The following is a 141,996-nucleotide window of genomic DNA, read 5'->3' on the forward strand; positions in this document are numbered from 1 at the left end:
GAGCCCTGAGGAATATCACATCAGCTCAGGCAGCCAAGTTAACTGCTTTTACTAGGGCTCGTATAAGAGCAGGTATGAAGGTTAACATTTATACTGATAACTGCTATGCTTTTCAGGTAGTACATGATTTTGATATGTTATAAAAACAGACAGGATTCATGACAGCAGCTGGTATCCCAGTCAAAAATGGACCCCAAATAGCAGAACTTCTAGAAGCATTGTCATTACTACAGCAGATCACTGTAGCTAAACCGAGGGACATTGCACAAAACATTCAGAAGAGGCCTGAGGAAATGGATTGGCTGATAAACGTACCATATTAGCAGCCTCTTCCCTAACCACCGAGAAATCCGAGCAGTCTCAAGCTTTGGGACTATGCCTCCTGCATCCCACTTCGAGGGCCTAGACCCCAGGGGGGATTACTTACCTTCCCTTGAGGGAGAGCGCTAATTGGGAATGACTCCTAAGGAAATCATAAAAGAAACCCACGTAGCCCAAATGACAGCTCCGACTTAGAAAGAATTGGATGGGGAAAGCTGGATGTTCAAGCTATTCAGAAGGACTTTGGAAACACCAGGACGGCTGCTTGGTAGCTCTTAAGTCTGTCTGTCTAGTCATTGTGCATGGATTACAAAACATGACTCACACAGAAAGGACAGAATGCAGGATATATCAGACAACAGTTTGGGCCCTGTGGCTTTTATTTGGACCAAGCCATTGCCATTTGCTTCAAATGCCAGAAACACAACCCTGGAAAAACTGCAAAGGTAGGGCAAGGAGGGGAAGCAGCACCTCTGTAGGCCCTCCTTCACTGGCAAATGATTTTATACGGTTACTGAAAGCACAAGGCAACCAATACATACTGTCTTCTGCATGTTTTCTAAATGGTTAGAGACTTTCCTCTGCTGAAATGCCTCAGCACCTTCAGTTGCCAAAGTGTACCTGGAACAAATCTGCTCCACTTGGGGTATCCTCTCTCCCATCTCTAGAGACAGAGGATCATATTTCATTGGCAAAATTATACAGGAAGTTGAAAGACAATGCATTAGTCAAAGACTCCACTGCCCTGACCATCCTCAGACTTCAGGCACCAGAGAAAGAGCTAACAACATCCTCAGGACCAGGCCGGCTAAACTGTCTGAGGAATTGGACTTACCCATGGCCATCAGTGCTGCCCGTGCTCTTATGACTCTTGGGTCTTCACCCCTGTCTCCACATAAGCTCTCCCCTTTGAAATTATCATGGGAAAGCCCATGCGGGTGCCTTATTCATTTTGTCTAGTGGAAGATTCTAACTTAATTCAACCACACATTGTTAGATACAGTCAAAGACTGACAAAATACACTCAATCCTATAATCAACAAGTTAAGGCTTCCCTTGACTGTCTTCCCATTAGAAATTCCAGATTACCCCTCACATGACGTATTCTGGAAATGCCACCATCAGGAAACTAGTCCTGAGCCCAGATGGAAGGGACCATATACCATTTAACTCATTGCTAACACTGCTGTAAGTCACAGGATGGTGGGCCAAACTTGGGTTCATGTTTCACAGCCAAAAAGATACAAAACTATTCAGACTGGAGAAGTATTCCAACTGGAGACCTCAAACTGAAGCGCGATCGGGAACTTCCGGAAGCAGGTGATAGCCAGAGCAGAGAGCTGCCTCAGGAACCATGGAACAAGTAGATGACACCAGGAGGTAGTCACTTACTCCCAAGAGCACAGACCAAGACCCACCTGGGTCCCTCCTCCTCCTGTGCTTCCTTCTCCTGCCCATTTGCCTCGAGACCCTCCACCCTTCCAACAATGACTCCCTGACATGAGTCTTCACCTTCACCTTTCTGTCCCTAAATTTAGGAGTTCCTGCACCTCTCCCACTCCGCTCTTTTCCCTGCCTCTCAGCAAGACTATTTTCCCAAAGATCCTGTAAGCTTGGGCCATACTAGTTGCCACTTCGCATAACACCACAGACAGCTGGTAATGTCCTCCCTTTCCTGTGAGCACATCTGGCATTTCCCGTATCCCTTGATCAATGCAGATACCCATTTTGCTATAACTCTCCCTCTCTTTCCCTCCACCAGGAAACTGGACGATTACCCATTATAGAAGTCACACACCCCCGCCCCAAACTTATCCCAGTCTGTCCTCACCAGGGTCATATCTGTTACCATCATAATTTTACCACAAGCCCCTTTGTGAAAAGGAGATTGATTTAGGCCCTGCCAAATGCATCAACATACTAAACATTGATACACTTACCTAACTGTCTCTAAATCCAACATAAAATGCCAAGCCTGTAAGGAGATCCCTGGATATGAATGGAAATGTCCCCACTGCCCAACTCAGGCTGATTTTTCAGACCCAAACCAACCACACATGGACCAGCTTCCCACCCTCAAAATTAGCATGCTTTGGTTACCCTCAGCCATCAGATAACTATTTCTATGACCCCTGGGTAACTCCTGATGATCCTTACATAGTTGTGGAACCCAAGCTTATTGGCCGTTGCCTGCCAAATGGACCAGATCTTGCTACCTCACCGATATTACCAATCCTTTCATCTCTGTCCCCGACAATATTCTTCCTTTCTTAAACTTTCTCTAAAGCAATTGCCCACTCCCCCAGGTGTTAACCTCACGCTTATTATAGGGACAAGAGGTATTCAGGGCATCACAGATCCCCTTAAGGGTGATCTCAGTTCCTGCGGAGGTGATTTAGAAAACACAGCTACAGAACTGGGTCTGTGTTCCCTCTCTAACCTCACTGTCTTTGGGGGGAAAGTGTACCACCTTCTGGGTACCATCCCCAGGAATCTACCCCTGGACTCAAGAAGTCAGACTCAACAACAGAACCATCTATTTATTCATTGCTGATGCTATTCACCTTGTCTCTGGATAACATTGCCCCTGGCCTTGAATCAGTGGCTCCCTGAACAGGAAGCCCAGCACCCTGTTCTCCATTGCTGCATGGCCTCACTGTGACGCTGGCTGCAGAAGGCGGCACCTGCACAATGGTCAGAAGCAGCCGCTGCACTGTTGTCCCTGGCAGTCTACCTGACATCTTTGCTATGACCAGGAAGGTTTGAAGAGATGAATGAAGCATGAGTGCATCGTTGACATTGCGTTCACACCAGGGAGGAAAGACAACATGTCCTGCGTCTTTGGGTAGATCTCCACAGTCTACAAAGGTGGGCACACAGGTCAACTCAGCTCTAATCTTTGTCTCTCCATTTATCTTCGAGGTAGACCTCTCATTCAGTGTCTTGCGGGCTGTACAGTATAACAATTCTCAACATCACCAAGTCTCAACACGTGGGGCAGCTGGTTCTAAACAAATAAAAGGCAACCATATGAGAAATGGACTTACATTGTTCAGAGGAAAGAATGCCTTTTCTTTTCTTGAACAAGTGGGGGACTGACAGATTCTTTGCTTGACTAAACTTTAGTCAGGCTCCCCTGAAGCCCATCCCTGTACTTCCTGAAGGATCCAGTTTTAGCAAGAACCCTGCATAGTCAGTTTAGCAAGAATTCCCCACCCTTAATATCTAATCAAAACTCCTCATCTCCACCTCTCTGGATGATATCTGACCACCCTGGCCTGCCTTTTACCAGAATCCCCCCAGACTTGATGACCGCTCTTAGTACTATTTTCCTCCCATCAATATTACTCCCACCCCACCCCAGCTGTAAATTCCCACTTGTTCTGTTTATATACTAGTCTCTCTTCCCCATTGCAATTTGTTTTTGAGTAAAATCTATCATTGCCACTTTAACTTCTGTCCTTTTTAACAATGCTCTTTTTCTTCACCTGGCAGGTTGGTGAACAGGCCACTTCTAAAGCTCTGCCAGCTCTCTGCTGATTTCCTGGAGGTGAGGCCGGCAGGGCAACCTAAGGCCTACTCTAGAGAAACCAGCCCTCAGGTAAGGAAAGTTCCCATTTCAGGGGCTGGGAGGTGGTGGAGGAGAGGGAAGGTCTCCACCCTCCTGCCCCTGCCCCAGACTGTTGGGCTAGGACTGCCCTTGGTCGGCACATGCAGCCTGGGTGACCTTAGACCTAGGGCCCCCATCTCAGGCATCTGCATCCACACTGACCTGACATCAACTACTCCTGGAATAGAATTAAATCTAGCACTTTAAACTGCACTCTGCAGGAAGTTTTGCCCACTGGCGCAATACCTTGTCAGGCCACATTGTCAAATTTCACTTGCACAAAATCGTGTCCTCTGCTTGGACACCTAATGGGTATTAGACAGGAACCAGAGGCATACCTAACCCTCACCCCAGCCCTTTGTCCCGCCTTCCAGATAAGGACACAGGGGCTCAGAAAAGTTAAGTAACTGCATGCCACAGGTAAGTGGCAAGGCGGAACTGCAACCGGTCCCTACTAAACCTGTGCTCTGTTGCACTTTGCACCCAGGGTACCCAGCCCTTCAGTTGTCAACTGAAGGTCACTAAAGGGCCAAAGACACTCTGAGACTTTTGAAAAGAAACCTCTGGCCAACAGATCTCTAGATGTTTGTTTATTTAATTCTCAATTTTTTTTAGCCCAAGACAGGTTAATTGCGTCCCCCCGCCCTCCTTCCTGCCCACCGCTGTCTCAGTATCCCCACCCACCACCAGGTGGGAGAAAGAGGAGTCTCGATTTCTCCTTGCTCCTCTCTCTGTGGGGGGGCCCCTGTGGGGTTCAAACCCGCTCCTCAAAAGCAAGAAAGGGAGTGACAGGGGCCCGCTGGGGAAGATTCCCACCTTCTGAGAAGAGTAAAAGGGCCGCCAGTCTGGCTCCCTCGCAGGCACCTGCGGCCAAAAGCTTCTGGCCGAGGTACCGCCCCCGGCCCCCGCCCGGGTCCGCGCGCAAAGACAGCACTGGCCCTTTAAGAACGGCGGCGGCCGCGGCGCGCAGGGAGGAGGGCAGGGAGCGAGCGCTCCGAGCTGCGCCGAACTCGCCGGGGACGTCGGGCGCCGGCTCCCTGGCTCGCTCGCTCGCTGCGACCCGCTCCCTGCGCCTCCTCCCGGGACTTCGCGGGGACCTGGGCCCCGTCGGGCGCGGGGCGAGCAGAGTCCCCGGGCGGAAGGTGCGCGCTCTGGGCAGCACCCGGCCCCGGGCATGGACAGAGGGAGGTGGGCGCGCAGGGGGCGCCGCGGGACCGGGCGGCCGGAGCGCTGAGCCAGACAAAGGCTCAGGAGTTGCGCCTGCTCTCGGGAGCCCGGCCCCCGGCGCCGAGGCTGCGGGACCCCGCGGCGGGCGGCTCCGGCCAGCCCCCTCCCCCGCGGGCCGGCCCCGCGCGCCCGGACCTGCCCTGCCCGCTGCTCCTCGGGCGTGGGAATTTGCGAGGGAACCTAAGCGACTCCGCGGACACTCGGACCGGGAGGTCTGCCGCGCGCCCGCTGGGCGGGGAGCCAGGGAGCGTCGCAAGTTTCCGAGCCGCGTGCGGGGACCCGGTGCCAGCGAGGGAGCGAGCCCCGCGTGCAGCTCCCCGGGCCGGCTCTGAGACCATGGGCAGCGACCGGAGCGCGCCCGGACGGCCGGGCTGGGCGGGCAGCCTCCTTGGCGGCCGGGAGGCGGCGGTGCGGCCGCGACTGCTGCCGCTGCTCCTGGTGCTTATGGGCTCCCTGGGCCGCGGCGCCGCGGCGGAGGACGCTGAAGTCAATGCCGAGGTAGGGATCCCCGCTGCCCCGGTGCGGTGGGCTGGGGGCTTGGGGAGGGAGCCACGCCCGCAGCCTGAGGACTGGAGGTGGAAGACGCGGGGACAAGCTCCCGGCTCCAGAGATGGGGGGCGGGGAAGAAAGGGGCCAGGCTAGCTGCCCCTCCCCAGCTCGCCCTCTGCGGCGCACCTCATCCCGAACCCTGGAAGGCTTAGGGCTCGCGTCCATTCTACCCCTACAGCCCTGTCCTGGGCACTGATAAGCCCCGGCCCGGGTCCGGGGAGCCGCTTCTGCCGCCCCCAGCCCTTGCTCCCCTCCTTCCCTCCCTCACAGGCGGCTGATTCCTCGAGAGCCCTATGGGCGCGCGTCCACATTCTTTGCAAGTGGGGAGGGGGCTCATTTCGGGGGAGGGGGACCACAAGCAGATGGGGCAGCGCTCCCACCTAGGTAGCCTCTGGTCTGGATGACGCTGAGCAGAGAGTGGCGGGCCGGGATGGGGGCAGCCATGGAGAGGTAGCCGACTCAGGCTGCGGGGGAGCTTTGGCGACTTTCTTGGGCTCTTGCACAGAATCCGCGCCACTGCCGGGTGAGGTCCAAGAGAGACCCTGTCTCCCCCAGCGCTTCCTCCCACCAGCGCCCCTACGCGAGGCCCAGGTCGGAGATCGGACTCCGCACATCTCTTCAACAGGAACCCGCCAGACGTCCCTATGGGGCCCCCTCTCTGGATCAGTTCCGTGGGTGACCAATGGCCTCCGGGCGCAGCGCTGGGTCCAACCTGCTCCCCCGGTTCCATGGGGTCTCCCAGCGCCGTTCTCCGAGCAGGGACAGTGAAGGCACAAGCTCTGTTGCCCCAGCAAAAGCGGGGTGCGTTCTTTCCTGACTCCCCGCCCGGGACTAGGGAAGGGGAGGATTGGGTGGGAGTGGTAGGGAGAGACCCGCCTCTGCGCGGGCCCAGTAGGCTCGGGCCTTGGTGCCCTTGGGCAGGCCTGGAGCCTCCTCCCGCTGGGGCTGCGGGCCTGAGTGCCGTTTCTATTTGCAGCCGGCCGGTGCTCCCTCCCAGCCCCCGGCGGCTTCCCCACCTCCCCCGGCCGCCTGGGAGATTTTTCCGATGGAAGCCTGCCCTTCCCCGCCCTACTTTAATAAAAGCCTGGAGGAAGGGCAGGGAATTCCTCCCAGCTCAAGTTACACCTCCCAGCCAGTTCCCCACCTGCTCTGCCCTCCTCCCTGGCCGGGCCAGGGAAAGCTGCAGGGAGCCAGGCCCTGGCAGGGGGCGGAGTGGGAGCCCATGCCCAGTCCAGCTGTCCCCTAGTTACACCGGCAGGCGGCAGGGGCTTACAGGGGTCTCTTAAAGGTAGGGACTCCCATCCAGGTGGAGAGTGCTATTTGGGCCCACCTGCTGCTCTCTGGAGCAGAGTACCAAATAATTGCAAGTCACAGACCCACCCATGAGGAGTTTATATTAAAAATGACATCTCTGCATTCTTGGACTAAACTGGAATTTGGTGCTCTGCCTTGTGAATTGGCATCCCAGATAGCCAGGTGCTGGGGCACTGGGACCTGAGGTTTGAGGGGCTTCACTCTCTTGTTTGCTTCTCCTCCTCCGTCACCCACCTCCTTGCGCAGCTGAGGGAGTACCTACAGCCCGGGGCCTGCACTGGTAGATAGCAGTACCCACAGACTATGGCCCTAAGCCTGAGGTGGCACTAGCTAGAGATTCTGTGACTGGCCTGCAGTCCCTTTCTTGGGGGAAAACTTGGGCTATTGCTGGAAGAGACTCTGGAAGGTGTAGGGGACCCCTGAATGTTGGAAGCTAAGGTAGATGGAGGGCTAGAAACAGGTGCGCTGTGCTAGCAATTAGAACTGGCTTTGGGGTCTGGGCCGTTCCTCAGAGCCCATTGAGTCTGGTCTGATCTGCCCAAGGAATTGAATGGCTTCAACAGCCAGCCCATTTGCCAGGAGGCTGTGGGAGAACGGTCCTCAGGTCCATGCCGAGGACCAGCCTTAGAGACTCCCAAGCCTGGCCTGTACCCTGAGTTCAAAGTCTCCTTCCCTTGATGAAGGACTCTGGTCCTTGCCCCAGAATGTCCGCAGCTCCTGACCTCAGGTCAGGTCAAGGCTGGGACCTTCTCTGAGCAGCTTGGCAACTGAGCCAATGGCATCCCCTCTCTCCTTCCCAAGACAAACCACAGGAGTTTTACCAGACTAAGGAATCCGGGAGCCAGCAGACACCTGCCGCCTGCCAAGCCCCAGCCTGGAAAGGGTCCTTGGGAGGCTACAATTGAGCTACTCTGCCCTGACCCACTCCCTTCCATGGATATCAGCTCCCAGTCTCTAGCCATTCTGGGCTGGAGCTCTACTCCCCTGCAGAGACCCCTCCTGCTTGAAAGCCCAGGACCCCCACCCCCCACCTTTGTCCTGCTCTTTCAAATCTCTGTCCTGCTTTTTCTACAGCTCCTGGCCTGCTTAAGTGCTTTAGTTTTCACTTTCCCCCCCTCCCCCTCCCACTTCTTCCCTAGGGACAACTTCAGGCCCTCAGCCCTCCCCATGGAGGTGACTCAGGCTGCCAGAGTTCACAGGTGTGGTGCCAGTGCCACTCAAACATGGACACACCCACATTCGAGAAGACAGACTCCTGCGTATCTTCCTTGTCCCTACCTGGTGGCTGAGCAGAATGAGCAAAAAGACAGGTGGGGGCAGGGGGCTTAGCTTGAACTCTGATTTTGACCTTCAGATCTGATTGGGTTGCTCAGCCCCAAGCTACCTGTGCTCCAATCCCAGCTTACACCTCCCTGCTGGCCCCCGGTGCTCTCCTATTAGTACCCTTTCTTAAATGTGGAGCAGAAACATGGAGACTCCCTGGGCCCACTGTCAAGGGAAAGGGGTTAATACAAGGGCCTTGTTGGGAACCTGTAGAAGCTGAATCTCCATCTCCCTACCACCTCTGCTTTCTAGTCTATTCTCCTCTTACTACTAACAAACCATTCCTCCCCTCACCTTGTTTCAAAACCCAGAGAGACCTGGGCTGATTGGCACAGCCAGCGACCTGGGATCCACGTGGGCCAAGCCTTTCACTCCCAGCCCTTTCCGGGTCCCTCTGTTTGGGCTGCCTTGGGGCCCAATCAGGCAGCCACTTCCTTGCAGAGAACAGCCTAGCATGTGCCACTTGTCTGAACAGTGTCTGGGCCTGACCTGCCCCTTCTGACGTGTGGCCGCAAATGCTGTCTTTGCTTCATCCCAAGGAGCCTGGAGAAGAAACAACACAGAAATATACCCAGACCTCCGCAAAAACTTCCTTTGAAATCTCAGCCCCCATTTTCTCTGGCCCGTCTTTTCCAATCCCAACTCAGAATGTCAGTGCTGCCAGGCATGGAAAACCCCCTCCCTGCCAGCAATCGGTCTGCCCAGTCCTCCATGCCCCTTTTGTTGCCTGACCCAGGTGTTCCCAGCCATCATGTCCTCTGCCCATCAGGGAGTTTGACTTCTGCCTGAGGCCAGCTGTCATGGTCACTGTGGGGCATCACTGCTCAGATTAAAGTGGGTGCTATAGACAGGAATGTTTGTGCCTCCTCCCCCAAATCCTTATATTGAAACCTAACTCCCAAGGTGATGGTATTAGGAGGCAGGGCCTAGGGGAGGTACTTAGGATATCAGGGTAGATTAGTGCCTTTGAATAGGATTAGTGCCCTTATGAAAGCTGCCCAAGAAAGCTCCCTTGTCCCTTCCAGCACGTGAGGACACAGCAAGCAGGAAGTGGTCTGCAGCCAAGAAGAGGGCCTTCACCAGAACCCAGCCATGCTAGCACCCTGATCTCAGACTTCAAGGCCCCACATCTGTGAAAAATAAACGTTATAAGCTGCCCAGTTTACAGTATTTTTGTTACAGCAGCCTGGGCTGTCTAAGACAGTTGTCATCTTCAATATTGTCCTATGATTTATGTGGCTCACCCAGCTGGCCACTCAGGCAGGGGCCAAGCCCCAGTGGCCAGCTCTGCTTTGGGCATGGAGGTATGTTCTCGGGGTCAGCAGAGGCAGAGAGACTTTGGGGGCTCTCTGCTGGGATCCTTCTCCATCACACAGAGGGCCCTGGGAGGACTTTGTGCTGAATGTAAGGACCTGGGACCCTGAAGGTGACTGAACACTTCAGGCCCACAGCACACAAGGGTGCCTTCTAGCTGGACTCACCTCCCCGAGTTAGGGCCCACATGAGGCCACGCCCCAGGAGGACAATTGTCCCAGAGATGCCTAGAGACCAGTGGCCATGGAAACCTGTAGAAACTGCATCTCCATCTCCCTGCCACCTCTGCTTTCTAGTCTGTTCTCTTCTTGCTACTAACAAACCACTCCTCTCCTGACCTGGTTGGGGAGGTAGCACACATTTTGCATCCCTGGGCAAGAACAGCAGAGACACACGCGCTGGGCCTAGATCAGAGAGGCAAAGAGGGGTGCCTCTTAACCAGATCCCATCTCTCTCGTTGGGACAGCAGGGAATTAGTGAGAAAACCCAACTCAACCTCCAGTATCTGGACAGACAGATGTGGACCTTGGTACCAGCCATCATCTAGCTCTTGGAGTTACCCCACATCCTATTGTCATCTGATGGTCAAGCTACCAGAGCTGTGGAGCCTGGAGGCCAGGGTCTAGATCAGCTCTCCAGGGCGGGCCCTTAGCCCTGGGCATTACCTTGTCCTTCTTCCAAGAGTGACTGCCACCCTGGAGGGGTAGGAGCCCAGCTTCATGCCCAGCACTTACAAGCATGGCACCTGGTACATAGGAAGCACTTGCAAAATAGCTGCAAAATGCAGTGACATTTGCCACTGAGGAGGTCACTGAACCTTTCTGAGCCTCAGTTTCCCCTTCTATAAAATTAGAATAGTAAGAGCATCTCAGAATGGAGTGGTTGGGGAGAGTCAGTGCATTTATGTGTAAAATGCTGAATGCCATGCTCTGTGGCCCTCACCTGGGGCCCAGTGAGGATCGATGTTATTTTTTGAGCACCTTCAACATATTTGGTTCTGTCCTGGGCATGGCCTATGGGAGTCGTATAAGCATTTTCACATTTAATCCTAGTATTAACTCTGCAAGTGTAGGGGCTGTCATTACCTCACTGTAAAGAAGAGGAAACTGAGGCTATGAGCTGAGTGAAATTACCCCAAGTCCCCCAGCCAGGGGCAGCAGAGCTGGGACGTGAACCCAGTGTGTCTGGCTTGGAGCCTGAGCTCCCAGCCCCCATGCCGGGTAAAGGCTGCAGGTGGAGCCCAGGGTGCCCTCCTGTGGAAGTGCTGCCAGGGAGCCCGCAGGGCCGGAGCCAGGTGCGAAGGAGGTTATGGAGGTGCAGCCAGAACTGCCTTCAGCCCAGGAAGCCAGGAGCCCTCTGCAGGCCCACCCAACCACCTCTCTGCCCCAGAGCCACCCCATGTAGGAAACAACAGCCACAGGGCGTTTCCAGAGGAGGCTCCAAGGCCTGGCCCCCTGCCAACCCCGCCCTCGCACGCCCACTGGCCAAAGGACCCTGTCTGTTTTTCCCCCAGGTGAAGGATTGTAGGCACAGGCTGGGTGAAGAAGTGGCAGGATCTCAGGACATCCAGCTCCTTCCTACTTCCCTGGCTGGACATCCCCTACTCTGCCTGCACTCCTGGACACTCAGAGCCACCTGCAACTTTTCCATAGTGTACAGGGCATACTTGACCCCCAAAAAGCAGATGCGTTCTTCTACAACAGCTTGAATATGGACTGAACTGCCTCTGAAGGTAGTAAGTGACCCACCAGAGATGGGGTGGCCTGGCTTGGTGCCCACTCTCTTCACTGACCTGGTGAAAGTCATGTCATCTGTGCTCTCATCTCTGTGCAGCAAGTGGGGAGCAATTGTGTTGGCCCCATTTTGCAAGGAGGACACAGGGACTCAGAGAAGTTGTCTTAGCCATCTTCTTTCATTACTCAAAGGCTTGTTTTGTAGGCAAGCAGTCAGGACCAAGGGGAAGATGTCACTGGGAGGCAGATTTCTGCTCAGCCTGAGGAGGAGCTTTCTAACAGTCATTGCTGCCCCAAGACAGGATGGGCTCCCTTGTGGCACTGGGAACCTCATCTCAGCAGGGGTGCAGGCATCACAACAGCCACAGACCCAGCAGTGGTCCATGGAGGCTTCAGTGAGATAGCTGGACTTGTTGGCCTTGAGGTCCCTTCCAGCCTGAGACTGGATGATTCTAGGGCTTGCTTGGGGACACCTAGCTGGTGAACAGGCTTCTGGCTCAAACCCCCTGGACCAGGGTGCAGGCTCTGCCCCTGCAGGGTCTGCGGCTCCTCCAGGACTCCACCTCCCCTTCAGCACCTGCTCTGTGCCCCGCATGGCTGGGAGTACAGAGCCCGGCAAGGCCTTGGCTTGCTCCCAAGAGCCCTCCACAGGGATTCAGGGTAGACGTGTTGAGGACCTCGCAATGCCATGAAAAGTCTGGGTCCAACCAGTGCTGGCAGCTCTGACAAGACTCCTTTTGTGCCTGCTTGGGCAACGCTGCCAGGGTCTGCTTAGCCTGCAGAGAGAACTGTGGGTGACAGAAGCAAGGGAGAGCTGGGCAGAGATTGCTTGTATTGCACAGGGTCTGATAAGGCTGGGGTGGGTAGGGGGCTCCCCCAGTCAGAGCTGCTGCTCCAGGGACAACCAGACAGTCCCCTGCCCCAGCTGCCTAATGCGCAGTATTGATAGGTTGGTGCCTTCTCAGACACACCCTCCCTGTGGGCCTGCCTTGGCATTGTCTCTGCTGTCCTGGGGGCAGCCCTGCTGACATGGCGCAACGCCCAGACCCAGCCAGAGATGTGGGGGATGGGGAGGATTAGACACCCTCTCCCAGTGCTGTGCTGGAAACTCTTCCTGAGAGGGGCCAGAGCCCTGGGTCCGCAGCCTCAGGCCAAGAGAGCTGATGCTGCTTCACAGAGGTCTGGTCCAAAAGCACTGCTTATGGGCTCGGTTCTAGCCAGGCCAGCTGTGTGACTTGGGTGGGCTGCTCACCCTCTCTGAACCTCACCATCTATGATGGGGATGGAGTACCAGAGAGCACTGAGTGGGATGATGAGAATAGATGGCCTGGCCCCTGGCAGATTCTCAGCCCTCGGCTGCTGCCGTTGTGGCCTCTCCTGGGGTCCAGGGTGCCAGGAATCCCCCTCAGACTCCCGCTGGCCCCACATCTCCTTACCTGGAGCCAGCCACTCACTTGAAACATCTATACATACTTATCTTGCCCTGGTCAGGGTAGGAGGGGGCCTCATAGCCCCAGAGCTCTCTCCAGAACCTTCCCTGCCTCCCACTGGACAGTGGTTTGAATAGAGGAGGTTTTTACTCTATTGCTTCCTGACCTCCCCAAGGCTCAGTTTCCCCATTCTGGGAAACAAAGCATCACCTGCTCGGCTCTCCCCACCTGTAAGACTCTAGATGACAGGGAGGAAAAGGGGGAACCTTGAGTAAGGGACAGTCTCTACAATCACCAGTAGTAGCAGCAGGGGCTTCAACCCAGCCCTTCCCCCACTGTGAGACTGGGCAGCTGGTCACAACCTTGGGCAAGCTGGGGCTCAGGGGCACTAGCAGCCCTTCCTCACTGGGAGGCAGCAGGCTCTGCCATGCACCAGTGTACTCCTGTCCCCTGCCATCATTTCCCTCCACGTTCTACCGCCTGGGCTTGTCACACTTAGCACAGCAGCAGTATGGTGAGAAACTTCCTCCTGGATGCGGGGAAAGGACACGCCCACAGCCCTATGGCTGGGGTAGACGGATTGGCACTTGGCCTTCAGCCCCACGCACAACTTGGCCAGAGTCAGGCAGGCTCCATCAGCTTCTCCACCTTGTCACCCGGAGCTCAGCTGGGCCAAGGTGGAGCATCTGCTTACCTCACCCATGCCATTGGTCCTCAACCTGGGCTCCTCACCCTGGCAGTGACCTCAAGCCACTTGTCACCAGGAGGCTAAGGGTTCAAGGCTTGACTGGTGCCAAGATGGAAGCTCTTGGCTCCCTGGGGACTCAGAGGGTGCTTGTCTTTGTGAAGCAAGGTCCACGGGCCCCCGTGGGAAGTTCCTGTCAGCACCAGGCTGCCCTGGAGGGAAGGGCCCTGCTGCCTCATCCGCTTGGCTGGGCTCTGGGACTCTTCACTGCAGACGGGCCCAGCCTTCCTCCCCAGGGCCCCAGCCTGAGCCTCCCCTGCGCGGCCCTCCTCTCGTCACTGCAGACACCGCTAATCAGCCCCTTGGTGGCCTGTGATTGCGTTCCCGGAGATATTTTTACCTTATGCAAATAGGTGATGTAGAGGTGCCCTCATCTGTCAGCAGACAGCCTCTCCCCCAAACGCCGCTGGATTCCTTCCACTGTTAGAGCTGGCCAAGCGTCATGGCCTTGCCTTCTAGATCTCTCCAAGCTCCTTCAGGAAAACTGAGTCCAGTACGGTAGTGGGCTTCCCCAACCCTTGTATACACACAGCTTCAGGAGAGGTTTCCCATGCTCAGGATTCAGAACAGGGAGGGTGCCCAGGACATGTCTGGTGGTGCTGAGGGGGGTCAGAAGAGGAGGCCACAGGGAACTCCCACTGCCCCCAATGCCCTGTCTTCTCCTGAGGCTGCCTGGCGCCCAGGCCCTATTGGACGTTTGTTGGTAGAGGCGAAAGGCTGCTGCTCCAGGGACAACCAGACAGGCCCCTGGCCTCTGTCATTAATAATACATTTGTTGGGCACTTGGCTCTGCCCAGTGCAGTGCTGAGAACTTGTGTGGACTCCCAGGGTCATCCTCACAGAAACCCATGAGATGAGGCAGGTCTTGGTACAACCCCCCACCCGCCTTACTGACAACAGACCGAGGGCCAGGGACGCATGGAGCCACGCTCAGAAGTGGCAGGGCAGGATTTGTCTGCAGAGCTGACAGTTGTTTCTCAGCTCCGTGTCTCTGCCTCATTGTCTTGTGGCTGGGTCGCTGGGCCCTGAGAGGCCCGGAAGCTGTGGCTGGGCGTCCATCTCTGGCCCTGGCAGTTTCTCCATGCTGCTCTCTTGGGTTCAGCAGCCACTCCCCCCAGCAACAGCCTGGGCACTGATCTGGGCCATGTGGGCAGCCCATCCACTCCAGGGCTGACTAGGTGCCAGAGCTAGGCAGGCAGGTGGCACTGAGGGAGCAAGTACCTGAGGAGTTGGATGTGACACTGGTGGCAAACAGATGTGTGTGTGTGGCCCTGGCCAGCTGGCACATGGTTGTCAGTCCAGAACAACCACCATATCTGGCCACCATCTTTCCTTATGGGACTTTGATATGGAGCCCTTAGCTTCCAGAGCTTCTCAGAGAGCAGGCTTTCAGGTCCCCTCACTTTGGGTGCCCCCAGAGACCAGGGTGGGCCGGGAAAGGTGCCAACAACATGCTTCCATGTGGCCAAGGCCCACAGCAGTCCCTGGCCCCTGTGCTCACCAGCCTCTTGCAGTGGTCGCCATGCCCTCGGGCCTTGGGGTGTAAGGTAGGCAGGGTGGAATCCCCTTTCTTACCACAACTCAGCTGGGCTCACTGGGCATCCCATCCTCCAGATGCCACTTCACCAGTTATGTCTGGGCACAGACTTGCAGGTGTAAAGTCCTCACTCTGGGTGCACTGTGTCCCCCAGGGAGACTAAGCTCCAGGAGGTCAGGACACCTAGGCCATGGTCCTCCACAGCCTCCAGCTGGCATGGTGCCTGGCAGGATTGCATGCTTAGAAACACATGGCAGAATGGGTGGGCTGGTAGATGGACAGATAGACGGGTGGATGGATAGATGGATAAGACTTGCCCAGAAAGCTCTGGAAGGAGAGAGGCACCCCATAGTGCGCCTACTGCTTTTCCCAGGGCTGTCCCTCTCAAATCTCTCTCCCTCTCAACCCCACCATTCCCTGTTTTGCAGATGAGGAGACTCAGGCCCAGTTTATGGAAAAGTGGGGGCTGGATGTCGGGTCTCCTGTCCCACTCTCTTGGGCCTGGGTGGGCTGTTGAAGCTGCCTGTTCTCCCAGGGGGCATAGGGTCTGTGGGAGAGCATGCCACAGTGCTGGTTTTCCCACTTGGTGAGGCCTCAGGAGGTTCTGAACCCCTGAGGGTCCCTAGTGGTCTGCTAGGAGTGGTGGGGGGCCCACCCTGGAGGGCCAGTGCAGTAATAATGACAGCCTCTGTGGACTTTCCTCAGGGACACAGTTTCTGTCCTGATGAGGGAAAATAAACGATAAACACCTAAGAGCTGTCAGAGAACACCCCTCGAGTGAGGTGAGGTTGCAGCAGAGATGAAGAAAATGGGGGTGTAAGCCATACAGGTCTGGGGGAGAGCACTCAGGCAGCAGGAACACATGCAAAGGCCTGAAACAAGTGCACACCCCGAGGGGTGGATGGGAGGAGTGAGGTTGAGTGCCCAGGTGGGGGCAGGTAGCAAGGGCCTGGTGGCTCCTGTGAGAACTGGCTTTTCCTCTATGATGGGAGGTCTTTGGTGAGTTCTAGGCAGGGGACCGAGCCAACATGACTTGTAAATGCCTTTGCTCTGGCTCTTGTATGAGAACAGACCAAGAGAGGACAGAGGCTCACAGTCCCCCTGGCAGCTCCAGTGGGGTGACCAGTGGTGGAGGCAGTGAGCAGTGGTTGGGTGCAGCCTGTGTGTGCTTAGAGGTAGTTGTGTGCCAGGCTCTGCTGACTGGGTTGTGGCCTCTCCTTTGCAGAACTGGCTGCGGCTCTACGGCTACCTGCCCCAGCCCAGCCGCCACATGTCTACCATGCGCTCTGCCCAGATCCTGGCCTCAGCCCTCGCCGAGATGCAGCGCTTCTATGGGATTCCCATTACGGGTGTGCTTGATGAAGAGACCAAGGCGTGAGTCCCCTGACTGGGCCCTTGCCAGACCCCACTTCCCAGGCACCTCCCTCTGATGGCCTGCGCTGATGAGGGCTTGGCATGGAGAGTGTCCATAAAAGTGTGGCCTAGATAAAAGACAACATCTGGTTTGATCCTCCATGCTTGTTCAGATTGGTTGGAAGTGGTTGCTGTTGAGAAAGCTCCTGAGGAAGAATCCTACTTAGCAGGGAGCATAGGCAATTAGTGATGTCTGATGCAGGCATGGGAATGGTGAAAAGCAGCACACATTCCTGGATGCCATATCCTAACTCGGCCTTGCTCTGAATCTGAAAGAGGTGATGGGACCCAAAGTCACATCCTTGAACATGCCCAGAGGATAACATATCAAGGACAGGAGGCCTCAGATGTAATTCTTCCATTCCTGGGCAATACTGGTGAGAAGCTCACCTTTGTGGGGCTACTGCTGGGCACCCAGTCTTCCAGTACAAGGTCATTGCACCAGTTTTTCTGATGAGGAAATTGAAGCTTGGAAAGTCTCCCACCCACCCCACCCATATAAGACACAGCTGGAGGCCAGAGGCAGGAGGGTGGAAGCAGGTGGGCTGCCTGGAAGAGGCAGAGCCAGAGCAGGCAAGTGTGCAGAGAAGAAGCTCTGTGCTCAGCCCTCTGTGCCATGATCCAGGTGGATGAAGCGGCCCCGCTGTGGGGTTCCGGACCAGTTCGGGGTTCACGTAAAAGCCAATCTGCGGCGGCGGCGGAAGCGCTATGCTCTCACTGGGAGGAAGTGGAACAACCACCACCTGACCTTCAGGTAGGCTCCCTGCTGCCCAGGACAGCATCCCCCCAGGGCATCTCCCAGAGGCTGCTCACTCCTCTCTCACCGGGGCTGAGGCCTCAGATTTCCCAGTGGCCTTGTCTGGAAGGCTTCCTTTCCCAGCAGCCCACCCCAGGGTGCCCAGCACAGACAGTCCCTCCACGCTCCCACGCTGACGGAACTGGTCAGCCACACACCCTAGGCAATCTTCCTCCAGAGAAGGTCAGGACCCTTAGAGCTGCTTCCGCTCTGTCCTTTCCTCCCCACCCCCCACCAGCCAGCAGCCCAAGGCTGGCCTCACTGCCCTGAAGGGCTCCTGTACCAGTAAAAACTTGGGGCCTCTATAGTGCAGGGCACAGAGCTGCAGGCTTCTGAGGGGTAGGCGAGGGCTGGGGTGCTGGAAACAAGGCATCTGTCAGGTGGGCAGGTAGCGACTCAGCTGCAAAACCCTGGTCCAGTCGTTTTGCTTTCTGCGAGTCCTTCAGCAAGAATCCTGCCCCAAGCCTCCAGCCATGTGGTGGTTCCCAGGGATCCCCCTCCTGTTCCAGTCCAGCCCCAGCCCCACCTGCGCTCCATCTCCTGAAGATGAGTGGCTTCCAGGGCCACTTAGACCCCAGGCCCCCAGGGTGAATTTGTGGTCCACTCAGCATTAATGGAGATCTGCCCAGCACACAAGCTTAATCTGGTTTCTGTGGGTAAAAACAGGCCTCATCATGCTTTTCTGATGTGCAGGCTCAGTGGCACGTGTTTTGTGTGAGTTAATTCATTTAATTCTCACAGGAACCCCCTGATGAAAGTACTACTCTCTCTTGCTCGTTTTACAGATGAAGAAACTAAAATTCAGACAGACAAGTCACTTGCCCAAGGTTATATAGATAATGTTAGAGCCTGGCCTTGAACTCCTGTCAGCCTGACCCTGGAACTTGGTCTATGTTCCTTAAACTCAGCCATTTGCACCCCACTTTCTAGATCTTTCTGCTGGCTTTGTAGCACTGATATTTTTATTTACTTAATGTTTTTCTTACGTGAAATAAGCTAATTTGGTGCAATGCAACCTTATTTAGTGATATCTTAATGAACTTCTGGGTTTGGTACTGTAAGTTCTCTTTTTTAAATTCACATCGAAGTAGACTGACAGCTGATCGTTATGGGCATTGTCTGTGAATGAGCTCAGATCTTATGCATGCTCCTAGAGCCATGTGTCCCACCCCCAGCCCGGTGGCCAGCAGCCCCAGGCCCTGGGCTCACACATACCCCGCCCACCTGCAGCATCCAGAACTATACAGAGAAGCTGGGCTGGTACCACTCGCTGGAGGCGGTGCGCAGGGCCTTCCACGTGTGGGAGCAGGCCACGCCCCTGCTCTTCCAGGAGGTGCCCTACGAGGACATCCGGCTGCGGAGGCAGAAAGAGGCTGACATCATGGTACTCTTTGCCTCTGGCTTCCATGGCGACAGCTCACCATTCGATGGCACAGGTGGCTTTCTGGCCCATGCCTATTTCCCTGGCCCTGGTCTGGGCGGGGATACCCATTTTGATGCAGATGAGCCCTGGACCTTCTCCAGCACTGACCTGCATGGTGAGAACAGCTGGCCAGGGAAGGGGGAGGGGAGGCAGAACTGGAGCTGGGCGTGGTCCTCTGAGCCGTTTAGGCAGCTGCAGGGTTATAAGGGGAGAGCTTCCACTATACAGTTCTCCAGAGCACTGACACTTGATCTCAGCCTGCTGTCCTATGATCTCCAAGGGGCGGTAGGGATGGGAAGGGATCGTTGTACCCATTTCTCGGAGGGGGAGGTTGGAGGCCCAGCAGTCAGAGCAGCTCAGCCTCTTCTAACAGTGAAGCAAGGGCAAGCTCTCTTGCTCACAGGGTCTGGGGTGGCCAGCTTTCGGGCCTGACCAGAGCTGGCTGTGCTGTCTGCCCCCACCGCAGGGAACAGCCTCTTCCTGGTAGCAGTGCATGAGCTGGGCCACGCGCTGGGGCTGGAGCACTCAAGCAACCCCAGCGCCATCATGGCCCCATTCTACCAGTGGATGGACACCGACAACTTCCAGCTGCCCGAGGATGACCTCCGGGGCATCCAGCAGCTCTATGGTGAGCAGGCAGGGTGGGCCAGTGGTGGGCTCTGCATTACGGGTGGCACATGGGTGCAGCCTGTGGGCTCTGCATGCCTGCTCTCGGCTCCCAGCCCTAGGAGTTGGTACTCCAGCTAACCCTATTTTGTAGATGAGGAAACAGAGACCCAGAGACGATTAGTGACTTGTCCACATCATTCAGTGAGTAAATGATGGTGCTAGAAATTAAACCCAGGCCTGGCCCTCCCCCAGGCTGGGACCCTCATGGGAACACAGGTGGCCAGAGCCTCTCACTGGCCCACCTTTCCTCCTCAGCCTCGGTGATATTCTCTTGAGGAAGCCCTGGGTGTACCAGGCCCCATTCCTCCCACTCTCAGTCCCAGGCAAGCCTGTCTGGGCTCTCCGCTGATTGTTGTTGGTTTATCACTTCCCAGTGGCTTGGAGGCAGGTAGCACTCCTCGCCCTGCCCCCCAACCAGCCCAGGCCTCACCTGAGAAAGCCTCCAGTGGTGAGACCTGAGGACCAGTTTAGTGGGTCAGGGCCTGAGCTCAGTGCCCACACTGATGCTCTCATCAGGGCTGGTGGCACCTGTCTTGCTGGGCACATGACAGATGCTCCCTCACTGTGTTCCAGTGAACTGGTAATGATATAGGCACTCAGCAGAGTTCAGAGCCATGTTCTTCTGCGGGTGTCCACTGCTCCCTGATGCCTCCACTAAAGCAGGCATCCTGAAGGGAATGTGCCCAAGGGGAAGTGGAGGCGAGGGTAACCTCAGGGCCACAGCGACCCACACCCAGTGTGGGGAGGCCAAGGAAGATGGAGGTCCTCCTGAAGGTGATGGCAGATGTGGGGGAGGGGTCCGCTATGGACAGACTGGACCTTACACCTGGGCAGGCCTGCTGCTGGGCACATGTCTCCTGGCAGAGGGCCCTGGGGTCCCAGGATTCTGAAGAGGAGAACCTGGTATCCTGGCTGGGCTCTGGGGCTACCCATTCACTTCCTACTTCCCCACTGCTCTACAGGCACCCCAGATGGTCAGCCACAGCCCACCCGGCCCCTCCCCACTGTGACTCCCCGGCAGCCAGGCCGACCAGACCATCGGCCCCCCAGACCTCCCCAGCCACCACCCCCAGGTGGGAAGCCAGAGCGGCCCCCGAGGCCAGGCCCCCCAGCCCAGCCCCGAGCCACGGAGCGGCCTGACCAATATGGCCCCAACATCTGCGACGGGGACTTTGACACAGTGGCCATGCTACGTGGGGAGATGTTCGTGTTCAAGGTCTGGCCCCTGCCCATGCCAACCCCCAACCCCGTGGCCCAAGCTCTGAGCAGGAGAGCAACCCCAGCCTTGCCCCACCTGGCTGCTCAGGCACTCCCATCCCTCCCTCACTTTGCAGCCCCTGGGAGCCATCAGACCCTAGACCAAGAATAAAGCAGCCCAAGGGACAAGGGACTTGCCCAGGGTCGCACAGTAAGCCCAGGGTTCCCACCTTGCCCAGAGCTCTTTCCCTGGTGATACCCTGGCTTTCTAAGCCACCCCTCAGGGTCTCCATGGCCTCTCCCAGGACCACCCTGACCCAGGAAGGGCTAGCCTGAGGAGGGACACTCACACGCATGTCCTGCCTGCTGACACCCACGCCCTCCCCAGGGCCGCTGGTTCTGGCGGGTCCGGCACAACCGCGTCCTGGATAACTATCCCATGCCCATTGGGCACTTCTGGCGTGGTCTGCCCGGTGACATCAGTGCTGCCTACGAGCGCCAAGACGGGCGCTTCGTCTTTTTCAAAGGTGAGCTGGGGTAGGTGGGAGGGGCAGGGCAGCCTTCCTGACCTGACCTCTGACCTGGTCCCTGACCCAGAGGGCCTGAGGAAGGAGGGGAGCAAAAGGCTATGGTGCAGTCTCATCCTGCTGCCTGCTCTGGCCTTATCCTGGGGGGGATGCGTCTTCCTGGCAGCAGGGCAGGGCTGTGGGGTCTGCATCATTTCCCTCCCTCCTCCTTCCTGTTCCTCCTTCAGCCCCTCCTCATGTGAACTGGTCCCCTGAGTCCACTCTGGGGCGAGGTTTCTGTGGTCTGTCTGCAGGGACAGTGGAGCTCCCTACCACCAGCCCTCCCTCTGAGGCCAGGCTCCCTGGGGGAGCCTCGAGGGCAGCACCGCCTGCTGGACTGGGTGTGGCCCAGCCCCACTGGTCTGAGCTTCACACTAAAAGTGCAGAGCCTGGGCAGTGCACTGGGGTGCCACAGGAGCACAGTGCCTGGACCCAGAGGTCAGGCAGGGCCCCCCGTCTTTTCTCTCTCTGTAAAAAAACTGTGTACAGGGGGTGGATGGGTGTTCACGTGGGTGGTCACATGGGAACGTAGGCCCGTGTATAGTGAGTGGGTGACTTGTGTGTGTAAATGAACATATCACAGGTATCCATCAGTGCCTAGTGTGTGTGACACACAGGTGAGTTGTATTATGTGTTTTCTTGGGTGTGTGGGGGTCAGTGCCTATCCTGTGCATAGGGTGTGAGCATGACTGTGTGTGTGTGTGGTGAGGGTGGCAGTGGATGTGAATGGATTTGTGGGCCCAGAATAGCATTCCTCCCACCTCCTCCCTGCACACCCCCATTAATGCCTCTGGGCCTGTCTCACCTGCCTCCTCCTCCTTGGGCAGGTGACCACTACTTTCTCTTCCGGGAGGCAAACCTGGAGCCTGGCTACCCACAGCCGCTGACCAACTATGGCCTGGGCATCCCCTACGACCGCATCGACACAGCCATCTGGTGGGAGCCCACAGGTCACACTTTCTTCTTCCAAGAGGACAGGTGAGTGTCCCCTCCCCTTAAAGGGAGAAGGCCCCAACTGAGCCCCTCTATGTCCAGGCCCACTCAGGGAGAACCCACTGTCTGGAAGAATGGGCTGCAGGCCCAAGCAGGCCCACAGCCTGGTTCTCTTGATCACAGGTACTGGCGCTTCAATGAGGACACACAGCGTGGAGACCCCGGCTACCCCAAGCCCATCAGTGTCTGGCAGGGAATCCCCGCCTCCCCCAGAGGGGCCTTCCTGAGCCACGATGCAGGTACCAGGGCCAGCCATCTCCTATCTGCCCACCACTCACCACCCCCCTCCTTCAGCGGGGGACAGGCTTGCTGAGTCTCCCAGCATGTGCACTGTATGTCTGGGGCCATATCTGTGTCAGGCCCTTGGCTGGAGCTTCCAGAGCCTAACTCTCTGGGGCATCTCTCTATATGACCACTGTTCTTTTGTACAGACGAGCAAAGTAAACCAGGGAGCTTGAGTACCCAGTGCGGGAGGAAGCCTGATCTCCATCATTATAACGGCGCGAGGGGGAGCTGTGGTTTTTACTGCAGCAGCAGGGCCTCTGGGGGTTTAAGGAAAACCATTAGCCCTGGTCCTCTGGTTCTAGGTTCTCAGGCCCAGGGGAGTGCCTGCTGGCTTTGCCAGTGCTCAGGCGGGTCACAGGGCTTCTGTGTGTGATGGTGTCACTCTGCTTCTGCTCTGATCCCTGTGCTGAGCTGAGTATAGACTCATCCCGTGGTTCAAACCTGGCCTTCCTGGGCCTGATGGGATGTGGGCAAAGTGCCCAAGGCCACAGAGCTGGTCCAAGGCAGTGTTGGGCTCTGCTCCAGGTCCTCTGCAGGCTGGCTGTGTGGCCTTGAGCAAGACACTGGTCTTTCTGGTGTGGAAAGCCAGTTCTGGGATTGGGTAGCAGGGTTGCCTGACTGCAGCCCCAACCCAGCAAGCTATAGGACCCCTCTTCCGCATTCAGGATCAGCCCAGCCAGAAAGCACAGGATTCTAGCCATGCCCTGACCCAAACCCTGCCCCTCTCTGAGCCTGGCCTGGCTCCTGTAAAGGGAAGGGGCAGATTTGAAAATGCTCAGAAAAGCAAGTAAGGAGGCTGTGTGAAAGCCCAGCCCCTTCTTCAAAGTCTGCGGCCCGCAGGTGGGTCACAGCCTGACACCACTGCTGCCTGCTTGCCCCTGCAGCCTACACCTACTTTTACAAGGGCACCAAGTACTGGAAGTTTGACAACGAGCGCCTGCGAATGGAACCCGGCTACCCCAAGTCCATCCTGCGGGACTTCATGGGCTGCCAGGAGCACGTGGAGCCGGGACCCCGATGGCCTGACGTGGCCCGTCCGCCCTTCAACCCTGACGGGGGTGCAGAGCCTGGGGCGGGCAGCGACAGCGAGGAGGGCGAGGAGGGCCGTGAAGTTGGCCCGGGCGGCGGAGGGGGGGACTTTGGGGCCGGCACAGACGAGGGCAGCCGCGTGGTGGTGCAGGTAGAGGAGGTCACGAGGACGGTGAATGTGGTGGTGGCACTGGTGCCCCCGCTTCTGCTGCTGCTTGGCATCCTGGGCCTCGCCTACGCCCTGGTGCACATGCAACGCAAGGGCGCACCCCGCATGCTCCTCTACTGTAAGCGCTCTCTGCAGGAGTGGGTCTGATCCTGCACAGCCCTTCCTGCTCCCCACGGTGCTACGGGCAGGGTGGGAGCGCCTGTGATTCTGAGATGCCTCCTGGGGCACCCAGCAAGAACCTTCCTCGCTCCCTCAGCCCTGGGTGGGGGCACCTCCAGGCCCTCTGGCATCCCCGCCAACCCTTTCCCCATTGTTTATTTATGCCCAGGTATCTTTTTTTGCACACTAATTGAGCATTCTTTCTACTTTCCTGACCAGAGGTGGTTCCTCAGGGCAGGGGTTAGAGCTTTCTAAATGCAGTTCTGCTCCAGACAGGGAATTGGGCCCCACCCACCTCTGGCTTGGCCACAGCTGGAGGAGCAGAGGCTCAGAAGGCCCCGGGGAAGAGTTCCTGAAGGGCTGGCTGCTGAGGCTCATGCCCTGGGCCCCCTCAGCCTGCGCTCCGGCCAGGACCTCAGGCTCCTTCAGCCTTGGAGGCTGGTGGGGCCTGACTGGCTTCCACCCACCCAATCTCCCCCTGCCTTAGGAAGAGCTTTTGCCCAGGAGCAGCCCCCAGGCTGGAGGGGACATGTCGAAGCAGGGGGGTGCTCAGGGCCGTGAGTCTGTGTTGAGTTTCGTTCCTTCCCGGCCCACCTCTGACAGTCCCAGCAGCCCGGGCCCTGTGTACCTAAGAACCCCACCCCATTCCTGGTCAGCCAAGGGGTCCTCAGCCTCCATTTACCACGTAACCCTTGAGCCCACACCTCCTTCCCTCTGTGGAGAAGGAGCCCTGTGCCTGCCTTAGCAAGGACCAAAGGGGGTCTGCCAAGGTCCCTCCCCCGGGGAGCCTCGCCCCTCAGGCTGGGTTGCTCGCCCCTGCCCACTTCCTCCTCTCTGAGCAATGACCCACCTGGGCCCCTTCCCTCGGCCTCCTCCAGCCTCTCTCACCCACACCGCTGTCCTCAGGAGCCTCAGCACTGCTCCAGCCTCAAGGTCCAGCCGCCACTGTCCAGCTGTCCCAGGGAGAGAGGGGGCTGATGGGAGCCCAGGCTGGGGTAGTGGATGTCCACAGACATGTGCCTGCCATGCACCAGGCCTGGGGGTTCCTCCCCTCCAGCTCCCTGTCCCCCAGGGCACTGGGAGGAGGGACACGTGGGGAAAAGCCAGCAGATTATCCCCCCCTACAGACACAGTGGGAGCTCATTGTGGCCTGGAGACTCCCCTCCTCCAGAGCTTAGCCCTGAGGACAGAGATAATTCCTCTTTTTCCTTCCCAAAGTAAGCAGAAGGCGAGGCTGCTGTGGGAAATGGTACTGTACAGCCGGCTCTGTCCCCTCCGCCTCTGCGCAGGCCTGAGCAAGGGTCCGCCACCCAGAATCCCCAGGGCCCCTGGAGGGAGGGGCTTCTCATGGGTCTGGCCCTGAACACAGGTCTAGCAGCTTCCAACCCCCTCTGTCCTCAGAGCCAGCCAAGGTGGGTGGGGAGTCAGTGTCTACCCCCATATGTTTCTTTCTGTAAATAACTGCACTGATTAAATCATATGGCCGGCAAGTGTGACCTTTGTAAAGGGCCTGGGGCCAGAGCTTTCAGCTAGAGGTGCTGGAGATGACAAGGTGGAGTCCAGGCTGGGATTAAGGGACTGACCCCGCCATGCCAAAGAGACCTCATTCCTAGTTCTGTGGGGCCCCTTCCCATTGGCCCTGGAAGAGGTAGAGCTCAGGGGAAGAGTTGAGAAGTAGCTGCCCTCAGAAGATTGGAGAAGGGTGAGGTAGAGGACTGGGGGGGGCCCTGCTGGGGAGGGGCAGAAGAATGGGGAATTTATTTGCCATTCATTCATGGTGAGAAAGGGCAATGCAGCTTCCCACACTCCCTGGTGTCTAAAAGGAGTGCGAAAACCAGGCCAGGCCAGCCAGCCCTCCCACCTGTCCAGACTGAGTTTTGGACAGCCCGAAAAGATGGAAAACGATGCCACTTTGGATCCCAAAACTTCCCCTCCCCACATGGTCTGCTCGGAGGGTGTGGGGGGCACCCACGATCTCCCCTTTCATCTTTGAAGAAGCAGAGCATCTCACCCTGGGCAGGGTGCATGTGATGCCCAGGAGAGCAGCAGACTGGGACGGGACAGAGAAGGAGACATTGTGCATGGGCCTGGGTATGGCAGAAGAGCCTTGGACCCCAGAGAGTCTGTCCTCTGGGCCACGCCTGTTGGGTACTGGCCTGCACCCCCAGGAATGCAATGATTGGCCATCATCCCAACCCAACCATGGAGCAGGCGGGGTCTCTGCAATTGCTTGGGCAGGGTCCCTCACCCTGTTCCAGGACCCACCCTCCCCCGCAGCTGCATACCCCAGCCCCAGCCCCCCTCGATCCCACCCTTTCCTCTCTTTGTGTTGAAAGCTGGCTGAGAAGAGTAGGAAATGTTGGCCTTCGGAAGCCCTAAAGGCCTCTTAGGCGCAGCTAGGAAACGGCCTGTGAGCTCTCTCCACCACAGGGACCTTGGCGGGTCGCATGAGGGTCCTGGCAGACACCATCTTGTCAGCTTCCCTGTGGCAGGAGCCACAGGCCCCCACCCAGGGCTAACTTCTGCCTACAGCTTTAGGGTCACCTAGAAGCCCGGAGGTCACCTGGCTAGTGGATGGCAGTGTGGGACCACATGGAGGAGAATGGAGAGATGGAAGGCCCCTTGCTGAGCTCTTCCTCAGAGCCCAGCCAGAGGGAAGACTTGGCAGGGACCTTAGCTCCCCAGAAAACTGCTCAGGAGATTGCCAAGCTCTCTGGTAAAATTTCAGAGAAGCCCAGTGGCTGAAGGAACAGGTCATCTCAGGAGCCTTGTTATTCTTACCTCTGTGGCCCAGATATGTGAAGATCTCTGAGGGCTGGTGGGGCACCTCAGCCCTGCATCCCCCACCCCCAGAGAGCCCTGCAGCCCAGCTGGACACCTGCCTCCCCAGGATCAAATGGGAGCCTGCACCTTTGAAATAGTGTTTGGCTGAATGTGGCTGTAACCTAAACTCAGCTTGGGCCCCCACACCTCCCATTCCTTTAGCACCTTTTGCTCCTTTATATTTTGCTAGTTCCCAAGTAAGACACTTGGAAAAGTAAAGAAAAAGAAGAAAAATATGTCACCTTAATTCCCCCAGCCAGGGTTCATACAGCTCAGCGTGTTTTCTTCCAGACTGTTTTCCTCTGTGTTTGCACACTTTGGAGTTTTAGAGTCTAAAACGTCCTAGGCTTCAGCCCCGATGCTTAGACCCCAATGGAGGGGATGACCCAACGTTCCTCTCAGGCTGCTGGAAGGGAGGAGGGCCTGGGTGGTTGTAAAATGCTGGCCACGTTGCCTAGTCAACTTGCATGCTGCCCCCACTTACGTTTGCTTATGAGAAAAGCTGGGCTCAAAGAGGCAGAGTGACTTGGCCAAGGTCACACAGCTAGGGAATGGCCATGCCAGGATTATTGTCTTGCACAGCACAGCACAGCCCCATCCCACCCTGGTGCTGCTGGAGAATTGAGACAGGATGAGGAGGCTCCTGCCCACCCTGGCCTTCCCTCCCCACACATTCTAGGCATCGAAGACCCCAGGGCCACCAACAGAGCCCCCTTTCAGTCTGGGGCAGGGGCCAGGCTAGCCACTTCCTCCGCCTCTGACTTGGCAGAAAAGCCTTTTTGTTGTGCTCACACAGAGGTCATTCTCTCTCAGCTCACGGGAAGGAACGGCCAGCTTCCTGCCCATCCACAGCCACCCAGACTGCAGTGGGCTCCTCCGTGAAGGTCTGAGAGGAGCAGGCCTTCCTGCTCCTCCACAGCCTCTGGTCGTGCCTCCGGGTCCCGGGGCTGCCAGGCTTTCCCCTCAAACAGGTGAAACCACACGAGGGAGTAGGGATCAGCCACCCCTCGGCCATCCCGACAAATCCTGGGGATTCCAGGCCTCAAGGCACTTTCAGGGCACATCAGTACCACCCTCAGCCCACTGCTCGTGGCCTTGTGACCCACAGAGCACTGGCAGAGGCCCCTCCCAGACTGCTTCCTCTGTCCCAAATGTCTCCTGCACTTGCCTGTCTCTACACCTTTGCCTGTATTAGTCCCTCCTGCTGGAAAAACCTTTCCCTGCACATTTCATCTTGTCCAAATTGCACACATCCTTCAAGGCCCAGATAAAATCTTTTCCAGATTCCCACCCTCCCTTCTCAAGGTGACTGGATTTCCATCCACCTCTGCCTCCCCCAGCCTGGTGTGTCCTGACCATTCCTTGCCTCTGAGCCCAGACTGTCCATCTTTACAGGCACCCAGATGCTCTACATCCTTACAGGCAGGCACCCATCACGCAAATGCTGTGTGTCCTTAGGCAAATCACTTGACCTCTCTGAGCCCAGATTCCCCACCTATAGAATGGGGCTAATAGCCATGCTTATTTCATCAGTTGTGAGGCTTAAGCTGATCCTTGTTAACACTTAGAACAGTGCCTGGCACATGGCAGGCACTCAATAGTTTGTTACTAATGTCTCTATTTTAGGGACAGCTACCTGGTGGGCACTAAGGAAGCTTCCCTCCTTGCTTTCTTCTCCTAGAGTGTTTGTGGGATGGGGTCAAAGGTCAACAAGCCTAGGGACAGGTGCCAGGAGGAGGGACATTCCTCTCCCACCAGCTCCCCTCCCAGCTGCCAAGGCATCTGCTGGCCTGCGAGGCAGGGCTGCTCTGGCCCAGCCCCTCCTCAGCCCCAACACCAGCCCTTCTTCCCTGGCACCCCAGCTCAGGTTTCCTCCCCAAGTGCCCCTGACACCTCCCACCGCCGCATTTTTCATCCACCTCACTCTTTGCCAGAAATAGCCTCTAAACTCCATTCACTGACAGCTACACTAGCAGGGCCCTCCTGGAAAAATGGTATCACTCCTCTGCCAGCGTGGATCACAGCAATACACTGGATTCCATGAAGAAACCATTCCAAGTCAGTGGAAAGGGGGGGCAGCTGTACCCCAACAATTTCATCCAAAAAGTGCTCAGCACCATCCTAAAACCTGTCAGCTTCAGTCAGAACAAGCTTCCTTGACAGATGAGGATACTGAGGTCTGGATCAGGGGCTGACTTGGCCAGTCACTCACTGACTCTGAACTGCGTCTTCCGAACCCCAGGCAGGACTCTTCTCCTCCCTCCCACCCTCTCTCACTCCCTGCCCCACTACCTCCCCACCCCCACGTGGGGCCTCCCTGTTCTGCTCTCCGGAAGAGCTGAGGGCAGGGTGTTGTGATTAATCCAGCTTTCCTGATAAAGAGTATGTCTGTGCTTCGTGGAGCACAGCCCTCAGCATAGCTGGTGGAGAGGAGCTCTGCTCTCTGCAAATAGCCCCCCATTGTCCTGGGAGAACAACCCCTGCCTCCCTCTCAGTCCATGCAGTCTGGTCAAGCTGACCGCATTCCCTTGGTGGCCAGATGATCTCATGACCCAGGATCAGCCAATCAACACCCCAGCACTTGGTTCAGGGTGGGCAGGAAACCCACTCACCAATCAGGGCCTCCGTGTGACTTTTTCTGGAGCCCCTGGGGAAGAAACTTGCATCCGCTGGGATTGATGAGCTACTGAAGCATGAACCTGGAGCTGCTATGGGTCATCTTGCCATCACACATAGAAAGCCTGCCTCAGAGCAGAGCTAGCAGAGAGGAAAATACAGCCTTGAAGTTTCTGGAAGGCACCCTTTGAGCACCTGGATCCAGCCATGCCTGAAGCTCTAGGGCCCTAGACTTTCAGCTACATGTACCAATAAAGTCCCTTTATTTCTTAAGCCAGTTGTGAGCTGTTACTGGGTGTCATTTTGTTTTTTTAAATTTTTGTCCTGATGTCCAGGGTACTCTGAGTTCCAAACTTGTGCTTAGCTTAAAGCATCTTCCTGCTGATCTAGGACTCTTCTCAGGATAGCACCAAATCCCAGGACCACAACCCTTGAATGTTTACTGAGAACCAGGGCTCACTCTGGGGCTCCTCATGGAACTCCCAGTCTCAGTAATGCTGCCAGAGACAACAGAGGACACCTGAGTCTGCAAAAGAGACCCTGGGAATCCAGTAGCCAGAGGGTGGAAGGAAAGGGAAGTGTGGTGTGGTTAGGGAGAGGCGGTGCTTGGGTAGCTGTCACATGGGCTTTTACAGATTGCAAAAGGTAACACATGGGCAGCCAGCGGGACAATGAAACCACAGAAAAGCCAAAAATGACCATGAAAAATGCCAGCAACTTTTACTACCCCACCAAAGATCTTTAACATTTTAATGTAAATCCTGCAGGATTTCCCTTATGAGTATATGTTAATGTATTTTATTTTCAAAAGTGAGTTCATGCAAGAATTTTTGTTGCACCTGACTTTTTTATGTAATACAGCAAACTTTGAATGAGAAATGTTAAGACATAGGAGATTTTCACTTTATTTGGTGTGGATAAAATGAGAGTTCCTGTGGCCAGGATTCTCACCTGGCCCTGGTTGACTAGCTCACTGCACACCTGTGGGCAATACATTGCTGTTGACTCTATATGAAGAGCTTCGCCCAGCACTCTGGGCGCAACACGGTGGCAGGGATGCAAGGCTGCAGGAGAGCAGAGCAGAGGCCAGAGTGGTGGGAGTGCCGAGGACAGAGGCCCAGAGGACGGCTGTGCAGACAGAGGGGCCCAGAGGCTGAGACGGGCTTGCTGCATACAGACTCGCTCTGAATGAACAGGATTCTAGTGACTGACCTGCCACCTGGAAATAAAGTTGGGTATAACCCTTTCACCCCAAGAACGTTTTGTTGTCAATTTCTTTGGTCACATTGAATCCATAGCGAACTTGCCTGGAGCTGAAACCCATTGGCAAGACATTTGGTTGCTTGAGTTTTTATAAACATGTGTCATATGCCCATAATGATGAAATCAGTGAGCAAACAATCTATCTTTAAACCCCCTTTTTGTGTCCACAGATTGTTTTCTACAACATCCTTTTGGGGGAAGAATTCTATGGATGCTCCAGAGGAGTTTCTTCAACCCATGGCAGGACAATCACAGGCAATATTTTGGAAACATCCATAATTATTGCAAATAGTTCTCAAGGGCTCATTCTGCACAAGACTCTGTGGCTGCTTTATTGCAGTTAACTCTGGTAAGAACCCCATGGGGTAATTCTGTTTGCACTTCACATTAAAGGAGCCCAAGGCTCAGAGAAGTGAAGGAACTTGCTCAAGGTCATGCAGCTAATCAGCAGTAGAGCCTGAACTCAAGCCCACACCTGCTTCTGATCCCAAAGCTCATGCTTGTAACCATTCATTTATTCAATGAACATCCACTGATGTCAAGGGCCAAGCCAAGAACCCAGCAGTGAGAAACACAGAGACCCTCCCCCAGGAGGCTCCCACTGGAGGTAGATGAGCATCCCAGGCAGAGGTAAAGCCAGTGCAAAGATCCCAAGGCTGGCTCAGGCCTGGCATGTTTGGGAAACAGAAAGGAGACAAGCAGGGTGATGAAATGGGGAGAGGGAGCAGGGCCAGGCTATGTGTCAGGAGCTGTATTTATTCCAAGCCTGACAAGAAACCTTTGGAGTATTCTAATGGGTGAGGAGGAAGGTGGCATGAGCTATGACTTTAAGAATATTTTTCTGGCTACTGTATGTTTTGCTAAACTACCTTTGCAAACATCCATGATTCTTGTCTTCAGACAGAATCTTAGATGTGGAATCGAAGTGGAATCACGAGCCCACAATCTTCTAAGGCTTTTAGTACATACTGACAAATTACCCTCCAGACAAGAAGTAGCACCTGTTCCTACTCCTTCCCCAAATGACTGAGGGCCTATCCCCTACCCCCTCACCCCCACTAGATGGAGATCATCTTCGGCAGCATGATTGGTGAAAGTAATATTGCTTTGTTGGGTTTATTTGCAATTCTTTCATTGTCATTAAGTTTGAATATTTTTTCATAGGTTAGTTGTTAACCCATTGGAGATCTTTTCAGGGAGGGGAAGATTGCCTGCTCATGCCCATTGCCCAGTTTTCCTTTGGGGTGTTTCTTTTTATTGATTTGTAGGAACTCTTTATAGTGTGAGTAAATTGGCCCTTTGTTAATCAAGAAGTTTTAGGGTTGGGAAGTTCTTAGCCCAAGCCCCTTGTGTGCAGATGGGTAAACTAAGACCCAGACAAGAATGGGTGTTGGCCCTAGTCAGTGCTCCGTTCTCTGGAGCCACTGCTTCCGGGAGGATCCCCCTGCCGGCTGTGTTCATTGCCTAGCGAGATCCTCACTCTCCCTCTAGCCCCTCCCCGTGTCTACAGGCTCTTTCCCTGCCCCACCCCCAACTCCCCACTAGAGCCTCTTACTCAGTTCTTAATGGAAAGGAAGACATTCTACAGACAACTAGCTCTGTGTGCAGATGACATCACCCATGGAGGAATGGGTCCCAGAAAACAGAGCTTGGATTCCCGGGCAGGGTTGGTAGGGGGAGGTGAGGGGGTGGTGCCCCTGTCCTCTTGTCCCCAGATACCAGGAGGAGCCACATAGTTTGGTTAGGAGGCTCATCACATGCAGCCCTGCACCAAGAGTCTGTTCTAGGCAGTACAGAGCCGCAGGAGCAGGTCTTCAAACATGAAAGGGGCAACGGAGAAGGGGCAGTGGGTGAATCAGAACAGTCCCAGACCAGGGCTCCAAAATCCTGGGTCAGAGCCCATCTGTGTCCAGGCAACTTAGCTGAGCTCTTAGCTTTTGTCAGAGAAATGGTGGACTTAATATGTACAGCAATGAGGCTGTGTTTACTGCGGTGGCATCAGTGTTTTTGCTTCTCCGGCACCCATCCTCCCATCTCTCAGCTACACACCTGATTTTCCTCTAGGGAGCCACTCCTCTCCCATTCTGAGTTCATGAGTTGCAGAAAGGCTGCCTTTCCCCCAAGCTCAGGCGCAGGTAAGACCCAGGTGGAGTCAGTCCCTCCTCCCCTCCTCCATCCCTACCAGGATGGACAGTGGTCCAAGCCGTCTCTGTCTTTGGCCCATGCATAGGACCGGCCTATGTGAAAATGAGCAGCACACAAGGGAACAGAGACATAAGACAGAAAGATGGCATTGTTTGAGCCCCTAGATACAGCCAGACCTGACAACGGTGCCCCTTACTCCTTTGTGAGAGCCAATACATACTCTCTTTGGTCAATCCAGTTTGAGTGGGAATTTCTGTGATTTATAACTGAAACAGACATACATCAAAATGCAATTGTCACTTAATCCAGCCCTTCATTGCCGAAGTCTAGGGCTCAATGAGAACAAACTTGCCCCGGGTCACATACCACTTAGCAGTAGACTGAGGGCTCTGCAACCCCAGCCCCAGCCCCAATGCCCTACTTACCAGGGTCTGCATGTTTACATGATATGCAGCCCAGTGTCCATGAACTTGCAAGGTAACAAAAGGCTTTGCAAACACATGACCTTGTTCAGTTTCACAAACACATTGAACAGTTTGGGAATCAATACTGAGGATGTCTAAACGTCTATTATTAAAACATGGGAAAACTTGTGCACAAAAATATTCACTCACCTTTATTTGCAATGGGAATAACTTACAGAACTGCAAAAGGGTCCAACAACAGGACATTGGTTAAATAAGTGTGGCCTATTCTTTGATGGAATATCCCACAACAATTTTTTAGATAGTGATTCTGAAAATCACCTGTGCAGCAACATGGAATGTGGCCACGATGGCAGAGGACACTCTGCCCGGGGCTAAAACAGAGGACAGAGGGGAGAAAAGGGAATGTAGCACCACAGTGGGTCTAAGGGGAAAGGAACAAGTCGTCCATTTCCTAGTTGGGATAAATTGAGGTCCAGAATGGCACCCATGGCTTGCCCAGGTTCCCAGAGAAAGTCAGTGGTGGAGTTAGACCCAGACATGGCCCTCCTGGTCCGGGTTCCAGGCCTCACTCCTAACCACACAAGTGCGGGATGTGCGTATAATTCTCTGTGCACAGGGTGAAAAGTATGCAAATAAGGCCAGAATCAAGATCCTCTCACTCCTTAGCGACTGCTCTTTCAGGGTGGCACATATTGTTCCAGACACTTCTGGGCTTTTATATACTGGGTATCTATATATTCATAACAGAAATAGTATTTGTTTTGTGACTGATTTGTTTGTGCCACATGAATGTTATCATACCTTGTGCGGTGTTCTGCAGCTTCTTTTTTCACCCAATATTATGTCCTGGACATCTTTCCAAGTCAGCACCTAAAGCTTGACCTCCTTTTTAACTGCTCCCATTTTAGTAGAGATTACTGGGGACAAGGGCTCTCGTCCCGCAGTGTACCGGAAGGCACCCCACCTGCTCTGTACTTAGGTGGAGGCCAATGGGCTGTGAGTAGAAGTGACAAGTGTCACTTCTAGTGAGAGGCAGTTAAAAGAAGGGCCTCAACCCTCTTTATCTTCCCCTGGACGGCTGATCCCTGAAGTACCTTGTTGAGAAAGGGAGCCCTATAAGATGGGAGAGACGCCTTGACTTGAGGTCCTGAGTGACCTAATGGAGCCCAGGACTCACCCTCCCCATGCTAACCTGTACTGCACACCTAGGCTGAGAAAAATACAACTGTGTGTGTTAAATCATGGAGATTTCAGAGTGAAGTTGTTTCTGCCTCTTAATGTTGCCTGCTTTTACTGACAGTCTGGGTGTAACTGGTTCTTAAAACAATTCTCTCCACAATAGGTTGCTTCTAATATGTTTACACTACAGACAATGGTGCAGGTACTATTCCTCTAACACCCCCTCATGCATTCTCAAGAGCATATCACTAGACTTTTCCCTATTTTCCCTTCAACATGCATCTCTGCTCTGCTCCACCTGCCCTGGAAACCTGGCTCCCCCAGATTGCCTGTCCCAGCAGACTCCCTTTTCCTCGGGCTTCTGGGTGGGTTCCACCAATGGGAGGTGTTTGCAGGAGTCTGGAGGGTGGAAGAGAGAGAGGCTAGGGTACAGTCCCCGGCCCTCCCTGCTTCAGTTCAGAGTCTCTGGCACAGTCTATACAGCTCCTCGCTGGCAATTCTTCGCCTGTGCCTCCACACCACAGCTCTCACTGAGCTCAGGGGATGCTGCCCCTCTCTTGCCCTCTAGCCCTAGTGTGGCAATGGTACCCTACTGGGCTAGTCTGGTTCCTTGACTTCTCTTGTAGGGTTCAGTGACCCTGATCACATCTCTGTCAGTCACTAAAACTCTACATTTTGTTGAGTTTATCTGGAGTGAATTCTGTATCCTGCCAGGGCTCTGACTGATGCAGCTGGAGAAAAGGTGAAATTCCCAGGTCTCTGGAAATGTGTGTTGTCTATTTTAATACCTGGCTCCAAATTGCCCTTCTAGTCACGTGAAAGCTTGCCTGACCAGGCCCGTTGGGCTGTCCCGCAGAGAGATAGGGACGTGGGCTCCCTCTACGGGGCTGGCATCTGGCTCCTGAGGTGCAACCTCAGATTCTGGAGCTGGTGTTCTGGCTGATCAACAAATGCCAGGACACTGAGTCACCTCCAGCTGGACGCATGCCCAGGAACACGTGAGGAACCCAGGCCACTACCAGCCACTGTCAGCTGAGACCAGCCTGGGTCACCTTCCCCTGTCCTGCTCAGAGGCAGACCGAAACCTGACAAGCATGTTTTCACCAACCTGAGAGTTTCGGCCTCTCTTTGGGGACTGTTTGTGTTTCAGGTCACGCTGTCAGCTGCCCCCACCCTCATCTTTCCTCTGCCAAAGTGACATTCCCCTGGCTGCCAGGCTTCCAGGAACCTGGCGGTTCCTGTCCTGAGCTGCCCAGTGGGAATCTCCTTTTCCGATTCCAGGAACTTCAATATCCTCTGTTACATTTCAGAACCTCATCATAGCCCAGCAAATGGGAGGTGCAGCCTTCATCTTACAGACACAAGGCCCAGCAAGGGACGGCAACTTGCCCAAGGTCACACAGCAAGTTAGGGGCTAGGATAACCCGAAAACTGACCCCCAGTCCAGCATCCACTTCATCCACCCTCCAAACTCAACCGCCAGACAGGGATCAGACCTGCAGCAATCCCTCCATTCATTCATTAACAAACACAGAAACTTAACTGGCACCAGCTACAGAGGGTTGGCCTTTGACCAAACCCTGCCCATTGCCTGTTTTTGTAAATAAAATTTTGCTGGAACACAGCCACTCCCATCCATCTGCGTTTGTAGTCCACCCTTATCCACAGTTTCCCTTTCCGCGCTTTCAGTATCACAGAGGCATTTTATCATCTTACACTATCACGAGACGAGGAAAGGTGAGTACAGCACAATAGGATATTTTGAGAGACAGACAGACCACATTCACAAAACTTTTATTACCATATATTGTTAGAACTGTTCTATTTTATTATTAGTTATTGTTAATCTCTTCCTGTGCCTGATTTATAAATTAGGTTTTAGCATAGGTATGTATGTAAAGAAAAGAACATAGTATATATAGGGCTTGGTACTATCTGTGGATTCAGGCATCCACTGGGGGTCTTGGAATGTATCCGTGCAGATGAAGAGGAATGATGGTATCGTCTCTGGCTACTTTCTGCTGCAAGGGCAGAGTTCGGCCACAGCAGAGACCATCTGGCCCTCCAGCTTAAAATACTGTACTATGTATCCAGGGCCACATAATGACTTTTTAGACACTTTTGCACCATCATGAGCCCCTTCCTTGTAAAAACACACACACACACACACACACACACACACACATGTACAAACTACATTTTATGACTGTTGGTATAAAGACAAATATAATCCAGACTGAATTGTATTATCTTCTTTTTCTAATGACTTTAAATAAATTAAAACCTTTCAATGGGCCCCTAGAGCTATTATGGACCCTAGGCTCTGCACCCAGCGTGCCTCACGGAGAAGTCGCCACTGAGTTTGTCACACGTTGGGTCCCTCATTGCTGAGAGTAGAGCCCCAGAAAGAGACACCCCGTGTGTAGCCCTCACTGAGGTCCTTACTCCAAAAGCAGGGGGGCAGGGAGACATTTTGATGGCTTGGAAGGAACCATTCAGAGAACAGACAAAATGATTGCTTATATTTCTTAAGATGAAAGTGTTTATTCCTTTTCAAATTCTTATACTTCGCATTTATCAAAATTTTAATTAGTTTTTTGGGATAAATAGTAGATGCACATGGGTTGAAAAACATTTTGAATGTTTCAAATGAGTGCGAAGGAATGTGAATCTCCCTCCCCCCTCTGCATCCCCATCCCTGTGCTACCAGTGGTGTGATTCCTTCCAAGGAAACTGTAGGTATGCAAGAGATGTGTGTACATGGTTCCACCCCCTGCCTTTTTCCCTCTTAAGTCTATATTCTTATGCATAAATTCATCTTGTCTTTGTTGAAGGGCTCCTTAATATTCCATTGAATGAATATACCACAATTAGAACATTTGGGTATTTGCAGTATTTTTCTGTGACAACAGTGGAACTGCCAATGCTTTTGTACAGACCAGCTATACCTGAATATTAGGCAACCTTGTTTTTCTCTCCAAAAAGATCTCTCAGAAAAGAGGGAGTCCCTTTAAATACAAGTTCTGATAAAGGCTCTCCCAGTACCTGGTGCTTTCTGGTTCCTCTGTTTTAAACAAGGAAATACTATTTGCAGAAGACACAATAGCCTGAAATGACCTCAGGGATTTCTAATTTTGGATGTTTATGGTGGACACCCAACAGAACTGGTTGGGGGAAAAAAAGGAGGCAAAGACATTTAACACAGATTTAGTAACTTTTCCTGGGGATATGACTTCACAGTTTCAAGTGTTAAATAACACTGTAAACAAATGTTTTAGGAATTACTTTAGCAAGCAATGCTTTAAAATTAACAACACCCATTCACCAGACCCATTAGGTGAATGACGAGGAAGCTGCAGAGCAGAAGAAGATACTTGGAATCCACTTGTCCAACAAAAAGACTTGTATCCAAAATACATAAGAAACTCCAGCAAGAAAAAAAAAAAAAGCAGATGATCCAAAAGAAAAAAGGATAAAAGACTTGGTCAGCATTTCATTAAAAAAGGATATCCCAAATGACCAATAAACATGAAAACACACTCCATGAGTCATCAGGGAAATGCAAATTAAAACTATAATGCAATACCACTATTTACCCACCAGAAGGGCTAAAATGAAAAAGAAAGACAATATCAAGGGTTGACAAGGGGGTGCAGCAACCAGAACTCTCATACCCTGTTGAGCAGAATACAAATGGCACAATTTCAGAAAACTGTTTGGCATCACCTGTGAAAGCTGAATGCAGGCACCCCTGACTCAGCAGTTCCCCTCTTAGGTATACACTCTACACAAATGCATATATGTATTTATGAAAAAGCATGCATAAGAATATTCATAACAGTTCTGTGTTATGATGATTTATAATAAGAAATATGTATTTGGTCTTCCTCTGTGTTCCCAGCACACGACTTTAAGAATCTTGGAATTTCCAATATGATGAGAGCTAGAAAGTTTTGTTATGTTCATGAGGTGACTTTTGGAAAGCCCCTGTGTAACCTGAGGATGGGGCTGATTGTCACGGGAACCAACCATGTGATTAGAGGGTTGGAACTCGCAATCCCACAATCCCACCCCCTTGACACCCAGTGAAGGGAGAGGGGCTAGAGACTGGGTTCAATCACCAATTGCCAGTGATTTAATCAAGCATGTCTGAAATGATGCCCCCATAAAAACCCAAAAGGATGGGGTTCTGAGAGCTTCCAAGTTGGTGAACACATGAAGGTGCGGGGAGAGTAGTGCACTCACGCGGAAGGTCTATGTCCCTTTTCACATACCCTGCCCTGTGCATCTCTACCAGTGTTCCTGAAAGAGATCCTTTTATAATAGACTGGTAATCTAGTAAGTAAAACACTTCGCTGAGTTCTGTGAGCCACTCCGGCAAATTAATTGAACCCGTGGAAGGGGTGGTTAGAAAATTCCCTGTACAGCCTGTGGGTCAGAAGTAAAGGTGTGGATAAAATTAAAGTTCCTGTGGCCAGGATTCTCACCCAGCCCTGGTTGGCTAGCTCATTACACAGGTGTGGACAATACGTTGCTATTGACTCTATATAAAGAGCTCTGTCCAGTGCTCTGGGCGACATGGTGGCATGACTGCAAGGCTGGAGGAGAGCAGAGCAGAGGCTGGAGTGGTGGAGGCACCGAGGACAGAGATCCAGAGGACGGCTGTGCGGGCAGAGAGGCCCAGAGGCAGAGACAGGCTTGCTGCGTGCAGACTAGCTCTGAGTAAACAGGATTTTAGTGATTGACCTGCCACTGTGGAAATAAAGCTGGGTATAAACCTTTCATCCCAAGAGCATTCTACTGTCATTTCCTTGGTCACATTGAATCCATAGCGAACTTGCCCGGGGCTGAAACCATTGGCAAGACAAAAGGTAACAACTTGAACTTGCAACAGGCATCTGAAGTGGGGGTGGGGAGCAGTTTTGTAGAACCGAGCTCTTAGCCTGTAGGATCTAGTGCTATCTCCAGATAGCGTCAGAATTGACTTAATTGCTTCCTGGTGTTAGAAGAAAACACACATCAGAATTGGCATCAGAATTGCTAAGTACTATTTGTAATAGCCAAAGATTGCAAACAAACCAAGTCTCCACCTACCATACCATGGATAACTGTGGTATGTGCATATAAATACTGCAGGGCAGTGAAAATGAACACACTATAAGTACATGTAATGGCATGGAAGAGTCTCAAAAACACGAGTACAAGAAGCTAGACATAATAAAGGAGTATAGGTTGTATGATTCCGTTTCTAAACCATTCAAAAGTAGGTCAAGCTAGTCCAAAGGTGAGGACAACAGATGAACAGGAAAACAAAATGTGGTATACCCATACACATATCCTTTGATGGAATATTATTCAGCCAAAAAAGGAATGAAGTTCTGACACCTGCTACAATATGGAGGAGCCTTGAAAACATAAGACAGACATGAAAGGCTAAATATTTCATATTGCATTTATATGAAATGCCTAGAAGAGACAAATTCATAGAGCTAGAAAATTATTAGAGGTTACCAGGGCCCAGGGTGATGAGAAAATAATTTACCACCTTAACTGTTTTTAAGTGTACAGTTCAGTGGCATTAAGTACATTCACCTTATTGCGCAACCATTCCACAGTCAATCTCCAGAACTCTCTTCATTTTGTGAAACCGAAACTCTGTGCACATTAAATAAGAACTCATTCCCCCCAGCCTCTGGTAACCACCATTCTGCTTTATGTCTGTATAGTTTGACTTCCCTAGGTATCTTACATAAGTGAAATTATACAGGATCCGTCCTTTTGTTACTAGCTTATTTTCATTTAGCGTAATGTCCTCAAGGTTCAACCAGATGGTAGCATGTGTCAAAATTCCCTTCTTAAAGTCTGAACAAAATTTCATCATGTGTATATATACCATACTTTGCTTATCCATTCATCCTTCAATGGACACTTGGGTTGCTTTCACATTTTAGCTATTGTGAGTAATGCTGTCATAAACATGAGTGTACTAATACCTCTTTGAGACCCTGCATTCAATTCTTTTGGATATATACCTAGAAGTGGAATTGCTTGGTCACACAATAATTCTAACTTTCTTTAGGAACCACCACACTGTTTTCATAGCAGCTGTACCATTTTGCATGCCCACCAACAGTGCACAGAGGTTCTAATTTCTTCACATCTTCAGCAACACTTGTTTTCTGGGTCTTGATACTAACCATCTTAATAGGTGTGATGTTGGTATTTTGCTTTTTATGTCCTTGGGAAATAGAAGATTGTCATATATTCAGGCAATATGCTATTCCCTAACATAGAGATGCAATTATGTGTATCTATGGGATAAATTCCTAGAAGTGAAGTTCCTGGGTCAAAGGATGTGTGCATTTTTTAAATCACCAAATTCCTCCCATAGAGGTTGCCCCACTTCACACTGCCACCAACAGTGTGTCAGAGGGCCCGTTTCTTCACACCTGCACCATCCCAACATGTGATCAAATACGTGCATCTATGCCCTACTAGTGTCCCTGGTCCTGTGTGTGGGAAGTGAAGTCCCTCTGCCCTTTCTTCCAGGCCGTAGGAGCCACACAAAGCCCTTGTTGCGGGTCCCTTATGAGGCCCCTCCAGAGGGTCCTCCCCTCCAGAGAAGCAGCGAAAACAATTTTTCTCAGACAGTAGCTCCCCAGGCTTGGAACTCTTTGGGGCTCCCCATTGCCCATAATTGCGCTGTCTCAACAGAAGTTTGAGACAATGATTTGCTTCTGAAAACCGACAAAAGCAGCTGCTGAGATGCTCCTGTGTCTTAGTTTGGGTTGCCCCAGAAGCCGACTCTGAGGCAAGGATTCCAGGAAAAGTACTGTTGGTGGTCCAGGAACTTTAGTATGGACCAGAAAAGCGTAAGGGGAAAGAAGACAGAAAATAAAGGGCATATTAGCAAGGCAGTTACTACTGCAGCAAGCCGGAGGTTACCCCCCCATGGAGAACTAGGGGAATGGTGCAGAACACCACGTCAGAGTCATGCCCGAGAGGCAAGGAGCTGGGGTACCACGCACCACCTCCCAGCAACAGCTGGTTGAGGGCTGCTCTGGGTTGTGAGTTCTCTGGTTTGCTGTGCGCATGGGCAGTGCTAGAGAAGTTCTCAGGGAAAGAATTTCGGGAGCTGGCAGCTGGGAAGTTGGGCCAGCAAGCCTAGACCAGTAAATATCAGGGTACTGACAGCCTCTGCCACACCTAGTAATTGTGCCTCTCCATTGTGTCTTCTCGAGTGAATAAGAGAGCGGAAGACTTTCAGCTGGTGCAGGGAAATTTGCACCCCAGCAGCTCATCACTTCAGCCACAGTCTTGTGCCTTTCCAGAACCCATTCTGCCTTTTCCTCATACTAGCGTCTGGTCTTTCCTTGGGGGAATCACAGCCAGCAACCCAGCCTCAGTCCCAGGGCTTGGGATGGAGTTGGCTGTGCCCCTGGAGGCAGAGCTGGTCACATGATTCGGGCCTGGCCAATCAGCAGATTGCATCCTGTTGGCAATTGTGATTGGTTCAGAGATGATCACATGATCCAAGTGCCCATCAAAGGTAATCTCCAGACTTTCGGCTGCTACTGGGAAGGCAGAACTCTTTCCTGTGTCTTAGTTTGGGTTGCCCCAGGAGCCGCCTCTGAGGCAAGGATTCCAGGAAAAGTACTGTTGGTGGTCCAGGAACATTAGTATGGACCAGGAAAGCATAAGGGGAAAGAAGACAAAATAAAGGGCATATTAGCAAGACAGTTACGACTGCAGCAAACCGGAGGTTACCCCGCCCCCGTGGAGAACTAGGGGCTGCTGGCCATTCTCTTGCTTCTAGATGGTGTGTGTGTGCTGGTAGGAGCAGTGCTGACTGAGAGCCACCACCGAGAAAAGCTAGCAGAGAGGTGGAGGCTGATTAGTGGTGAGACGTTGAGCCTAAAGTGACATCTACCCCTGGACTGTTCAGATACCAGGGCCAGTAAGTGCCCTCTTTTAGCTTAAGTCAGTTTGATGTGGGCTTCTGTTGCTTACAGTCAATGGAGGGCTGAGCAGTGCACCAAGGCACCTTGACAAGTGTTGTCACTGAGAATAATTGTGGGGCTTTGCTTGCCCACACATTTTGAGGGGATTGTCAATCGGGGCTCCCGGTGGGAGAGGCCCAGATGGGTTGTTTTCCCTGCCGTGGGAATCAGGGCAGCAAAGGTGGGGAACACAGGCTAAGGTGCCCCTTGCCCCCCTCCTTCCTCCACACCCCAACCACGCCAGGCTCCTCCTGCCCTCCCTTGCTCTGGGGCTTGGTCTTGTCCTTCCTGCCTCCGGGATCCTCCCACCTCTCCACTCCAATCTGACCCAGCTCAACTGTACCCTCTTTGTAAAGCCTTCCTGAACAAGAATGACTTCTTCTCTCCTCCTGTGCTCCTACTGTTTGTGCCCTTCTATTTCAAGCAGAGCTTGGTGCTCAATATGATGATTCATTAATTCTTTCAGCAGTTATTTACTGACCATCTTCCATGCTTCCAGCACTGTTTTGTGCATTAGGGAAACAGAGAACAACACAGACAGAAATCTATCTTCCTGGAATTTCCATTTTAATAGGGGAACAGACAGTAAAAATCAATAAATCAGTAAACTACACGTATACCTGAGAGTTAAGTGCTAGAGAGAAAAAACAAGCAGGGAAGGAAATTGAGTGTGTATGTGTGTGTGTGTGCGTGCACATGTACATGCACATACTTTAAATAATGTGGCTAGAGAAAGTCTTTCTGAGAAGGTAACATTTAAGCAAAGGCCTGAAGGAGATTAGGCAGTATCATAGATGGAATGGTAGCCCCCAAAAGATATGTCCACATACTAGTCCCCAGAACCTCTAAGTGTAATCTTATTTGCAAAAGGATTTTTGCAGAACTGTTAGAGAATTAATTCCTGTTGTTAAGCTACCAACTTTGTGGCAATGTATTATGGCAGCCCCTAGGCAACTCATACAGGAGGTAAATCTTGTGGAAATCTGGGGAAGAATACTGCAGGAAGAGAGAATCTCAAGGACACAGGCTCTGAGACAGGGATCACGCTTGGAGGGTTTATGGATTAGCAAGGAGCCAGTGCAGCTGAAGCGCATTGAACGGGGGGCAAGGTAGGAGCTGAGGTCAGAGGCCTAGGGGGCTGGGTCATTGAGTTCATGTGGAGCCTTGTTGACTTTTATCCTGAGTGAAATGAGGATAAAACCATGAGAAGGTTTTGAACAGATGAGGGATGTGATCAGACTTAGAATTTTAAAAAAGGAGTAATGAAGGATGGTAGACAGGTCTCTGTGCTGTGTGGGAGTTACTCTGCGGGCAGCGCGCCAGGCCCTCTGAGGACTTGGCCTGCGTGGGGAAGGAGGGCCGCGGTGCAGGGCTGGAGGAGGGCGCAGAGCAGAGCCTGCGGGGGTCCGGAGCGGCCTGCTCAGGATGTGTCTGGGGGCCGGTAAGGCGCTGCATAGGTTTTGTGGGGCAAGGCGCAGAAATGGGTGCAGGTGCGGGAGGTTTGGGCCGGACTTGGGGGCAGTGCGCATGGGTACCGACGCGCCCCGTCCCAACGCCGGTCTGGACGAGCCCCCCTCGCTGGCTTGTCTCCGTGGCCCTCCGGAGTGCGCGGCTGTGCGGGGCAGGTGGGCTGACCTCTACCTTGGCGGTGAGCTTATATTAAAAAAAAAAAAGGAGTAATGAATGCCTAGCAGCCACCATATCACATCCCAGTTATGTCTGTGTCACTTTGCAGCTAAACTATGAGCAACCTGAGGACAGAGACTATGTCTTAAATTTTTTGCATCCCTAGGGTCCAACACTAGTAATGAAAGAGCTCTTGCAAATCAATAAGAAAAAGACTGAAAGAACAAGCAAAAGAAAAATGCAAGTGTTTAACAAACATAAGAAGAGACTGGCTCAGTTGCATTTCTAAATATTTATCCAAGGAAATGAAAACGTGTTTGTAAAAAGTCTTGCATGTGAATGTTCACAGCAGCTTTATGCATAACTAAGTAAAAACCTTCAGCAGCCCAGGTATACATCAACAAGAGAATGTATAACCCATACAAAAGATATTCATTTGGATATCCATATAAGGAAACTATTTGTATATCTACATAACGGAGCACTACTCAACAATAAAAAGTATTAACTATTGTAATGATACAGATAAATCTCACAGACATAATATTGAATGAAAAGATCCAGACACAAAGAAATACACATTGTATGAAACCATTTATAGCACATTCCAGAATAGACAAAACTATGATGAGAACATAAGAATCATGATTGCCTCTGAAGGAGAGGGGCAGAGACTGACTTCGTTAGGGACAAGAGGGAGTTTTCTGGGGGTCATATTTCTATGCCATGCTAAAGGGCTGGGTCACACTCCAAAGGACCAAATGATACACTTAAGATTTTTGCATTACCATATGTATATTTTACATAAAGGAGAAAAAAAAACTGCAAACAAACACTGAACTCCAGTAACTGACATACATGTTCCAGCGTTTAGGGAGGAAGTGTGCTGCTATCCCTAACCTACTGTGAAATGTGTCAAAAAATAAGGCTGGCTGGCTGGATAGATCAGTGTGTGCTAAAGCAAGCCTCCGTAAGTGTTAGTTGCAGAAGCTACGAGGTGGGTATTTGGGAGTTCATTGTATAATTCTTTTTGTTTTTCTGTATGTTGAAAGTTTTCATAATAAAATGTTTTGAGAGGGAAAGAGGCCGAATGATCAGAGATATGCAAATTATGAGACTCTTCCACCCACTGGATCAAATTACAATGCTATGATCTTGCAAGCACTGGATTGCCAAAAATATTCAAGACTAGGGATACCCAGTACACACAAGAGTGTGAGGATTCTCGTATAGTATAGATGGAGAGGACTGGCGTGGTACCCCTGAGAAAGGCATCAGCCCTGACACCCCGCATGCTTCCTTCCTGTTCTGAGTGTCTGTCCTTTACATACAATGTATACAGTGTTGTATCCTGTTTTCCTCTCAGCATTAGATCATTAACATTTCCCCATTAAAAACTCTTTGTAAACATTGTACTTAAAAGAGGCCTTACAGAATTTGTTTTGTTTTGTTTTGTTTTGTTTACAAACCTCATTGTAGGGAAATTAGAATGTTCAGAAAAGAACAAAGAAGAAAATAAAAATCCCCTGAAACGCAGCCAGTGTGACATCTTGCTGGCCCTCCTCCCTGTTGCTTCTGTGCACATGCATAGGCACGCACACATTCACACAGATTTCTATGTTTGTGTGTATTTTAACAAAACAAGGATCCTATGGGACATCAGTCCCGTTTGTTACTTGATTTTCATAGTTAAAATTCTTCTGAGACATGGTTTTACAGGTTGCCTCATTCTCTAATGAGGGGCCACGTTATTTCTCCATTGTTGGGGTCCAGGTAGGGTCAGCCTAGTATACTTGCTATGCCCTTGTGGAGCACAGGGCAGGGACAGGCCCACTGATGCAGACAGTAGAGGTGTTCAGGCCCCTGGCATCATAAGGCCTGGCAGAAGTACCCCTGATCCTGGGGGGCCCTGGCCTAGCTGCCCCAGCAGCCCCCTCCTGCCTGGTGCCAAGCTCAGCTGGGATCCAAGCCCGTAATCACTCTCCTCTCGGGGATCTGCTGCCTGTCCTGGCTTGTTCTGGCCTGGCCTGAGTTGCCTCAACTGGGTCACGTCGGGTGGGGCCGAGCCCTGAGTGCCCTGAGGATTGTGGGAAGAGCCGGGCATCTGGGGCTAGCAGTCAAGGGAGTCTTGGGCAAAGCTTTTGGCCCAAGAAGCATCCTCAGTTCAGCCGTCAGCTGGGAGGAAACCCCAGCACCCCAGGCCTCATTGTGTTGTCAGGATTTCCCGTTTCCTGACCGCCTAACCTATTTATGGGGCACAATGGCTGCATCCCTGGGGAGGCCCCTACTGTACTCGGCCCATTCTCCACAGGCCTGTGCATTTGGCCTACGCACCATATCACAGTCCAGCTTGGGCTTACCTTGGGGGCAGAGACAGTAAATGGGTGTCACCTCACACACTAATTCAGTAGCTGGGGGAGGATACTGAGGCTCAGCCAGAGTGTGACAGTCCATCAGTCATGCCTGCCTTGTGGTGCTGAGTGACAGGAGCTTACCGTGATGGCAATCCTCTTCTCCGCCCCAACCGCAAGTCTCATCCCTCTCCCTCCCAGGCCTTCCCCTCCAGCCGAAGGGTCACTCCCTCCCTTGAATATGCCCTGCCTTTTCTGGCCTACAGGCCTTTGCGCCTGTCATTCCTCTGGCCTCTTATGTCCATCCCTCATCCCCGGCAATTAAATCAGGCAAGATTTATCAAATGAAGCAGACCCTATTCAGCACAGCAATTCTTACTCAACCTTCAAGGCCCCAGGCAAATGTCACCTCTTCAGGAGCGCTCTCCTGTACCCCCAAGACTAGGCCACAGCCCCCACCCAGCCCTGATACCATTCTACAGGACAGGCCACCGGGTCAATTTTGTAGGTATCTTAAGCCAAGCTCCCCCAAAGCAGGGCCTGAAAGGGGAATTCTTGTGCAGGTGGTTTACTGAGAGTCTCAACCCATACAAAGTGAGGGAGGCAGAACAGGGCAGAGGAAGAAGCTGCGCTAGACTGCTTGGTTGGGGGAGAAATCTTGCATCAACCAAACTCCACAGGGAGTTCCAGAGAGTAAATGACACCAAGAAGTTGTGGACTCCAGAGCGAGGGGCCCAGGCTGCTATTTGCCACACTGCTCATAACCCCCCGGGGAATCTCCAGGTAATGCAGAGCCCACAAGCCAAGGGCAGCCTCTGGGGGAGGTGTGCTGAGGGCAGCCACCAGCTCAGTGCTGAGGAAGGGGCTGGGCGGACGGAAGAGCACCTGCCTCGGGGAGTGTCCAGCACCCCCACTAAGGGCTGCCCAGGGTGGGTGTGGCGCTGAGGCACCACAGAGCTCAGAACTAGGCGCCAAAGAGCACCCAGTTAGCATCTGACAGATTAAGCTGAGCCCAGGGGGCAGCAGCTGCAGGACTGGAGGTGGCTAACTCCCCGGCCTGAGCCCAGGGTGGTGGGGGCTACCCCACCCCAGTGCCTTCCCAGCAGGCCTGCTGGCTATGCCCCCGGGTCCATCTCCTGGCTGTGTCCCATTCTCCCACCTCTTGGTCATGTTAGCCCAGCTGTGTATCGAGCAGGCTCTGGGAAGGCTGCAGGCCTCTGTGTTAAGAGTGTTCTGGACCTTTCCCTGGCCCTGTCCACCTTCCACTCTTCTCTCTGCCTTGGGCATCATTACTACACAAGTCACCTCTAGACTGGCAAGCAGCTCCCCAATTGCCTCCTCTTCCTAGAAGCCTCCTTGACTTGCCCTGCCCAGCCAAGGGACCTTTCAGCTCCACTCCCCACCCTAATGACAGCTTTTGGACTTCCATGATAGGGGATAGTTTGTGCAGGAACCTAGATACTAGAAGCTTCAAAATAGCCTTTCTAAAAGGAGTTTGCTTAGATGACCCATGTTTACAACCATGCCTCATCAAAAGTAGACAGATCTGCTTTGGTGAAAGGTGGTGAGGCTGGCCTGCCCAGGTGGTGGCTGCGCTGGCTCATGATGGCCTGTGACAGGCGGTGGCAGCAATATCCTCTGATACCCTCAGTGTGGCACCAGTTGGCTGTCATGGGCTTGGATGGGAGACCACTGTTGAGAGGCTGCACACAGCAAAGTGAGTAGATACATTGGCCTAAGCTTTGCTTTTTGTGCTCACTGTGCTCATGTGAAGTCAGGTCTCTAAAATTTAGAAATATGTTTAATCATGGAAATGGGAACTGAATGGTAACAAATCTATTCTTCGGAAACTCATTTAACCCCCAAGACCTGTGTTAGTGTATGGCACTTAGTAAATGGTAATGGATGGGTGGATGGACATGTAAATGCATGGATGGATGGATGAATGGATGGGTGGATGTGAATGAATGAAAAAATACCTGTTTTCCAAATGGAGAAACTGGAATTCCAAGAGGTAGTGTCACTTGCTCAAGGTCACAAGAAGTGGCAGAATCAGGATTCCATTTCAGTTTTATTACTCCAGAGCCAAAACAAATAGGCCACAATGAATTTGGGTCCTTACCTCTTCTTAGGTCACCCCAACCCTACAATTTGGGGGGCGTCTCAATATGGAAAGAGGAGAAGAGGGTTAGCAGGCCTCTGGAGAAGGGGAGTGGTGGATTGGACCCAGGACAAAGGTGATGTTAGGGAGTGGGGCACAGTTCTTGCTGCTTCCGGCCCCCTGATTGGGGGGTGCCTCCAGCTCCACCAATCAAGGGGCTGGTCCCTGAGGCCTAGGTCATCCAGCCAAAAGGCCTTGGTGTTTACACCAGTATGGGGGTTCAGGGTGCAGAGGTGGAGTCTGGGGAAGGTCTGGGTCCTTCCTCTGAGCCAACTCTGGAGGAGGGGCTCCTGCCCAGGAAAGGGGTGTCAGAAGCCTCAGTCTGCATCCCTCACCCACGGGGCCACTGTTTGGGAAGGGCAGGGAAATTGTGGTGGGCTCTGGGCCAGGCAGAAGGGAGAGAGGAAGGGGAGTGTGCTTGTGCTGATGGCTCCTCCAGGAGCCCCTTCAGTTCTTTCCTGGAGGAAGGAAGAAAGAACAGCCTACTGCCTGGATGAGCAGGCAGGAAGTTGGAACCCCGGCCCTGCCCCAATGTGCTTTGCACCCCGAGAAGCTGGGCTGCTGGGCCTCAGGCTTCTCCCTGGGAAGCAGTGACAGTAGTGACACCTGCCTCTGTGGTTACTACAGGGGCAGCCAGTATCCAGGGGGCTTGGGGACATATTTCTGCCCCTCCCATCTTGGCTTCTGTGACCCTCACGTCTACCCCATTAGGGAAGCAGGGCAAGTGCCATGCCCCTATTTCAGAAGACAAAACGGAGGTTCCAGGTGGTCAGCTCAGGCTTGTTTCTTTCCCCGTTGACGCACCCTGCCCCACCCCCTTGGCTGCAGGTCAATGGCCAGGCTCCCTCCATATCCCACCTGCACTTGGGCTGCACCCTCACACATGCTCCCCTGTCCCCTGTCCCCTCTGCAGGGCTGCCTGGGCTCGGCCAGGGCTCAGGGTGGGAGCTGGGAGCGCAACATGGTTTATCCAGCTGCTGGCCTTCTGCCAGAAAGTGAGGGCGGAGGGAGTTGGGGGAGGGATGAGGAGTGGGGGTGAAGTGGAGGAGGCGGTGCCTGCTGTCTGTTCCATGGGAGGATTAGTTTTTCCCTGGAAACACTAGGTGGACTCCTGTCTTCCTCCCCTCCCCCGCAGCTGCTTTTCCTGGAACAGAGGCTGAGGGTGGAGGGAAGGTCCTGAGGCCCACCTGGACCCGGACACTGAGTGACTTCACCAGCCCAGCTGTGGCTCCTCCGCGTGCCCCCCGCCCCAGCCCATCATGGAAACCAGGCCCCTCACAGAGGGAAACCGAGGCAGAGGGTCAGAAAACCACCTTCCGCCGGGATGCAGTCCACATTCTTAAGGGGTCATGGTGGCCAGGTCCCTGGCTCAGGAAGGCCAGGGCTCCGGCGAGGGGCCGCTCCCCCGGCGGGCTTGCTGCACTGCTTCATCAAGAAGTTGCTGCTTACGTCCCACCGGCTCACTTCCGTTTCCCCGTCCTCCTCTGTGGTAGCATCTGCCGTGCCCCTCCTGCCTCCGTGGCCAGCGAGTCCTGGGGCCTGGGGAGGGCAGCGGGAGGTCCCTGGCTGGCAGGGACTGGGGAGTCCCGAGCCTTGTCACGGCTCTGCTTCCTGCCCTACATCCTTCCTTCCCCACCTCCCCTTCCCCTCCCCCTCTGTCTAGGCGCCTCTCCCTGGCAGGCTCTCCTGCCCGCTGTCCCGGCTTCTCCCCTTGCTGCACGCTCCGCTCCCCGTCATTCCCTCTGGCTTCTGCTCCCCTTCCTTTCTTCCTCCCTAGCTGTCTGGGCCCACCTCATGTCCACCCGCCCACTTCACCAGCTCCTCACCCCGCCTCTCCCCCAGGGCTCCCAGCCCTCCTGGTGGCGCCCCAGCTCTTGTCTTACCCAAGCCAGAACCCAGGGTGCTGTCCTGAGTTCCTCCTATTTACTCAATCCTTCGCCCCGACAGTGACCAGGCCATCACCTCCTCACCTGCCCCAGGTCCCCTCTCTGCTCTTGTCCCCCCTGCTCCTTGACCTACCTCCTGGCTTCTCTCTTTCCCCACAGTCCCCTGCCTCCGTGGGCTCACTCCAGACCCCTGTGAGTGACCCCATGGCTGTCCTGCTGAAGTCCCTCCACTGAACCTTTGCACCTGCTGACCCTCCACCTGGAAAGCCACGGGGCCCCCAGATCATCTTCCACAACACTCTCTTACCAGGAGCCTGCACCCCGCCCCCCCGCTGCGCCACCCAGGCTCCCCTCCACTCCACTTTCACAGTCTCCATGTGGTCCCTTGTCGGCCCCGTTTCCTGCCTGGCTCCCTCTAAAGGCAGGTGTCTGCCCAAACTGCAGTGCAAGAGGCCTGATGTGGGCTTCAAGGGAGAAATCCAGGTAAAAACCAGCCAGGAGGGACCCTAACAGACCGAGAGGAGGCCAGTGGAGGCAAAACCCTGAAACAGCAAAGCTGGTGGGGGGGTCTTGGAAGCTAAAAGCCCTAGTCCTTCACTTTACAGCTGGTGAGTAGGGGCTCCCACCGTGGGGCCTCAGTTAGGCACCCCCAGACTCAGCCGTGAAGGGCTTTTTGCTCTTGGGCCTTCCTGTGCCCAGGTGCCTGTGGCTGGTCAGTGCCATCCCGGCAGGCAGCCCTGCAGCCCAGCAGACTGCAAATCTTTTAACTGCCTGGCCTGGTCCCAGTCTTGCCCATACTTAAAAGGGAAGGACAAGAATCTTCCAGCACCCGACCCCTCTGCCTGCCGGTCGAGGTGGCTGGCGCAGCAGAAGAGAAAGGGGTCTTTATGCCCACAGGCAGGAGGGCACCAATTCCCCTCCTAGTCCCCCTACAATGCCCTCTGGTGAAAGGAGCCTTTGTGATGCTCCCCGAGACTGGCCAGAGCAGACACAGAGCCCTCCCCAAGTAGGCAGGCAGCTGGTGGGGGGCTGTCACCGGTGGGGGTCACAGGCCACAGTGGGAGAGGCCTCTGGGCCCAAGGACCTGAGGAAGAGACCATGTGATGGCAGGAAAGGACAAAGGACACTCTCCAGCTGCAGCATGCGGAAGTGGATCAGATGCCACATCCTGTGTCCACACAGGCCCTGACCTTTCACGGCTGCCCAGGAGCAACACCCTGGAGTGGATCACAGAGAAGGAAGAGACCCCATCTCGCTGACCGCACCCCCACCTGCTGTACCCCTCACCTGCTTTGTTTTCACGGCTTCCTGAATCACTCGGTGCCCCACCCAGGGACTCGGCCATGCCGTTCCTTCCATCCAGAATGCTCTTCCCTGAGAGTCTGCGCTGCCCGTCACCTTCCCAAAGGGGCCTGCTCTGAGATTCCTTTATCAGCCCCCTCACCATCTAGCCCACTGTGTCATTTACTGTGCCTGTACTTTTTTGTCAGTCTCCCCAGCTAGAATGGAAGTTCAGCGAGGGGTCTTACATTCACTGTTTTCATTTATCTCATGTCCCAGTGCCCAACACACAACAGGTACACAGCAGTGAATGTTTCTTTGAATGAATGAATAGACCACTTCATTTCACTGAATAGGCCGTTTTCATGTTATTGATCCTTTCTCCTATCCGGAGAGGCAGGCACACAGTGGTTCTCCATTCAAGAACCGAGGGCTCTTTCTCAAGCTACGCTGTGAGAAAGACATCGAATTGGGATTCAGATTCAAGGCTAGCTGACCCCAAAAGCCAGGCGTGTAACCAATGCTCCCTACCTCTCTGTGCCAACCCCCCCATGCACCAGGCCCCCTGCCTGGCAGGACCCCAAGGTGAGAAGAGCTTAGCCTTTAGGGAATGTTTCTGAGGGTGCCCTGCAGAGGCATCTCTGAAATCCAGGCGGCCTGATCCCTCCCCTTCAGGTTGGATGGGACCCAATGCCAAGTCCTCGGGTAGAGCTTCCTCCCTGTGAGAATGGGAATGGGGGGAGGGGCAGCTCCACCTGACCCCTACACTTCACCCCTGCCAGTCTGACACTGCCCAGCTCTGTCTCAGCAGGGAGGTTCCTCTGGAACCTTAGCGCTCAACCCCCTTTACCCCCACCCCCATAAAGTGGGGCACTAACACCTGCCCAGCAGGTGCATCTGTAAAGAGCACAGGGGAGAATGTGCAGGAGTGAGCTTCCGGGACCCAGACTGCAAGGCCACAGATAGAAGCATGACCCTCACCTCTCTGCAAAGGCCTGAAGCTGGCAGGAAGCTGGGGATGGGAAGGACGCCAGAGAAAGTCTTGGTCCCCTTCGGCCCCAGCTGGAGGAAAAGGCTGAGCAAGGGGCTGCCAAAGGTGTGAGTCAGCCGCCCCTGAAAAGTTAGGCAGCCCACAGCATGGTAGGGGGCGGAGGGCCAGGGGGTCCGGGTCCTCCTCCATAGGTAAGGAATGTGGGGAGGGTCTCCCCAGGGAAGAGCAAAGCCACCCAGGCCAGGAGCCATTGCAGTCCATCTCTTCCAAACCTAATCCAAGGGCCTGGATGCCAACAGCACCTGCTAGACCACACTGGTCCCTGGAAAGGGGGCTTCCTTGCAAAGGCCAAACTTGAGACTGCCTGCCCCCTCCCCTCAGACTGCCTTCATGCCCCTCTCCATCCTGCTGCCCCATTCCCACCAGCCCATAGTGTCCCCCAGGGCCCCCAGAGCCAGGGACAGGGCTGGAGGGAACTGCAAGCTGGCCCCTTCGCTGTGCAGAGGGGTATGGTCCCAGGGTAGGAGCAGTGAGCTGGCACTTGGCTCTGCTCCAAGGACCAGTTACTCCCATACAGTCCTGGGTTGGAGGCTCTGGCGCAGGCTCTGACCTGGGAGTGGGGACCCCATCCAGTGCCCGCCCCCACCCCATGATCCAGCCACATAGAACTTCTTGCAGTTCCCCAAACTAGCCGGGCTCACCCAGCCTCCAGGCCCTGGCCTGCTGTTCTTTCTGCCTAGAAAGTTGCTCCCCCTTTCCCCCAGGAACTGGTCCTCATCCCTCAGCTCTTAGAACAGGCAGTGGACATGGCTTCCTCCAGGGAGGGCTCCCTCCCTCCTGTCCCCAGGAAGCCAGAGTTATAAGGCCCTCTCTGGACTCAAACCCCTATAGAAGCCCCTCCGTGAGACCGTGGGTCAGGCCCAGCTGCCAGCACACAGCGGGGACTCTGTGCCAATCCAGGAGGGGCCTGTGAATGAAGCACAAGGAGCTCCCATGGTGGGGGGACTCCTGGATGGGGACAGGCCTCAGGGGCCTCTGCCTCCTCCCTCCCACTTCCCTGGCCACTGCAGGTGGCTGGGGAGCTGGAGGGAGGCCAGGGTCTCTCCCTGTGGTTGCCTCTCTCCTGTAGGGCTGACTCCACTCCTGCCCCGTTGGGCTGATTTCTCACTTCTCTAGCCCCTGTTGCTAACTGCACCCCTCTGTATTTCCCTTTTCAGATTCCTGAGGGATCTGCTGGCCTTGTCTTGGGTCACTGACCAGTCTGAGAATTCATCATTTAATCATCACCAGCCAGGGGCCCAGGTCAGGTCCACACCCTGGGGAGCCAAAGACTCACTCAAAAACTCATTCATTTACTCAGTTATTCATTTAAAAAATTGCTCTGAGCCCCAAACCTGTGCTGGGCACTCTCCTAGGTGCTGGGAACACAGCAGGGAAGAAAGCACACGTGGGCTCTGTCCTCTCAGGGCGCACTGTCCAGGGGCTCTTCTCTCCTCCCCGTATTTCTGGGAGCCTCTGTCTCCCTCCGTGGTGAAGATTTCTTCATTTCTCCTCTCTTCCCCATGCAGCCCCTCCTGGTACCCCCCATGCAGGCAGACACACTGCTAGCTAGGGCCCAGGAGGGAGGCCAACCACGATGACACCTGTGCAGATGAGGAAATGAGGACTGTCACCATGACAACCCTCACGGTGTTGCGTCCTGCTCCTATCAAGGCCCCTTCATCCTCTCAGTGACTCCCCCTCACAGACTATGAGATGCATGTCACCTTTTCAACCCCTGTTTCTGTGAAAGGGGAAGGCTCAGTGAGGGTAACTGCACCCTGAGTCCCCAGGGCAGGTGAGCAGTTGAACCAGCATTCAAACCCATGCAGGCATGCCTCTTCAGGGAAGGGCTCAGCCACTGGCCACTTGGCTTTTCTGGGCCCTGGGTGGTCGCATCCATTCTTCTCATTGCCCTACAATGACCCCACAGGCAGGAAGGGCCCATGCATCCAAAGTGCATGTTCTTCACCAAACTTGCTCCTGTTGGGAGGGAGGGCCTGCCTGCAGTGGGGGGACAGTGACCACAGGCTGCCCGGCCAGCCCAGTCCCTTACTGGTGGCTCATTCAAGGAGAGACGCCCCAGTCCCAGTCACCTCTTTTCCCTCCCCGCTGTTGCCAGTGGCACAGGGGCCAATATGGGGAGGCTGTGCCCACCTTCCCAGCCCCGACTCCCAGCCAACCCCGAATGTACTCAGGACCCCAGCACTGTTGTCTGCAACCTCCCTCTCAGGTCTGTTTGCTCCCTGACCCCTCACTGTCCTCTACAGCCCCCATCCGGGTGAGGACAGTGTCCTTCCCCCCATTACCCTCTACAGATCATTGTGTGGGTTGCCCTCCCGGTCAGGCCCAGCTCCGGTGCTGCTTGCCCACTCCATTGCCAGGCCCCAGCAGGGCCATCCATGTCTCCTGGTCAGAAGAGTGCCCAACTCAAAATAACTAGTTCCCTTCCTGCCAACACAACTGTCTTTCCCGGGGAAGACAACAGCTGCAAGGATTAGGGACGGGGAACAGAATCAGAAAACCCCCCACCCACGGCCCCACAGCCAGGCCTAAACCGACAGAGCTGAAGGCTGGGCAGTGGGCCCCGGGTGAGGAGCCTGCCCCACCTCAGCATCCGGGGTTGCCTTGCTCCCTGGAATAAAGTCTTCCTCCCCAGGAGGCTGGGGTGAAAGAGGGGAGAAGGGCAGCCACCTCGCCCAGCCCAGCACCCCAGGCTGGCCCACCTGTGGCCAGAACAGGGCCTGCCTGCAAGCTCAAGGTCACTGTGTGGAGGGCAGATGTCAAGGACCTGCACACTCTCGCTATAACCAGAAGCTGGGGTCACCGGTCAGGGCCTTTGCTCCTGCTGTTCCTCCGCCTGGCTGCCCATCCCCTCACAGCCTGGGGTTCACACCTCCTAGCCCCCCAGAGGTCTCCTCCACAGAGCCTTCCTCGGTCCCCTCCCCCCTCTAACAAAACTCAAAGGCTGGAAATTACACCATTTGACTGACCCACATCCTCTCTAATGGTGTGTCTCCTGGGAAGACTCCTGGTGAGGAGGACTCGCCAGCCCCAGCTGGAGGAGGCGGGGTGGGGGTGGGGGGCTCCTTTGGATCCCAGAGTTGAAGTGACCGGCCAGGCCTCACCCTGAACAGTGCCGCCTCCCCCAGGGCGAGCTCAGGCTGAAGGACAGGGGGAGATGAGGCTGGGCAGGGGAGGGACCCTGAGGGAGCTAGCTCTGTGTCCCCAGGGCGGGATTACCACAGCAGCGTCCCGACTCCCGGACTCGCTACCCTCAGGCCTGCGCCTTTCTGGGCGGCTCCTCTGCCGAGCTGGGATCTGGCCCAGACGGCCACTCCGCCCTGGGGCCACTCAGTCCACCTCACCCTCCTCCCACCTGCCGGCACCTCCTCCCTCTGCAGACCCCCCACCCCCATCCCTGTCATCCTTTCCGGGGGCAGCTTGACTGATCGTCGTTTTCCCCTCCAGGTCTTGGTCACAAGGGCTCTCAAGGCCGCATTTTCAGTCTCCCACCCCCCATCTCCCCTCCCCCCTTCCCCATCCCCACCGCTAAGCAAACATCAGGGCTGGCATGTCAACACGGCCTTCATCTGGCTGGCCTCTCTTTAACTCTCACCCTTCACCTTTTCCTTTCCACCTCATCCTTTTAACTTTTAAGAACATCTTACATTACATGTATTTCTGGTAAACAACCATATATAATTTTGGAACAGAGAGGCGATATATGTTAATGAGTAATATTACGTGCTCTCTCCTTTGTGCTGAATTATCCTTTCCTCTCCTTGCCAGTAGGCACTTAGAGTCTGAGAAGCAGGAGGTACTGAAAGGGAGGGGCTGGGTATGCTTCTAGCACCTGTGTCCTCGCACCCAGGTTTGGTGATCACCGCTACCTAGAGAACCGTCCCCCAAACTTCTTGGCTTCAAACAGCCACCATTCTGTTTGCTCCTGACTCTTCCAACCGGGCTGAGCTCTCTGTGCAGTTCCCCAGCTGGTCTTGCTGGCGACCAGCTGGGCAGATTCACTCAGCTAGAAGCTGAGGCCTCCCGCTCCTTCCCCACATGCCTCGCCACTTGGTCACCTGTCTCACCTGAGGGTTTCAGCCCTGGGCAAGTCCAGTCTGGATCTGGTAGGACTGAAAAATGACAACGGCCTGTCCTTGGGGTAAAAGGGTTTATACCCAGCTTAATTCTCATGGAAGCAGGTTAAGTGCTAGAATCCTGTCCACCTCTGGACAAGTCTGCATGCAGCAAGTTGGCCTCTGCCTCTGGGCCTCTCTACCAGCCTCGCAGCCCCAGAGCCCTGGGCAGAGCTCTTTATATAGAGTCAATAATAACTTACTGCCCACACATGTGCAAGCCTGAGCCTGTGAGCACTGCACAAGCCACTGCTTGTAGGCAAGCAGACCAGGGTCAGGTGAGAATCCTTCCATTTTCTGTACCTCACCCAACATGATCACACCAGCAGAGGAACCTAGAACCAAGTGTGCCCAACAGTTAAAAAGCAGAAGCTCCTAGGCTTCTTTAAGGCTTCAGCTTGGACTGGCACAGCATCCCCTGTGCCACATTCTGTAGGTAAAGAGTTGCAGGGCCCACACTACACACAGAGGCAACGTTTCTTGGAGGCCACCAAATTAACAGGCCGTAACAACAAACAGGGGAAACATTGGAAACAGCACATGAAAAATTGTAACAGTGGTAATTTCAGGTAGTGGGAACATGGGTACTTTGTACTTTTATATTTTAACATTTGAAAAAAAAAGAAAGAAACGGTGGGAAATAAAGGGAGACTGAGAGGGAGCCTGAAGTTCTCCTTTCTGAGCAGAGCTGTCCCAGGCAGCTGTCACAGCAGGTCCCCTGGATCCCCAGGGAGTTAGGGGCTTATAGCCTTGCTGGGTCCTCATGTGGGAGGGGGCAGCGAGGCAGTCCCTGATGCCAGGGCCTATCCCTCTGGCAAATGGGCTGAGCCTCACATTTACAACAGGTGTGACTTTTAGACTTGAGAAGTGTGTGAATGAGGTTACATGGTGGCCAATGCATCCTCTGTCAGGAGTGAAAGATGAGGCTTATCACCCTTAGTGTTTTCTATTTATTCTGTGGTCCCTTGTGGCTCAAAGGGTGTCAATGGACCAGCACATTAGCACAACTTGTGAGCTATTAGAAATGTAGAATCTAACCTGCTGAATCAGAATGTGCATTTTAACATAATCCCTAGATTATTCCTATGCACATCAATGTTTGAGAAGCCTGATCAGATCCATTTTTAAAGACATGACTATACTATACTGAATGAATTTTTTCCTTTTGGTGGTGGTAGTGAGATAAGTCTTGTTTAATGCAAGCAATTAAACATCATTGTCCAATCAAAATGTCTTATATCTGCATTGCCCAGAATGATAGCCATTAGCTACATATAGCTACAGAGCACTTGAAATTGGCTAGTAAGATAGAAGAACTGAACTTTTTAAAATTAAACTATCATTGATATACATACAGTCTTATGAAGGTTTCATATGAACATTGTGGTTTCAACATTCATCCATATTATCAAGTCCTTACTGGCACCCCCCACGACATTGCAGTCACTGTCCATCAGCGCAGTAAGATGCTATAGAGTCATTACTTGTCTTCTCTGTGCTATACTGCCTTCCCCGTGACCTACCTATATTGTGTGTGCTAATTATAGTGCCCTTCATCCCCTTCTCCCTCCCTCCAAACCCACCCTCCCCAGCAGCCCCTTTCCTTTGGTGACTGCTAGTCCCTAGAAGAACTGAATTTTAAGTTTAATTTAAATTTAAATTTGATTTAAATTGCCATAGGTGGCTAGTGGTTATCATATTAGCATGAATATCAGATCCACTTCTTTTTTAGAAGCCTACAAACCTAGAAAATTGTAGCCTGGCTCCCTTCTCCATCTCCAAGAGGATTTGCACAGCTCTGAACTCATTTTTACAGGGTGACATTGTGATATAAAAGAAATATATTTTTTGGTCTTTGGCCTGGTTCCTGACACAGAGCTCCTAAATCCCTTAGAATTTCCTGGGTGGTAGGAGTGTCTTTTGTTCTAATGAAGCAACTCTTGGTGGGCTCCTGGATGGCTTCAGGCAGGGGGCTGGTCACCTGCCATAAGCATGGAAATTTCATCTCCACCTCTTCATCCTCTGGAAAGGGAAAAGGGGCTAGAGATTGAGTTAATCATTGATCATGCCTAAATGATGACGGCTTCATAAAATTCCCTGAAGTACGTGGTTGGGAGAGCTTCTGGGCTGGTAAACTCATCCAGGCACAGGAGGAGTGGTGCACCCCAGCTCCACAGGGACAGAAACTCAGGACCCCTATGTATCTGTTCATCTGTATTCTTTATTATGTAATAAACTGGTAAATGTGTTTCCTTGAGTTTTGTGAGCCATTATAGCAAATTATCAAACCTGGGGAGGGGTTCCTGGGAACCCCAACTGGTAACCCAGTCAGAACTGTGGGTAACTGGGGACCCACTACTTGCAGCTGGCATCTGAGGTGGGTGGGCAGTCTTGAGGGACTGAGCCCTTAACCTGTACGACCTGATGCGACCTCCAGGTAGGTAGCATCAGAACTGAACTGAATTGTAGGACACCCAGCTGGTATTGGAGACTTGGTAAGTGTGGAAAAACTCCACACAGCTGGTGTCAGATGTCTCAGGTGAGTAGAGGAAGAAACAAAAGGTTTCCTTCCACAGATGAGGCAGGAAAGGTGGTGTCTCTAAGGTTCCTGGAGCTCCAATGGGAGGGCAGGGTGGCAGGCACCATGGGTAAGCTCAGCCTCCTGGGGAATGGGTGGTGCCCTGAGGCACCTGCAGGCCTCAACAGCTTCCTCAGGCAAGCTGATGCCCACATCCCAAGGGAAAAGCCAGGGGCCCCTCTGGGGCTCAGCTGCTTAAGGAAGCTCCTACTTCTTCATTCCCCTTATTTGAGGCTGTGGGGATTTTCTGGGGCTGAGGAGCTGGAGGCAGGGACTGGTAAGGATCCCTGGGTATAAAGCATCTCCCCTCCCCAACCCCTCTGCCAGCACACTGACCAAAGTGAGTGCGACCTCTAGGAATCTCTACTCCCTGTAATTAATACAAGGATATCACAAATACCTCTTCATGGGTGAAATAAGCCTAAAATATGTGACTGGCCAGAAACATTATCTAGGTACCTCGGCCCCACTAAAGTGGGGCCTAGGAATTAGGCAAGCCCAGCCATCTAAGACCTTCAGAAGGTTTGAGTCTGGAACTCCTACAGGAGCTGCGGCTCATCCCTCTCCCCAACCTGCACACACTCGGCAGAAGATCCCCATGTGACCGCTTTCTAAGTGCGACCCTACTGTCCCCACATCCTCACATTCCCCCAAGTACATCAAAGAGAGTGAGGAGACACTTCGCCGAGCTGGAGGTGGGTGGCATGAATCTTTCCTGCATGCTCACTAGCCAGTTTTGTGCTTGGGGTTTGAGATTTGCTCTCACCGCACACCACCTGGCAGCCAGCCTGCAGGGAGAGAGGTCCACAGCCTTCCCCGACCCCTGACAGTGGTGACTGGAGAGTCACCAAGAATCTGACATGTTGGCTTATGTCTGTTTCTAGTACCACAGAGAGAGGTCCCAGGCTTGGAAGGATGCGTTAGGGTTCAAGTAAACATGAGTCTTGGAGGAAGAGAGGCAGCCTTAGAAGGTGACTTGGACACCAAAGGCTAGTGTGTGGGCCGATTCTGCTGTACTTAGTGATTTTACTGTGTTCCCTCCCGAACACCAGGAGGAGTCATAGCTGAAGACTTTATGAAAGAAAGAGTTGGGGGAAACCCAGGTGATGGGGGAACTCATGAGAGCCTTTGCTAATATTTATTACAGTGGTGCAGTGCGACAGCAGCGGCCTCAGCGACATTTCACAGCCTTCTAATGTGGGCTTCTGCCCAGTGCATTTCCCTATCTTACCCCTTTCATACTGTTTTGCTTTACTTCAGACACCATGGATACCAAAATGCACCATTTTTCCAAGGCTTATGCTCCATCCAGATGGTCAATGCCTTACAGATTTACAGTTTGGAGTCTCTCAATTGCAGCCCAGAGGCACTCATGGTTTTCATTGCAGGACTCTGTATTTTCAGGTTATGGAAAAGGTACAGAGATGTAAGTCACACACTGCAATTTTGTGTAAAGGGATCTTACAGTTTTGGGAGGTTTGCTGTCTGCAGAGGTGCCTGGGGTGGGGTTGCTTCCTGCCGTCCCTTCCCCACCAGTGTCTGGCCGCCCTACACTCAGAGGTATCACGTCAGCTCTTGCCGGCTCCAACTTGGAGCAGTTTCTCCTGTGACAGAAACACCAAAACTCACCAGGGGAAGGTGTTAGCATGCAGATTTCTGGGCCAGATATAGATCTCCAGAGAGAAAGTATGCATTTTAATAAGCTAGATGCCAAGAACCTGCCAGGGCTAAGTAATCTAAATTTGACTTTCAACTGAGAAATAGAATATATTCAACTGAATGGAAACACTACCCAGGTTAGGAAATAAAGCACTGGTGGTCCTTGGAAGCCCCCTGAAGTGCCTCTTTCATTGAATGTGTTCTCCCCAGCCCCCTTACCTCTAGCTAAGGCACACCCCTGACTTTTGAGATAATCAATCTCCTGCTTGTCACTATAGATCATCATTTATAAATGCATCCTAATATATATTGTTCTGCCTAGTTAAAAATCATATAGAAATGTAATCATCTTTACTATATCATGCCTTGCAGCTTTCACTCTGCATCAGTTTTACGGTTCCCACATGCTGTTGCACCTAACAGTAATCTGTCCCTTTTTATTCCACTTTGTGAAGATAACACAGCTGATCTAATCTGTTGTTCATGGACATCTCCTCCAGCCCAGCGCTGAGAAAAGTTTCACACGTTTTATCAACAGGCTAATTTTGTTGAGGAGGGAACAGTGGGCCAAAGAAGTCAAGTGATCTAAGAGCCCAGTCCAGGAGTTAGCTTGAGTTTGAAACCTGCTTCCACCATCAGAGGTATCACTGTGTGAGTTTAATCTCTGTGCCTTGGTTCTATAAAATGATATTCTACTCACACCTGTAAAATGAGAATAACAGTTCCTCTTTCAGTGCTGTGATAATTCAGTAAAATAAGTATGTGTAAAGTAGCTAACATTTCATCTGGCCCAAATATTTCCAGTTCAGCTCTGGGACTTCCATCTTCATATTCTTTGTAGTTTGAATTTCCCATAAGCATAAGATCCAGTAGTCAACACAAACCTTTGCCCAATAGCTCTTAAGCTTCAGCCTCAGGCCCTGCAGTTCAATGACTTGAATCTAGGAGGCAACGAACCAGGTGAGGCCTCACTGCAAAGGCACAGCTGAGGCTAGTTCTTGAGCTCCCTTGAGCACCTGGCTCAGCCACCCAAGTGGACATTACCTGATCTCTCAATGCCCCCCACAAAATGGGCACAGCCAGGACACAGGAGGCAGGGGGATGTCAACATAAGGGAGCACAGGGATGGCATGGGACTCCATCAGGTGATCTGGGTCCTCATTCCACCCACACCCCTGCCACCATTAAAGGGGCTAGCCTGTGTCTCTCTGGGTTATAGCGTCCTCATCAGTACAATAGGGGAGGAGAGGGCTTGGACAGGAACCCCAAGATCTTTCTCAGTGAACTTCCTGACACTTGAGGCTTTTGGCTAAAGTTGCTGAGCTGCTGGGGAAATCGGCCTGGGAGTTATTCTCTGGCATACTTGCCTCCTTGGGAGAAATGCCCCAGGAGAGGCCTGGACTTGGTGGGGTCAGTTTTTGGCCTGGCTGCAGGGAAAGTAGTCCATGGGCCTGCAGGGTTCTCGTGGATCTGCTCTCCCCCAGATGAGCCCTGTTGGGAATGGTTGAATGCCTGTCACCTGAAGTTCATGCCAATTAACTAACACTCGCATTCAGCAGGCAATCCCTTCTAAAACTACATGACTTCCAAGAAGCTGGATAACATTGACTCTGTTCTGATTTCCACATCGAAGGTCACTCTGGCCCCAGCTCCATGAAGAGGTCTTTAGCCCCCTAGCCCGTCCTTTCTTTCCTCCTTCCTCGGGTCTCACAACTAGCTGTCTTCCCGGTGAGCTGGAAAGCTGAGAGCAAGGGGCTGTAGTCGTTGGTGCCACTAGCCACACTGGCCTGGGTCCAGCTTAGATAATACCCCCATCATCCTCAACACCCCCTCACTTCCTCTCGGATGGTTATGTGAAGCATCTGGGAAGTTGACAGCTGCTGCCTTCCACCCCCAGGAGGGTGGTGAGGTAATCCCCATACATAGTCTGGCAAGTGCCTCAGGGTGAACAGGGCTCTGTGCCGAGGAGAGTACGTTACTGTATTTCTTGGGACTTCCAGGAGCACGTCACTGATGTCCTGGCACCACAGACAGATGAAAAGTTAACTGGGATTTCTTGCCTCCACAAAAGCATCTTTCATCCCACAAACGACTCCAGATCGGAGGGAAGATTTCACTATACAGCGGCAAGACAAGGGGCTCTGTTGAAGTCCTTGCCTGTTTCTGAGCATTCCTACTGTAATCCTGAAGCCTCTGGGGACAGGCACACGAATCTGACAATGGGAACACTAATATGTTTAGGGATAGAGAAACGGGACAACACCCAGACGGGACTGGGGCTGGCCCTGGAGGAGCAGGCACCGTCGCGGGGCTGATGGGTGCTCTGTGATGCTGACCCAATGGTGACTCCGAGGGGAGTGGGCACGCACGGGAGAGGCGGCTGCAGTCCGGCTGCTAGCAGGAAGGAGGGCAGGGTCATCCTGATGAGTGCCTAAGTGCAGGCACTCGACCCTGTGAGGGGTAACAACTCAGTGTGCTGTGTAGGCAGCCGTGGAGCAGCTTTCCATCCACGCTTCCACCTCCTGCAGCCCCTGCCCACCCCTGCCCTTCCCGAGATCTGGTCACGTGCTCTGGAGGTGAAGGACCAAGAGAACAATGCTTCTTGCCACTGAACTTCTCAGAAGGCAACAACAGTCAGGACGAATTCAGTGCTGTGTTTTTACCTCTAATAAAGTCAAAATGGCCGGTGCCCACAATTCTGGCCTCATCCCTGGGGAAGGGAACCAAATCCAGAGGGAGCATCTGGGGAGAGCACAATATCCAGGATAGCCTTTTGTTCTTTTTTGACTTTGAGTTTCTATTACATAAATATTACCTTTCAAAAAAACATCATTTGTTAGTACAAAACCCAGAATACAAATGAACAAAATAACCACTCTCTCCAGATGTACTAGTTCTTCTGTATCCTTCAGGATTGTCAGGTAGATCTATGCTCTTCTCTGACCCCAGGTTGCTTTCTCCCCTGAAATGTTACACATGGTGAAGTTACATCATATAGTGTTTTAAGTTTTGTAAATTTAACTACTTGTGCCAGGGTCATTCCACCACCAAGTGTATGCCTGAGGATAAGTATGAGTGGGAAGAAAAGTGATAGGTTTCTCTTCTCTCATGTGATTCCTGTGTTTAAAGAAATATGTTTCCTGTACGTCCCTAAATTCAAGACGAGTACTTCATCTAGGGCTCAAATAAGGAAATGGTGCTCTGTTCCAAAGCTGAGGGGCACGAGATGTGCTGACTGCTAAGAAAGTGCATGTAGGCTCCAATATGACACTATCCCAAGGTGTCTTAAGAGTAATCTGGACCACACGCAGTCATCTAAGCTCAACTTGGGACCCAGCCCCTAGTGAGACAGTTCTACTGGTCATACACTGTTCATATCTTTTTCCATTTAGTGTACCTTGATGTCATTCCAAATCAGTATTCAAAGATCTGTCTTATTCTCTAAATGCTTACTGAAAGCTATTTCACAACATAAATGTATGGGATATTCTCTGGAAAGAGTTCCAATTTCATATCACAAAGGAAAGAGAAACGCCACCATTAAAAAAGACACAAACTAAGAACAAATTTACAAACCAAGACTGTAAAATTTTATTCATTTCCAGATCATGAGTATTACACAGCATATACACATATTTTGATGACATATAAAACAAAGAGCAAACTATAGGAAGAAATATTGGTCTGAAACTGCCTTATGAGAGACATCTTCAATTCTGAAAGTTCGGGGTAAACGTGTCTCCCCACATGCTGGGGCAGGCAGCAGGATAAACTCCAGCACTCACACATCAAAGGGCACGTAGCCCCCACTGTACCTACAATGCGACTGTGGCACGGTCACCGGTGTCCACGTAAAGGGACCACATAGTAGATAAAAGCAGCACAGCACAGCAAACTAACATAAATATTTATTTTTTGCATTGTCCTCCAGATAATTTCCTTTTAAAACTAAGAGTCAGGCCCAGGGTCTATCCCTTGAGTTGCACTCCAGTTATTGCTAGAGGGAGGGGAAAAAAAACAAACAGAAAAGAGGCATCAGTTTAAGTTATTAGAAAACAGATGTCAGGGCCACTGAGCCCCTACCTCTGATGATACTTGAAGGGACACTGGGCTGTGGGGAAATGCATACGTGTCAGCAGCAGGAAGGCATGTAAGCACCCAGCACTGCGGCAGAGGGGACTGCTGAGCTGATGGTAATTTGGGGCTGACAGAGATGGAAGACACTCAGGAGAGCCTGTGAGCAGGAAGCAGCAGGATGCCCTCAGAAGGGGCAGAGGAAAAGGCACTCCCTACTCCACATCCACAGACAGGCTCTGCAGCTGAACTCTCAGAACAGAACGCGTTCCAGCGACGCCGCTCCCCCACCTCACTGTCTGAGGAAGGCCAGCTTACCTTTGCCTTGTTCTGAACTGGAAGATACAGTTTGAACTCTGCTGGCAGTTCATCTTCTGAGTAGAGTCTGTCTGAGAAGTAAACCCGTCGGATGCGACAGTTTGCGTGGATCTGTGGGTGCAAGACTTATTTTAGGAGGCAAAACATGATTGTTTTTCCTCTCTTCCTAGAGACCCTTCTCACAATGCTATCAAAGCTTCAGATCTTTGGAATTTCCTCGGCTTAGCTTAGGGGTATTTTCTGGCAAGAGGGAGATTTTGCTTCTTATATTCTCCCACCATATCTGAGCAGACTCCTGAATATGTCCTGGACCAATTTGAGGCCAAAACCCCCTGGACAGTGACTTGGGAACTTCAGCCAGAAATCCACACTGTCCCATCACATGGGCCACAAGCCAGTAACAGGCAAAGCACATCTTCCTCCCATCTGGAAAGGAGCCAGTACCTGCACTCTTAGGGTCTCAATGTAATTTGTGCCATATGCCCGCCGAGTGAAGTCTGACAGGTTGAACTGAATCTGGTTCCAGCCATCGTCCAGCCGCATGGGCATGGTGCAGATGAATGGCTTCACCCGGGTGGTGCTCTGGTAGTTGCTTGCCCGAAACCGCCGACGCACATTTTTGTCATCTAGTACCTATGAAATATAGAAAAAGAGTCACATTAACTCCATCTTAGAAGAAGCAAGCAACCTTAGGAAAACAAAGATCCGAATTCCCACAGCCCAGTTTCCCAAGGCTGAGACCCAAGGGAGAATAAACAGACCAGATACACTGGATGCAGATGGCCCGGAAGTAGCAAGTTTATGTCGTCTGTTGCCAAGACAAAACCAACTGCTTATGACATAAGACACACTCTATGGTCAGGTTCTCAGACCATAGAATGATTTCATAAACATTCTTCCATTTGAAAAATCGAAAATACTAGAATAGAGACCAACAATAACCCAGTAACAAATAGTTACTCCCCAAAGGGACACTATTCTCACCCTCAAGCTTTGAAATCTGGTACCAACTGATTATTTTCTAGATGCTCACGGCTCCTTTAAAAACTTGGCATTCAATTTTGATTACTAGAACCAAATTTATATCACAATACTAATGGCTGCATTAAGTATACAGCAGAGACAGGGAAGAATATATACAGAAGGATAAAGATACTTTCCTAGGGCTACCTTTCTCCTCTAAGTTGACAGGATACCTTTTTGGTAAAACTAAGGGCATACAAATTCATAAGCACATATTTACCTGTACCTCGAAGGTAAAATATTTCTTCAGGTTTTTGATAATCATGACAAGGAAGGGAAGTTTAATTCCCAATGTCTTCTTTGGGTCTGCAGGACATGTGATATATGTAGTGCTGTAGAGAGAAGAAATACCAATAAACACAATACCTATTTTTTCCTTTGTGGTGTAAACAGCAAACACACTTAGTCCAAGAGGCTACACTGGCAGGCAGATCTAAAAGATCCAGATACATCATCCAATGATTCCCTCAACTCTTAAGTCAGCTGATGCTTTACAAAATGCTGGACTAGGAAACAAAGCCATACCAGTTGCTCTGGGAAAGTTCCTTCAGTGAAAGAAGATTCAATTGTGATCCAAGAGAACCACCAAAGGACAGAAAACCAAAACTAAGAGCACTGTGGGACTGAAACCACACTGGCCACCCACTGCATGATCCGTGCAACACCGACTCCCCCCACCTTAATTAAATATTAATCATAATAGCTAATATTTACATAGCACTTACTATGTGCTACGCAGGTTTTAAAGTGTTCTTTCTACACACATTCACTTGCTTAATCTTCACCATGACCCCGCCCAGCCCATGTACTGTTATTATCCCTGTTTTATAGATGAGGAAGCCAAGGGTAAGTAAGTTGCCCAGGGTAAGCGCTGAGGAGCACAGCTGGATGCACACCCGGCAGGCTGACTGCGTCTGTGCTAGTCACCTCTCTGCAGTGACCAGTGCTGCCCTGGCAGAGAGTATCTTTGGGGGGACAGAGCGGTAACCTACCTGACATTTGTCCCTTCAATCTCTAGCACCAGGGACTGAATATCATTATCAGTGATTCTTTTGATGTGGCCATTCCGCACCTACAAGGAAGAAAATTGAACTGGTTAGTACTGAAATACTTGGCAACAACTTTGTCAAGATTTCGGAGGCTGAATGGGACCATTTAAAGAAAACCAAACCCACAAGTTTATCATAGATGTGACAGCATGTTGAAGCTACAGGTAAGTGAGCCACGCCATTCCCTCTGTACACGGTCCCATCAGCCACCACAGGAACTGCAGGTAGCTGGGCAATCTGTAAAGCAGGATAGATTTCTTCCCAAAGAAATCAACTGAATTCAGATTCAGCTAACATTTACTGGGTGCCTGCTATGCACTAGGAACATGCATTCTCTCACTTAATCCTAACCACAACAGAAATCACAAGGTAGGCGGTAAAAAAATGTTTCCACTTTACAGATGTGGGCATTGACCCCTGGGGAGTACCTATGACAAATCCCAGGAGAGTCAGGATTAACCACCAGCTCCCCACTGCTCCCTACTTCTCTGACCAGAAAGGCCAAATGCTGCGTACCACTGAAAAGGAGGCTGGCAGTCAAAAATGAAAGCATTACTCCTCCAGCCTTACTCCTACTTCGTGTCCCTTCTTTCCCCTAAGTATCCACTTTCTCAAGTACAAATTCAAGTCCCACCTGTGCCACACAGAAGCCTTCTTTAACATTTTCAGCTCACACTGGTCTCTCTTCTCTCTGATGTCTTTCTGGTTCATGTAACCTAGACTACATAATTTAGTCCTTCATCCTACATTTGTTCTCTATTGTTCATTACATACGTAAAGAGGTATATGATGGGGAAGAATTCAATATGGATCTGTGCTCTCAAAATATTTAGGAAAACATGATTATCTTCAAATGTTAAACTCTTACGCACCTAATGTGGACAGAGTAGAGATATGCAAAGCACTTTTGAGGCACGGCTGGACTGTTGAAAAAGATCAACCAGGCTGAGGACAGAATGCATCAGAGAGACAAGCATGTGGTCTTTTTCTACAACAAGAATAGTGAAAATGGCTACATTGAGCTGCCGTAGTCAAGGACTCAACCATTCGGCTTGCCATTAGACTTGCATACACGGAGAGAACACAGTGTCAAGCCTGTGTCGTAGCTGTATTTTCCCAACATAGATTATTAACAATATGGCATTCTGTTTTCAGACACCAGTCTCTGTGAGCTGTTGCTGTGACTGATCCACTTGTGGTATGCTTGGCGTTCCCCAGGTGACACCTGACAATACCGCCCATCCTTTTCTGCAAGATGCGACTGAACCTGTCTCCTCAAAAACCCAAGCGTAGGTAGGGATCTAGTATTAAGCATCATTTGTATCTTCTACAATGCTTAGTACTATGCTGGCATGAACTAAGCATTCAAATATTTGCTGACTCCTGGAACTTGTCACCCTAGGGGTTGGCGCATATGAATAGATTCAAGAGGATTTTAAAAAAATTCCTGGATAACGTGTCCAGCTATTACAGGACACTAGAGATCCTGGGGTAAGTCACAAAGCCAGTGAGCCTGCCAGCATGAAGAATGCTTTCCCACAAATCATCCTTTGGTGCCCATTATCAGAGACAGAACGCTGGGTGGATGGGTCCTAGATCACTGCCAGTATAGCATTTCTTAGGTTCTCAAGACACAAGCATCACATTGAAGCACTTCTCAAACAAAGCTGGCGACACCCAACGCCTCCTACTTTGGATCCTGGGCCTCTTTCCAAGGGAGATTAAGAGCACAAAGGCTTGGGTTGCAGCACATGCCAACACTGCCCACCTCATTCCCCATATAAATGCTCTCAACCAAAGTGGCAGTGTTCCTTCTCTATTTGCTAGCCCACAGCTGCTGTGCAAAATAGAGCAGACCTGTTAGTGAAGGAGGAATTAGTCAAGAAATTATTTTCAAATAACGTGATACAGTCACAATGATAAGAGCTGGCAGTATTCCACCAAGATGCAAACACTAATTTTTTGACATACTACTAATTATTTTCTGTAAGTTCATTCTTCCTTAAAAACGTACATAAGGCAACAAACAGATGGTTACTGTTGAAAAGATTAAGTAAATAGGGCCCAAGGACTACTATTGCTAGAAGACAACTTGCAATTTATCCAACACGGTTTGAAAGCAGGACCTCCAGAAGCCTGCACCCCCAAGGCCTCTCAGAGCAGCGTCACCAAGGAGCCTCACCCACGAAGCCCAGCCAGATTCCACAGGGAGGAAATGTTAGAAAACTTGCCTTCTGCCCATCTCAGAGTTTAGAGCAGATGACTTCACTCCAGCAAATGTGTCCTTTCAGGCCTTTAAAGAGAAAGCAATGCCTTACACTGCATACTGAAGCCAAGAGAGCAGAGAGCAGCCAAAGCAGGCTGTGTGTGTCCTGACGCTTCGGCCCCACAGGCGAGCTGACTTGCAGCTGGACTTGCCATACTTCCTGAAGAGAAATTTCTTTCAGCAACACATCAACAACCATACTCACAAACTGACTTCTTACCAACTAAAGGCCCTTAAAACAAGAGAACTCAGAGGAAAAAAGGAAGCTTTTTCAAAGGAGTGCCCACAAGTCCTTCCAGAGTTTTAACCTGGCTGGTGGTGAGACAAGCTAAACAGGACTTTGCCAGGGGACATAGCTCACACCTCAAGGAAGAAAAACACGAGTAATCTTGTATCACAGGCTGCCACAGCTCTCAAATCAAGTTGATTTGTTAGTGAATTATGATTTTTCTCCTTTATTAAGTCCACAGGGTTACAAATATGAACTCACTGGAAGAAAAGAGTGGGGTGTAGGTGAGGGGAGGAATTTATCAGAGACAGGAGCACTTAAAGGGTGCGGAACTTCCCAAAGCCTCTCTAGGCTCTAAAACTAGGATCAAAGGGAAAAGGGGGTGGACAAGGCCCCCCAGCCACCCTGGCAATCTGGCTGCAACTGCAATAAATCGTAAAGGTCTTCCAGGAAGCAACCCCCTCCTCAGTCCAGCTTCTGACAAACATGTATAACAAGATACATGGTCTTAAAAAGTATCAACTTCCTTTCCTTAGCTCCTTCCAGTTCAGAGGTCATTAGACAGGCCTGGCTTTGAAATGAAGATAAAATGAACTGGTCAGCATTTATTGCTCATGATGAAAGTAGGTTTTATTTTACTTCCCTCTCTAAATAGAAAGTGCCAGTTGTGTTTAACTAATTGTTTTTCATTTCATGACATATTTTCACTATCAGTGTGTGTTTTATTCCTCAAAAAAACACATAAATAACGCCAATCTTACATTTTAAAATTTCATGAACACCCCTGCCCTTGCCAAACTATGAGCTAGAGATACTTGACGGGCTTCAGAACCCAGATTACTAGCAATTTTAAATTAGAATAGTTTTCAGCTTCAGCAGACACCAAAAAGGGGGACCTTCAAGCCCTTCTTACACTCTCCCAGGCTTTCAATGGTTGCTGGGGCAACAAATAAAAAACACTTTTTTTTTTCCTCCACTGAAAGCTCCAGGGAGGAGGGTCAAGCTGAGGGGAAAAAAAAAAAAATACTACGGGGACAGGGAGGAAGCTGGCCAATGCTCTGTATTTCTTCAAGAGCTTTAAAATAACACGAGTTGTATCCATTCCCTACCCCCACCTTTCATTTTTCTGGCTCCACCCAGTTATCCTGGCAGACAGCTGAGCCCTCAGCCACCTGGCACCCTAGTCTTAATAACACATGTTCCAATTTACATTAAGCCATTAGAGCTGTCCATTTCAGCAAGAAAGTTTCTAGCCTGGGCGAGGGGCTGGGCTCTAAGTCAGAAAACAGGCAGAGGGAGACCTCTGTGGGGAGAGCAGGGCATAGCTCTGACCCAAGGCCCCTGCCTTGCAGGCTCCAGTGGGTCAAAGGCTTCTCTTCCTCTGCGACTCTGAGTGGGAACTCTCCAGACAGCAGACAGACAACTCTGGGATTACACAAACAAGTCTTTAGTTAACGTAAGGGCAATTACGTGCACTGCTAACCAGTCTCTTCCTAACAATCCCTTGAAAGGACAAGAGTAACAACCCCACGCCTTCATCCAATTATGGTACAAGCTACTACTTGGAATAATGAAGAACACAGACTGACCCAGGGGAAGTCCGAAAAAAAAAAAGCTTTTACTTCCTTCATAACCAAATACTCTCAATTCTACCACTGGACAGTGCATCAGTTTAACAGGTGCCAACAAAGTTTGCTAATTAAAAGCTAGGGTATGGGAAGTTATTTTTCTGGAGACAGTTTGTTCATTTTAAAAATTAGGAACAGGGAATGGGATCCAAATACTATCCAGCAACAAGCACTAAGACTCTGGTTCTAGTATTTAGTTTGGGAGTAGGGAAGATCAGCAGTAGCTGAGCAAAAGACAAGGTGAGACACTGTGTGAATTAACATTCTCATCCAGGAGACTTTAAGGATACCAGTAAAAACTGAAAATTGTGTTTTACACAGGTGTTAACTGGGAATGGATCTTCTTGGTATTTTCTTTACAAATCAGAAGTCATGTTTAATTAAACAAAAATCCTTTAATTAATTTACTGTTTACTGGTTCCAGAAGTTAAGGACAGTAAGAAATGCGAATTTCTCCTAAACTCTTGGTTTGAAAAATTACAAACATTTCTATCAGGAAGCTTACAGTCTAGCCAGGAATACCGATCTTAAGAAGCTAATTTCAAGTGTGATGAGTGTGATGAAAAGGAAGTAGAGGTTCTAAATGGATATAAATTAACCTGGGAGGGGCAAGTAGATATAAATTAAGTTAACCCAAGTGCCTTTGAGCTGTGACCGAGAGACTAATGAAGAGGTGGAGCAGTGGGTCCCACACAGGCCCAGCAGGGCCAAAGGCCTGAAGGCGAGAGACAACAGGACTTCTCTGAGTTCTGCAGGAGGTCACTGCTAAGAGGGGGACCCTGGGGATATAAACCTGGAGAACTAGTTAAGCAAGCACCAGACCATGTGCTTTGTAGCCTTAGAGCCACATTAAGGGTCTGGACTGAGAAAGCCACGGTACAATGACTAAATCACTCTCATTTCAGAAGTTTTATACTATACTTCCTAGTCCTTGGCGCCTGAACACTGGGCTCAGTTTCAAACTTATTGACTCTGGAGCAAATTCCTCAGTTCCCTGCCCTATTTAGTACTGGCTGCCATAACTCTGTAGCTAGGCGGTTTATATACATCTTCACTTAATCACCATAACCATGAGGAGGTGGCATTATTACAAGATGAGAAAACTAAGTAGTTAAGTACGTGCCCAAGTGACACAGCACAAGACACAGGACAGATACAGGATGAAAATCCAAGGTGTCCGATCAGACTCTAGCACTGGGGTTTCAAGGTAAGATAACAACTATTCTTCCCCTTAAGGGACTTGGAGTCTAGTGGGAGATACACAATAAATCGGCAACTGCTATAGGTGTGAGGGAGTACCATGGGAGCACAGGGGATGTTTGCCTTAAGCTCCCGATGAAATTACGTGTTTAAGTTTGAGATTTGGTGGATGCTAAGGGGGAGGGGCTTCGACCTTTAAAGAGCGTTGGATGAACACAGGTGTTACAAATGTAACCACACCCTCAAAAATGGGGTTTGCAAATTCACAGGTACTGTGTATATGCCATTCACTCCTCATATTCACAAGGAGACGCAGAGCCTAAACAGAAGCCAAATCTAATTTTTCCAAGATTCTTCTTTATAGAAAACAAATTACAGAAACTCTCTCTCCATAAACTCAGGAAGAGTAGTAAAGTTTTCTGAAATCAAAATAATGACTAAAAATAGGAACCATAGGCAATATGAACCTACTGGCAAAGGTTGGGACATTTCTAGAAAAATATGAACAGTCCCCTCCCACCATCAAATTTTGCTCTTACTACAACTCTGCCTTATTTCTTGGGAGCAAAGAACATGTCTTCTGCTCTCTAACTGTATCTCCCCAAATCTACACAGTGCCTGTCACTTCGCTGTTGCTCAATAAAGCTTTGATAAGTATATCAATTTCCAGTATTTTCCCAACTGGATTAAATTCCCAGCATTTTCTGAGTACTTTATAATACAGCTGAGAAAAAGCACACATACAACAAAGCCTATGGATCTGGCCCCAAACTTTCCATTTACCTCCCTTTCCTTCCCTTGCACTGGGGGAAAACAATTCACTGCTAAACACTTTTCAATCTAGCCTAAATAAGAAAAGTAGAAATGTATAATTAACTTTTATTATTATGAAAATTTAGCTTAGAATGAGTGTTCTAAAGGTTTCCTTTCCCAAACTGTTTAATTTTGTTCCATGTAACCTTGCCAGTCCACCTAACAATGTTTTTACATGTGTTTATGTCATTAGGGTACCATCTGACCTCTAGTGGTGTAGTTAAGGGACACAGTGCACCATGGTTACTTTGCTTTTATATTCTGAATGTAAACATGTTGACAAGCCAAAAAGCAGCATTGAAAAAAAACAACACACTACAGATGATCAAGCCCAGAAGGGTTAAAATGGGCAACTCTGATAAAAGTTTCACCTAACAGAAATGTTGAGACCTCTCTGCCACTGGAATTCTTTCAGTGTTAGTAAATTCTCTGACCTGCTCTGAAAACCTCTCCTCCTGGATCAAGTCCTATTCTCTATTTCAACAGCCTTATATTAACACTTCTGTTACAATCCCAAGTGCAACTGGCACACAGGGCCACTCTCTCCATCCCTTCTGACAGCCAATAAATAAGTCAAGTCACAGTTGGAAAGCCATCATCCTTACAAAGTTCCCAAATACACTCGCTTCAGGTTCACGTTGTAGAGGTGCAATTTCAGAGTTTACAATGTTTTATTCCATGGTGAACACAAAACTGTGGAAGTGAAAACTTTAGTAATGTAGAGAAAAAATTAAGGCACTGCTTTCCCATATAATACCTTGGGCATTAGCTCTAACTTGTGGATAGAATCATTGTGAAAAAAAAGAACTGGTCAGATTTTTCATATATGCATCAGGTCCAAACTCATTCTACTTAGATCTTTGAATGATCTTATAAAAATAACAGTATAAAACACTATCTTATGAAAATGACATAAAACACACCATCCCTAAAGCTGCTTTCAGAATGCAGGATTCTCTAGTGATGACAGGTAGAAGGCTGTCTGTGTTGTTTCCTAATCTCTACACAGCACAAAACTCTCATCTGTGGATAAGGGAAGATGTAGAGTAGTCCTGAGATGAAATCCAAAAGTCTTCGCTTTACTGCCAATCAACGGCTAGTTTTGATTATTCCACATCCATCTCTATAAAAACACCACTCAACATACCACCTCTCTCCATTCTCTCCTGAGGAATCACCTGTCTTCCAAAACAGGGTGCTTATTTTAACTTACAATCGAAAAAGAGTACAGCTGACTGCCTGGAACTTGCATGAGAAATGAAATATCAAAGTGATATAATGCAGACCAACTCATGGACTAGAAGACACAGGCCCCTACTCATCATGGGCTGGGGTTGGTGAAAGTATCATCTGGAGGATGCCTGAATAAAGGTAATGGGGCTTGTACTTGTCTCTGAGCTTATTAATCCAGGCAAAGCTTTATCACCATTTTGCAAGTTTCCTAATGGAGAAATCAGGAACTGAAGGCACAGTATAGACCCCCCAAGTCACAGTGGAGCAGGTGCTAAGGCCACGGGATTCTGGCTTGAGACCAGTGGGAGGAAGGGAACAGCAAATCAATAAAACCCAAACAATTGCGTCCTGGCTGTCCATCTATCCGGGTGCCAGTAACAAAGGCTCTGTGTCTGGTGCCCAGCACAGTGCCTGGCACAAAACAGGATGTCGGTAACTATTTGTGAAATCAGTGAACAGCAGTTCCTTTCCTCTGTACCTTCCCAAAGCAACCTCAAGTAAGTTTATGCCTTTCATGCTATGAGATGGAAACAATCAACCCCACAATATATTAGGGGAAACCGAGGCTCAGAGGAATTGACTGACCAAGGCAAGTCTGCAGCGAGGGGACACTGTCACATCACGGCCATAGGGTACCTAACCCCCTGCCACACCCACCCCGCATGTCTCCCCAACCTCGCGCCTCAGTCACGACAAACGGGGAACAGGGTACAGCAGCCCCGGCCGGCCTCTCCCAGCCCTGGACTCGACACAGCTGCCACCTGACCCCCAGGCCCCAGACGAGGAGGGGGCGCGGTCCCTACACCCTGTCCTGCCCCCGCGCTCAGCCCCTGACCTTTTTGTCCCAGATCTGCAGGGGCTTGCTGCCGATGCTGTAGAGGATGGACAGGAAGCCGCTCTGGAACGTGTTTTTGAACATCCCTCTCGTGGCCTTCTCCTTAGCCGCGCAAGTGCCGACCTAAATAAGAGTACCAAGTGGCGAAGGCAAAGCAGGGGACCGGCCCTGGTCCGAAGACGGGACGCTAAGCCCCCGGCCTCCCAGTGGGCAGCCACCAACTGCTGGGTTTGGACTTAGACCCTAAGTCAGTGACCCACAAGACACTTCTAGACGGAAACCACAGCAACTGCGACTCGCGCCAATCTCCCAGCCTTAAATGGAGGCGGTGGGCCTCCTGACGCTTAAGCTGGATCCCTCCGCCCACTTGAGCCTGAGAACGCGGAGTCCAATCCCGCTACAGGGCTCAAGAACTTCCTGTTCCTTCCGCGCCCAAGCCCCGCCCTAATCCCGCCTCCTCTAAGAAAGAACTCCGTTGCCAAGGGACTATTTTTTCCATGTAGCCTCAGAGTTGCTTTTAGAAAGCGGAGGGGGACAGAAGCTTATAGAACGTGTTTTAGCACCTGCGTGATGTCATGGGAACGTGATGGGGGTGGGGTCAGCGGGCGTGAAGACCTGGCCCCGCCCCCTGAGGGGTGAGGAGGAGTTAGCAGAAGAAAGTGGAAAAAGGCCGGGGAGTTGACTTAGCAAGGCAAGTGCTTACATGGTATCCTGAGAATGCCAAATAAATGCTTGTTGGCCGAGTCCAGGGTAAGTTTAAAGCAGCCAAACAACATTGAGCACTTACTGTGCTGAGCACCTTATATGCATCATTGTTTTAATTATTAACAGGGTCGCTCTGAATGTACCACTTAACTTGTGGGAAACAGTCAAAGCTATATTCTGAGGAAAATGTATCACTTTAAACGCATAGTTAGTAAACAAGCTGGTTTCAACAGCTGGGTTTTTTTTTTTTTAATCAGTTAATACTCGGAACATTTTAGAAAGGTAAAATAAGCCATGATATTTCAAGTGTTGAAGAAATCCCAAATATTGGAGACCATTCACTCACTGAACATCTACTTAAATATTATACTCTGTGATCAGATCTTTGCTGGGTATTCTGGGACAGAAAAGGAGTTTGCAGTTAATGCCGTCATTTTGAAAGCTAATGATGGCTAAGTTCAATTGAGCATTTATTATATGTCAGGCACTATACTAAGTGCCTTAGGCTTTATTAAATCATTTAATCCTCACAGCAACCCTGTGAACAATCCAGCCAGAATTTCTAGAACATATGGGGAAATTTACAATTTTACTTTAGTAATTTACAAAATTACTTATTTACATACACAAAGTCAAAACTTTTCATATGAAACTATTACATTTGGGTGATTTCTGGATACTTTAGGTACTTCAGGCCAGTGGACAATTTATTGATTGTTAATAAATGCTTCAAAATATTCTAGGGGGAGAAACAATGATCATACATTAGATTTTTCACATGCACTTATTAATCATGTGCAGGATTTTTTTTTATTCTGTCCCACAAAACACTGACACCACCAAATACTGGTAAGGATGTGGAGCAACAGGAATTCTGATTCATTGCTAGTGGGAATGCAAAATGTGATAGCCCCTTTGGAAGACAGTTTGGAGATTCCTTACAAAATTAAACATACTCTTACCATAGGATCCAGCAATACCACTCCCTGGTATTTACCCAAAGAAGCTAAAAACTTAGGTCCATATCAGTAGGTGTTTATATAACAGCTTTATTCATAATTGCCAAAACTTGGAAGCAACCAAGATGTCCTTCAGTAGGTGAATGGATAAATAAATGGTGCTACACCCAGACAATGAAATATTATTCAGCACTAAAATGAAATGAGCTATCAAGCCATGAAAAGACATGGAGGAACCATAAATCCTTTACTAAGCGAAAGGAGCTAGTCTGAAAAGACTGCATACTGTATGATTCTAACTATATGACATTCTGGAAAAGGCAAACTATGGAGGCAATAAAAAGATCAGTGCTTGCCAGGGGTGGAGTGTGGGAAGAGATGAATAGGCAGAGCACAGAGGATTTTTTAGACAGTGAAAATATTCTGTATGATACCATAATGATGGATATATATCAATTTACATTTGACCAAAACTGTAGAATGTACAACACTGTGAACCATGATGTAAGCTATGGATTTGGGGTGATTATGATGTGTCAGTGTAGGTTCATCAAATGACCACTCGGGGGATGTTGATAATGGGGGAGGGCCATGCATGTGTGGGGGTAGGGGATGTATAGGAAATCTCTGTACCTTCCTCTCAATTTTGCTGTGAATCTAAAATTGTCCCCAAATTGAGGTCGGCTTAACAAAAAAATAAAAGGAAAAAATACCTCAATATCTTCAAGACCTTGAGGTAGACAGATTTCTTAGGACACAGAATGCACTAACATTAAAGAAAATATTGATAAATTAGACATCATTACAATTTTTAAAGTCTGTCAATTAAAAGACAACATCGAGTGAAAAGGCTTAAACCACAAACTGTGAGAAGGTATTTGCAATATATAAATCAGACAAAAAAATATTTTTCTCTATGAATGTATGTTTTTAAATTGAGGGATAGTTGACATGAAGTATATTAATTTCAGGTTATGAAACACCAAGATAATGCTAAGTATAGTTACCAGCTGTCACCAAAGTTATTACAATATTATTTCCTATGCTGTACTTTTCATCCCTGAGACTTATAACTGTAAGTTTGTACCTCTTAATCCCTTCACCCATTTCTTGCCCATCCCACCAACCCACCTGCCCTCTGGCAACCACCAGTTTTGTTCTCTGTACTTATGTATTCTAATGTATTATGTGTCTATTTCTAGTTTTTTTGTTTTTTAGCTTCCACATATAAGTAAAATCATATGTATTTGTCTTTTTCTGTCTTATTTCATTTAGCATAACACCCTATAGATCCATTTATATTGTTGTAAATTGCAAGATTTCATTCTTTTTTATGGCTGAGTAATATTCCATTATATAAAGATATATATATCATCTTCTTTATCCATTCATCTATTGATGGACACTTAGGGTTGCTTTCCTATTTTGGTTATTGTAAAAAATGCTGCAATAAACATAGGAGTACATGTATCTTTTTGAGTTAATATTTTTGTTTTCTTCACATAAATACCCAGAAGTGGAATTACTGAATCATATGGTATTTCTATTTTTAATTTTTTGGAGGAAACTTCATACTGGTTTCCATAGTGGCTGCACCAATTTACACTCCTACCAACAGGGCATGAGGGTTCTCTTTTTTCCACATCCTAACCAACACTTTTGTTATTTCTTGTCTTTTTTCATACTACCAATTCCAATGAGTATGAGGTGATATCTCATTGTGGTTTTGTTTGATGATGATTAGTGATGTTGAACATCTTTTCATATGTCTGTTGACCATCTGTGTGTCTTCTTTGGGAAAATGTCTTTTCAGGTCTTCTGCCCACTTTTTAATCAGACTATTTGGGGGTTTTCTTGGTGGTGAGTTGTATGAGTTCTTTATGTATTTTGGATATTAACTCTTTATTGGATATATCATTTGCAAATATTTTCTGCTGTTCAGTATGTTGCCTTTTCATTTTATTTCCTTCAGTGTGAAAGCAAAAAATCTTTTATCCAGAATATATAAAGAACTCCCACAAATAAGAAAAACAGGAAATTCAATTTTGAAAAAAAATGACAAAAGGCTTGAACAGGCACTGAATAAAAGAAAATACCCAAATGACCAATAAGCATATAGAAAGGTGCTCACTGTATCTGGTCTTCAGGAAAATACATGGTGAAGCAAATGGAACATCCATGCCTTTTTGATGGGAGTATGAATTGGTACAGCCAACTTGAAAAACTGTTTGACAACATCTATGAAGTCTAGACATATGTAAACTCTGAGAAATTCTAATTCTGGGTACCAAAAAGAAATGCTTATGTCTCTAGAAGACATGTACAGGAATGTTCTTAGCAACATCACTTACAATAGTTCTAAACTGGAAGTAGCTCAAAGGCTCATCAACAGTAAACAGATAAACTGCGATCTATCTATTCGATAAAATACAACATAACAGTGAAAATAATGAACTGATGCTCAATAAAATGGAGGAGCCTCAGAAATAGTGAACAAAAGAAGCCAGACACAAAGCCAGGCTGTGTGATTCGACTTACTGAATATCAAAAACAGGTGAAACTAATCCATGGTATTGAAGTCATGGTGTGGTGTCCTAGCTAGTAGAGTTCTAGTCCCTCTGTATTCCAGCCTCTCTCCTCCCAGCCTCCATGTCAACCAGCCCATAGTATTCCCATTCCTGTTAGCCTGCTGCCCTTGAGGTAAAGTCCAATCCTTACTATACATTTAAAGTCCTCAGAACTCACAGAGGTGAGGATCGATCCAGGTTTGTGGCACCTGTTTGATCACCTCTTCATAAGACACAGTTTTATAATTTTCATAGAGAAGTAGCATAAGTCACTCTTCCTTTATCATGGTTGATAGACGCGTTCATAAAACATGCAACTTTACACATACATGTGCTGCTGTTTCTAGAACTGCTACTTATGTGTGCCATCTGAATCTAGGGATTCTAATTAATTCTATTCTGCATGGCTGATAAATCAAACCCATGATATCAGCAGAATGTGTCTAACAGGAATAAGTTTCTGATTGCTGTGGTATTTTGTTAAGATAGTTGAAACATTTAAGATAACAATGTATTAGAGGATCTGATACTTTGAATTTAATTTGAAATGCTTAAAGGAATTCAAAATCAGATCTGTGATTTTAATTTTAAAATGTCTAAGAAAATATAAGTTTGTAAACAGTGAGTGTTTAAAAGATTTTGATTTATTATATCTATGAGTTTAGACTTAAATGTTAGTATTTGAATGCTAAGAAAGATTTCATCAGATTTTAGGTTTCATATAAGCTAGTGGAAGTTTTTGTGCAAATCAAACAGATTAAACATGTGGTTGATTTTGAAAAGCCTAAGGACACTAGATTTAAGTGTGAGCAATATTTGTGGTTTAAGTTTTAAGTTAATTGAACATCAATCAAAGATTAAGCAAAGTTTATATATTTGTATACAAAACCAACTAGTTAGTAGTTACAGTAAGATTTGTAAATTGATCTTAAAGACACAAATTAATTTTCAAATGTACAGCTTTAATAACATATTACTTAAACAACAGTAACGACAAACATCTTTTCTAGTGCACAAAGGCACTGGTCAGATGCTAAACCCCAGTGAGCCATGTCTGTTCCTGTCAGTCTAAGCCCAGAAACTCAGAGCGCCTGGCCTCCAAGAGACATGAGGGACTTGCCACACAGAGGTGGAGTTTATTCCCCACCCTTCTTTGTTGATGAGGGTGGGGAGGTGTAGCAATGAGGTTATTAGTGCCTGGATAAACACCCTGCAGCTAGGAGCAAAGACTGAAGAGTGCCCCGGATGACTGGGTGCTCAGCTGGCAGATGGAGGACCACTGAATCCCAGCTCCAGGGTAGGTTACATCCAAAGAAGACCGTCAGCCCTGACTACATCATCAGAAGAGCCAATGGTAGGCAGATGAGGCTCCTGCTAATAGGACAGTTTAGTTCAAATGAGCCTCTTGCTATTTTTTAAAATTTATTTTTAAATTTACACAGCAGTAAGATGTACTCCTTTTAGTGTAGTTTTGACAAAGGCATCAAGTCAAATAGCCATCGCCACATGTAGGATACAGAACAGTTCCACTGTTCCCCAAATTCCCTCATTCTATCCCTTTGTAGTCAAATCCTCCCCTACCCATAACCCCTGGCAACCACGCATCTGTTCTGCATCTCTGCAGTTTTGCCTTTTCCTGAATGTCATGTAAGCAGAATCATTCAATTAAAAAGTTTGTAGCCTTTGAGCCTGGCTTCTTTGCACAATATGTTCGAGATGCACATTTTAATAGCTTGTAGAATATTTCACTAAGTGTTGCTCATCTATTCCACCACCCAGCCCCCTCTAAGCCAGGGATTTTTAAAAACATTTGCCAGCTCTTTGAAGCCTTCTTTGGAAGCCCTACTTTTTGACTGCTTACTTATGAAGCCTTCTGCAGAGCATTTTGAACCTGTTATTAAAAGGCAGCCATTTTTTCATATAACATTTTTCCTGTAATCTTTTGGAAAAGATTTTTAGAATTTGCTTTCTAAATTATGTGATTGTGATTGTGACTCTTTGCTAATTCTTGTAAGAAAAATATTTTTAAAATCAAATATTGGATTTAATGGTTAATGAAGTTCACAGGATTGGAAACATTTTAATTACATTTGTTAATTTTTACTTTCAACTTTCATATGTTAGAGCCAAGATTTTTATTTAGGTATCAAACATTTCTGTAGGCCCCTGGAAAGGTCACAGACCCTGGGCACCATGCCCCAAGTGCCTGACAGAGCCCCACATAGCTAAAGGCATTATGGTTCCAACCTACACCAGTGAAAGAAGGGAATGGAAGACTGCTCTCTCTGAATCATAACAATGCTCTTCTAAAAAACAAAACATATGGCACAGTAATTCTTTTTTAAGATTTTATCTCACAAACATCCATACTGTGTAAAAATATATGTGCAAATTTGTTAATTGCAGCAATACTGGTATAGTACTGGTAAGAGTCTATCAGTAAAGAATTGCTTCAATTGTGATACATCACACAATGGAATACTATGCAGCCACAAATGGGTGAGGTAGATGCTAACAGTAAATTTTCACAACTAAGTGAAAGCACAAGTTGCAGAAAAAGAATGTATAGTTTGATTACAATTCTGTAAAAACAAAAATCAGTGTATTTAAAAAATATTAGTAAATGCATAGGATAAAAATTAGAAGATATACACCAAATTTAACCATGGTTACTTCCAGGGCAGGGAAGTTTTTCTATGTGTGTGTGGTTAGGGGAGAAGCTTTAATTATTTACTTTTGTATAGCATTTCAAAATTTTTACCATGAATATATATTACTTTGGTAACCAAGAAAATTCAATATATATTACTTTAAACAACTCAAATACAAAGCAGACAACTGAAAGATGTGAACTGATGTGGATTTCCAAGCATATTGTGGATGAGCTTTGACTGTTCTTGGGTTAGCAGGTTCCCATTCCCTTTTCTCAAGGTCAAAAAAATACAGAAACTCCACCTTCTCCTCCTTTCTACTACCAAACACTCTCCCACTCAACAATAGTCATCCACAAAGAAACAAGATCACCTGAGAGGTTTCTGGAAAACAAGACTCTCCTACCCAAAAGTTAGTGCCTTGGTTGAGAAGGAAATTGAAACTTAGTTCGTGTTCAAGTTCTAAATGGCATCTAAGGATTCCCATGCCAATTGGCTGTGTACCTGACCCTTCTCCTCAGGGAAGACCCCCGAACGCTGGCAGATCAACAGGGATAACATGCTATAGAGATAACACACACGCACATGAAGCACCATGCCCACAGGAGTTTCTGGGGCGTGCTCACTCTAATGAGGTGTTGAGATGCTGTCCCAGAGCTCTGGGAGGCCAACAGAAATGTGCAGAACCTTGAGTCAAACAGGGTCATGAGGAAATCTTGTCATCTTGTTGGCTGGCGGTGGGCCTTCAGGCCCTCACTCGCTGGTGTCCGCGGGCATGCAGTCTTGAGCTCCCACACCTGCAGAACTGCTTGGATACGACAGAAGCTGGTCCAAGGGACACTGTGATGTCGTGGTGACCCTGAGGGGCCTTTGCTTTCCTCCCCAAATTGCTTCAAAACCTCTTGAGTGTCCACACCTGGGTTACCATAGTCATCTTTTCAGGACAAGCAGTAGAGAAGACGGGAGAAGGAATGTTGTACAGACCAAGTGGCTTTTGTGGAGCATGAGTGGGCACCCCATCCAGCTGTCTGGACATCGGAGTCTGCCCGTTGCTTTTGCTGTCTGCAGGCAGCGGGTGGATGCCAGCTAGAGACAAGGCTGGGTGGCCACCAGGTCACTGTTGCTTTCACCTCCTGGTGGCTTGGGGGATGTGGAGGACGGAGGCAACCAGGGAAGGCTCAGTTGTCACAGATCTAGCTTTTTTCACTGAAATATAACCAGTGCTTTCATTCCACCCTCTTTCACATTTGGGTGGTCCACTTTTCCTTCCAGTTCACAGGAGCTTCAGAATGCCAGCAGAAGCATCCCTCAGACCTGGACCCGAGACCCCTAACTGCTTCCCTGCCTCAGGACAGCAGGCTCAACCATTCTCCGAAGAAAGTTTTTTCAGAAGGGGCCATGGGGGAGAGGGCCAGGATTGGGGGCGGAATGAATGATGGGAGACACAAGCAAAGGGAAAGTGAAGAAGGGGCTATGGAATCATCCAGTCTACTACAGTGACATTTACCTACCCCTTAAATCACTGGGCAACTCACCTGCTTCTGGAGGAGGGGTCAAGGGAGGTCGAAGGTGTTCGAGGCAAAGCCCAGCTTCCCTGGCTGTGTGTACTTGGGCCCTCTGCGGTTTGCCCTCCTCCCAGGATTAGTTCAGCATTCCTTCTCAACTGCTCTCTCTGCAAAGAGCATCCTTAAAAACCCTCCTTACCTGGGACTTCCCATTTTCCTCTGGTAGAATCTGGTACGAATGCTCTATTTAACTCTGCAAGAAGTTAATTCTATTTCCTCCCTTTGTGGCCATGGATCTCTGTTAATGGCCCCTTCATATGGAAAACTCCATACATTTCTTTTAAAACCTTTTATTCAATAATATATACCTTTAAAATTATAATATGTAACTGCCCATCATGCCGTATATTGCCCCCATTCCCCAACTGGGGAGTCTGTGGTTGGCTAGTTAGTGTGCTCTGCTGGGAAAACAGGCGGCCACAGGGTGAGTCGAGGGGCACGGGGGAGCAAGGGTAACCAACAACCATTTTGCATACCCTTCACATTTCCCATGCTTTCTGGGTCGGGAGGAAGTCAACAGGAAGCCAAAGGCGTGAGAACCTTTTACATTCAGAAGTGAGGTTTGGTATACGGTGGTGGCTGCCCTTCAGTTGGTCTAGTTCGTGCTCGCCAAACCTGCCACCATTTTGTCTGCTCACGGAACGTGATCTCTCTACACACGTTAAGACGTTTGATTTGGTTCTTGTTCTGCTTATGGAAAAGTGGGAGGAACCGCAACAGACCTGGGGAGAGATGGGAGGAGGGGAAAGACGGCATTAATTAATCTGACCGGGAGTGAGGACAGGCCTCCACCTCGTGTGGCTTCCTTCTCTTGAAGAGTGCTGGGAATAGTGTGCAAGCTTGACCTTCCCGTGCCACTTTCTTAACCGAGTAAGGGCAGACTATGATTTCAGGTTTCACCCAGTACCCTCTTCCTTCCGCTTCTGATCACCATGGACAGAGGCAGTCTTTGGCACGGCCTTCTGTGAGAGCAAGGGGAGAGCTCTGGACAAAACGTAAGACAGAGTCTCCTCTTCTCTCAGGTCCAGATTGCTGCTTTAGAAGCACTGAGGCCTCTTGACCATTCTGTGCAAGCCAAGCTACAAGTTCAGCAGTCCAACTCCAGCTCCCCATTGGACCTGACCCGATTTACTGAGGGTGTCTTGGGACTAACAATCAGATGACTGTATTTACACAGGGAAAGGGCCGAGTCCACTACTAAACAGAGCCAAAAGGGAGCACAAATATTTTTAACACTCCCGTGGAAGCAGCTGTAGCATGGCCTGGAAACCTCATTTCTCTTTCCATGTCCAGGACAGTGAAGTGGGTGGTGAGATGCCAGCAGCAGAATTTGAGCAGCAGTGTCTCACCGAACTGTACAACAGCCCCGAAAAGCCGATGCACCTGGGAAGCCGGCACTCAGCGTCATCTCATGAACACTTTCTTTGGATAAAGGAAGGGTTCCACTGCTTGGTGTTTGAGAAAGGCTGCATAGTGCAGAAGGTTAAGAAAGACATGTCTCTATTCGCCTGTAAGCACTTCAGCAACTGATTTCCAAGCATCCAACTCCACAGAGGGATCAGTCATTGAGAAGAAAACACACTGATTAAAGACACCACCATCTGCCAGACAGTAGCATGTACCTGCTTGTGTTGCAAGGAATGGGGGTAGGGAGAAATTTCCATAAATGCAGAACACTCTGCCATAAAGGTTAAAGCTGTGCAATAAAAAAGGTGAACCGCGAGAAGCAGGAGTCTGAGTGGTGCGATTCATAAGCAAGTACCAAGAAATAGAACAATCACCACCACATAACTCTAGTCCCACCTCCTGCCAAAGGAAAGTCTTTACACCAAAGTAAACCATATCTTCGCAATTCCAGGTTTATCCCTTTCTCCCCAAAGACACGAAATACAAGTTTAAGGTCCTTATAGCAGTGGCTTGTCTCTCACTTGGGAAGGCTGGTGATCATCAAGTTTTATTTATGAAACCAGGATTTAACGTGGCACTTTCTCTCCCCTCTAAGGGCAGCACACAAGCCATACATCAGCCATTCAGTGGTTCAAAAAGGTGGCCAGTTGTGTCTGAAGTAGTCATTTGCAAAGGGTGACAACCCATGCAGGGTTACTTTTCTGCAAACAGGAGGAAATAGTTGGCTCCATGGTTCTTGAAGATTTATCCAAGCTTTCCACTGGGTGTCAAGATTTCCATCCCAACCTTAGTGACCATTTACAGCAAGAAAAGCCAGCAAGTGAAAAAACTGTTAATTTATTGATTCAATGAAAGTTTTTTTTTTTTAAACAATCCCTAATACATGCAGTTCAGGATAAAGTATCACATTTGCAGCACACTGTTGAGTCTCTACACGAAAGTATGTATCACCTGTATTTAATCCCATCACGTCACTTTCCCAAGCCTCTACAATACCTGGTTGGGGTCGTTTTCGTCAACACATCCATACAGCTCAAAAGCATATGTTATTATTGGTTTTCTCAGCCAGATGCTTTCCCACCACCTCCCTTCCCACCCCTTTCCCACTCTGGGATTAGTTTTTAAAGGCAGGACATTATTCAGTCTTGGATTTATTAAGCTCACAAACTCTGCTTCTTGTGTGCTCATGTGAACCCCGCTTTTCCTTTTGGGTTTCTATTTTGGTGGCCTTGATTATTATTAGTTTATTATCTGCTCCTATTTATTTGTAGAAGGATGTTTGCTTTTGCCCATGGATGCTCATGCAGTAGCAGGTTTCTAAACAAATCATTTAATCTGAACTGGCATTACTGGAAACTGTTACCTGGACTCTCTTAGAACCATTTCAGTACATACATAAAAATTCTCCCAATTGTTCCTTGTGTTCCCAAATAGTTCTGCTTCCATCCTCATCCATGCAGCACTTGGGAGAACCTAAGGCACCTCCCTGAGCAGACACAGACTGAGACCCATGGCCTCCAGCTCTGGGACTCAGTAACTGCCCTGAAAACACCACCTTCAGTCCCACTGGAACCAATCCAGGGGGCAGTGTCCATCTCAGGTTACATTATAGAACAGGAACTTGAAGCCCCTTTTCTTCCCTCAAGAAGTCATGTTTGTTCCCTCCCCAAAATCTTTCGACTGTTTTCATTGGTTCCCTTTCTTCTTTTAATAGCCCCCAGGGATTACAAGCTCTTTTATCTCCTCTAATCAACCAGTCAGAGTACCTTCCTTCTCCGCCAGGGAACACATCTGCTCTGAGCCTTCTGAGTACTGACGTGGTCGAGACTGTCTGCTAGGAGGCCCAGTGGAGTGGCTGATGTGAAAATGCCTTGAGGAGCCGGCAGCAGCATTCCTTCAGCTGGTAAGGCTCAGGAATGCTTGGTCTGCGTGCCACCCATGATGGATTCTCCCACCCCATCCCCTACCACAGGGAGGGCAGGACAGGGGCAGGCCTGCTGGTAGGGTCAAGGGGCGAGTGAACAGCAAGCAAACCAGATGAAAATATTACTGAGCACTTCATCTGCTCTGCTCCCACCATGGGATTTCTCAACTGAAGCAAAGCCTTGTAGTTATGCTCACTTGTGGCAGATAAACTATGATATACCAACCTGCATTTGGCATAGGGACCTGCTGTTTCACCGCACCAAGTCTATGTTCTTGAACATAGGCAGTACCTGAGATGACAGTGTTACACTACCCTGTTCCCCACATTTTTTTTGCTTTTTTTTTAGGAAATAATAATTAGGTCCTTATTATAGGCACTTTTAACCTGTTATAAGGTAATGAAGCAAACAAATGTTTAATGAAAATTACTGAGATGCATTTAAGAAATAATATGCTACTGAAAAGGATATTGGGTGGGTACATCTACCATGACTGTCTAAACTCACTCACACACACACACTCTCTCATCCCTCTTTTGGAACTCTCCAAGACCATCTCCTAAACCAGGTAAATACTCTTAAAATCTCAGGGGGACTAGGTACATGTGGACACAGAATGGTTTTGGAGATGGGCAGAAGAGAAGAGGTCTGGCCTGGACTCACTTCAGTTTGGGAAAGAACAACCTAGTCTGTTAGCCAGGAAGCTAGGTGTCAAGACCAGACTCAGAAATGAGTGAGCATTTTAACTCAGTTATGCTGTATGTCTAAGACATGAAGAGAGGTAAAAAGTACAGGTGGTGGAAAAGCAAACTGTATGTGTAAAAAGGAAGAATTACTCCTGGTCAAAGCTGCAGTACAGAACCCAAGGACAGGCAGGCTGGCTGTGTTTGCACCAAAAAAACTGTGATCACAGGAGGGGAAGACAGGAGTCAACCACCTAACTCTTCTCCTTCGATGTGTTTATTGCCTCTGGGGAACCCAAGGGAAAGAAACCAAGACCCTCCAGTAGGTTCCCCCTGCCTGGTCCAGACAGGCAGCTTAAGAAACAAAGCAAAACACAACACAAAGCAGTGGCACAGAGGGAATGGGTAACAAAGGAGGAGAAGAGGACAAGGTGGGTGGGCAGGAAAGACAGTGGCACATCTTCCTGATGTTAATAACCAGCGGTCGGGGTTGCCTAGAAGGGCACATTAGAAGTCTTTTGATAATCCCAAACACCGAGTTTTGCTGCCTGATGTATTGATATATATTCAGCCAAGAGCTCGTGTCTTATACTTGATCTTCAGGTAGAATGAATTTATACGTTTATAGAATGCTCAATGCAGGCAGACAGTAGTGGTATGACAACCTTAACTGAATGCACCTCTCGGCTTTGGGACCTTGTTTTTAATTGTTTACCTGTAAGCTCAACTCTATGTAAGAGTTTTATTTGTATTTTAAGTTCCCACTGACCGAACAACAAAGATAGAGCTACATTTAGCGAGAGGACCTGCTACCAATACCAATACAATTTTATTGGTGTACGGAATGTAAACAGTTGTTTCAAATGAACAATCTAACCTTATAAAAATGTATGGCATTATTAAATAGTTAATAAAGAAATCCTAAAGTGTGATGTGGTGGTAGACACCGCCAGCTCTAGCCTAGGTGTGTGAAGTCTCCACAGCTGTGAGATGGCTCTGCAGCTAGGGTGAGGGGACTGCTTGTAAACCATTGGTGACAAGCCCCCAAATGAAATCAGTCCTATTTTTTACTTTTTAAACAAAATCTAGCTTCCTTTGCAACTTTACCTTTTGTTCCAGGAGCTCCACTTCCTTCCCCAAGCCCCTGGGACACTGTTCTCCTCTGTCACTTGGATTATGGGGTGGCCCTACCCACACATCTCTAGTCCCTGCATGTGAGAAAGACTTATCTCTGCCATCATATTCATGTATTACCTATCAGAGCTTAAAAATGCAGATTCCCCTGATTACAGTGGGAAATTATTTTTCCTGGGGATAAAAAGAGGCAAAAGGAGGGAGGAGGAGTACAGTTTTTTCACCCAATAGGTCCTTCCTGAATAAATTCTAATAGAACATTTTTCTCCCTTCCCAACTTGCCTGAAGGCTGACTTCCCTTCCAGCTTTAATTATGATTATAAAGAAAAAGTCTTTGTTCTGGAGAGGTACATTAAAACAGGTGCACACACTGGGATGTGCTGGGAAATAGAGGTTCTCCCTTACAAGGCTGCAGAAAAAGAAAAAAAGGCTACACGAAAAAATAGCATCAAGATTTTATGGTTAGGTAAATCAACAAAGGTTACAGTGAGCTCCAAGTTGTGCACTTAGCATCGCATTGCTGATGAGACATGGGACCTGTTCATGGCACCACAAGGTTTAAAGTGATGCCTCCTGACATCATAGGGTATTCGTGATTGACTGCAGTTTGCTCCCAAATGAATACATTTAGAAGAAAACTGCAGGGATGAGGTACATTTCCTAGAGAGCTCATGTCATAAAAAAATACATAAAACATGAATTTGTAAAAGAGCTTAAAAAAAAATACTGTCACTGTTTTCAGTATCTCGTTTTCGTAAATGAGGCTGGTATGCCAGTGGACTGCTGACATTCTGCTAAAACTTGAGCCTGAATCTCATCAAAGGAAACCCAGACCACAGTGGAATAGATAGGAAGTCAGATATTCAGAGCTTGTTGTCTGAATGGGTTAATTCAACAGTGGTCTCCTGTTAAATAAAGGTAAATGGACAACAACTCCGAGTCTCTCATCTCCCATGCATTCCAAAGGGAAAGCCCCTCAGGTCCTCAACTAGGTGCATCATCACGCTGCCAGAACAGCAGCTCCCTGTAGACTAGTACTGGGGAGTTTCTTTCTTTCTTGTTGACAGACTTTTAGGTCTTTACTCTTCTTTGCATTTAGAAGGAATGACTAGAATTTCTTTTTATCACACGGTAGTTTTCCTTCAAGATTTGTGTTTGGTTGCTTGGTTTTATTGGCAAGCATCAATGCCGCATTACCCGTCGCTTTCCAGTCTTCATCGGGCTGCCGTGAGACCACTGGAAAGCACAGCATTTTCTGCACAAGGCTGGGACTGCTCCTTCACCACAGGGTCTGCAAGAGACAGAACAAAGTCAGCTGACTTGGCTGGTCACAAGTGAGATGCCATCGTGTCAAACCCAATCCTTCCACAGTGAGAGAGACTGATGGGAAAGCTGGGGCAGGACAGCAATAAAAATTACAAATTAAGGTTATAGGAAAATGACACTGAAAAATGATTAGGGGAATTGCATTTATAGTCAACTCTTGACACTTCCTCAGAGTACAAGTTCAACTACTGAGACTCATGGAAAAGAGAGGCACAGAAGCACTAATTTCTTACTGTTCAAAATTTCTACTAATTTTCTTCTGTGTTATTTTCCTTGAATACTAACATCAACCCCCAATTTCTTCATAGCATGTAGAGTAATTAGCACTTTGGAGGAACGAGTGATAAAAGGATCCATTAGAAGACCTACCAATTTTAAGCAGTAGTAGTTTAAAACATTTTTTTAATGGAACTTCCAATGTATATTTAGAACGTAGACTGATCATGAATTACATATTATAAATGTCAGTATTTCTTCATTCAATCTAACTCAAAGGGTGAAAACAGCTTTCTGTGCTAGAAATTGGAAAACAGGTATCTGAGTTGCACTTATTTGAGGTCTGGAAAGCTGAAAGGTAAGACCTTTTAAATCTGCTGTCTACTAATGCTTATGGGGCAGTAAGTTCAGGACCACACAGCAGTGTATTCTTCAGTCAAGATTTACTTAACCTCCACAGGGGAAGAAAAGGAAAAGGAAAGATAGCATGCTGGTCAAGCAACACAGAGATTCAAAGTTTTCATCTGGATTCAGGGTGAACAGACAGGTCACTTAACCTCCCTTAGTCTCCTCTGGCTGGACTGAATCATCTTGTGTTGCCAATTATAAGAGGAAAGTTTATTCTCCAATAAACTTTATCAGTGGGGAGAACTGTATATATACATGTAGAACAAGCAACTACATAAGCTCAGTTATACACACACACGTACTCTGCATATGACCCGAGGAGTCAGTGATTCTGACAGGATTTTCGTGAGATTTTTCCATACCTGCTTTGCTTTCCTCAAATTCCTTTTATTTATTTAACATATTGCCTTCTTTAAAAATATACTATTTTTATATTCTTATTACTTTCAACCAATTACTTGCTTTTTTGAGGGGAAAAATTTTTTTGACTAGGTGTCCACACACATGTACATATATGAAAACAAATTTTAGATACTTGTGATCTATCAACTCAAGGCTACAGGGAATGACCAAGCAGACAAGACTCAAGAGCACCGCAGCAGTGAACACAGGCACCTTTGGGATCAGAAAACAGATCTTGAAAGTTGTCTCAACAGTCTAGAACTAATGAGGCCAAGTTCAAGGATGAATCAATCCAAATATCTTTAATTCTCTAGACTGGCCTCAAAAATAAAGGGCAGAAGAACTTTCCTTTAATAAATTAAGCCCCGAAGATAGACACTGGAGACTCACAGAAGTACGGGTGCTCCATGGCCTCTTTGGCAGTCAGTCGCTGTTGATGGTCATATCGCAGAAGTTTGTCCAGAAGATCTAGGGCCTCAGGGCTGACTAGGTGTCTGTTCTCACTATGGATAAAGTTTTCCCAGCGTTTCCGTGAATGTCTGAGAAGAAAAGGGAAACATTAGTACCTTGAAATTAAATTCAACAAGAATCCTCACGTACTAGAGCTGAAGCCAACAAAAATCTTAGAATACTGCACTGGTTCCAAGCTTGTTAAATTTCACCCTTACTGATATTTGCCCCACCTCCACAGTTAAGCTCACAGCATCCTGAAACAAGAACAGTGCCTTGAGATGGAGGGTTAATGAGAACTTCCACATCTGATTTAGAATTTGTGGAACCTTTCTAGATTATTTTTGTGCCCTAGCTTTTAATCAATTCTGGGTAAGGCACAGAGGTGACTGAGTCATGTTTTAGATATTTTAGAGAACTACCTTCAAAGGTTCCATAAAATATTGTTTTGAAATTTGACAGCAGTCAACTTTGCAACAACTATTGCACTGTACCTGAAAATATGCTTCAAAATTTGCTACTTTGTAGAAAATCTATTACACAGACCAAGAAGAAACTGTAAATCTCTTTTTCAAAGAAGAATCCTGCTTTCTAAGATTTTCCACTAAAATAAGCATGTGCTCTACCAGTAGCTTTTTACTGTAGCAGCATCATTTCGCCATCCATTTTCTATTGATAAATTAGGTTATCTCTTAGAGAAGTCAGATGACTGGAAGACATGTAAAAAATGCCCAAATATCTCAAGTTAAAAAAAATACACATGGGAAAAAAGGACACTTCCACTTTGATACTCTTAGAAAGGGATTTCAGCTAATATTTCCCCTTCTCCAAAAGAGTAAGTTAAAACCCTCTTTCCCTCTTTTACTTACTGTCCCAGGATATCATTGAAGTGCGGGTCCAGGTCTATGTGATACTTCTTCAGATACCCATACAGCTCATCTGTACCCAGAACCTTGGCAATGCGAACAAGCTGAAACACAAAACAAACTTCCCAAACCACTGAGCACAGAACTCACTGTAAGCCCAGGAAGACACTGTACCGAGGAATTCAGTGACTTCCACACCACTGAACTTCAAGGGACCAGATACAGCCACGCATGGGGCAGAGAGGTGGCAGACCCAGGGACAGGGACTGCACACGAACACAGATTTCAAAACTGCTTTAAAGCAGTAACACAACCTTTGACAATATTTCTAGAAGTTGACTAGAATCTACTTTTATTAAATAAGGAGGTGCCTGACTTACTCACAGACTCACTCTGGAAGTTAGGCATAAAATAACATTATGTGTCTCTACCTTTGAGGACCTGGAAAGCACAGACAAAATTTTATTAAATTCTTTACCCCGACGAAAAGCTTATTTGTAGACACCGAGTGATGTTTCATGGCTCAAGGAGAGTAGCCCTAACAAAGGATGCTATTTTCTTGGCATTTGCCCCCAAATGGGTAAGAGCCAGTTGGTGTTTGCTTACCTGGTCATAGTTGTCCTGTCCATGGAAGAAGGGTTCCTTTCTAAAGATCATGCTTGCTAACATACAGCCCAAACTCCACATGTCCAAGCTATAATCATACATCTGAGGAAATACGGACAATTAGTCAGTGAAAGGTGTTACAAACACTTTCTTCTGAGTTTCTAGTCTTCAGCTGACCTTTTCAGTTATTTCAGAAATTAAAGCCAAAAAAAAAAAAAAAAAGCAGCTAAGGAAAATCTGAAATTATCATCTGTGGTGGAATAAAGACTAAGTTTTGAATGTATCCAAATTGACTAAAAAGAGCAAACCAGGACAAATCCCAGAGAAACATAAAAAAACCCAGAGGCACTTTGCTCACAATTTTACCTGATAGTCCACAAGGAGCTCTGGTCCCTTGAAGTACCTCGAGGCTACACGGACATTGTACTCCTGAGCAGGATGATAGAACTCTGCCAGGCCCCAGTCTATCAGTCGCAGCTATAAATACGACAGGAATAAAACACGTGAAAGGAGCGTTTCTAGATGCCTGTGCCTTGAACAAGGCTGCATGACATTAGATAACAATTATTTGGCCACATAAAAAATATTGCAAGTGCACTGGCAAAAAATTTAACTCCACCAATGGCGTAAGAGGTCATTTCTAGAATAGAGCACTTGGAATCTTCTCATTTCCTTTCTCTTTTTAACAATTTAAATTATCTTGACTTACCATTTTGTTTAGATCAATAAAGCTTAAGCTTTTGTTCTGCTTCCATACCACGTGTACGTATAACACATTCCCCATTCATTATTTGTTTCCATTAGTCGTAACTGAAAGGGCTGGGGCCACAGGCCCACTGCAGGACCGAAGCACTGCTCTAGCTCATCATTAATTCAGTACCAGTCAATTCATTTACTAACCAATCAGGACAAGAACTGGATACTGAAAGTAAGAGGGACAGATCTAAGTGTACTTTAAGGCCAGGCAGATTGGTCTGAGGGTCATTAAGAAAAGTAGAAACCATCAGCTATAGTTTCTTCCATGAGGCCCTCTGGAAAACCACACCCAAAATAAATGAGCGACTACAGTTAGGATCAGCCATCTACTTTCCTCGTGTACTATGCTTATCAAAGTAGACCCCAACACGGACACTGGAGGAGTAACTAACACAAGTCTGCCAAACCAAACAGCACAGAACTCCAGAAACCACCTAGGTAATGACCAGGGCTTTGGTCCGCCCTAAGCCTTCCAGTGAAAGGCTTGCCGCTGCCTGACTGTAATGGTACCTTTTTCTGTTGGTGATCTATCATGACATTGTGAGGTTTCACATCCCTGTGCATGATTCCCTTGCTGTGGCAGTAATCCAGAGCCTATTAGATAAGAAAGCACAGAGAAAAGTAAGCACACCCTGTACCACCCACCAATGCAAGCATATTCTCCTTATTTGTTTCTAAGAGCTTGACTTGAATAGAGTCTCCCAAGGGGCAGTTTACTGCATATAAGAGAATAAACATGCTTCAGAAGGTACCCCTTTGCTCTCTGTGCACACTATCCTGGCAGCTGGCAAAAAGGGGCTAACACTCAAGAGTATAATGAAGTTTTCTTAAAAAGGGGAGACTGATACACTTCTTTAGGCACCCCTTTCCTACTTGTAAATAGTAGTATTTTATCAGTCACCTGGATTTAGAAATCACACATTAATTTGTTGGTCTAATTTGACATATTTAAAACCAACCTCACTGGAGTCACCTCGCATAGTGATTCAAATGACATGTAAGAGTCCATGTACACATGAAGAATGACATCCAAATACATCTTTCAATGTGGCTTGTCTTTAGGTAAGTGTCCCATGTGGGTTTTCTAGATTAACAAGCATTCTAATATTAGTATTTTTCTTAAAAAACAATCCCTGAGCTAGTTAGCCTTTAAGAATCATTATTATTCTAAGGGAGGAAATCGTTTTATGCAGTTATTTTAAATAGATCTATCTGTTTAATGCAGATAGGATTTTTAAATGTGCAAGTCAGTGATTTTTTAGTAAGTTTATAGTTTGCGACCATCATCACAATTCAGTCTTAGAAATTTTCTATCAACTCGGGAATTTCCCTTAAGCTTGTCTATAGTCAATCCCCACTCAAATCTGCCCACTACCACCTCCTTTCCTCCCCATCACTAATCTGCTACCTGTTGCTACAGATTTGCCTTTTCTGGACATTCATAAAATGAAATAATACAATATACAGTACTCTGTCTATCTTCTTTCACTCAGCATAGTGTTTCTGAGATTCATCCACGTTGTTTTTTTCTTGAGTAGTAATCCATTGCTACTAGTTGACATTTGGGTGTTCCCAGTTTTGGGCTATTATGAATAATTCTGCTTATGACACTCATGAACAAGTCTTTGAGAAGATACATGCTTTCATTTCTATTGGGCAGATTCCTAGGGGTGGAAGTTCTGGGCTATAAATTTACATTAAACTTTTTAAGAATCTGCCTACTTGTTTACCAAAATGGCTGCAGCATTTTACACTACCATTAGCAACATATGAGGGTTCCAATTTCCCTACATCCACATCAACACTTGTCATTGTTCACCTTTTTGTTTACAGCTGTTCTAGTAGGTCTAAACTGGTATCTCATTGTGGTTTTGATTTGTATTCCTCTAATAAGTGATCAAGCTGAACATCTTTTCATGTGCTTATTTGCCAGCCTCTATCTTCTTTGGACAAATGTGGACCCAATGCTTTTATCCATTTTTTATTTGGATTGTTTTTTGGTTTTTAGATAATATAAAACTGCTCCTCAATCTCCCTTTTCGAACTCAGTAGCTATTTTCTTAAGTTTCAGTTAGGTCTTCTGGCTTAAAAAGCAATGAAGCCTACATGAGTCCCATGATATACTCCTTGAGTAACAATCACATAGCTATTCATAATCTTATGATTCCTACCATGTGCCTGGTGCTGAGTGCACTTGGTGGAGTTTGGGACAAGACTGAGGTTTCTTAACCTAGGCATGGCTGACATTTTGGACCAGGTAAGTCTCCGTGGTAGTGGCCATCCTGTGCATCGCAGGACGTTCAGCAGAAATCTCTGGCCTCCACCCACTAGATGCCAGTAGCACTCCTCAAATAACCAAAAACTTCCAGACACTTCCCAATGTACCCTACAAAGTTGAGTTGGTTTAGAACCACTATTAGGCATCTTTATGTGAGAGAGAATACATAAGCCAGGGAGTAATCTTAGGATCAACATTCCAGGAATAAGCACATTTTCCTTTCCCCAAATACAAAAGAATATAGAGTGTATGATGCTTTTTATATGATGATCAAGAACAGGTTGAACTACAGTGACAGAAGTAAGAACATAATCTTCAGAGGAAGGGATACAGAAGCGAAGGGGGCCAAGAGAGCCTTTTGGGGTATTCATAGTATTCTCTGCCAGCTCTGACCAGTAGAACTTTCTGCAATGATAGAAATACCTCTACCTGCATTGGTCCAATATGGTGGCCACTAGCCACACAAGGCCACTGAGCTCTTGAAATGTGGCTACTGTAACTAAGGAACTGAAATTTTAATTTTACTTAATTAGAATTTAAATAGCTACCTGTGGGCAGCAGCTACAATACTAGACAACATTGTTCTGTGTAGATCTGGGTGAAGGTTTCACCTGTATAAAATCTAAAAGACTGTGTATGTATACCTAAGATTTGTTCACTTCATTTATGAAAGTCTTACTTCAATTTAATTTTTCTCTTTGTTTGGGTTTACAACAGTTGTAGCAAGATTCCACAGTGGCTCTGTCGCAGTGTCTTATGAAACCAGGGCTCCTGAGGACAGACCTCCCTGAATCTGAATCAGATCTGATGGCGTAAAACCTCAGTGAGTCACCCAGCAATTACTAGGCAGCCCCTCAGCCTCACTTTACACTTTCAATGAAGTTAAATATTTTCTCTTCCCCATCTCCATTTTTTTCCCCAAAGAGAAAATTTAACAAGTGTTGATTCTGTTATTTTGCCTAGTCTTTGCCCAAAGGAATAAATTAATTAGGCCCACAATACCTAGGATGTGAGAAATACCTGATGAAAGCAAAGACTGAACAAATAAAGGACTTAATTCTTTCGTTAAGTTTACTAGTCAGACTCCCTGTGGAGTTACTAACATGCCTTTAAATTCCTCGGGGAATTATTTATTTGAAATTTGGTAAAGTTTCTGACCATTAAGCATGAAATACATTTTTTCAAGTTTCATTTAGGGTTCTACACCTCATTAGCAGAAGTATGCCCTTGCTGCCTAACTGCTGCCTCCTAAGGCAGAGAGGACATGAGATGCCACCCAAATGACCAGCCTGTGAAGATCTGCATCATTGGGGCATCTCCACCTGATCTAAGAACACATGCTAGGTTAAAAGTCTTAGGCTTTGGTGTTCTAGGTAAAAACTACAATCTTATACCTCACTTTAAAACACGACCAGTTTTGAGATTTGGTCTGCAGTGCTCACAGGTGAATGCATGGGATTCTGTCTCCAGGGAAGGGGCTGGCCTGACAGTAGACAGCACCACAGCCCTGTAAACCTCCTCCCGACTGAGGTCTTCGATTCCATTCTGGAGAGAACATGGAGGACAGTGGCATAAATCAAGTTCTACCTCCTTCATCTCTGATCTTACTGACAAAAGAAGATCCATCAGCCATAAGAGTGAAACCTTAAATCCACTACTTCAGCTCTAATGACAGAAAGCAACACAGGGAAACACATTCACTTCACAGTTCTTCAAATCTTCATTCCCTGAAGCTTAGCCTTAATTTAACTTTTTTTTTGTTGTTGTTCAAGCAACTGTTCACAATCCCACCAAAACTACATCTCGGCAATTTTCTTCAATAAAGCCAATACTTTAGTCACCTCTGTATTCTTTCAGAGGTTCTTAAACTGAGATCCACACTGCCCCCCAAAACTTTATGTATTATATATTTACACATGCATTTGGGGAGCAGAGTTTCATAGCTTTCATAAGATCCTTGGTGATCTATGACCCTCAAAACCTTAGGAACCACTGGTCTATTCCATTCTGCAAACCTTTTTAGAATTTTTTACCTAAACTGAAAAAAGGTCATTCTTCTTCAATCAGTACACTTCAAAAAAAATGGCTACCCATTACACCTCTCCCTGCATGTCAAGGTTCACTAGTCATAGCTAGAAGGGTAGGCCAGAGAGTAAATTGAGAAGGGGGTTATGAGAGATGGCAAGCATATGGCCACAAATTCATGTTCCTCTACAATGTGACTTAAATGCTCTGCCCATCCAGAGGTGGAGCCTTATTTCTCCATCCTTTGAATCTAGGCTTGGACATGTGACTTGCTTTGGCCAATATGATATAAGCAGAGGCTTGAAAAGTGCTTACACACTGAAGTTCACCCTCTCTTGCTGCTAGGAATTCTGAGACCATCATGGAAAGCAGCCCAGACCAACCTCCTAGAGGATGAGACCTCAGCTATTCCAGGTGCCATCCCAATTATGTGAATGAGGCCATCCAGGACCATCTTGCCCAGACAAGTTGACCCAAACCAAAACAGTCACCCAGCTAACCCCACAGAATTGTGAGAACTAATACTTCATTTTTAAAAAGCCATTAAATTGGAGGTGATTTGTCATATAGTAAAAAACTAATAGTAAGTATTAATTAAGCAGCAAAAAGAAAATCCAAGGGCCAATACGAGCTATGAAGAGGAGGGTTCTAATCTCTGGTATAATGTCCCTGGTTCCCCTTGACCAGGCCATCTTTCTAGTTCCACTGGGCAGTTTCCATGTAAAGATCCCATAGTGGAGGCCTCAATGTAAGTAAAAAAACCCTCACTAAATTCTCTGGGTATCAAAAAATGTTCTACCTTAGTTCTCTTTGTCAGTGAATAAGTTTCTCTCTGTCCTTCAATGAGTAAGTCTGAAAAAATTCACTGTTTATGAATACCACTTACCTTAAGTAGTTCATACATATAAAACCGGATATCAAAGTCTGTCAGGATCTGGTAAAGTTGCTGAAAGAGATTTCACAAAACAGAAAGTTAATTTAGTCTCAATGCATGCTGTCACCCCAAATGTTGGTCATTATCCCCTGTAAACTTAGTGCTTAAGTCACTAAAGAATCCCAGGGCTTTATACTACCTAATCCGGAACAAATGGAGACAAACTCTAAAGCTGAGGGTCTAATACTTCAGTCTTCAGAATTGAAAAAAAAGGATCTCCAAGGGAGAAAAACATTTAGGCCAACTTGGATCTTTTAAAAACTGTTTAATGTTTCATGATTTCAACACCCACAATCACATTATTAGAGAGAAAAAGCCTAAGTTTCCCACTGTCCTCATCCACACTGCACTTCCAGCCAGCCAGCCCCCCCGGAGTGCCACAGCACAGAAAACTAGGTTCCGAGTGGGGAGTGGACCTTGACGAACTCCATCAGCCCAGGTGGTAAAACAGTGGCAAGACAGTCTGTTTGTGAAAGAAACAAGAGGAAAATGAACTGCTACAGCACTTGGAGATGGTAAGAAACTTAAAAATCTACTCTCTCCACACCGCCATACCAATCCTATGCTGGAAGAAAGAACACTCCACAGGCAACAACTGAGGGGACCCAAAGAAGTCACATGTTTTAGCAAGAGAAAAAAAGGGGTAGAATGAGATGTTAAAAAAAAAAAAACACACACACAAAGAAGATAACATGTACTGAAAATGATCCTAGTCCAGGCTGACATACAGATGAAAGTTTTCATTATTAATAATCCAAAGACCCACCCACTGAAGAGTTTTTCTAAAAGGGAGACTGATTTACAGGTCTAGGTTCATTAAAATCACAAACTCATGTCAGAAACCATACTACTAGTTTTGATAATCAATTTCAAGTAAATATCTTTCCCCACCGTCCAAGTGGCACCTTCTGTAAAATTAATCAGCACTTTATTAAACATAACTTGTTTTGGAAAACTCAAGCAATGGATGGACTCTCCCAGGAGCATAGCACAGCATACATAATGTGTCTCCTTATAAGGGGGCAGAGTAAAACTACACATTCATATTTTATCTGCAAGAAAGAGATTAATAAAAAGTAGTTTTGTGTGACTGTGTGTGTGAAGAGGATGGACAGCTGGGACACAGGGGGATGTAAGAAACTCTTCACTGCATACCACTTTTTATCTTAGATCCACATAAATATATTACTCTTCAAAACGATTTTAAGAAAAATAACACATTTGCCAACCATCAAATTTAACATTTTCTAATATCAGGACTTAGAGTCTTCCTCAAATTTCCCCTTTTAGGTAAGAGTAATACTCCCTCTAGCTTTGTAAGGATATTTTATTTCATCCACCTCAGGCAGTAGCCAGCTCAAAGCAATACAGGAACTGAAACCACAGGCCAGTCCACTGGGGGTACCCTGGAGCTGCTCACTACTGGGGGACTGACCCTGGATGGGACTGAAGCACATTCAGGCACAGTGGCACAAACAAGGCACCACTCTGGCACAGGAGAGATTCAACTGCAAAACTGACAGACACCCAAGTTTTTTGTCCTCCCTCAGCTCTGCACAGCAAGGAAGCCTTCTCAGCCAGTACACAGACAACCTGTATGTACAGCACAGGCTGAAGATACCACCTCTTTGGTTGTCAATCACCCTCTGAGAATTAAGGAGATCATGCCAGAGACTGTGCTGAGTTGAATCTCAAGTCAATAAATAGGCCATGAGAATGAAAAGAACATTTCCTAACCCGCAGAGGACTGGAATATTTTATCTCTAGAAAACAAATATGGGCTATTATTTGGACTTTTATTTGTGGAAGGCTTTCCTCGCCTATCATGTGGTATCTATACCAAGCATCCGTGTAAATGGAGTAAAGCATAAAAATACATGTCCTTGGACTACCTACAGTATTTCTAGCTACTCCAACCAGTATCAACCTTACTTAATACAAAACTACTGTATTGAATATAGTCGAATACAGCATCTAGGCCTTAATACCCTTCAAAGTTCCGAATGACAGGCTGACAATCACTCTCATTTCTCAGAAGCTCTGGGAAGATCAAATTACATCTGTAACATTTTACAACCTGGGCTTAAAATTCAAGACCTGTCAGGGTCCACAGCCTTGCTTCCTCCAACTTTTCCAGCTCTGTCTCCAGTGCAGCCCCCAGAACTTCCTCACTCTGACCAATCAAGCCTGTGCTTGCCACCTCTACTCTTTCCTCTCCAGGATCTCCTCCTTCCCCACAAAATCTAGAATACTCCGCCCCTCTCGCTTAGCCGAAGAAGGCAAACCCAGCAATCCGGGCTCCACAGAGCTGATAGTGGCCATCTCTTTCTCTGAACCCCCATGCTGTTCACTGTCCTCTGTGGTGTTCACAGGACTCTGACAGGAGCAGCACCCCAGAACTAACACTCCTCACTCTGATATTGAAAGTGACCCAAGTTCTGAAGACAATTTCTCACTCCATTGTGAACAAGAAGCTGCTTCACTTTGCCCACACCCAGAAGTCCCACGTCAGTGTCCCTGCATACTGTGGCATGAACATGATTGGAAAATGTGTGCTGCGGCTGGTGGGGGTCACCAGTTTGGTGATTCAAGATCTCTAAACTTCCCTCCCCTAAGTATGTCAAGGGCCCATCAATCAACTCAGCCCGCATGCTGAAAAAAAGTCCTTGCATGGCAGAACTGCAGAATAGCACTCGTTTTATACACCCCCACCAGACATGTGGGGTCGCTGCTTGCACACAGAAGGCAGTCAATACATATTTGTCTTTTATGTTTACCTGTCAGTGGAACAAAATTAAAACTGTTTTCCAAGAAACAGACATACTAAGAGTCCGTGACAAATTAGAAAGGGAAGCTTCACAAGATATCCTTTTCCTTCATTCTTCTTAGCCAGTTATGTAAAGAAATTGTTAACCAACCAACTGCAAAATGCTGGCAGGAAGTTAGCTTTACTTACATTTTCATGAAGTGACTTATCAAAAACAAAATAAGCCTATGCTTCCCAGATGATTACAAAGATGCTAAGGAAGAAACTACCAACCCTAGTTTGGTTCCAAAGCCTCACCTGAAAATGTTTCATAAAGAAATGCCATAATTATGTCAGTGATCTATAATAAAAGTAAATTTTGTTCTCCCAATTAAAGAAATTTTTTTTGACTTAGTCTGTGAACTAATCTTCTCCACATCAGACTCCAACAGCATTAACAAAGCCTCAAGGTATCAGCGAATCAAGGCCTACCTCTATATGATTTAGAAATTCTCCACAGATCAATATGGGTCTACCATTTTCTAAAGATGGAGCCTGTTCGAGATGTTTTATCAATCTTTAAAATGTCCCAATGACATATTTTACCTAAAATGTGTATTCATGTTTATTTATACTCTTCCAAAGGCACAGAACACTGAGAAATGTTCCTCAAAAGATCATTTCTACCCCAAAATGGTACCTTACTATTTTGAGAACATTTTGAGTTTGGGCATTTTCTGTAACTATTCATTCCAATTTTTCCTATTCATTTGTTTGAAGTTTTGTATCATCAAATCAATGTTTGGGAGAATCACTATATATCTTTGATTATCAGTTTGACATACAGGAAGCATAACTGATGATTTCAAGAAGAAACTGACCAAAGCTATAGCTCTACCACAGAGGTAAACATCAAAGGAAAATGAGGAAGGCCACAGGAGATTTCTACTAAATTAACAAGCTTGACATAAAAAATGACCCCATACTGAAGTCACAAAGCAACTGTCAACAAATTCCAAATATCAACATTACATAGATCATGTTCTCTGAACAGTGCAATCAGGAATCAATAATAAAAGAATAATTTTTGAGAAAAAACAGTGGGTCCTATATCATATATTCACTAATACACAGCTAAAAGGGTCATTCCCATGATAACAGTACTAGAAAACTTTTGAATAGGGACCCTGTACTTATGGTATATTAGATGACATTATTGTATTAATATTAAATTTCTTAAGTGTACTAATAGTATTGTAGTTATGTAGGAAACATCCTATCTAGTTTCAGTGCTAGCATATTTAGGAGTGAAGTATCATGTCTGCAACTTACTTTAAGATGACTTCAGCAAAAAGAGAGAAGAATAAAGAGGGAGGGTGGGGGAAGAGAAAGAAATAACTGCAAATGTGGCAAAATATTAACAACTGGTAAATCTAGGTGAGTAACATAGAGGTATTGATTGTGCCACTCTTTCCAATTGTCAGTAGGTTTAAAATTCTTCAAAGTAAAAAGTTGGAGGAGAAAAATCCAAATTCCCAAGTTTGGAATCTGTAGTTCTAATCTGGAAACTATACAGAAGTTGTGTTCCATACCTGTGGAATGTAGCTAAAATGGGGCCTGGGGTTGTACAGACTTAAAGCCCACCTACTACCAATCAAGACAGACAGAAACAAATCAAATGTGTTGACTTCAACTCTAGGATTTAGGTAGAAAACAATGAAAACTCAAGAAAGAAAATAATTAAGATAGGAGCAGAAACAGAATGAAGTAGAATAACAAAAACAACACCTGAGTAATAAAAATCAGAAGCTAGTTCTTTAGAAGTATTAACAAGAGATCTCTAGCAACACTGATTTTTTTTTTTTGGTATCATTAATCTACAATTACATGAAGGACATTATGTTTATTAGGCTCCCCCCTTCACCAAGTCCCCCCCACATCCCCGTTCACAGTCACTGTCCATCAAAATAGTAAGAAGCAACACTGATTTTTTAAAAAAGGAGAGAAAAAAGGAAAAAGGCACAAATAATGTAAAAACGAGAAGAAAAGCATAATTACAGACACATTAAAGTTTTAAAGTCTGAAGAGAATTCTATTAACAACTATTAACAACTTTATGTGAATAAAATTGAAAGTGGAAAATAGGTATTATTCAAATAAACTCAAGAAGAGAAAAAACGAAGATAAATATATAAACTTTGATAACAAAGTTTATTTTATGAAGTTAGTATATCAAAATCATAAGGATTCTACAATAAAAGGAAATTATAGATCAAAATTAATTAACAATTACATCAATAAAAAATACTGACAAGAATATGCTACAGGCTGTATCACTGTTGATTCACCCCTTGTATTAAACCAGGGACAAACTTTCTCTGGGTGCTAACTTGAAACCAGTTATTAATACACTTTACAGTAAAGTGAAAAAAACAAAAACAAACTTTCCTAATAAGACAGACAAAAGACAAAATAAAAAGCCTGAAAGACACTAGTACATCAAACCACCTGATTTCCCTGTTTCTGGTCTGTCATCTGTCTGGAAAAGAAAATAATTTTCTTGTCATGATTTGCATTTTCAAAATATGTACTGGCTATCTGATATCTAATGATCTGTTAAGTTGACTAAAATGGCATGGCTCAAACATTCAAAGGGGATCTCCAGTTCAACATGGCAGATCAAGTACATCCTACCTCTGCTTCTTCCTGAAGCGCCTCTAAAATAACAGTAAAGGGAGCAGGATTAGCTCACTATAACTAAGACAATGGAAGAGACAACATTTTGAAGCTAGAAAACAGATGTCCAGCTGACTCAGCAGACCAAGAAAAGCTGAGAATTCAACCAACAGTGGAGGAGGTCTGGAAGCAAACCACTTTAAACTGAACTACAGAAAGGTTCAGGAATTCGTAGCCCCACATACAAAGGAAAGAGGGTGAACAGACTGACGTCAAAATAGGAAAACAAGTTTAAAACACCATACTGAAAATGGGGGAACTAAGTGAAAGGTTACATGACACTCCCCCATCATTCTCTGCAAGTTAAGCTACTGAGATGCCCACAGACAGGCCTGCATCCTCGAGACAGGAGCTGACAAGCAATCAGTAATTTCATTACTCTAAAATAACAGTAGATACTAAAAAAACTGTAACATTTCAGACAACTTTAATAGAGACAAAAACCAAAACACACACGAAAAATGAATTTGGAAGAAAAAGAGAAAAAGCATGAAGAAGGAACCATAATGGGAAAAACCCCACATATTCTCAGTGAGAAAATAGAAGACATTATATAAAACATAAAGAACAGGAGACTACTTTCAAGAGATCAGAGAACAAAACAGAGCTCTAAGACATGAAACCTAACATTCAAATGAGTTCTAGAAAGGGAAGAAAATCAAAGAGCATTAAAAAAATATTTTTCCCAAACAGAAGGACATGAGTTTCTAGATTGAAAAAGCCCAGCAAGTTAACCAGAACAAAAGATGAACGCGACCCAATTTTAAGGTACATCATTATGAAATTTCAGAGACTGAGACTGAAAAGAAGAAAAAAAAACAAAACCAAAACCAGACCACGTAAGATGAAACCAGGGTGGCTTCACTGGTAATAGTGGAACAAGCTCTTCAAAATTCTGAGGAAATGAATTACAACCTAGAATTCTATACCATAGCAAATACATTGTTAGGAAGATAAAATAAAGATGTTTTTGGATATGCCTCAAAAACCTAATTTCCCATGTTCTTTTTCAATGAAGCACCTACAGAATCTATGTCATCAAAACATCCCTTTGAGGGTTAAGACCTGAGAAAACAGATTTCTCTAGGGAATTAAAAATTCCTGCCAACTGATCTGCATGTTGTTAAATCAACAGAGCAGTTGTCAATTTAAAAGAACAGGAAATGCTTAAGTGAAATTTTTCAGGTGTGGCTAGACAACTGGTAAAAACTCACTGAGGAAGCAGAGGCATTTAAAACTTACGGATTTCACTAAGAAGTTTCATTAAAACCAGCTTTTATTAGGAAAATGTTTGGCTTCATTAAAGCCCGTTTATTTCTTTAGAAATGCATACATATACACTTTTATAAACCTAGGTCACTCGTGGGAAAAGTGTGATCACCTACATATATCAGCCCAGTATTCCACTAGCTAAACTATACTAATGAAAAAATTTACATCCTACTTTTCAGTGTTCACTATTGATTTCACCTTTAAGGAGTCACATCAAGCAAGAAAACTTGCTACATATGGGAAAAGCTATATGGTACATAAAACTTGCTTATTGTTTTTTAAGTTATAATATCCTTTTATTTTTCACTAAATAATCTTAGAGTTGTTTTAGAGTGATTACCTAAGAAAAACTGAATGTGGTCAATTTTGTTTCATCCATAAGCCACCCACTTCCCCACTGCTCATTTGGTTTTGCCCCATACTTCCTTCACAACAAAATCACAAACCTTCTATTCAATGACAGTTGTAATCCCTAAAAGTTCTCTAAATGACCCTAAAAATCAACACCATTATTTTTGTTATGTTGGTTTTCATATTATGCTCTACCATGTCCAAAAATCTACCTGGCTCCAAAAATCTTATCAGAAGATAAGACTGCAGTGTTGAACAATAAAAACAAAAATTCATGAAAAACCAGTTTAAAACCATGCTGTGAGAAGGAACACTTCAAAGAGTAAGTTAATATGCATTATAAGAAATGCAAATAACCCAGGATAGAGCTTTTTTAAAGCACTGACTTTAAACTAGCTTTTATGTCATCTGCTTTGTATGTAAGTATGCACAAACATAAACATTATCTGACAGCTTGAATCCAATGTATTACTTCTTGTCACATGAGACCTGTATGTGTTTATCATTTCCTATCAGCAATGTAAGATTCCTAAAAATCTCACTTAACACCTACCTAAAACTATGTTGTCTGAAATGGGAGTATTTGAGGCTATAGCTTAAACCAAACCCAGCAGCCATTCCCAGAATAAGCAAGGCAAAGGGTGACGAATTATTTCACCAAAGGCAAGAACCTTAATAACTTTCTGCATCCTGTACTCGTGTTATGCAGAATCTAATTTATTTCCCACTTTTACAATGACTTTTCCTGGCACCCTTGTGTTCTGGACTATCCCCACCTCCCCAGCCCCATTAATTCCATGCCAGTAAAAAAAAGTACATACTCACCTTAAAATCTGTATTATTGATATATTCAAATACCAAAGCGGGTGTCTTTGACTGCAAGAGAGAATATTAATGCTTTGTAAGTATCCAAATAATAAATATAATTAATTAGCTTCTGACATACTGGCCCATCCCCAAATCACACTTATGAAAAAGATTCACTCATCAGGGAAAGCCTATTAAGAAAGTATCCTCTTGAAATTTTTTGTCTGGAATTTGCTTCAAAATAACTGGAGATAGTGGGTGGTGGGGAAGTGAGTGGCTTATAGATGAAACAAAATTGACCACCAGCTGATTAACAGCTAAAGTTGGGTGATGTGTACAGGGAGGTTCATTACATTACTCACTTTACTTTTGCAAATGGCTGAAATTTTTCATAGTGAAGTTTTTTTTTTTAAAGAGAAATGTATTCTCTGACCAACCTATCAGTGGAACTGGCACATTATGTGAAAATTTATACTCTGCAATGTTCCAGTTTGCCAAATATAAAAGGTATGAAGTTTACATCTTGGTTTAGTGAGTGAGATGCATTTTACAGAATTATCATAGGTCTTAGGAATCACAGGTCTTTTTAGGATCCAAAAGAAAGATATCTATGATTATCAGTAAGCTATAATGTGATATTATTGCCTTGGCTAGAGACCATTAGAGAATGTCTCAAAGATGTGTTCCCAAAAACTCAGAATCAAGCATTTGAAAAGCACTTAATTTCAATGCAATGAGTACAAAATGTTCAACATTTCTGTGTGTAAATACAGATTTTCAAATGTCAGGTTTACTTAAGGTGAAATAATGCTAATTGGCAGTAACAGGCTTTCAAAATTGGGAGAAAAACAGGGGTTTCAAGAACTATAGAAAGAAAAAAAGTCATCTTGGAAATCTTTATGGCTGGGAAGTTTTGCTCAAGGAAGCAGGTGAAAGTTACCTAAGAAAAAGGCCACAGTGCCTGCCTGCAGGTCTCTGCTAGAACAAGCAGCAGTCCTGGCAGCAGCCCTGGTCAAAGAATTCCTCACCAGCCCAAAGCTGAAAGGGTTTCATCAAGACCACCAGATCTTTCTACAGTCTTGGAGCAAGCCTGTTCCCCTACAAATTATGGGATGACGGTTCCCTGTTGGTTTTCATCCACTTCAATTTACTTGTGTTACATTTCATGCTTTAAGTAACAAATTATACAAATAGTACATCAAGTATCAGTAACTTAAAAAAAAAAAAGGGCAAAACAAAGATGTTCCTGGTGTGTAACCTACTGGCTCACACTGTACACCATTTTCAAAGATTATATAGTCCAGAGTTAGTCATTATAAAATCAATCTGTGCTGATTGGGCTGGGATATATTTTTAACAACGATTAAATAGAATTTAGCATACAACCATCCCTCTTAGTTTTTTCAGGGTCCAAAAAGAAAAACTTGCCCTATTCTTCAGTTCACCAATAATCTTGGGCAAATTACTTAACCCCCATAGACTTCAGTTTTCTTATGTGTACAATCTGTCAATGTGGACAATAAAGGCCATCTACCCCACAAGACTGTTGTGAGGATTAAATGACATGATAGTTAAAACATTTAGAATAGTGTCTGACACTTAGTAAGCATGCGATGCATGTGAGCTAATACATTATTATGAAGTTGTCTTTACCAGATAGAAGCAAGACTTACTTTTTAAACAAAAAGCTATCATGGGGCAACAGGGAAATACCTGAGGCAGAATAGGTGGAAAACAGAAATGAGATGGCAGTGGTACAAAAAAGCCTTAGCCAGTCATAAACTTAAGGTTAAGCTACTCCCCAAGGACAGAAACCAGAATTAGACAGTACATCTATAATGGATAAAAATTAAACACTTTTAACAAAAAATACTTTAGTTGAATTGGCATATACAATGTGGGTCCTACTGGTAGGTCTGGTATGAGAAACAGCAAGATTGTTTCCTCAAGGGGTCTGTGGGGCTGTAATCTGTTCAGCCCTCTGTGCCAAGTGTCTCTGGAGATACTCACGATTTCCTTCTGTAGACCCAGATTTTCCAAAGTCAGGTTTATTTATGTGAGGTACAATATGCTAATTGGCAGTAATAAGCTTTCAAAATTGAGAGAAAAGTAGGTGCTTAAAGGAAATATTCAGCAAACATTTGGGGGCCGAATCAAAATAATGAGATAATAAACCTGGACAAGGATTCTTCTTTATACACTTTTAGGTTCCATAAAAGTGGTGGTGGCTATTTTTTCATTAGACCACCATTTCTTCTGGTTTTCAAAACCATTCAGTAGTAAAGACAAATACAATCATCCCCACTATACAATGGTATTTCTCATTATTTTGAGGTTCTATGTATCTCTCATACACACACACACACACACACACACACACACACACACACACACACTCACTCTCTCTCTCTCTCTCTCTCTCTCTCTCTCTTCCCAAACCATTAGCTACCTACCACAGGGTCCTTCACAGTGTCAATCAGCTTAATGATATTTGTTCCACCACGAAGGTTCTCCAGAATCTTAACCTCTCGTTTTATCTTCTTTTTCTTCACTGGCTTAAATACATAAGAGTAATCAGAAGTGAGACTCCTTTTGAAGTTAATAAATAAAACTTTTAACACAATGTTAACTAATGGATGTTGTGCGATCTTGTACTGTGCTATGTTAAAGAGCATGTCTAGATTAGAAGAGGAAAAAAATGAGATAAAATGGGGCCTGCCCACAGGAAGTTAAGATTAAGTTAAATAATTTACAGATTCATATAGCTGATGTATCAGATCTTTAAGTAGTTACATTTAGGGCACTTAAAATTTTTGAACACCCCTGTCATATTTTAAAAATAAAATGTTTACTAGATAACTGCCAAATGGAAAATGTGATAGCTCTTAACAGCTGTCTATCATGCACTCACAAATGGAAAAACTGAAACAAAATGGTGAGACACCTGCTCCTCCAATGAGTTACATGTAATTTTGCTCCAGGAGTAAAGACCAGCTCACTGACATCAAGTTACAAACTTGTTTCTCAGCTGCTGGTTCCCATTTCCTGTCGCCACGCCTATTTCCTTAATATCTAGAATCTAAAATGGCACTAAGCTAGTAAAACTTCCCATCAGATCCCACTCCTAAAGAAAGAGATGATGGATCAGCAAAGGAGAAAACTCATCTCATACACAGCAGTGAATGAAAGCCTTGGCTACCTGCTAATCTTTCAATCTGCTGAAAAGAAAATTTAAAGATCTTAATCAGAAATACTAGCATTATACATGTTATTTCTTATCTCAAATGGGCTAAAGAGTTTGAAGAAGAATGTAGCTCTGGAAAAATAAGCATATCACAATTATGTTTTAGTACTTAGAACAGTAATCGGCACATAGTAAGCATTCAATAAATGTTTACTTTATTATTTTCTGATTTTTCATTGGTAAATCATATTTTATTCTCACAGAATTCCTACGTAGTAGACGCAGCCATGTTGAGCTATGTGCCCAAGGTCACAATGCTAACAGTAAACAGTAGAGGCAGGACTCAAATCTAGACAATCTGACTCCAGGCCTAACTGTTAGCCACTGTGCTTTCATTTTCCCCATGTGGCAACAGGAGAAATGTAACTAAGGAAAGGAGTATCCCATCACTGAGACACTTTTGCAAAAGCACAGGCAAAGACAGCCCAAGAATCTGCCATGAAACAAGATTTTAAAAGCCTGTTAAGTATGCAGTGGTGGTGGTGGTGGTAATGGGAGGGGGGGAGATGTGTACGTATGCTGCAGAAGCCTTCATCTTTTGTTGGTCACTAAGCTACAGCTTTGAACACACAACAAAACAAGAGGGGAAGAAGATGGTGCCATAGAGCACCTGCCCCACCTGTAACAGGGTGCACACTCAGAGACTAGACTCCAGCTGTGTTTCTCTAAATCTGCTGCCACAACCACGTCACTCCACCCTGTCAGGGTGCTCAGTAGGACAGACAGATCTGGCTAATGCATTTCCCCATTTCCACTTAGGAATCTTATTCCTTACTCCCTTTTTCATAATTAGGGTGCTCAAACATGAAGTACAACTTGATTAAAAAAATATCCAGAGAAGGACATATTGCAAAAAAACTAGCCTGTAAGCTTCAAAAATGTCAGTGTCATGAAACAGACTGAACAACTGTTCCAGATTAGAAAGATATGACAACAGAATGTAACCATGATCTGGTATTTTCTTTTGCTATAAAGAACACTACAAGGACAATTGGCAAATGAGAATGGGATTTGTTGATTAGCTAACAGCACTCTATCAATGTTAATTTCTGATTTTGTTGTAGAGGAATTGCCCTTGTTTTTAGGAAATACTAAAGAAGGGATGACTCCATTTACTCTCAAGCAATTCAGAAATGTAAAATAAATGCAATTATCTATGAACATACATACATATGTGTGTATACACACATGTGCATTTGTGAGAGAAAAGGAAGCAAATGTTAACATTTGAGAAATCTAGATGAAAGATATATAAGAATTCTGAGAACTTTTCTCTAAGTTTGAAATTACGTCAAAAAGTTAAAGGCAAATAAAAGCTGGCTATCCTATCTACAAATTCAGCCAATGCTACCAGTACATTCAGCGTAAGAAAATTCTAGAGTTGTCACCCATTACTGAAAAGCAGTTACAGATCTGTGGGAGTGGTAACAAAACCCCACCACCGCCTGAAGCCTATAAACACCAAAAACTTTCCTCTCCCCTAACAGTGAATTAGTACAGGAGAAATCCATTAAGTAAGTTGCTTTTATGACAATGTCCCATATAAAGCCATGCTTTGCTCTCCTGTTATTCAGCAACAGGTCAGGCAGGCACGCTGCTCCTGGACAATCCAGTCAAGATTAAGATATCTTTCATTGTGTCTAAAGGTGATTTAAGAGCACGTGAAGCGTATTTTGCTGCCCAACTGTCACCTGTCCAACAACTTCCACTGCTAGAGACTGGTGACAGCAGGGCAATTCTGAAGTGGCACAATGTGTGAGCACAGCAGCTAGTCTCACACACTCACTGAAGACCAAGAAATTGTGCAAATGGAAAGGGACCTACAACCCAGGAAATGCCCTCCAACACATGGGCACCTATTCTCTACAGGAACCAGGCTATAGGTAATTCCCTTTAGCTCAAGCTTATTCCCCTTAACCTGGGAGGCACTCCCGAAGATTAAAAAACCAATGAACTTCCAGAGAATGAAAGTGACCATTTTAATTCTATAAACAGAACTGGAGAGAAAAGGTTAGGCTTTATAAGGGAGGACTCTTGGCATCCTAAGGAAAACAGATCATGAACTTTACAGAAATAAGGATGCTTTGATCCCTTGGCTCATTGTTTGCATTCGTTCATGACCAGTTACACAAAGTGCAGAATATAACACACTTTCATGAGAATCACATCATTTCCTCTTGCATGCTAGAAAAAGTCTCTCCCACTGAAGGTTGGTTTATTCCAATTCAGAGAGTAGCTGTTTAAAAGCTTCTAACTGAATCAGTTCAGTTGTTTTCCACCCCCCCCCCAAAAAAAATTTTTACTCCAAGTCTAGTATATAAAATGGCAAAAGCAAAAAAAAAGAAAGGATTAAATTAAGTTTCAATAATAAACTCAATTATGCACACACCTAGAAAGAATATTTAAAGGAAAAAAACTCCTTTAAAATTTTCTGTGTATGAACTCAGGAAAGGAAGAAAAGGCAAACAGGGAGGGAGAAAAAAAGGGAGGGAAGCAAGGAACTATTCAAGAACTCTCTCTCTCCTTTCTTCCTCCCTTTTTCCCCCCTTCAGGAAAGGAAGGAAAGAAGGAACTGTTCAGAAGGTTTCTGCCCACATGATGAAGAGGTCCAGCTATTCAGGAGAACCTTGTTCAACGTATTTCAAAAGTAAGGCACTTTTTCCTGTTTCCCTATTCACTAACATTAACAAATTTTTAAACAAAAGACAAATTTAGTGATGGGCTGCTTCAAAAGACAAAAGCTGATAAAGTCAGTAATCTGTCCTATTTATTTACTCAGAGCTGATTTTTAAAAAGCCAAGTCTGAGGATGATTTCAACTATCAGCATTTAATTGTGACCGAATTTCCAAACTAAGATCTACCAAAGGCATACAAATTATGACCTCAATAAATCCCAACAAATATTAACAGGCAAAGTCCTATTGTAATTTTTTTCCAAGGACAACTGAATTAATAAATTTAAGGCAAGAAAGCAGAAATATAGCTCAGAACTTTCAAATCTGGGATTACTTGTATGCCTCTACCAAATCAACGACTACCCCACCAGGATATTAAGTCCATCACCTGCAACAAACATTACAATGAACATGGTTGCCAGGAATGCAGGCCAGAGTGAGGAAGGAGGTTCAGTCTGGATGATGCCATTTACTTTATTACCTTGGTATCATCTCTAAATCCACTGCATCTGACCCAAATATAAACATTATCTAAGCAATGTTACCTCTTCACAGCAGCTTCTCCCCTAATCTCTCAAGTCTCATCTTTTCAGTTACATTAGCAACTCCTTGAGGGTAACGGTTTAGTCTCAGGATTTAATTTTAAAAAGTGAGGCATACAGCAGGCATTTTGAATTTCATCAAGAAAATAGTACAGCCCTTTCTACTACTGGTTCTGCCCTCTAAAATCACTCACTTGGCCCAACTGAAATATTGTCATTATAACCATATTTTATTGCTTTCTAAGTGCCAGGCACTGTTTGAAGGACATTTAACAGTACTCTGACATGAGTACCATTAATACAGCATTACATGAGGACACTGACACAGTTTAAGTCATAGAGCTCAAGGTCATAGAGTGTTGGAATGAACATCTGAATGCAGGCAGCCTACTTTCCCGCCACTCTCAGGAAAGAAAGCCACTTTGTAGATTACTAAAACACTACCCTCTACCTACCTATTCATCTATCTACATTTCATTTGATTCTCCAAACAACCCTCTAAGTATACTCATTTTACAGATACAAAAACACTCAAATGGGTATAAATGAAGAAGCTGATTGTAGGACCCAGGTCTTCTGCATTCCACTGATAGAACTTCCTATACTACACCACCCTGATTATGAGGTGGCAGATCCTAAAATTAGGATCTAGAAACTATCTGAAACAATGCTCTACACATGAAAAAGGGTACTGTGTCAAGATACTCTTTTTACACATAGTTCACTCTCCAATAAATTCTAATATATTAAAGGGATAAAACGGTTAACCCTAAAGTCTGGCAAGTGATCATGATGAACTTAGAGGACCTATACAGGTTAAAAAAGTATAAAAAGCACTGGTTATCGTGGCTGCCCAGAGAGAAAAGTAATACTTCACGTATGCATTAAACCCGTTGTGGATACAAATCAGAGAACCCCTGTCTGGGTCCCTAGAGCTCTCTGGGTATTCATTTACTCCACATTTCAACTAGCAGCCCACAAAAAGCAAAGAATAACATAAAAAATCAGGAGAAACAAATTAACTGCATTTGACTTCTGGTGAGTGTTTGTCCATCTTTCCAGAACACTTCAAAAACATCAAGAAGTCAAATATCCAGCAAATGTCCTAACTGTGCTCCTCACATCTACCATGACTCCGCGACAGGAACAGAGGGTCCTAAACCTCACCATGCGCGGTTGAGCAAACTGCAGGCTCTCTCCCTGGGTCTTGGTTTATCTGTAAAAAGGGGCTTGAGCTCTAATGATGTCTATGCTCCCGTATTCTGTGATTCTGTTTCACATAGGTTAACCACAATTTCAATATCTGTCCCCATAACCACATTAGAAACAACACTGACTAGTTCACAATTTTTAAAATTTATATTACTTTTAATGTTACTAAAACTTTAAAAACACTGTTTCAACTTTTTTACCACGAGACATTTCTGGAAACTACAAATCACAAAGAAATTAAGGTAAGTTAATACTAACATCTTGCTTCATGAAGTTGTCTTGGTATACTTGCTAACAAAGTAAACAGAGGGTTAAAGAACCCTACCACCTGAGAAAGTAGAAAGAGAGAAAGCACTGCACCAGCATGCAGCGAACATTACCAGCTCAGTCATCAGCTCACTATGCAGTAACTGGCAAGGACCTGTAATCAACAGCCATCTCAGCCTTCTTTTGACACTACCTCCTGACAGCCAAGAAATATATAAAAATATGCTAAACATGCTTTAAATATAAACCCATATTGCCATCATTCTTTGTTTTAAGCTAGAGAAGTAATTCCTGGGAAAAATTTATGGGATAGCCAACCTCTTTATAAAATAAGACTATCAGCAAGAAGCCTTATGTGAGAATTTCCAAGTCACTGGAGCATAGGTTCAAAACACTACATTTCTTTTTTTTTAAATGGTATAGCTCTTAACATCTATTTAGGAAATAGCAGTTTACTTGAAGGATCCCCAGAACCCCAGAAAGGGCTGAAATCCATACAGAAGTGGTGCTCACAAATTGCTCAAAGTTGTTCAAAATGGCCAAATGTTTTTATTTCTGTGGATACCTTCCTAAGAAGCACTACAAACTGAAAAACGGACTTTTCGAGTCCATAGATGAAACTTTAGGCACTAAAGTAGATTTCTACCCTGCTGCATTAACTCTTATACCCCGACCCCTGCCAATTTTTTCTCTTCAAAACAATTTCTATCAAAAAAGACACACACTCCCCATTGATTGTGAAGTTCTCTTTTAAGATTTTAACCTCGGAATGTCACTTCAGGATAGACAGTAACAATTTGCTTACCAATTTATAAATTCCTAAAACCTTTTAATAGCCCCAGTATGTTATGGTCAAAAAAATTTTTTTAATATACTCATGAAAATTAAATGATATAAAGTTCCTCTGTGGTCATTCATCATCTAACCATTCTCATATACTGGAAAAGACTGAATGAAAATTATTCACCAAAAAAGAAGATACCCCTGACCTCAAGGAATGTACCCTCTATCTTAGTCTCTATGTGCACACTGATATGTAAATTCCTTCCTGCAGTTGAAATACAGTCAGCCTATATGAAAAGGAAGCTTTTCCTAGATTCCTGCAAATTACAAGCAGCTGGTACTCTCTAAGGACCTAATTTCCTACAACCAAACATGACAACAGCAGATACTAGTCATAACTTCAACTTGTCTGAATAGGGGTGCACAACTCTGGATAAAGACCCTGGTTCTTTTTAAAAAACAATACTTTTAATCTACTTTAATTCAGCCTGTCAGAACAATAAGAAAAACACAGTACCCTTAGTAGTTTCTTACATCATCCTTCAGATAGAACAAAATATGGATAGAAATGCTACACGGCTTTGAGAAACAGAGTGTAGTGTTCACCAGTGGAAACAAGGTGTTCAGGCCACACCCTGAAAAGAATTTGTGTCGAGAAGACACAAAAAACAACACTTTACCTAGAGGATCAACGGGGCCTCCCAAGTCTTAATTCCAGAACACTGGAACTTACTCCATGCTCAATGGTAAGATCTTACAATCCACTGCTAAAATGAGCAGCACAAGATAGGAAGAAATAGGAAAAATAGGAATTCTGGCTAAGCATCACTTCAACACAGTGATGGTAGACAAATTTCTTTGTGCCTAGGTATCTTGTCCGTGAAAATAACCTTCAGCTTCCATATGTGGGTTCCCTAAACATATCCTGCTAATCTTTAGAGCAGGAGAATAACTATCCAACTATCAATGCTTTGACGTTGTTTAGACAGAAAACCAAAGGGGGTTATGATGCTTTCCTATGTGAACATACTGAACACCTGGATGCTGTTCCTTTCAAAAAAGACCTCAGGAAGTTGCACACTTGTCTTAAAAATGCCACCACACAAAAGTTTTAGACATTTTTCTGAAATTGCTTTAGAGTCAGCAGTTCATTTTTCTGAATGTACAGCAGTGGAGTATGGATATTCCTAATTTCAATTTATATCTTTCTCAGTTTCTGGGAAGAGTGTAAGCAGCTTATATTAAAAGCATTTATGCTTATGTTTAAAGGAAAAAATTGTATGGCTTCCACTGGTGACTTCTCTGAAGAAAACTTTTTCTTTAAATATTTATGCTTATAAAGAAAAAAAAAGACCATGCGACTTTATAGGTGCAATTCATATTTAGGGAGGAGGGGAGTCAAACTCCAATCTTCAATGTCAGTTGCTCACTTGTCACTGGTGATTCTGACAGCACAAGTAACCTTGCCTACTTCTCTCTACTGCAGTTCTGCTTCTTCGTCACTAGGCGAGGATGGAACTAAGTCAAACAGTTGACCACTTTTCTGAAAGGTGACTTTCAGACAGTGTAAGCCAGACCCCTTATATTAAACAGGAATACAACTGCCCTAACTCCATCCTTAAGACACACAAAAAACAGTTTTTTAACCCTACATTCTTATTAACAGCCTCTGCAAAACGGCTTGTATATGTTAAAAGTACTTATATTAAATACTCCTTGGTCTTCTCAATATTTCACTGACATGCATACACATTAAATGACCTGTAAGTGACCATTTGACAGATTCTAAGAATTATTTTTAGCATACGCTATAAAACATTATTACAGCTACACAGTTACTTGAAGGGCAACTTAGTCAAATCTTCATACTCATTAAGATCATGTCTTCATCCAAGAGATGACAAAAGGCTTTCTTTATCAAACTCAGGCTCCTAAAGCAGACATTAAGACTGTTTTGTTTCAATTATTATTTTATCCACTATAAGTGTATTCTTCTACTGCTCCCGATTTCACTTTTACTAGCTGAAAAGCAAGATGAACCTTCCTGGCACTACTGGCTCACTATATCCACCCAACCTGCAACTTCTATCACCAAAGGGGTACAAACAAATGACTCTCCACTGAGGTGTTTCCCTCCACTCAGGCTCCAAATTCATCTTTAAGGCTGTTCCAATTTTTCCAAACTTTTCTTTCTGGAATGACTTAGAGCACCAAGAGGTAACAAACTCAGTGCTCAAGGAGCCCTTGGTTTGATGGGATTGTCATGAAGTAGCTTTTCTTTCTTCTGAATACTTACTCATTTTGTAACAAATGGAGTCCATTTGGAATTCTTATTTTAGGAACCCATAATCTAAAAAGGCAGACAATTTTATTTTCAGAACAAGTATATTCCTGAACTACCACCCTTAGATTTGAAACAGGTCTGTACATTTCCTCAAACGTTCACAGGAAAAAAGGGTCTGAGACCAGGTAGTGGGAGGGACATCAGACAAAAGCTATGTAAAATAAGAGCCTGCACTATTCATTCTGTTCATTCTACAATGTGGCAGAAGTAGTTTATATCCTCCCAACCTGTGGAAAAAAAAATTAATGCCACTCATAAGACACTCACCTTGAGAATTTTTACAACCACTCTCTCATTGTTAGTGATGTTAATGGCCTCAAATACTTCACTATACTTTCCCCGACCAAGTTTTCGAACCAGCTGGTAATCATCTTGATTACTGTAAAGGCAAGAGTGACACATAAATGCCAGGATTTGGGATTAACCAAGCCTATGCCCACTATATACCTTCCTCCAGCCGCTTCCATTAATCAAGCACTTGGAAGTGTCTACACATCACGCCACAACTCATTCCCTAAATGTAAAGGCACAACATAAACTTGGCTCCTTTCACTCTGCACACAGCTCCTAACCTAACTGGTGTCTCCTAACTTGGGGAGATGAGGTAGAAAGGCACTGCTCCGAGACGACCTAGAGGGGTGAGCAAAGCACCCATCCTGGAGGGCGCCACATCTGCCTTACACTTCACACCCGGAAGGTAGACAGCGCCTGCTGAGACTGTGGATGTCTTTAAAAATTTTCCTCCCACCCAGCCTCATTTCAAAAAGCTAAAAAGGCAGACAATTTTAATAGCTCAAGAGGACAGCTGCTGACTTCCCACCCCAATAGAAACCCAAAAGTGCGAGAAGGAAGGGCTGCTCCCTCATTTGCACCAGGCTCTGGTCCCCGGACCCTCAGTTCTCAGTAAGAGAGCATTCCTTGGGGTAAGGGGGAGGAGGGGTGCACCAGGCGGGGAGAAAGGGAAGAAAAGGGCGGCGGGTGGGGTGGGGGAGATGAGGGCAAGTGCAAAAGAGGAGACTCCTGCCTCCGACCCCAGACCAAAGGAGGCCCAGCGGAGGCAGAGGGCGGCTTGCGCTGGGGGGCGGACGGGAGGGGAGGGCAGGGGAGGGGGTGAGAGGGCTCGGCGGCGGAGGGTGGGGCGGCGGCGGCTTTACCCCCAGCTTGGGACGTAAGCCTCGTAGTCCCAGTACTCGCGGCTCCGCAGGCTGTTCACCTCGGCGTAGACCCGGGCCCTGCTGCCCGCGGCCGGGCCGGGCATGGCGGGTGGGACCGGGGGGCGCCGCGGGGTGCAGAGGGCGGCGGCGGCGCGGCTGGGGGCGCGGGGCGGCGGGCGGAGGAGACGGCGGGCCGCAGGGCGCTGGAGGAGGCGGCGGAGGAGCGCGGCGGAGGGCGGCAGCGCCAGGCCGGGCCCGCGGGGGCGGGCGGACTGGGGGCGCGGGGGGCGCCGGCCGAGCCGGCCCGGTCCTAGAACGGCCCGCGGGACGGCGAGGCGGCGGGGCGGGCGGCGTTCGTGCTCCGCGGCGGCCTCCGCTCGGCTCGCGGCCCCGAGGCGGCGGGGGCAGCTGCGGCCACACCAGCAGCAGCAGCCGCCAGCCGGGAAAGGGGCAGCGGCGGCGGCGGCGACGAAAGAGGAGGAGGAGGAGGAGGAGAAAACCCGGAAAAGGGGCCGCGCTCACCAGGAGCGGCCGCCGCCCGGCCGGGGCCGCCCAGACTCACAGCGCCCCCTGCAGCGCGGGAGGACCGGCCGCGCGGCCCCGACCCGGCGCCGCCCCGCCCCCGGCCCCCCGCCGCCCGAATCCCCGCCCCCGCGCCACCCTCCCTCTCCCAGGTCTGGCGTGACGGCTCCGCGCCGGGCCTCCGCACCCACAGACTGCTGCCTCAGAGCCGTACTCCTCGTGGACCCTTTCAGGACTGTCCTGGAGACGCCTAGCCCAAGCCGTCCACCCTCTTACTACCCCGAGTTTACCCACCCCGGGCTCCCATACTGACCCTGCAATGACCCTCCTGTCACCCAAACTGCTGCCTTCGGTTTCCTGCCTGATGATTGTTATCACTCAGAGCATCCCCTACCTCAAGGTTTCCCCATCCACTCGTGACCCTGTCCCCACCCCCTACCGTGCTGCCCAGACGGACCCTGACCTGTCACCAATGGACTCCTCAACCTCAAGGCTCCCCCTTCTCTCTTCATCCAGGGTCTTCCTCACAAAAGCCCCCTCTTACACTCCCTCCCAAATTCCCTTCCAGAGCCTTCCCAAAGAGCCCTCTGAATGTTCACTTCCCTTACTTGGTTAAGCTGGAGTTGACCAAGTTGCTCACTTCAAGTTCCTATTTTTCCTTTTGTAATTAATAAGCAATTTGTGGGGAGATACTTTGACGCTATGCCAATACCCTGTTTTTGCTTGGGAAGACAGAGAATAGGAGAATTGTGAGAGTCCTGCCTGAAGGGATAGGCTAGGGGTTGGGCATGGACTGAGTGAGAGTGGGGTGGCCAACCAAACTTTGGTCTATTTTACTAAATTGCTTTTAGCACTTAACACTTCTCTCTGATCCTCTGGGCTGTTCTTTCTTGGTTTCCTACCCTACATCCTTTATCAACAGACCTTCCTCACTCAGCCCAGGTTGCTCTGACTCCAATCCTTTTTTACATTCTGTGTTCTAGATGAGACCCTGCTAACTCCTTGACATAATTAAGAGCACAGACAGTGGAGTCAGATCCATGGAGGTTTGACTCCCAGCTCTGTTTACAAGCCGTGTGACTTTGGGTCCATAACTTAACCTCTCTGTGCTGTAGATTTTACAGTATGAAAACAATAATGACCCTATTTCACAGGGCTATGGGAAGAATTAGGCAAGGTAAACCATGTAAAGCACTTAAAACCACATTTAGTAGACACTAAGTGCTCAGTGTTATTATTATTACCAGACCCAGGGCCTTTCTCCTGGCACTTTTCCCTCCCTGAGACCACCACACACCCATCTTTCAGTCCCTTCTACCCTCCAAGCTTGGCCAGGGCCACCTCTCACCCTCCACTCCCACCTTCCCATGCCCGACTCCTTTTCACTTTTCAAGTCTGACCTTTAAGTTCACTTTCAATGTTAGAGGTGAGACTTCTCTATCTCAGCACCCTATCTACATCCTTGAGAAAACTGCATGTTTTGTACTTACTTGTTTCCTAGGTTTTCGTCGGTCTCCTCCACTGTAAAAATGGCACGAGAGCGAGGACAAGTGTGGATGCTGATTACTGGCTTATCCAGCATTTGTGACATTTAGAGGCTTTCAGGGAATTCAGTGGTACCCCACGGGTCACTTATTAAGTCCAAAGTGGAGGTCACCACTTCAACCAGGAATTAAACTTACTGTCAGTAAGGGACCAACTGACCCTCTGACATGATGCACCAAGAGCAGTGACATCTGCCAAAAATGCTTAACTTGAATCCAATCATGAGGACACAATCGGACAAATCCAAGCTTGGGACTGTTCTGTAAAATGGCTGGTCTGGACTCTTCACAAGTATCACTGTCACAAGGGAAAACAACACAAAACTCCAAAGTAGTGTTCTTGGTTAAAGGAGCCTGAGAGACATAACTCAGTGAGCTGTGTAATTCTGGATTGGATCCTAGACAGAAAAGACAGGAAGAAAGAAGGGAGGGAGGGAGGGGGGAAGAAGGGGAGGAGAAAGAATACAGCTAAATGGATACTACGGGAACTGTAGGGGAAATTTTTATATATATAGACCGTACATTACATAATAGTTTTGAATTAATGTTAAATTTTGTCACTGTGAGGATTATATTGCAGTTACGCAGGAGAATCTCTTGATTTTAGAAGTTACATGCCAAGTATTTAGGGAGAGAGCATCATACCTACAACTTACTCTCAAATGGTTCTCCGGGAAAACGTGGGTTCCTGAAAACACCAGCGTACCCGGGGAGGAGAGAGCAACTAGGGAGAGATGTTGACAGTTGGAGATTGTAGCTGAAGACTAAACGAGCTTGCAACTTTTTGATAGAGTTGAAAATTTTCTAATCAAAACCTGGAAAAATAAATAAATAAAGCATTCATGGAATAAGTGGTCTTTGGGATTTAATTCCCAAATCCGCAAAACTCTTTAGATCTTGAGAAGATGCATTCTCAAGCTCTTCATGCAGCCTTAGGATTTCTTTCTGACAGGTCTGTGAACTAGTCTAGATCAGAGGTCCTTAATTCTGAGGCTTTGGATGAGCAGAAGCTCCCCGGGCACTGAGACAACACAGCACACTGGCGCTTGGACAAGCTGGCACTTCTTATTAATGGTAGGTGACTAATAAATACATTACTGCACCCAATAAACTTTATTACAATAATGAGAAATTTATTAAACCAAGTCACTCTTCTTACAAAATTACAGTTAATATGGGGTGGGAGGTGGTGGTGGGGTTGGGAAGTGGGACCACTGCATGTTGACTGTTAACGCTGTGCCCTTCTTATAGACATGGCTCTGCCACCAAGCTTCTGTGTGGTCGTCTTCTTCGCACTAGGTTCCAGCCGCCTAATTTGTGGCGGGGAGCAACCCTGTTCTTCATCAGAGTCTTGAGAACTATGAGGTTTCTTCGGAGCCCGCCTGGGGAGTGGCTTCTCTTCCACCTTTGCTGGGGTGGGCATAGGTGCCGCCGCATAGGCCTGGTAGCCACCCACGAGGGGTATGGTCTGTCCATTCCAGTAAAACTGGCCTTCAACACGCCCTTCATTGATGAGCTGGTAGTAAGTGGGTGTAGCCGAAGGGGAAGCCGCTGCTGCCGCTGCTGCTAAGAACACCAGAACTGATCAGTTACTCTTCCTGTACACCATGTCCTGCCAGAACCTTCCCTCTGCCATGTCACTCTCAGTTTCTGGCTGAAGCCATTCGATCTGCTTGGCATCTAAAACCCAGACGTGGCCCATCACCTCTATGAATCCCCTAGAGAAGCGATGTTGGCTGCAAAAGTAATTCTGTGGAGCCTGTGGCAGCAGGAGACCAGGAAATCTGTTCCCCATTCCCAGAACAAAACACAACCTGAAAATGATTGCCATCAGGATGCCCTCCATCTCTCCCTTCCACAACAGAGGAAACATTTGTTAAAGTCTGTCACTTCTGAGGCGGTTTTAGTGGAAATACCTTTCAAGTTTTGGAAAAAATAATCTTACACGAATCAGTTAAGAACCCCTCTCCCTTTGAGCCCCCCATTTGTGTTGCCTTTTTCAACCACGCTGAACTCTAGCCCTCTGATACTTCCAAGTAGATTTGAAAAAGGCAAATACCAAAGCAGAGTGACCAGGAGGCTCAGGCCAGAATGTGGGTACCTAGTCTAGGCTCACATCAGTGCAACCTCTGGGACGTCTTTTCCTCAGCCATTAGGTCTCAGTGTCCCTTTATCACTCCCCTCGGCTCTCCTGCTCTTCCCATCAGTATGACACCCTTTTCACCCCTACTCAGAGGATCAGTCTGGGATGTGTTTGAGGGGACCCATGTGGACAGCAAGGTGAAGGTGCCCAGATTGGAAGGTGAGGTTATGAGTGGCCCTCAAGAGCTCTTCCAAAAACTGCTCTGTTTACACAAAAATGCTCTTGACTTTTGCTAAGAGGCCAATCACCACAGGACTTTTCTGCTGGTCCTAGAACAGGCCAGCCTCATTCCTACCTCAGGATCATTCACTTGCCATTTCCCCAAGGATCTGGAAGGAAGCATTTGTAGCCCAAAGGTGGAGGGAAGGCTACATTTATAAAGATTAGGAACTTTCTGAACGCTTGCCCAGGGATAACATTTCACTTGCCCTCAGCAGTGAGCAGGAACACTGGTATTAGTTAACAGCTGGGGAAGTTCTGAGGTGTTGTGGGCCAGCCAGAAAGGAGATGCCAGGTGGCAGCCAGGTGAGGCTGTGTGCCCACCAGTGGCTCTTGTACAGGTGCCCCGCCTAGGCCTACCAGGGCACAGAGAAGAAGTTACACTGGATGTAAATCCAGTCAGACATTCGCAGGCAGCTAGACTGCTATCTGGTCTCAAACTGGTAGGAGTGCTTCTCCAAGAACACTAGGTTTGTGTGGTCCCGCTGCCACGGCAACAGTGAGGTCATCGATACCCAGTAAGGTCATGTACGGAATCTTGCGACTTGAGGGGCAGGCTTCAGGCTCTCTTGTGGAAGAGAGCAGGGTGGAGGCACAGGGGCACCCTACCTGGCCCTTCCATCTAGCCCTCCGTATCCATGCCTTAGGCTACAGAGGGGGCGGCCTAGAATGTTAACTGTAGGAACTGGCCCATCTGAAATGGATTTGGGAGCAACCTGAGCCTTGATTCTGCTCCTAGATGGCCTGCTGGTGACAGGCCTGCCCTCCACACCCAGCCGAACTAATTATTACTGTGGACTCTGGAGTTCACCTTGGTTCAACTACTCAGCAACTCTACTGACCAGCAGGGAGCCACTGGTATTTAACCTCTGTGCCTCAGTGTCCTAGTCCCTAAAGCAAACACCTCAGGGGCTGCTGTGAGAACTGACCACACAGCAGAGCTTAGCCCTCCAGTAGGCACACACTGAATGATGGAAGCTGTTACTATTCCTGTTGCACAGGCAGCTTCCATGCCTAGAATGTCTTCCTGCACTTTTCATCACAACTAATTCCTCTGCCTCCTGGTAGTCTCAGCTTATATGGGACCTCTTCCAGGAAAGCTGCTGTGAAGCCCCATCCCCAAAGCCTGGATCAGGGGCCTCCTCTGGGCTCCCAGTGCCCTGACAAGACCCCACCCCTCAGCTTTGATTGATAAGGGTTTTAACAGTTTCCCCCTCTTGCAAATTCAAGTTGAACTAATGAAGGGCTTCAGTTCTGCTATTAATGCATGCCTTTAGGCAAGTTCTCAGCCCCTGCTCCTTCTCAATGGGGATGATTCCCTGGTTCTGCTGACCACTTGAGTGTGGAAGTGGAGGGACCTCCAGAACCTGGGACTGTCTGCCGTGGGGGTCGCCAGAAGGCAAGTGAGTTCGGGGCCCCGCGGGGCAGAGCCCTACTCGGAAGACTGAAACGTCTTGGGTGACCAAGCCCTCATTATCCCCTGCGGGCCCCGCTGTCTCCACTTCAGCGCAGGCCCATCAGCCCCCCACTTCTAGAGCAGCGCTAAGGCCCCGTCCAGCAGCCCCTCCCTTGCCGAGCACCTGGCTGCCCTGAGGCCTCTCCAACCGGACGTAGCGGACCGGCTCCCGCTCCGGCTCTGGCTCAGTCTCGGGACCATCGGGCGTCCGGTCGGTGGATCCTCGCGCGCCCCGCGGCCGCGCCAGCTCTTGGCCCCGCGCCTCACACTCGCCCTGCGCATAAGACACTCACCTTGAGAATTTTTACAACCACTCTCTCCTTGTTAGTGATGTTAATGGCCTCAAATACTTCACTATACCTTCCCCGACCAAGTTTTCGAACCAGCTGGTAATCATCTTGATTACTGTAAAGGCAAGAGTGACACATAAATGCCAGGATTTGGGATTAACCAAGCCTATGCCCACTATATACCTTCCTCCAGCCGCTTCCATTAATCAAGCACTTGGAAGTGTCTACACATCACGCCACAACTCATTCCCTAAATGTAAAGGCACAACATAAACTTGGCTCCTTTCACTCTGCACACAGCTCCTAACCTAACTGGTGTCTCCTAACTTGGGGAGATGAGGTAGAAAGGCACTGCTCCGAGACGACCTAGAGGGGTGAGCAAAGCACCCATCCTGGAGGGCGCCACATCTGCCTTACACTTCACACCCGGAAGGTAGACAGCGCCTGCTGAGACTGTGGATGTCTTTAAAAATTTTCCTCCCACCCAGCCTCATTTCAAAAAGCTAAAAAGGCAGACAATTTTAATAGCTCAAGAGGACAGCTGCTGACTTCCCACCCCAATAGAAACCCAAAAGTGCGAGAAGGAAGGGCTGCTCCCTCATTTGCACCAGGCTCTGGTCCCCGGACCCTCAGTTCTCAGTAAGAGAGCATTCCTTGGGGTAAGGGGGAGGAGGGGTGCACCAGGCGGGGAGAAAGGGAAGAAAAGGGCGGCGGGTGGGGTGGGGGAGATGAGGGCAAGTGCAAAAGAGGAGACTCCTGCCTCCGACCCCAGACCAAAGGAGGCCCAGCGGAGGCAGAGGGCGGCTTGCGCTGGGGGGCGGACGGGAGGGGAGGGCAGGGGAGGGGGTGAGAGGGCTCGGCGGCGGAGGGTGGGGCGGCGGCGGCTTTACCCCCAGCTTGGGACGTAAGCCTCGTAGTCCCAGTACTCGCGGCTCCGCAGGCTGTTCACCTCGGCGTAGACCCGGGCCCTGCTGCCCGCGGCCGGGCCGGGCATGGCGGGTGGGACCGGGGGGCGCCGCGGGGTGCAGAGGGCGGCGGCGGCGCGGCTGGGGGCGCGGGGCGGCGGGCGGAGGAGACGGCGGGCCGCAGGGCGCTGGAGGAGGCGGCGGAGGAGCGCGGCGGAGGGCGGCAGCGCCAGGCCGGGCCCGCGGGGGCGGGCGGACTGGGGGCGCGGGGGGCGCCGGCCGAGCCGGCCCGGTCCTAGAACGGCCCGCGGGACGGCGAGGCGGCGGGGCGGGCGGCGTTCGTGCTCCGCGGCGGCCTCCGCTCGGCTCGCGGCCCCGAGGCGGCGGGGGCAGCTGCGGCCACACCAGCAGCAGCAGCCGCCAGCCGGGAAAGGGGCAGCGGCGGCGGCGGCGACGAAAGAGGAGGAGGAGGAGGAGGAGAAAACCCGGAAAAGGGGCCGCGCTCACCAGGAGCGGCCGCCGCCCGGCCGGGGCCGCCCAGACTCACAGCGCCCCCTGCAGCGCGGGAGGACCGGCCGCGCGGCCCCGACCCGGCGCCGCCCCGCCCCCGGCCCCCCGCCGCCCGAATCCCCGCCCCCGCGCCACCCTCCCTCTCCCAGGTCTGGCGTGACGGCTCCGCGCCGGGCCTCCGCACCCACAGACTGCTGCCTCAGAGCCGTACTCCTCGTGGACCCTTTCAGGACTGTCCTGGAGACGCCTAGCCCAAGCCGTCCACCCTCTTACTACCCCGAGTTTACCCACCCCGGGCTCCCATACTGACCCTGCAATGACCCTCCTGTCACCCAAACTGCTGCCTTCGGTTTCCTGCCTGATGATTGTTATCACTCAGAGCATCCCCTACCTCAAGGTTTCCCCATCCACTCGTGACCCTGTCCCCACCCCCTACCGTGCTGCCCAGACGGACCCTGACCTGTCACCAATGGACTCCTCAACCTCAAGGCTCCCCCTTCTCTCTTCATCCAGGGTCTTCCTCACAAAAGCCCCCTCTTACACTCCCTCCCAAATTCCCTTCCAGAGCCTTCCCAAAGAGCCCTCTGAATGTTCACTTCCCTTACTTGGTTAAGCTGGAGTTGACCAAGTTGCTCACTTCAAGTTCCTATTTTTCCTTTTGTAATTAATAAGCAATTTGTGGGGAGATACTTTGACGCTATGCCAATACCCTGTTTTTGCTTGGGAAGACAGAGAATAGGAGAATTGTGAGAGTCCTGCCTGAAGGGATAGGCTAGGGGTTGGGCATGGACTGAGTGAGAGTGGGGTGGCCAACCAAACTTTGGTCTATTTTACTAAATTGCTTTTAGCACTTAACACTTCTCTCTGATCCTCTGGGCTGTTCTTTCTTGGTTTCCTACCCTACATCCTTTATCAACAGACCTTCCTCACTCAGCCCAGGTTGCTCTGACTCCAATCCTTTTTTACATTCTGTGTTCTAGATGAGACCCTGCTAACTCCTTGACATAATTAAGAGCACAGACAGTGGAGTCAGATCCATGGAGGTTTGACTCCCAGCTCTGTTTACAAGCCGTGTGACTTTGGGTCCATAACTTAACCTCTCTGTGCTGTAGATTTTACAGTATGAAAACAATAATGACCCTATTTCACAGGGCTATGGGAAGAATTAGGCAAGGTAAACCATGTAAAGCACTTAAAACCACATTTAGTAGACACTAAGTGCTCAGTGTTATTATTATTACCAGACCCAGGGCCTTTCTCCTGGCACTTTTCCCTCCCTGAGACCACCACACACCCATCTTTCAGTCCCTTCTACCCTCCAAGCTTGGCCAGGGCCACCTCTCACCCTCCACTCCCACCTTCCCATGCCCGACTCCTTTTCACTTTTCAAGTCTGACCTTTAAGTTCACTTTCAATGTTAGAGGTGAGACTTCTCTATCTCAGCACCCTATCTACATCCTTGAGAAAACTGCATGTTTTGTACTTACTTGTTTCCTAGGTTTTCGTCGGTCTCCTCCACTGTAAAAATGGCACGAGAGCGAGGACAAGTGTGGATGCTGATTACTGGCTTATCCAGCATTTGTGACATTTAGAGGCTTTCAGGGAATTCAGTGGTACCCCACGGGTCACTTATTAAGTCCAAAGTGGAGGTCACCACTTCAACCAGGAATTAAACTTACTGTCAGTAAGGGACCAACTGACCCTCTGACATGATGCACCAAGAGCAGTGACATCTGCCAAAAATGCTTAACTTGAATCCAATCATGAGGACACAATCGGACAAATCCAAGCTTGGGACTGTTCTGTAAAATGGCTGGTCTGGACTCTTCACAAGTATCACTGTCACAAGGGAAAACAACACAAAACTCCAAAGTAGTGTTCTTGGTTAAAGGAGCCTGAGAGACATAACTCAGTGAGCTGTGTAATTCTGGATTGGATCCTAGACAGAAAAGACAGGAAGAAAGAAGGGAGGGAGGGAGGGGGGAAGAAGGGGAGGAGAAAGAATACAGCTAAATGGATACTACGGGAACTGTAGGGGAAATTTTTATATATATAGACCGTACATTACATAATAGTTTTGAATTAATGTTAAATTTTGTCACTGTGAGGATTATATTGCAGTTACGCAGGAGAATCTCTTGATTTTAGAAGTTACATGCCAAGTATTTAGGGAGAGAGCATCATACCTACAACTTACTCTCAAATGGTTCTCCGGGAAAACGTGGGTTCCTGAAAACACCAGCGTACCCGGGGAGGAGAGAGCAACTAGGGAGAGATGTTGACAGTTGGAGATTGTAGCTGAAGACTAAACGAGCTTGCAACTTTTTGATAGAGTTGAAAATTTTCTAATCAAAACCTGGAAAAATAAATAAATAAAGCATTCATGGAATAAGTGGTCTTTGGGATTTAATTCCCAAATCCGCAAAACTCTTTAGATCTTGAGAAGATGCATTCTCAAGCTCTTCATGCAGCCTTAGGATTTCTTTCTGACAGGTCTGTGAACTAGTCTAGATCAGAGGTCCTTAATTCTGAGGCTTTGGATGAGCAGAAGCTCCCCGGGCACTGAGACAACACAGCACACTGGCGCTTGGACAAGCTGGCACTTCTTATTAATGGTAGGTGACTAATAAATACATTACTGCACCCAATAAACTTTATTACAATAATGAGAAATTTATTAAACCAAGTCACTCTTCTTACAAAATTACAGTTAATATGGGGTGGGAGGTGGTGGTGGGGTTGGGAAGTGGGACCACTGCATGTTGACTGTTAACGCTGTGCCCTTCTTATAGACATGGCTCTGCCACCAAGCTTCTGTGTGGTCGTCTTCTTCGCACTAGGTTCCAGCCGCCTAATTTGTGGCGGGGAGCAACCCTGTTCTTCATCAGAGTCTTGAGAACTATGAGGTTTCTTCGGAGCCCGCCTGGGGAGTGGCTTCTCTTCCACCTTTGCTGGGGTGGGCATAGGTGCCGCCGCATAGGCCTGGTAGCCACCCACGAGGGGTATGGTCTGTCCATTCCAGTAAAACTGGCCTTCAACACGCCCTTCATTGATGAGCTGGTAGTAAGTGGGTGTAGCCGAAGGGGAAGCCGCTGCTGCCGCTGCTGCTAAGAACACCAGAACTGATCAGTTACTCTTCCTGTACACCATGTCCTGCCAGAACCTTCCCTCTGCCATGTCACTCTCAGTTTCTGGCTGAAGCCATTCGATCTGCTTGGCATCTAAAACCCAGACGTGGCCCATCACCTCTATGAATCCCCTAGAGAAGCGATGTTGGCTGCAAAAGTAATTCTGTGGAGCCTGTGGCAGCAGGAGACCAGGAAATCTGTTCCCCATTCCCAGAACAAAACACAACCTGAAAATGATTGCCATCAGGATGCCCTCCATCTCTCCCTTCCACAACAGAGGAAACATTTGTTAAAGTCTGTCACTTCTGAGGCGGTTTTAGTGGAAATACCTTTCAAGTTTTGGAAAAAATAATCTTACACGAATCAGTTAAGAACCCCTCTCCCTTTGAGCCCCCCATTTGTGTTGCCTTTTTCAACCACGCTGAACTCTAGCCCTCTGATACTTCCAAGTAGATTTGAAAAAGGCAAATACCAAAGCAGAGTGACCAGGAGGCTCAGGCCAGAATGTGGGTACCTAGTCTAGGCTCACATCAGTGCAACCTCTGGGACGTCTTTTCCTCAGCCATTAGGTCTCAGTGTCCCTTTATCACTCCCCTCGGCTCTCCTGCTCTTCCCATCAGTATGACACCCTTTTCACCCCTACTCAGAGGATCAGTCTGGGATGTGTTTGAGGGGACCCATGTGGACAGCAAGGTGAAGGTGCCCAGATTGGAAGGTGAGGTTATGAGTGGCCCTCAAGAGCTCTTCCAAAAACTGCTCTGTTTACACAAAAATGCTCTTGACTTTTGCTAAGAGGCCAATCACCACAGGACTTTTCTGCTGGTCCTAGAACAGGCCAGCCTCATTCCTACCTCAGGATCATTCACTTGCCATTTCCCCAAGGATCTGGAAGGAAGCATTTGTAGCCCAAAGGTGGAGGGAAGGCTACATTTATAAAGATTAGGAACTTTCTGAACGCTTGCCCAGGGATAACATTTCACTTGCCCTCAGCAGTGAGCAGGAACACTGGTATTAGTTAACAGCTGGGGAAGTTCTGAGGTGTTGTGGGCCAGCCAGAAAGGAGATGCCAGGTGGCAGCCAGGTGAGGCTGTGTGCCCACCAGTGGCTCTTGTACAGGTGCCCCGCCTAGGCCTACCAGGGCACAGAGAAGAAGTTACACTGGATGTAAATCCAGTCAGACATTCGCAGGCAGCTAGACTGCTATCTGGTCTCAAACTGGTAGGAGTGCTTCTCCAAGAACACTAGGTTTGTGTGGTCCCGCTGCCACGGCAACAGTGAGGTCATCGATACCCAGTAAGGTCATGTACGGAATCTTGCGACTTGAGGGGCAGGCTTCAGGCTCTCTTGTGGAAGAGAGCAGGGTGGAGGCACAGGGGCACCCTACCTGGCCCTTCCATCTAGCCCTCCGTATCCATGCCTTAGGCTACAGAGGGGGCGGCCTAGAATGTTAACTGTAGGAACTGGCCCATCTGAAATGGATTTGGGAGCAACCTGAGCCTTGATTCTGCTCCTAGATGGCCTGCTGGTGACAGGCCTGCCCTCCACACCCAGCCGAACTAATTATTACTGTGGACTCTGGAGTTCACCTTGGTTCAACTACTCAGCAACTCTACTGACCAGCAGGGAGCCACTGGTATTTAACCTCTGTGCCTCAGTGTCCTAGTCCCTAAAGCAAACACCTCAGGGGCTGCTGTGAGAACTGACCACACAGCAGAGCTTAGCCCTCCAGTAGGCACACACTGAATGATGGAAGCTGTTACTATTCCTGTTGCACAGGCAGCTTCCATGCCTAGAATGTCTTCCTGCACTTTTCATCACAACTAATTCCTCTGCCTCCTGGTAGTCTCAGCTTATATGGGACCTCTTCCAGGAAAGCTGCTGTGAAGCCCCATCCCCAAAGCCTGGATCAGGGGCCTCCTCTGGGCTCCCAGTGCCCTGACAAGACCCCACCCCTCAGCTTTGATTGATAAGGGTTTTAACAGTTTCCCCCTCTTGCAAATTCAAGTTGAACTAATGAAGGGCTTCAGTTCTGCTATTAATGCATGCCTTTAGGCAAGTTCTCAGCCCCTGCTCCTTCTCAATGGGGATGATTCCCTGGTTCTGCTGACCACTTGAGTGTGGAAGTGGAGGGACCTCCAGAACCTGGGACTGTCTGCCGTGGGGGTCGCCAGAAGGCAAGTGAGTTCGGGGCCCCGCGGGGCAGAGCCCTACTCGGAAGACTGAAACGTCTTGGGTGACCAAGCCCTCATTATCCCCTGCGGGCCCCGCTGTCTCCACTTCAGCGCAGGCCCATCAGCCCCCCACTTCTAGAGCAGCGCTAAGGCCCCGTCCAGCAGCCCCTCCCTTGCCGAGCACCTGGCTGCCCTGAGGCCTCTCCAACCGGACGTAGCGGACCGGCTCCCGCTCCGGCTCTGGCTCAGTCTCGGGACCATCGGGCGTCCGGTCGGTGGATCCTCGCGCGCCCCGCGGCCGCGCCAGCTCTTGGCCCCGCGCCTCACACTCGCCCTGCGCATAAGACACTCACCTTGAGAATTTTTACAACCACTCTCTCCTTGTTAGTGATGTTAATGGCCTCAAATACTTCACTATACCTTCCCCGACCAAGTTTTCGAACCAGCTGGTAATCATCTTGATTACTGTAAAGGCAAGAGTGACACATAAATGCCAGGATTTGGGATTAACCAAGCCTATGCCCACTATATACCTTCCTCCAGCCGCTTCCATTAATCAAGCACTTGGAAGTGTCTACACATCACGCCACAACTCATTCCCTAAATGTAAAGGCACAACATAAACTTGGCTCCTTTCACTCTGCACACAGCTCCTAACCTAACTGGTGTCTCCTAACTTGGGGAGATGAGGTAGAAAGGCACTGCTCCGAGACGACCTAGAGGGGTGAGCAAAGCACCCATCCTGGAGGGCGCCACATCTGCCTTACACTTCACACCCGGAAGGTAGACAGCGCCTGCTGAGACTGTGGATGTCTTTAAAAATTTTCCTCCCACCCAGCCTCATTTCAAAAAGCTAAAAAGGCAGACAATTTTAATAGCTCAAGAGGACAGCTGCTGACTTCCCACCCCAATAGAAACCCAAAAGTGCGAGAAGGAAGGGCTGCTCCCTCATTTGCACCAGGCTCTGGTCCCCGGACCCTCAGTTCTCAGTAAGAGAGCATTCCTTGGGGTAAGGGGGAGGAGGGGTGCACCAGGCGGGGAGAAAGGGAAGAAAAGGGCGGCGGGTGGGGTGGGGGAGATGAGGGCAAGTGCAAAAGAGGAGACTCCTGCCTCCGACCCCAGACCAAAGGAGGCCCAGCGGAGGCAGAGGGCGGCTTGCGCTGGGGGGCGGACGGGAGGGGAGGGCAGGGGAGGGGGTGAGAGGGCTCGGCGGCGGAGGGTGGGGCGGCGGCGGCTTTACCCCCAGCTTGGGACGTAAGCCTCGTAGTCCCAGTACTCGCGGCTCCGCAGGCTGTTCACCTCGGCGTAGACCCGGGCCCTGCTGCCCGCGGCCGGGCCGGGCATGGCGGGTGGGACCGGGGGGCGCCGCGGGGTGCAGAGGGCGGCGGCGGCGCGGCTGGGGGCGCGGGGCGGCGGGCGGAGGAGACGGCGGGCCGCAGGGCGCTGGAGGAGGCGGCGGAGGAGCGCGGCGGAGGGCGGCAGCGCCAGGCCGGGCCCGCGGGGGCGGGCGGACTGGGGGCGCGGGGGGCGCCGGCCGAGCCGGCCCGGTCCTAGAACGGCCCGCGGGACGGCGAGGCGGCGGGGCGGGCGGCGTTCGTGCTCCGCGGCGGCCTCCGCTCGGCTCGCGGCCCCGAGGCGGCGGGGGCAGCTGCGGCCACACCAGCAGCAGCAGCCGCCAGCCGGGAAAGGGGCAGCGGCGGCGGCGGCGACGAAAGAGGAGGAGGAGGAGGAGGAGAAAACCCGGAAAAGGGGCCGCGCTCACCAGGAGCGGCCGCCGCCCGGCCGGGGCCGCCCAGACTCACAGCGCCCCCTGCAGCGCGGGAGGACCGGCCGCGCGGCCCCGACCCGGCGCCGCCCCGCCCCCGGCCCCCCGCCGCCCGAATCCCCGCCCCCGCGCCACCCTCCCTCTCCCAGGTCTGGCGTGACGGCTCCGCGCCGGGCCTCCGCACCCACAGACTGCTGCCTCAGAGCCGTACTCCTCGTGGACCCTTTCAGGACTGTCCTGGAGACGCCTAGCCCAAGCCGTCCACCCTCTTACTACCCCGAGTTTACCCACCCCGGGCTCCCATACTGACCCTGCAATGACCCTCCTGTCACCCAAACTGCTGCCTTCGGTTTCCTGCCTGATGATTGTTATCACTCAGAGCATCCCCTACCTCAAGGTTTCCCCATCCACTCGTGACCCTGTCCCCACCCCCTACCGTGCTGCCCAGACGGACCCTGACCTGTCACCAATGGACTCCTCAACCTCAAGGCTCCCCCTTCTCTCTTCATCCAGGGTCTTCCTCACAAAAGCCCCCTCTTACACTCCCTCCCAAATTCCCTTCCAGAGCCTTCCCAAAGAGCCCTCTGAATGTTCACTTCCCTTACTTGGTTAAGCTGGAGTTGACCAAGTTGCTCACTTCAAGTTCCTATTTTTCCTTTTGTAATTAATAAGCAATTTGTGGGGAGATACTTTGACGCTATGCCAATACCCTGTTTTTGCTTGGGAAGACAGAGAATAGGAGAATTGTGAGAGTCCTGCCTGAAGGGATAGGCTAGGGGTTGGGCATGGACTGAGTGAGAGTGGGGTGGCCAACCAAACTTTGGTCTATTTTACTAAATTGCTTTTAGCACTTAACACTTCTCTCTGATCCTCTGGGCTGTTCTTTCTTGGTTTCCTACCCTACATCCTTTATCAACAGACCTTCCTCACTCAGCCCAGGTTGCTCTGACTCCAATCCTTTTTTACATTCTGTGTTCTAGATGAGACCCTGCTAACTCCTTGACATAATTAAGAGCACAGACAGTGGAGTCAGATCCATGGAGGTTTGACTCCCAGCTCTGTTTACAAGCCGTGTGACTTTGGGTCCATAACTTAACCTCTCTGTGCTGTAGATTTTACAGTATGAAAACAATAATGACCCTATTTCACAGGGCTATGGGAAGAATTAGGCAAGGTAAACCATGTAAAGCACTTAAAACCACATTTAGTAGACACTAAGTGCTCAGTGTTATTATTATTACCAGACCCAGGGCCTTTCTCCTGGCACTTTTCCCTCCCTGAGACCACCACACACCCATCTTTCAGTCCCTTCTACCCTCCAAGCTTGGCCAGGGCCACCTCTCACCCTCCACTCCCACCTTCCCATGCCCGACTCCTTTTCACTTTTCAAGTCTGACCTTTAAGTTCACTTTCAATGTTAGAGGTGAGACTTCTCTATCTCAGCACCCTATCTACATCCTTGAGAAAACTGCATGTTTTGTACTTACTTGTTTCCTAGGTTTTCGTCGGTCTCCTCCACTGTAAAAATGGCACGAGAGCGAGGACAAGTGTGGATGCTGATTACTGGCTTATCCAGCATTTGTGACATTTAGAGGCTTTCAGGGAATTCAGTGGTACCCCACGGGTCACTTATTAAGTCCAAAGTGGAGGTCACCACTTCAACCAGGAATTAAACTTACTGTCAGTAAGGGACCAACTGACCCTCTGACATGATGCACCAAGAGCAGTGACATCTGCCAAAAATGCTTAACTTGAATCCAATCATGAGGACACAATCGGACAAATCCAAGCTTGGGACTGTTCTGTAAAATGGCTGGTCTGGACTCTTCACAAGTATCACTGTCACAAGGGAAAACAACACAAAACTCCAAAGTAGTGTTCTTGGTTAAAGGAGCCTGAGAGACATAACTCAGTGAGCTGTGTAATTCTGGATTGGATCCTAGACAGAAAAGACAGGAAGAAAGAAGGGAGGGAGGGAGGGGGGAAGAAGGGGAGGAGAAAGAATACAGCTAAATGGATACTACGGGAACTGTAGGGGAAATTTTTATATATATAGACCGTACATTACATAATAGTTTTGAATTAATGTTAAATTTTGTCACTGTGAGGATTATATTGCAGTTACGCAGGAGAATCTCTTGATTTTAGAAGTTACATGCCAAGTATTTAGGGAGAGAGCATCATACCTACAACTTACTCTCAAATGGTTCTCCGGGAAAACGTGGGTTCCTGAAAACACCAGCGTACCCGGGGAGGAGAGAGCAACTAGGGAGAGATGTTGACAGTTGGAGATTGTAGCTGAAGACTAAACGAGCTTGCAACTTTTTGATAGAGTTGAAAATTTTCTAATCAAAACCTGGAAAAATAAATAAATAAAGCATTCATGGAATAAGTGGTCTTTGGGATTTAATTCCCAAATCCGCAAAACTCTTTAGATCTTGAGAAGAGGCATTCTCAAGCTCTTCATGCAGCCTTAGGATTTCTTTCTGACAGGTCTCTGTGAACTAGTCTAGATCAGAGGTCCTTAATTCTGAGGCTTTGGATGAGCTTCCTGTCCTCTAGGATCCCTCACACACAGTCTGTGCAAAAGTATGGTTATTATGTGTGTGTGCATATGTGTACATATTCACATTCTTTCCTTAGCATCCATCAGATTCTCAAGGGACGCCATGACCCAAAAATGGTTCCAAACCACTGGTCTAACTACTAGGTCCAACCCTGGCTGAGGCCCCATTTCTCACCTCCGCCCTCTCCCACTTCTGACCCCACCCACCCACCCTGCACCTTCCTCCCATCCCTCACCACCTAACATACACCCATCTCATTAACTCTGTCCCACACCTGCTGGCCAGGATCCGAGAAGTCACCCACACATCGCTCTGGTGCAACATGCTCCTGGATTTGGCTGACATCTCACTAACTCAGCCCTGGAACCTGCAATCAGTCCTCCCACAGCCAAATGGAGTACATTTTTATGACTTGGTGGTAGGTAGGTTGGACACCCCATGGAATTGGCAGAGACTCACTGCTCTCCTTCCTGCCAGCCTGCCATGCAGCCTGCTTGGTGTGAATTAAAACAGGTAACTGGTAATGTTACCAATGCAACCCTCACTGAAGGAGTAAGTTGCACTTGAATGTGGAAACGGACAGGCCGCTGGCTCCTCAGGGTTGGGTGACAGGGCAGGGCGGTTCAGTGCCAGGATCAACTTCTAATTACTCTGTATGTGTGAATTTTGGGGGTGAGTAAAATTCAAGTTTCAAAAGGGGAAATGAAAGATGGCCTCTTGAGTCAAATGGCCTAGTAATTTCATATCAACTCCTATGCCCCGGTGTTTTGTCCAAACACCAAAAACAGAAATAAAAAGAAAACTACCCCTGAGACCAAAACCAAACAAAAAATTAAAACCCTTGGAAAAACACCTTCTATCTTCACAAGGCCTATTTCTAAAATATTTGAAAGGTTCACAGGCTTTTATCCTGTATTGCTGGTTCTAAGAACCTAGCCCAAGAAAATAATGTAAATTATGATCAAAGAATTGTTAATAGTGACAATTTGTGTGAATCCTGCAAAAACCCTGAGACTAAAAACGATCAAGTTTATACTTTAAATGGGCGAATTGTATGGTATGTAAATTTTATCTCAAGAAAGCTGTTAAGAAAACCCTATGAAATTGGAGCTGTTTTAAGGATTCCCTTTTTGCAGCTGAGAAAGTTAAGGCTAATGACACTGATGATTAAGGCAGAGGCTGGATTTGAACTCAGGCTTTCTGACAGCCAAGTCCAGTTCCTTATTCCCTTTCTGATTCAATATATCCCCCCAGAAGACCCAAAGATGTTCATTATGAAAATCATTGTCTTTAATCATGAAAATAATTAAAACCCAAATATCCCAAATTGGGGGACCAGTTAAATAAGTAGTGGTATTATCTCTACAGTGAAATATTAGGCATTAAAATTATGATTATCAGGAATTTTTAGGGATGAGAAAAATTTTATTATTATAATGTTTTTTAATTAGTTTAGAGTTCTTTAAAAGTTACGAAAGTAATTGTGATAAACAGAATAATGCCACCCTCCCTGCCTCATTATTCCCCAGAGACAGCTCCTTCCTAATCTCTGTAACCTGTGAATATGTGAATATGCTACTTTGCATGGAAAGGAGATTTGCAGATGAGATGAAGAGTTTTGAGATGGGGTGAGGCTCATATGGGTCCTTCTAAGTGAAAGAGGGAGGCAGAGAATCAGGAAGTAGATGTGATGGAAGCAGAGGTCAGGATGATGCGATTTCCGGCTTTAAAGAAGGAAAGTGGCCATGAGCTAAGAACTGTAGGCAGCCTCTAGAAGCTGGAAAAAGACAAGGAAATGGATTCTCACCTAGTTCCTCCATAAGGAATACAGCCCTGCCAACATCTTGATTTTAGTCCAATGAGACCCATTTTGGACTTCTGACCTCTTACAATATAAGACAATAAAATAGAGTTGTTTTAAGCCACTAAATTTGTGTAATTTGTTACAGCAGCAAGAGGTAATTCATCAATAGGTAGTACATGGTTCCTCCACATTTTTCAAGAAATTCAGAAATCAGCGAGGTAAAAGGGGAAAGGTGTCTCTGTTTACCTTCCACATTCCCACAGTTCACTGTATGTCTTTCCAGGCCTCCTTCTTTGCAGTAAAAACAAATACTATAATCTATGTTCTTCCATTTTGCTTGCTTTGTTTCAAAGCAGGCTACGAAAGTGTCAGCATATATTTAGTAGGTAAGTTTTTAGGCATGTAATAAATACATAGAAAAAAACTGGAGGGAAATACAGTAAGTGCCTTTGAGTCTTGGAATCATTTGATTTTCCTTTTATAATCAGAAAAAAATAACCGATGTTTATAGGCTGACTATCCTAGTCCTTCCCCCAACAACTTTTGGGTTAATGGGCACTTTTCACCACTTGGGAAATGGAGAGGGCAGGGGAGTAAGGTCTTAAATTCTCTCTGTAATCCAAGGACCCCACAAAGAATGCCGGACTTTCACCTCTGGGTGTCTTTGAAGCTCCAGACATGTGAATAAAACGTGTTGATTAGGGCCCCACTGGCTGCACCCCACCTGGGTACAACATTCACACACAAGTTCCTGGAGAATATCATGTTTTGATTCTTTTTTTCCTAATCATCCTTAAAGTCAGACCCATTCTGTACTCCAACTAGAAACTTCCCTGGAGGGGGCTGAAGGGGATGACGTACTGGCTCCCCAGGCTAGAAGCGACAAAAACAGAAATTTTCTGCTCATGTTCCAGTGGGGTCCCCTTTTATTCATCTTTGTCTAACTGGGAAGTGGAATACACTTTTACCCTTGTCCCTCACCCACTTATTCCCAGAAGCGTAGTGAACTCCAACCCCTCTAATACTCTCAGGGAGAGGTGGATAAACTCGTTCAAACTAAAATGTGAATGACTGATCTCTAAAAGGGATTGCACTTTAAGGATGATCAGAATCAGAAAAAGTCTTGAAGAAAGATATTTTGGGGGGATATTTTGGAAGCCAGGGTGTACTTCTCCAATAGCCACACCCACTCTGTGAGGCTGTGGTGGGCATTTGGAGGGGAGTGGGCAAATGTGGAGGCAGCATTTGTAGAGCTGAACTCTACAGTAGCAGGCTCCGAACCTCCTGGCAAGGCCCTTATAGTTCGCATTCATCCTCTTCCTGCCCAACTGCTCTTCCAAATTGTCCAGAATCACCATCAACTCCCACATCCCATTCATTACCAAGTCCAGCTTGGCTTTCTCTCCAGATGGTAGCTCACTTCCACCCTCTTGTCCTGCTCTCCACAGCCTTGGCTCTGATTTAAGCCTGCATCACCTCCTCCCTGGACTTCCTGCAGGTCCTTCTCTGCAGTGACTTCTGGACTGTCAGACTCAACCACGTGCTAATCCTGGGGTCCTTCTTCAGGGCTGGTGGCTAGAATCCAGTGGGTTCATAAACTTGGATGAAAAAATTACATCTTATTCCACTAACCTCTAAATAAAATGCAGCATTCTTTTCCATTATGGATGTTGTAAAAACGAAATACCCAAACCAACAAAGCACAGTAGTAGTAGCTCTGCCTGGGAGTTCGTCACCAGTAGAAACCACAGATACTTTCTTGTTAGTTTGCAGTTGGTGTAATTTTAAAGCAGGGAAGTTTGCTTTCCAGAAGGACCAGCTGCTCTGATGGTTTGAGGCAAAAGAACATGGAAGAATCCTCCTGATACTGGACTTTCCCCTGTATTCAGCTGCACTCTTCCTCACCTTAGGGCATCTGCTTAGAAGACTCTGAGGCTGAGATTTCCCAGCTTTTTATTCCCCTCGGTAGATACTGACAACTCTACTCCAAGGATTAAAAAACACAAAACAACAACAGAAAAGCAACTAAATGTAAAAGATGTTGCACCCACAAGCTTTACTCTTTGTTTTAGAGATGCACCAGTCTGGGATGCTTGTAGAAGTCTTCCCATGTGACTAGCAGATGACATGGAAAGACCAGATGCTACTGATGGGCCCTGTGAATTTGGGGACCTGCTGGCTCAGCTGCCCACAAGAGCACACAGTACAGCAGAATTCCCCGTGGATGACCTGCCAGCCCCAGAAAGCACAATCCAAGCCCAAGAAGAAAATCAAAACTCCACACCCCTACAGTGGGGACCAATCAATCCCATCATTGAGAAAATGGAGGAGGACACACAGAGGATAGGGAAAGAGATGGCGGGGAGATGATGGCCCTGGTTGCCAGTGCACTAGACATCAGTGGCATGGCTGAACCATAGTGGAATCAAGCAGGGACTCACGCCCCTTAATCCAAGAATCGTGTCATTCTGCCAACACCATATCCTTAGATCCCATTTTAATTTCACCATTTGCTCCACTAATGTCTTTCAGAGCAAAAACACTTCCTCCAGAATGACATCCATGCCACAGCCTCCAGAGCCACAGAACCACATTTACTTGGCATGTTTCCTTCTTTTAAATTAAGGTATAACTGACATATAACATTGTATTAGTTTCCAGTGTACAACGTAACGAATCAATATTTGTAGACTTTGCAAACTAATCACCACATGAAGTCTAGCTGACATCCATGGGCACACGTGGTTATAGTTGCCTCATTTCCTTAATCTCTTTTAGTTTAAAACAATATCTCAGCTACTTTACAAAGCTTATAAACCAGTTCTTTAGTTATTTTTTCCTCAGTTTGGGGTTGTTTGATGTTTCTTCTTGATTTGATTCGTATTGTTTATCTTTGGCAGCATGAAGAGAAATACTGCTGTGTTCTTCTCATCACATCCTATCAGGTGGTGTACAATTCCTATTTGTCCCATGACTTGAGGCATTAACTTCAATCTCTTGACTATCAAGGTAGCTTCTGAGAGATTTCTCCACTGTAAAGTTACTCTTTTTGCCTTTTTAAAGAATATATATTTCATGGGGAAGTATTTTGAAAACTGTGTTAGTGCCCAGGTCCTCATCAAACTTCTTATTTATTTGTATTGGTATTGAATCCTGTGTTCCTATTATAATGACAATAACTGGTTATAATTCATTGCCATCAGTTATTCTGATGTTCAAACTGTCCTTTATTTGGCCAGCAGAAGTCCCTGCAAGCCAGCTCCTGTATCCTTTTGATGTGTTCCTTCATCTTTTGAGCACTTTCTTATTTTTTGGCAAAAGAGATGTTCCAGGCTCATCT

The 141,996-nt window shown here is 48.0% G+C and overlaps 5 protein-coding genes and 1 long non-coding RNA gene across 8 annotated transcripts; 2 read left to right on the plus strand and 4 right to left on the minus strand.

Annotated features, from left to right (window-relative positions):
* Positions 1-4,963: 4,963 nt before the first annotated feature.
* On the plus strand, positions 4,964-29,514 carry MMP15 (matrix metallopeptidase 15). 2 transcript variants are annotated; one of them, XM_036897585.2, is made up of 11 exons: positions 4,964-5,656; positions 16,329-16,477; positions 17,142-17,270; positions 18,543-18,850; positions 19,202-19,363; positions 20,367-20,620; positions 20,990-21,128; positions 21,995-22,145; positions 22,284-22,399; positions 23,330-23,503; positions 27,439-29,514. In XM_036897585.2, exons 1-11 carry the CDS (start codon positions 5,495-5,497, stop codon positions 27,513-27,515), a joined length of 1,821 nt encoding a protein of 606 aa, XP_036753480.2. In that variant the 5' UTR covers positions 4,964-5,494; the 3' UTR covers positions 27,516-29,514. The 2 variants fall into 2 exon arrangements, with proteins under 2 accessions (XP_036753480.2, XP_036753479.2); XM_036897584.2 differs by lacking the exon at positions 27,439-29,514 and having other exon boundaries at positions 4,965-5,656; positions 23,330-25,292.
* Positions 29,515-35,165: 5,651 nt separating this feature from the next.
* LOC118918635 (uncharacterized) lies at positions 35,166-61,885 on the plus strand. Its single transcript, XR_005027210.2, has 3 exons — positions 35,166-35,993; positions 60,569-60,734; positions 61,423-61,885. It is a non-coding gene; the product is annotated as an uncharacterized LOC118918635 (long non-coding RNA).
* A 2,649-nt stretch (positions 61,886-64,534) lies between these two features.
* Positions 64,535-75,979, minus strand: CFAP20 (cilia and flagella associated protein 20). The gene is made up of 6 exons (XM_036897887.2): positions 75,636-75,979; positions 67,375-67,454; positions 66,603-66,714; positions 65,804-65,992; positions 65,360-65,470; positions 64,535-64,964 (listed from the first exon to the last, which is right to left on the minus strand). The coding sequence occupies exons 1-6, from the start codon at positions 75,717-75,719 to the stop codon at positions 64,959-64,961; spliced, it is 582 nt and encodes a 193-aa protein (XP_036753782.1). The 5' UTR covers positions 75,720-75,979; the 3' UTR covers positions 64,535-64,958.
* Positions 75,980-82,200: 6,221 nt separating this feature from the next.
* CSNK2A2 (casein kinase 2 alpha 2) lies at positions 82,201-120,085 on the minus strand. 2 transcript variants are annotated; one of them, XM_036897583.2, is made up of 12 exons: positions 119,633-120,083; positions 118,746-118,857; positions 109,864-109,965; positions 107,429-107,479; positions 99,451-99,510; positions 94,772-94,855; positions 93,872-93,982; positions 93,506-93,607; positions 92,903-93,003; positions 91,974-92,122; positions 90,429-90,522; positions 82,201-84,804 (listed from the first exon to the last, which is right to left on the minus strand). In XM_036897583.2, the coding sequence occupies exons 1-11, from the start codon at positions 119,734-119,736 to the stop codon at positions 90,446-90,448; spliced, it is 1,053 nt and encodes a 350-aa protein (XP_036753478.1). In that variant the 5' UTR covers positions 119,737-120,083; the 3' UTR covers positions 82,201-84,804; positions 90,429-90,445. The 2 variants fall into 2 exon arrangements, with proteins under 2 accessions (XP_036753478.1, XP_057349396.1); XM_057493413.1 differs by lacking the exon at positions 94,772-94,855 and having other exon boundaries at positions 119,633-120,085.
* A 2,725-nt stretch (positions 120,086-122,810) lies between these two features.
* LOC130680990 (proline-rich protein 2-like) lies at positions 122,811-127,525 on the minus strand. The gene is made up of 4 exons (XM_057492890.1): positions 127,513-127,525; positions 126,697-127,253; positions 125,641-125,790; positions 122,811-123,261 (listed from the first exon to the last, which is right to left on the minus strand). The coding sequence occupies exons 1-4, from the start codon at positions 127,523-127,525 to the stop codon at positions 122,944-122,946; spliced, it is 1,038 nt and encodes a 345-aa protein (XP_057348873.1). The 3' UTR covers positions 122,811-122,943.
* Positions 127,526-129,874: 2,349 nt separating this feature from the next.
* On the minus strand, positions 129,875-134,589 carry LOC118918626 (proline-rich protein 2-like). The gene is made up of 4 exons (XM_057492891.1): positions 134,577-134,589; positions 133,761-134,317; positions 132,705-132,854; positions 129,875-130,325 (listed from the first exon to the last, which is right to left on the minus strand). Exons 1-4 carry the CDS (start codon positions 134,587-134,589, stop codon positions 130,008-130,010), a joined length of 1,038 nt encoding a protein of 345 aa, XP_057348874.1. The 3' UTR covers positions 129,875-130,007.
* Between the last annotated feature and the right edge of the window lie 7,407 nt (positions 134,590-141,996).

Source organism: Manis pentadactyla, chromosome 15, assembly GCF_030020395.1.
Source record: "Manis pentadactyla isolate mManPen7 chromosome 15, mManPen7.hap1, whole genome shotgun sequence".
In the NCBI taxonomy this organism is placed as follows: domain Eukaryota; kingdom Metazoa; phylum Chordata; class Mammalia; order Pholidota; family Manidae; genus Manis; species Manis pentadactyla.

Bases quoted from the DNA above. Each gene is read 5' to 3' on its own strand.
- MMP15 (XM_036897584.2), top strand. From the start codon at position 5,495: ATGGGCAGCGACCGGAGCGCGCCCGGACGGCCGGGCTGGGCGGGCAGC. The intron at 19,364-20,366 runs GTGAGCAGGCAG...ACTGCTCTACAG, and splicing joins GGGCATCCAGCAGCTCTATG to GCACCCCAGATGGTCAGCCA. The intron at 22,146-22,283 runs GTGAGTGTCCCC...TCTTGATCACAG, and splicing joins TTCTTCTTCCAAGAGGACAG to GTACTGGCGCTTCAATGAGG.
- LOC118918626 (XM_057492891.1), bottom strand. The intron at 132,855-133,760 runs GTAAAGCCGCCG...TCTTATGCGCAG, and splicing joins GCTTACGTCCCAAGCTGGGG to GGCGAGTGTGAGGCGCGGGG. The intron at 130,326-132,704 runs GTGCTCGGCAAG...TGTTCTTAGCAG, and splicing joins AGAGGCCTCAGGGCAGCCAG to CAGCGGCAGCAGCGGCTTCC.
- CSNK2A2 (XM_036897583.2), bottom strand. From the start codon at position 119,736: ATGCCCGGCCCGGCCGCGGGCAGCAGGGCCCGGGTCTACGCCGAGGTG. The intron at 107,480-109,863 runs GTAGGTAGCTAA...TCTCTCTTGCAG, and splicing joins ACACTGTGAAGGACCCTGTG to TCAAAGACACCCGCTTTGGT. The intron at 93,608-93,871 runs GTAAAATTGTGA...GTATTTCCTCAG, and splicing joins AGCTCCTTGTGGACTATCAG to ATGTATGATTATAGCTTGGA.
- LOC130680990 (XM_057492890.1), bottom strand. The intron at 125,791-126,696 runs GTAAAGCCGCCG...TCTTATGCGCAG, and splicing joins GCTTACGTCCCAAGCTGGGG to GGCGAGTGTGAGGCGCGGGG. The intron at 123,262-125,640 runs GTGCTCGGCAAG...TGTTCTTAGCAG, and splicing joins AGAGGCCTCAGGGCAGCCAG to CAGCGGCAGCAGCGGCTTCC.
- CFAP20 (XM_036897887.2), bottom strand. From the start codon at position 75,719: ATGTTCAAAAACACGTTCCAGAGCGGCTTCCTGTCCATCCTCTACAGC. The intron at 65,993-66,602 runs GTAAATATGTGC...TATATTTCATAG, and splicing joins ATTTTACCTTCGAGGTACAG to GTACTAGATGACAAAAATGT. The intron at 65,471-65,803 runs GTACTGGCTCCT...TTGCACCCACAG, and splicing joins TTGAGACCCTAAGAGTGCAG to ATCCACGCAAACTGTCGCAT.